The sequence below is a fragment of the Stegodyphus dumicola genome, chromosome 10 (genome assembly GCF_044657685.1).
Source record: "Stegodyphus dumicola isolate Sdum_Otavi_A_Nest chromosome 10, ASM4465768v1".
Taxonomy (NCBI): Eukaryota; Metazoa; Arthropoda; class Arachnida; order Araneae; family Eresidae; genus Stegodyphus; species Stegodyphus dumicola.
The window spans coordinates 181,056,692-181,200,870 of record NC_140777.1 but is presented as its reverse complement, the minus strand read 5'-3'; the positions used below and the strand labels follow the sequence as shown (position 1 = coordinate 181,200,870).

At 33.8% G+C, this 144,179-nt stretch overlaps 1 protein-coding gene and 1 non-coding gene across 2 annotated transcripts; one reads left to right on the top strand and one right to left on the bottom strand.

The window, feature by feature from the left end:
- Positions 1-48,384: 48,384 nt before the first annotated feature.
- On the top strand, positions 48,385-132,318 carry LOC118205412 (vitellogenin-like). Its single transcript, XM_085825955.1, has 28 exons — positions 48,385-48,484; positions 56,506-56,544; positions 60,230-60,375; positions 60,857-60,985; positions 65,316-65,462; positions 66,148-66,378; positions 68,877-69,016; positions 72,155-72,261; positions 75,252-75,504; positions 78,218-78,404; positions 80,403-80,786; positions 84,538-84,750; positions 84,828-85,045; positions 88,956-89,047; positions 93,359-93,483; positions 96,710-96,829; positions 100,186-100,306; positions 103,442-103,676; positions 105,700-105,985; positions 109,573-109,782; positions 109,904-110,239; positions 113,083-113,232; positions 118,318-118,521; positions 121,931-122,234; positions 122,415-122,578; positions 126,252-126,494; positions 128,262-128,478; positions 131,910-132,318. The coding sequence occupies exons 1-28, from the start codon at positions 48,439-48,441 to the stop codon at positions 132,161-132,163; spliced, it is 5,301 nt and encodes a 1,766-aa protein (XP_085682081.1). The 5' UTR covers positions 48,385-48,438; the 3' UTR covers positions 132,164-132,318.
- TRNAS-GGA (transfer RNA serine (anticodon GGA)) lies at positions 52,929-53,001 on the bottom strand. The gene has a single exon. It is a non-coding gene; the product is annotated as a tRNA-Ser (tRNA).
- Positions 132,319-144,179: the final 11,861 nt, after the last annotated feature.

The following is a 144,179-nucleotide window of genomic DNA, read 5'->3' as shown; positions in this document are numbered from 1 at the left end:
AGAATTAATCTTGAACCATGTAAATACTGTAATATAAAAGATGTGTGTAAATAATTAGTCATTAAGACTAACTTTGAAGTCGTGATTCGAATTTAAATTGAACATCGATGAATCGAAAGCTCTCCCAAAAGAAACTTCGACATTATAGAAATCGTGCATTAGAAACAAATATAAGACAGGGCGATAACATTGGGTGGCAACAATTTGAAAAGTGAACCGACATTTAAAGTTTTCAATGCCAAAATGCTAAAACGAATATAACAGCCCTTCTGGGCTAACATCCTTTGAGCTAATAAGAATATTATTAAATAATTCTTTCTCGAAGTGTACATTTAAATTGCCGCGTAAATTCTTTTCTGGCATATCTTAGTTACTTACATTTTTCTGGTATATCTTAAGTACTATGTTAAGTACTTACATCTAAGATCTTAGCTTAGAAGCCAAACAAAAAATCTGATATGTACACCACATGACTTCCTTGTACAGAATATTAAATTATACGCATTTTTCCTTGAATTTCATTTAAATCGATTGGATTGAATTAAATCTACTTCGTCAACAGCGCATAAACCACAATAGAATTAATTCACTCTTTAAAATTCACTATATTTGTTTACCACAACGACACTCTGAATTCACAAAATTTATATCATTTGAAGAATTATCGCTGCCACATGTTCTACTCAAATACTATAATAAAGCTAAAACGACGCATGAAAGAAATTAAGCAAACCAAACAGAAAAGAAACAGTTTTTCACAGATGATTTAGTATTTCTCATTCACTTAATTCAGCTCTCACTTCGCGACAAGGCAAAAATACGTAAAAACTCAAAATATCTGCATTAAAAATTACGAAGTAAATCATAAACACTTATTTCCTCGAAAAAATTCCAGAAAGGATTAAGCATGATTTAATTCGCAATAATAAATGAACGCGTTAGCTTTGTGTTGCGAAGCTTAGTCTTTCTAGATTGGCAACAAATCTACAATTCTGCTGTTTCAAATGTAAACAAATATGTCCGCCATGTTATTTAAAACTTAACCGCACTTAAACAGCTTTTAAATTATTGATAATTGTACTAATATTGCTTCCAGAATTACGAAAGATATAAAATCCTTAACCGGAAGATAAAAACAACATAATTCAATCATTTTTAAAGCAAAAAATGTACACTGATCAAAATAAAAAAAGGGACAGTGCTATGTCTCCCATTCTACTGGGCGATTCACAAAATTCAAATTGCGTTCTTCATGTCTCGAAAGCGTGACTTAGGATATATATTAGATTTATATATAGCACTATTCTAACATAGGTATTTTGACACAAAATCGGACTTTTTCTGAAATAACATACCAATATTTTTTACATATTTCGATTCTACGACTCAAATTATGCCAGAATACCAAGTTTTGTAAAAATCGTACAAGTAGTTTTTGAAATATTAGCTCTCAAAATTTTAGCTCCTCAATGTTAATTGAATTTGGCAAATATTTATTTATATCTCTTTTTTTATTAAACTTTTTTGATTTTTTCTCTCACATTTCGAAATTTAGGTTCATTCCAAATAAAATTTACCCATTTTTTGTGTTTTATTTTTTAAATTTCTATTTTTAAATAATTTTTATAAATTTTTCGAAAAACATTTTGAATTATAACCTATAAAATTTTTACTATCATCTTAAAGTAGGTATATTTTTAAGCATATCTGCAAAAAATTAGACTTTTTTATTCAAAATTTTCTAAGATATACACGAATTTACATATTTTCGCGTTTTGAAATTTGGCATTTTTTTTTTTTTTTTTTTTTTTTTTTTTGAGCGATAATAACGCCAAATGTGGTCTATGGATTTTGTTACACTGTATTGCCACAGCTATTTTTAACCTTAAATTTCAAGTAAAATTTTACGGAGAATTAATTATATGACATTTTTTCCCTCAATGATGCGTAATAAATCTTTATTAATACTATATGAAAAGCTATTTTTTTAAATAAATTTTTTAATATTTTTTTTAAATTTCTCTCTATCTTTTTTTTTTTAGTCCATAGGGATTTCAGTCCCGAAGGACTATTGCTTTCGTTTTGGCATTTTGCGTCGGACTCATAAACGTCGGTTCACTTTTCAAACTGTTGCCACAAAATGTTAGAGTCCTGCATTATATTTGAAGAAATTAAGTAATGAAAAATCTGCATAAATGATTGTCTATTTCTCGCATTGTGATAAAACAATGGTACATAGAGCCATCGAATTTTGAATGACGAAATCCTACTGCGAATATGGGCATCTGAAATCCCAAATTTGGAATTTGTTTTATTATAGATTTTATATTTTGTAAAACTTTAACGAATTTTTGATTTACAAACTCAATGCTTTAAAAGCGAGAAATGGCAACGTTATATAGAAAAAAAATACTTTTATCTCCAGCTCGCGATACTGTGTATATCGGAAATTCTAAAGATATGCTTAATTTAACATTATTTTGCGATATTGCTCTTGAACTGAATTTTATGGTTTAAGTGCAAAGAACATGATATTTAATAAATAAAGGTAACACTCAAAACGTTAAAAAAACGCCCCTTTGGACGTAATTTAAAATCTGAAAAACTTCAGATTTTTTTTTTTTTTTTTTTTTTAATAAGAGTAAATTTTTGTAAGAGTAAATTTTTACCTTCGGCGTTTTATCGTCTGCTACTTTACTTCGTTTAAATCGAATTGTCTAAAACTGAGAATTTTCGTTTGATGTTTATTTGAATTTTATGACATTAACTGCACAATTTATTTCTAAACAAACTGATGCTTTTGAAATGGCTGAAAGAGCGGCTGGTACTATCATCCATATTTTTAAAGCACAGTATATTTTTATAGAAACATAAGATTTAGAGTAACCATTTTTATAAAAGTCAAATTATAATATAAATATACAACCCTCTAGAGACTGAATTAATGGAAGTTCAATGGTTATGTAGAAATGATCTGCAGCTACTTAATCGCTGGATAAGTCAGCAGATTCCGTGGACAAGTAAGAATAATTATATAAACGACACCCAACATTCTGAATTCAATTAACAACGAGGATACGATGTTTATTAAATGAATTCAAGAAGTTTTAAAACATAAAAAATCAACTCATATTTTATCCTAAAATGTATTTTTGTGCGTAGCGTATTTTTATTATTCTAATTTAAAATTCTAATAATTCTTAAAATTCTAATTTAGAATGTAATTGCCAAGAACTGATTCCTAATCATCAGTAATATAATAAGTAATTATTACGGTTATTAATAAATCCTTCTTATAAAGCAATTGCAAATATTTCAAAAAACTTTCTGTCTGAATGCAAATATTTTTAATTTTATATTAATCAAGATTGCACACGATATTATTTATTTGCACTTCAATTCTTAACGTCAGTTCTAGTAGAAGTTACAAATCAATTATATTTAATTAAGGATTGGATTGGATTATTTAATTATGGCAAAGCACACGAGGGCTATCTGCCTAAAGGGAGGGATGCCTTCGTGGAGGACTTTCTAAGGGAAACTGGCCTCGTATACACGTCACACATCTGGAAAACCACGAAAGCACCCATGCAACCAGCCCGTCCGCGGGATTCGAACCTCGGACCGAACTACCAGTGATCAGCGTCTTTACCGCTCGGCCGTTTGTGGGCCTTTATGAAATGGAAGGCGATAACTTTATTTAAAATGATTGTCAGAAATACCAAAATGTTTCGAAGAGTTGGATACTCTTTAATATACTTTCAGAATGCTTAAAGAAAGAGAGAAGAAAAATAAATTTTTTCGTAAAATTTAGTATTTGTATTTTTTTAATTTAAAATTTTTCAATGTTATGATATTTGATTCTTGCGATTTCAAAAATAAAATATTTGACTAAAATATGAATAACATTTTAAGAAACCAAATGTAGGATAAAATTGTGTAAAGCAATGGGCTCAATGATAAAACTGTTTAAAGCAGTGTATGCAAGTCATCCTAAGTTAAAATGTCGGTTATACATCTCTCTTATTTATATATATCTTTTCTGAACGGAACATTGAAAGGCGTGTAAAACTGTGCTTTACTGTATTTTCTCTTTTAATACAGTATGCAGTTTTCACACTCATCGTAGTCTGGGTTACAAAGTATTCTTCCGAAAGAAACGTAGTTCAAATAAATAAAATCAAATTCTGGAAAATTGATATTAATAAATATATTTAAAATGCTCAGTTCGAAGGAATAAATAGAAAATTTTAAAACAATTATCTGAAGAGACAATGCAACACAAACAATTAAAATAAAAGTATAAAAATTTAAAAATTACTTAAAATAATAACTATGACGAAAAATATATACAAAGAAAACTATTTGAAAAAAAAATAAACGCTGCACCTTTATTTACGCAGTTCGAATAGGTAAATAGAAATTTTTAAAACAGTTATTCGAAAAAAAAAAAAAAAAAAAAACCGTGCAACTTAAACAATTAAAATGAAATTCGAAAAAGAAAAATTACTTAAAATAATAAGTTATAATTAAAAATATAATATAAAGAACATTATTTGGAAAAAAGGAACGATGGTGACTTTTTTCCTCTCACGGGAAAGGAAACTAGGTTGCCATATATTAAGAAGTTCGCCAAGTGAAGTATTTTTGGCGCAAACTGACAAAAAAGTGCCAACATAAATTTGTGAATTTCTCCGTAAATTTCGCTCCAAATTTTACAAAATTTCATATTTAGGCGTAATTTGAGTCGTAGAATCGAAATATGTAAAAAAATTGGTATGTTATTTCAGAAAAAGTCCGATTTTGTGTCAAAATACCTATGTTAGAATAGTGCTATATATAAATCTAATATATATCCTAAGTCGCGCTTTCGAGACATGAAGACGCAATTTGAATTTTGTCAATCGGCCCAGTAGATCGGGAGATATAGGACTGTCCTTTTTTTTTTTTTTTTGAGCAGTGTACAATTTACAAACATATAAGAGTAAAGATACTGAGATTACTGAGCCGGGTAACAGAGTATATATATATATGAATATATTTATATACGTTTGGCGCGGCCGATTGCAACCAAAATACGAGGTGCACATCTACATGTTATAGCAGTCCTATATACAAAATTTCAACGTTCTGAGGCTACTCGTTTTTAAGTTATGCGAGATACGCACGTACGTACATACGTTCGTACAGATGCCACGAAAAATTCTCTTCAGAATTTATTTTAAAGCAGTTTTATAATTTTTTTGGAGGAAAGGTATCTTTTATTCTGTCCTTACGCACAGATATCACGCAAAAACATCGTTAAATTGCATTCGATAGCGGTCAAAATGGATATTTTCGTTGAAATATGCTGCCTGAAACTTTTCGCGATTACAATACTTCCTTTTTACTTCGTACAAGGAAGTAAAAATCAGCGTTATATTTTCAAATTTAAAGCTGATTTTTTGTTGTTTGGCTGCTAAGTTAATATTTGTTCGGTGTGTTATTGTATCTTAATCTAAGATCTTTTCTGGCTGCCTCCATGACTTTAGAAATTAGTTTTAATAGTCGAAGGTAAATTTCCTTGAAGTGAGTGAAGTGTTTTATACAATACTTGCTTTTAATAGTGGCCCCAAAACTTTCTGATACCTCTAGCTGAAGGTCAGTTGGAGCTATTATTTGATTTTAACCCAAAGTCAATTTATTGGCTATTCAAAACCTTTCCGATAACTGCTGGTAGCTCTGTCAATAACAAAGTACCTTCTTTTTGTTTTGGATTGTCTGCTATTTTAAAATAGGCACTTCAAGCCCATTGCTAATCCTCGTTCCCCATTTAGATCTAACTCTTCTCGTCATCACCACGCATATATTTTCTTCAAAATGGAGAAGCAATCGTTTTAAATTGCGCTTCAAGCTAGCCTTCATTCGCATGCTTTTCATGATAAGAGAATACACTAAATGGCAACGTGTGTTTGGGGAGGGGGGCGGGAGAATTTAGCCAGTCACCTTTTTATTCGCAGTTGCTGTTTCCATGGTTAAAGTCAAATTGAGCGACAGAAAATAATTTTGAAGTTCCTATTTTCAAAATAACAGACTAAGTCTTTAATGAAAGGAATAAATTTTTTTTATGTATTGATTTAAATTAATGGAGTTATAGAATTCTACACTTTTTATTCTGTCAAGGGTCGAGGAACCTAGGGAAATGCTCAGCGAATAATCGCTTGGTTCAAGGAACAAAGAGCATCAACTCAAGAAGGGTTAATTGCCCTTTATTCACTCAAAATAAGATTAACAATCGGCTCCTTTCTTCGGGCTTACAACAAAGCCTCCACTTGGGTTCAACCTCAAAAATAAGAAATAAGGATAATATCTAAGATTTAGCCGAAGTTAACCCAGTTCTAACGTATTCGCCCTCTAATCTAAACTAGCCGGCGAACTATCAAAAGGCACGGAATAATACGGCCGAGCATAACAGCAGTTAGAGAGACTTAACCCAAAGGCAAACGCGCTTTACTCAGGATTCCTAGCTCGAAATTGAATGAAAATCGATTTCTCGATCTACAGCTCAAGCAAAAAAGCAAAAGGCATCGCGAGCTTCAGAAACAAAGGAGCAACGGGATGCTTACCCGTTCCTCATTTGTTACGCATTCGAGCGTTTGAGGGCTGTTGGAACCCCAAAATCTTCAAAAAATTGTGATTTCGGATTTTTACATTTTCAAATTCTCTACACTTTTATCTTTCTAAAAATACCATTCTTTAATCTCTATGAAAATTAGAACTGTAAAAAAATCTAGATTTAGTTTGTCATCTACTGCTTTGATCAATGAGGATTTTTACATAAAAATGCGTTTTTCTCCAAACGTGATTTTTTTATACTCGATGTACCTTTTCTCAGGAACTACTGCTCCCAGGTATCTAAACTTTTTATGGCTTATTTATTAGGTTCCCTAATATTTACTGAAATGAGCTTTTTGTAATAAACTTAGAAAAAAAAATTTTTTAATTTTTTTTGTATGAGAAAAGTGCTAAATTTTACTATGCCTAACAAAACATTCTGTAATTTACTCTAAATTTCAAAATGTTTCAAAAGTTCATTTCAGTATAATCAGATAGGTATACTTTAATTACAGAAAAAATTTCAAGCTTGTATCTAAAGCAGATTTTGAGAAAAGGTACATCGAAAATGGCCAATTTAACATTGTCGGTATAGGGGTTACTGATACCCCTTGAAAACTCGAAAAGAAATCTGACCGTACTCGAACGTTTAAAACTTTTTATTACGTACTGTAGCGACAGTTCAAATCGCTTGGTTGAGATTCCGAATCCTATAATTGAAATTATCGCTAATTAAAGCTTGCCGTGCGGTCACACCAATTTTTATTTATTTATTTATTTTTATTTTTATTTATATGTTTTTTACAAAATAGAGTGGAAGAAGTTCGAGTGCGTACTGCTCAAGCCTTTTCGTATGAAACAAACGAGTAACGGAAAGCAAAACTTGGAAACGTTCGAGTACACACTGCTCAAGTCCGTTCGTCTGAAACAGACGAGCAACGGGAAGTAAAGCGAAAAACGTTTCGAGTATGCATTGCTCGATCCAGAAGAAAACTGCACTTTGATTTAAGGTGCATAATTTGATTCGTTCGTTGATTTAAGGTTACGAATAATAGTTCAGCAGTCTAATTTAGTCTTTATCCGAGAGTGGCCGTTGTAAAGATGGATAAATAACGCATGTATTACAGAGGCCTCAAATTTAAGCAAAGCAGCAGCAGGAATGTGCTTCGAGGGTGGAAAGTGAAATTGACAGCATTATATTCACCACCCGAACCATTATCAGCCTTCGTATCAGGTGACGCAAGCCAATCAAAACATGAAAAATATGCATCCAGAAGGAAATCTCCTGACAGAATTAAAACACAGACACTTTCTTTCCTTTAACTAGTACTGCAGCACATGCCGATTAACAGCTAGTATTTGAATAAAATTTATTGAGCTTAATCGTAAACTAGTTTAGTTAAAATTTAAGATAAAATTAAATTTAAAAAAAAATCTGAAAGCTTTCAGATTTCATATTACGCCCAAAAGGAGCATTTTTTTAACGTTTTGTGCGTTAACTTTATTTATTAAATATCATGTTCTTCGCACTTAAATTATAAAATTCAGTCCAATAGCAATATCACAAAATATTTAAAAGAGCATATTTTTAGAATTTTCGATACATATTCTCGCGCGCTGGAGATTTTTTTCCCCCCGTACTGTGTTGCCATCGTCCGCTTTGAAATCCTTGAGTTTGTTAATAAAAAATTCGTTAAAGATTTACAAAATATGAAATCGATTATAAAACAAATTCCAAATTCAAATTAGGGTTTCCACATGCCCAAATTCGGGTGGAGACGTACACGTTATTCAGAATTTGATGCCTCTAGGTACCGCTGTTTTTTCACAGTGCGAGAAACATACATACATTCATGCAGATTCTTGATTATTTAATTTTTTTAAATCTAATGCAAGGCTCTAATATTCGGTGACAACCATTTGAAAAGTGAACCGAGGCAAAATGCCAAAACGAAATGAATAGCCATTCTTGGCAAACTGCCCCTTTGAACTAATAATAATTTAATATATTATAAGGTACTTCTCCCACCTTCTTAGCATGCCTTCGTAGTGTAGTAGTCAGCACGCTCGACGCGAATTCGTCAGGTTCGTGGTTTGAGTCGAAAGCATTGCTCATTTTCCAAGTCTTCTGCTTCCAAAATACCTAATGTCCCTACAGTGGCGCCCGAACTAAAAATGGTGGTGGATGATGATTCTCCGCCACCAGGATTTGACGATTGGGCCCCTAATCCTCAGTCACCCTTTAAAAGGGGCAGTATGTAAGGTATTTCTCAGGTCTTCTTAGTATGTCTTCGTGGTGTAGTGGTCAGCATGCTCGACGCGTATTCGAGAGGTCCGTGGTTTGAGTCCCGGGGAGGGCACTGGTGATTTTTCTCGTCTTCTGCTTTCAGAATACCTAATGCTTCTACAATAAGACTAATTTAAATTCAGTTAAAAAACTAAATGTGTTTAATTTTGAAGCGATTAGTTATAAATTTAATATTCTGATATTTTGTGAATAATAATAATTTTGAACACAGATATTCCTTGTTTAAGAAATATTTTTCATTTGGGCTCGTTTGGGAATTTTCTGAAGGGAGTTCTGCTGCAGTTTTTTAAGGCATATTATTCTTCATTAGAAGCATTTCGTTACTTATGTTGAAGGTATATTTCCTAAAATGTGACAAAAGTTTTTACCAGCAATTTTTAGCTCTCCCCTTCGTAATTTTTTTGATGGGGTATAGGGTCGTTAGTAATTTCAGATTTTCGACACGCGAGCCTCGGTTTTCTATTCCATTTTTTGTCCTTTTTACATTTATTTTCTCTCCTTTTCCCTCAATGAGATTTTCTGGTTTCCTTTAAATAAGATATCTGTAGCGACAGTTCAAATCGCTTGGTTGAGATTCCAACGCCTGCAATTGAGGTTATCGCTAATTAAAGCTTGCTGTGAGGTCGAATGATTTTTTTTCTTTTTTCATGTATATGTTTTTTACAAAATATTAAATAAAAAATCGTCATTCACGAAGTGATGCCACGGCGCGTGTTTGAAAAGCGAAGATTCAAAGTCGACCCTTCGTTTTTACCCTATATTCATTTCACCAGCAAGCGAAATTAATTTTTTAAAAAATAATATCTCCTTCCAACATTACTTATATTTATACTTATGGTTTCAGTTACTTTCGTGTAATCTTACAACATTTTTTTTATTCTATACTTACTATAAGAATTTTTTGTTATGCTATAAGATTTATGAGACTATTTTTTCCTTCATTCTGTTCATCTGTTACTAGAGGAAAAAGGTTTCACGGGACAGGACAAGCAGTTTTCTTTCACATTTATTTAAGGTACCTTCATATCATTTTATAGATCGAAGTTATTTTATGCTTTGATATTAAAATTCGATTTCTTATAAGTATTTTGAAAGAAATTTCGTATAAAAATCTTGTCTAAAACCAATAGTTATGGAAAAAGAAATAACTAAACTTTTCCAATTTAGAGAGCCAGATGGTTTGTTTACATTTGCATTTCAGCAAATTTCGCGCGTTAAATCCCTTACATTAACCATAAAACGATATTACATATAATTTTTGCAAATATATAGTTATATATGGTACACATTTAAACTCACAGCGTATCTATCGTTTTAGCCATTAAGTTGAAGAAAATAATATGCATACAAGATTTCAAAGTGAACTTTTTTTTTTCTATTAAGATTTCATAAAAATATGATTTTCCAACTTGCGTGCAGGATTTCTCTGATTGTCCCTTTGAACTAGAGATTACATTTAATTTTATGTTAATTAAAAAATCGATTTTACATTATTGAAATAAAAAATGTTATTTTTCGAGAAAGTATTCGGTTATTTTTTTAAAAAATAATTATTATTTATACTTTTTTCTAATTTGAAAAGTAAATTAGCTTTTGTTTTCAGAGGCGGGCACAAATCATCATCATACACGTTGATCCCAACTATGGCCAGACGCGGTGATCACTTTATGATGGAGGCTCCTAATAGGTAGCAAAAAACAAACAACTTAGCCAAAAAAAAAAAAAAAAAAATCCTGCTTAGGTCAAGAAAGAAAAAATTTTTAAATTAAAAAAAAAAAACTGAAAGATTTCAGATTTTATATTACGTCTAACGGGGCGTTTTTTTTAACATTTTGTGTGTTACATTTATTTATTAAAGATCACGTTCTTCGCACTTAAAACATAACATTCAGTTCAACAGCAATATTGCAAAATAGTTTTAAAATGAGCATATCTTCAGAATTTCCGATACACAGTCCCGCGCACTGGAAATAAAAATGTTTTTTCTGTACAACATTGCCATGGCTCGCTTTGAAATCTTGGAGTTTGTTAATAAAAAAATTCGTTAAAATTTTACAAAATATGAAATTGATCATAAAATAATTTCCAAATTTCAAATTTGATCTTCCACATCCCCATATTCGTAGGAGGATTACGTCATTCAAAATTTGATGGCTCTATGAACCGTTGTTTTATCACAATGCGAGAGATATACATATATTTTTGCAGATTTTTCATTATTTAATTTCTTCAAATATAATGCAGGACTCTAACATTAGGTAGCAACAGTTTGAAAAGTGATTCACTGTTTATAGTGATTCAATGCAAAATCGCAAAACGAAAACAATAGTTCTTCAGCGACAAAGCCCTTTTGGATTAAAAAATACAAAATAAAAAAATTTAAAATTAAATTAAAAATTTTAATATGTGAAAAAACTGTATTAACATCCAGTGTCATCCACTACAAGTTAAAAAATGTATTTGAAATTGAGTGGATGAATAAAAAGTATTTTATTAACGATTGAAAATTTGAACAAGGTATAGGGAGAGTGTGAGCTAATAGCAGGAATTTAATAAGAAAAATAATGTTTTGTTTGTTTACAAAGGTGCGTGGAGCGTGTATTTCAGTCTCATGCCGATGACAAGGAAGGTATTTTATTTCGATTTTATTTAAAATATTTTAATATCTGATTTAATATTCTAATATCTAGCTATTAATTCAAATTAAAAGTACCAAATTCAATATAAAGGATATTCAAAAACAACATTTGCTAATCATAACTCAATTATGAAAACAGGAGCTTTAAAGTATGTTAAAACTCTATTTTGACATTTTGAATTTATGTGAGCCCTTAACTAATAATTAAGATACAATAACACACCGAACAAATTTCAATTTAGAAATCAAACAACAAAAATCAGCGTTATATTTTCAAATTTTCACAGGACTAGTTTCGATGGTTTTACCGAACCATTATCCTCAGCTGTACAAGCGCAAACGAACGAGATAAGATATAGTGATTAGATAAGATAAGAAAGCCTTGACAGGAGATAAGCCACTGGCGCTATCTGTTGATGAAACTAGAACTAAAACATAATTTCTTTAAAGGCTGAAGGCAAAGATGGATTGGAATTAGGGTCGTTAACTAGAACAGAAAGATTTTTTTGAATGTGAAATGCCTCTATAAAATCCAGTTCACCAATGTATAACGTTGCGCGCCTCCAACTTGCACGCAACCAAGAGGTGACTGTGAAATCTTGTATAAAAGATAGAGCCTAGTGAAGGGTTTAAGTCCCTTTTTATTCAACGTAATAAATTACAATTGCGTCCTCTTGACGCTTACAGACTGTGCCAACTTGGCAGTCAAATAAAAATAATAACCTGAAAAGAAAGTAAAGACAAGATTCTAACTACGAGGCTCTCTAAAATAACTAACTCACTGCGTTTTACAATACCGCTGCTAATTCAGCAGACTTGAAGCTCACTGGAACGATTACCACTACTTCCCGCCAAGCACATGGGCCGCAACGCGGGGTTCTTCAATTCTCGCTAACTACCTCCGCGCTTGCTAAGTAAGAAGAATATCACACCGAACTCGTTTCCTTCTATTTAAATCAGAATACTTCCGCTGATAATTTGAATCCTTGCGCGTTCTACTCAAATTTACATATTCTGGCATTGGCAGTTCCAGGGGAAAGTAAGGCTTGACAGGAAAGATAGTTTAAACTTAAAATAAATGTTAGTTAAAATAAATATAAACCCTACATTTGCCGCTGCCAAAATTTGGAAAACTTGGAAGCAGGTCCTACAAACGACCTGTTGTAAGTTTATCTAATTCTGAACTAACTGGCGAGAACCTCGTTTACACACAAAAAAAAAAAAAAAAAAAAAAATATATATATCTTATGTAACAATTATACTAAAATTCTGTTGCTCGTTACAAAGCTTTCTTCTTACAGCAACTTTTCCTGGACTTCATCAATCAATCTTGGTCTTTCCTTCCAGCATCTGGAAGGAATAAGTATCAGTATCTTTCTACATACATTATAATTTACACTTTCTTGACACAATAAATTTTTGTTTTTAAACGATTCGTTTTTCTTAGTTATTGCTTACTTCACATTCATTCAATTTTTCAAGCATTAATTTAACTTTACCCTGGCTCTCCACCGTGTGTGGTGTCAAACGGGAATATTCGTGTTTTAGTCTTACAACACTTCCCCTAACCACCATGATTTGTTAGAATTCAACGACCAAACAGACACACCTTACTCGACATTCTACAACTCAATGAGCTACTTTAATAGTCTTAAAAATTCAAATGTAGGTGGAGAACCCTACAAAACACATTCATTCTAACTTCCCCCTCATTCATCTTTAAACATGCAGGCTTTCACTCTAAAGCATGACTTTACAGTTTAATACTTAAATTTTGACTTCATTGCTTTTAAGCATTCACTTTTAGCATCTACAATTTTATGCTTCTAGACTAAATTCTACTTTTACATAACCTTCAAGTATTTACATACATTTACAAAATTTTAATACATATGCTTTTTACGATTTACCATAAAATGAATAAGAGAAAATAAATTTTTACTTTACTCATTCTTCGCCAAGCTGGCGGCACTGAAAGTAAAATTCTTATTAATACAAGAATACGAAGTTATTTTTATCTTCGGCCAAATTTTGGCTTTAACATAACAGAATTAGTCTTTCGACCAACAGAAAATGCTTGTTTTTAGCTTTTACACTTAAAGAAAATAATACTTTTGCCTTAGCTAAATAAAGTAAAACAAAACTAAGTCTCAACCGAGACATATTGACTTTCGTCAAAACATAGAACTTCGTACTTATGCATAACATTTCGCAACAAAAGAGAAAAATATTTATAGAAGGTTTTAACTTATCTTTGAGTTTTCGATGCTTGAAACTCCGTCATCCGTTTTTGGCAAAATTGATCCCAAGTTAGAGGTTTCATGGATGTCAATCTTCTCCTTATTGATCTCCGAGTGTCGTCCACGTTGCTCTTTCTTTTGCGTCCTCTACATGCTGGCCTCTTGACGGAGTAATCGTCTGGTTGTTGGCTTTTGCGTTTCTGCCTGGGACGGCTGGTCTTGACGTCCTCCGGTCTGGAGTCCTTCTTGAATTTCTTCTGTTCCTCGTATTTTTGTGCCTCCTGCTGGCGTTTCAGTTTCCGGAACGGCGGCCTTGCTGGCACCTGACTCTGTGGCCGTGTGCGCGTTCTCCTTGATGTGTAATTTCTCCTGCTATCCTTTGTAGGTGGTGTTTTTCTCTTTACCACGGTTTCTTTACCCGGTTCATCTGTATTTTTGTTTTTCTTAAACGCCGGAGTTTGAAAATCATTTTTTCTTTTTGATACCGACGTCCGGGTTGTAGAAGTGCTAGGTCTCTCTTCAGTTCTCTGTTTCTTGGGTGGTGGAATAGTTGTTGTAGTCTCTGATTCTTCTACTTCGTTTAGACTTGAGTCCTGCAAGAAACTTTTAACGATTTCAAAATCATTTGGATTATAGTATTTTTTCACCTGGTCGGGACTTGCTTTACAGATTTCCCCTCTGTCGTTCTTAAGATATAATACTACTCCTTTGATTTCCTGAATTACATAGGGGCCTTCAAACTTTGGAGCTAGCTTTGCCATAAAATTGTCTGGGGCACTTGATAAAGAAAATTTCCGCTTCAATACTTTATCCCCAACTTTAAAATCTGCTTCACGGCGTTTTCTATCATAATAAAGTTTCTGCCTATTTCTTGCCGTATCCGAGGTTTTAAGCGCCTGATCAATCAACTTTTGCACATCTTGTTGTTTAAACTCCTGCTCTCTTTGTTGCACAAAGAATAATTTATCTAAAGGCGTAATTAACTTTCTGCCTAAAAATAATTCTACTGGAGTTTTTCCCGTAGTATCATGATGTGCCATTCTTAAAGCATAAGCTAATTCATTTATGTAGCCATCCCAGCGCTTGTGATGTGTGCTCACGTAACTGCGAATTATTTTTACTATGTTTTTATTAACTCTTTCTGCTATGTTAGCCTGTGGTCTATACGGAACCATTTTGATATGGCGTATGCCAAGTCCATTGCATATGTTTTCAAATATTTGACTAATGAATTGTTTTCCGTTATCGCTAATAACTTTTATCGGTGCACCGTATTTTAAAATGTATCTGTGTAAGAATGCATCTGCGACTGTTTTGGCTGACGCGCGTTTAAGAGGAACAATTTCTATCCATTTTGAAAAATGATCTACTATTACTAAAAGAAAACGATTTTTATTTAACTCGCTCTGGGGGAAGGGACCAAGGAGATCTATGCCTAAAATTTCATTCGGAAATGTAGCGCGAATGCTATTTAAATACCCGGCCGGGCTGTAATTAATATCATTTATTAACTGACATTGATTGCAGGACCTGACATACGCCGTTACTATTTTGTATAATTGCGGGAAATATACCGCCTCGCGTACTTTTTAAAGTCTTTCTGACCCCTAGGTGGCCCGCTGTTTTTTTTTCGTGCAACTCCTTCAAAATGCTTAATCGAAGCGAGGCTGGGATGACTGGCTTATACTCAAGATTTTCGTTTGTTGTTTTCGTATAGAATAATAAATTATCTATTATTTCATAGTTTTTTGCTCTATTTCTTATCGCATCGATATCTGTATGCTCAAAGCTTTCGGGGTTTTTCAAATAAGCATAGATATTTCCAAATTCAGGATCAGCTTTCAGTTCAGTAATAACCGTATCTCTAGAATCTAAAATTTTTGAAGTCAACACAGCGCATTTAAGTTCATTTCCTTCGTCGTCCAGTTTTATACGAGAAAGTGCGTCAGCTACATTGTTTTCCTTACCCGGTTTATATTTTATTGTGATATTATATTCTTGGAGTTTTAAAGCCCATCTTATTAACCTGGGCGTTAGGTTTTTTTCCCGAGTAAAGTCTACCAACAGCCGCATGATCCGAAAAGACTGTTACTGGCGATTTGCCGAGATAAACTCGAAATTTGTGTACAGCCATTAATACGGCTAATGTTTCTCTTTCTGTAGCTGTATAATTCCTTTGTGTCTGATTCAATGTTTTACTAAAAAATGCCAGCGGATGGTTATTTTGCATAAGAACCGCCCCACCCCATAGTCTGACGCATCTGCTGCAATTTCCAGGTTTTCGCCCCCTCAGGGAATTTTAATACAGGGGCATTAATAAGCGCTTCTTTTAATCTTTCAAAAGCTGTGTTAGCTTCCGCTGTCCACGTAAATTTACTCTTTTTTCTTTTGATTACTAAGAGTGGTTTAACAATATTAGTGAAATCTTTTATGAAAGATCGATAGTAAGAACATAATCCAAGGAAAGACGAAAGTTTCTTGGCGGTGTTGGGCGGTAGGAAATTCTTAATAGCTTTTATTTTTGAATCTTGCGTTTCTAAACCCTTTTGCGAAATTTTATAACCGAGATATTTAAGTTCTTTAGTTGCGAACTTGCATTTTGAGGCGTTAATTGTAAGACCGGCCTCTTTTAATAATTTAAAAACTTGTTCGAGGTCATTAATGTGTTGTTCCAACGTACTACTCGTTATAATTATATCATCTAGATAAATTAAAGTTGATTTTCCTAGTACAGGCTTTAGAACAATGTCCATAGCTCTCTGGAATGTTGATGGGGCCCCACACAACCCAAAGGGCATGCGTAAAAATGCATAAGTGCCCGATTTTGTTATAAACGCGGTTTTGTGTATATCTTCGGGTCTCATAGCTATTTGATAGTAGCCAGACGTTAAGTCCAAAGTAGACATATATCTTGTCGATTTGATCTGTCTAATGATCTCGTCTATAACCGGCAAAGGGTAAACTGGAAATTTAGTAATGCTATTTAGTTTTCTGTAATCAATAGCAAACCTCCAAGCCCTTTTATCCGAAGGAGGAAACTCGTTCTTTTTCCTACATAGTACGACTGGACTCGCGTACTCACTATTTATGGGCGTTATTATTTTATTCTTTAACATCTCCTGAATATGTTCTTCGATGATTAGGTCTTTTTGTTTATCATAACGATACGGTTTAGTCCTACAAGGTTTTTCGGCATTTCATTGAATCTTATGAGTCACGATTTGGCAGTTTCCTGGTTTTTCTGAAAACAAATGAGAAAAATTACTCACCACTTGCTGTATTGCTTTACTTTCCTGGTCATTCAGATGGCTAAGGTCCACTTCAGGTGTCTCCACAGGTTCCACCACCCTCTGGTCCATCTCCAACACCACGGAACTATCTTGAAAATTTAATTTGGCCCTCGCGGCCCTTAAAAAGTCCATACCTAAAATAAGAGAGTGTTGTAGGTCTTTCACCACAAAAATTAATACTTTGAGATTTTCCTCTTTTACCTGTAAGTTTAATGATAATTTCCCGATGCAGTGACATGTTTTTCCTTGCGCCGCTATAATTTCCGTATTTCTGGTTTTAAATAGTCGTATCCTATAAAAATTCTTTTGAAGAACTTTTCACTCATAAAATTTCCTTCTGCTCCTGTATCGATGAGGGCTTCTACTGGTACATCGCCAACCAGGACTTGTATAATTGGTAGCTGTGAGTTTTTTACGATGACCGTGTTTAAATGTCTATTTGAGGGTTTTTTTTAAACTTCCGGGGTCTGGACCCTCCCTTTCACAGGCCCCTCTACTCGTTTAAAGCTTTCTTTTCAATCTGTGTCTTCTGGGTACGCGGATGTTTATTTTCAAATTTTCTTTTTGGGCCTTGACCTTCGAGTTTCGATGCGTTAGCTTGATAGTTCTTTCCCCCATACGAGCGATTTCCATTTCTGGTTTCCTCCTTCCTTCGGGTACTTTGAGAATATGTTTCCCCTCTCGCTTTTTCCGCGATTCTGCGATTTTGAAACTTCACCGCCAATTCGAAGAGTTCCTGCAATGTTCTTGGGTTTCTAATTTCAAAGTAGTCTTGGACAGCGGGTAACAATCTTGGTAATATTATTTCAATTATCTCCGCATCGGGTTTTTTCCATACAGCATATCCGTTAGCTTGATTTTTCGTAAAATAAAGTCCGTCAATTCTGCTGTATCCCGTTGGTAGAAACTATATAGTTTGGCTTCCAGCCGTGCGCGATCTTTCACTATGGGGAAGGCCTTTACTAACGATTTTTTGAAATTTTCAAATGTATACGTCGGGCTTCCAAATTCACCTAGTAGAAATTTTCCTATGTTTTTCCACCATAGCGCGGCCTGTCCTCTTAGTGCTGATGTGGCGATGGCAACTTTTTGTCTTTCAGGCACAGGGTAGAGCTGAAAGTGGTTTTCTATACCTTCGAGAAATACCGCCACCGAATTTTTTCCGTCGAAATAGACGTTTGGCTTGATTGATGCTCTCAAAGTCTGGACCAGGTATCCAAATCCTTCTAACTGACTTGTCATTTCTTGGTGTTGTCCAGCGGCTTCCATCCAGTTTTCGGCCATTTCAGTTCGATAAGTGTTCGGGCGCCAATATAACGTTGCGCGCCTCCAACTTGCACGCAACCAAGAGGTGACTGTGAAAACTTGTATAAAAGATAGAGCCTAGTGAAGGGTTTAAGTCCCTTTTTATTCAACGTAATAAATTACAATTGCGTCCTCTTGACGCTTACAGACTGTGCCAACTTGGCAGTCAAATAAAAATAATAACCTGAAAAGAAAGTAAAGACAAGATTCTAACTACGAGGCTCTCTAAAATAACTAACTCACTGCGTTTTACAATACCGCTGCTAATTCAGCAGACTTGAAGCTCACTGGAACGATTACCACTACTTCCCGCCAAGCACATAGGCCGCAACGCGGGGTTCTTCAATTCTCGCTAACTACCTCCGCGCTTGCTAAGTAAGAAGAATATCACACCGAACTCGTTTCCTTCTATTTAAATCAGAATACTTCCGCTGATAATTTGAATCCTTGCGCGTTCTACTCAAATTTACATATTCTGGCATTGGCAGTTCCAGGGGAAAGTAAGGCTTGACAGGAAAGATAGTTTAAACTTAAAATAAATGTTAGTTAAAATAAATATAAACCCTACAAATGGAAGATGTTTTTTGAATAATTTTGGCAGCAGAAAAATTGAAAGTGTGATTTTCGGACCAACAATGTTGGGCAACAGAAGACTTCTGTGTTTCCTTTTTTCTAACATATGCCTCATGTTCCTTAACGCGAAATTTTAAGACTCTCTTAGTTTGGCTAATGTAAATTAAACCACACTAGCAAGGAGTCCTCTAAATACCCCAGTAATTCATATCCGGAATGTGGTCCTTGAATATGGAACTCAGAATTTTATTGATGGGAGAATACATTAACTAATAGTTATGAATGCGAATTTTAGTCTTAGTAAAAACAAAATTACCTTTTGTATTCGCAGTAACAAATATATATTGTGTATTCCAGTTCGATTTCTGTTAAAGTTTCAGCCTGTTAAACTTCTTACGTTTCAGGCGAACGGGCTGGCTGCGTAGGCATTTTCGAGGTTTTTCTTATGTGTAAAGTAGATATGAGACAATTTCGCTTCGAAAATCCACTACGAAGGCATCCCTCCTATTGGTCAGACATCCCAAGTGTGCTATGCCGTAATCATATTAAAAAAAGAACTATCTCTCTTCTGTTCTCTGAAGCGACAACTTTTAATACGTCGTAAATGAAATATCAGTTTAGAGCAATGGTAGTCAATTAAAACTGATATTATGATTTGGTATGATGTATTACAAACTTATAAAGTTTTAAAATAGTGCTTTCTATGCTTTAACACTGAGAACTTACACTTTATATAAAACTATTCAGGTATAGATTGCTTTTTTATAACTAATAATGGTACAATTTTTTTTAGGAAGGGGAGGAGGTATGGCATGATTCGAAGTTCACTTCCATTTCTAAGGATGTAACCTTAGTTTGGTTTATTCAGTTATGGCAAAGCACTCGAGGGCTATGTGCCTAAAGGGTACGATGTCTTCGTAGAGGACTTTCTAAAGGATGTGACTTTACAGCATTTAAAAATACTGGGTCAGCTAGTGTGTCAGCATTCTGTAAACTCAGAATCACAATGCATAAAACATTTCTAAAATCCTCACTGAGCGTAGTCAAAGTCTTGGCAGGGTCTTTTTAATAACCACAGGTCACAAACACTCATCTTCCGAAGTAACGCTGTAGAGTTCTTTACTTTGTAATGCTGATTTATTGTTGAACGTGAAGAATCTTAAGAATTGATAAGCGAATAATCGTTTGAGTTCGTATGACAGGAAACAACAAGATGGAAGGGTAAATAACCCTTTATTATTCAAATCAGATTTAACAGAACTCCGTCTTGGAGAGTACAATAAAAGCCGATATTTGGGCTTGAACTTAAGAGGCTAAGAAGTAAACTAAAACTAATTTAAACTAAAAGAGATATAGCCGAAGCTATCCAGATTCTAACTGAGTTGACCCCTTAACGTTAATAGACTGCGAAGCTATCAAGGGCCTAAAGTACGGCCGAGCGTGATAATAGCTTGCGAGAGAGTAGTCTAAAAAGGCAGACGCGTGCAGACAGAATACCTGGTATCACTCTCTCCCTGACAGTAGAACTTCGCGGTTAAATATCGCTCTTCTTCATTATGTATTCAGACGGGTTTCTAAAACTACGTTCTGGCCGGAAGTAGTAAGTTAAAGTTAAGAATCGACAGGAAAGGAACTTAAAATTTAACTGTTAATAAAATTAACATAATTCTTACAATATTATAAATTCCGTTACAAATTTTAATATTCTATAGAGATTTTTGACTAGGCCTAGCGACAATAAAATACCAATTGAGTACAAATGCTATGCTGATAGTCATATAACAAGCGGTACAGCAACTCAGCAGGTGGTAAGTAAGTAAGGCTGTCGGCATATTAACATGATAGATTAGCGAATCTTCAATCTTCTCAGTATTCCCTTACTGTGCTTAACATGGAGACATACGTAGTCTGACCAAATGAATCAAACACTTGTGAACGTGTTCAACTCCGACCACAAAAACTGCCGTAACTATAGGTTGTTATTGGACAATAGGCACTTCAGAGTTCCTTCTCTAAACCGTGACTTAAAACTACGGCAAGGACTGCTTCGGAAAAAAAGCTCAAATCCTCTAATTTTCTAAATAATCCCCTATTTTTCTTTGTGCGATGACGACGACGCGCATTGTGATCATGATTGGGGGTAAGGCCGCTAAGACCTTGAAGCTCCTATTTTAAACCAGATTATTTAGTACCAGATTATAACCATAAAAATTAATAAAAAAAAATAAAAGTAATACAGTAACACGAGGGGGCCATAATAAACAGACGGGCTGGCTTTTTTTTTTTCCTACCACTGCTTCAGAGCCTGTTTCAGCTGTTATTGAAGGAAGAGCCGCTACAACCTTGAAGCTCCTTCTCTAAAGTACCAGACTATAACATTAAAAATCAATTAAACAAGATAAAAGTAATACAGAAATGGGGAGCATAATAAACAGAGTGGCCGGCTGCTTTTTGCCTACTACTGTTTCAGTTGTTATTGAAGGGAAAGCCGGTACGACCTTGAAGCTCCTATTTTAAAGTACCAAATTATAACCATAAAAATCAATAAAACAGACTAAAAGCAATACAGTAATACGAGGGTGCCATAATAAAGGGACTGGCTGACTGCTCTTTGCCTACAAGAGTTTCATCTGTTATTGTGTGGAGTTCCAGCATTTTATCTAACAGCTAAGTGTGTAGGAACCTCTTGAACAGGTAAGCAAATAATCGGTTTAGTTCAGAAACAGAAAAGTGTTAATTACCTTTTATTTCTCAAAATACGAATTTATAAAAAAGCCCCTTTCTCAGGACGTTCAGCAAAACCTCTACTTGGGCTTAGACTCAAAGTAATACGAAGTAAAACTTAACTAAGGCTTAACTAAAGAGACATAGCCGAAGATATCAAGATTTCTAAGTAGTTGGCCCCTAAATATCAACTAAGCCAGCTAAGCTATCAAGGGCCTGAGATACGGACAAGCTTAGTAATAGCTTAGAGAGAGAGAGAGAGTAGCTAAAAGGCAAACGCGCACTAGTCAGAATCTCTAGCTCTCTAACGAAGTCTGTGGAACTTCGACTAAAATACCGCTCTTACTCATTTGCATTAAACGCGATTCTAAAAACACATTCTGGTAGGAAGTTATAAGCTGAAATTAGAAGGGACAGCAAAGTAGATAACTAAAAGATAACTAAGACACAATAACACGCCGAATAAATACTAATTCAGAAGTCAAACAACAAAACTCAGCGTTATATTTACCAAATTTTCACAGGACTAGTTTCGATGGTTTTACCGAACCACCATCTTCAGCTGCAAAACGGCAAATAATTTGCCGTTTTGCAGCAATCATTTGCCGTTTTGCAGCTGAAGATGGTGGTTCGGTAAAACCATCGAAACTAGTCCTGTGAAAATTTGGTAAATATAACGCTGATTTTTGTTGTTTGACTTCTGAATTAGTAAAAGATAACTGTTAAAAACTTAGGACAAACCTTACAATTGAGGGGAGAGCCGCTACGACCTTGAAGCTCCTATTTTAGAGTACCAGAGTACCAGACTATAATAATCAATTAAACAGAATAAAAGTAATACTGTAATACGAGGGGGTATAATAAACAGACGGGCTCGATCCTTTTTGCCTAGCACTGTTTCAGAGCATGATTAAGGCTTAGAAACTGTTAGATATTTTTTGAAGCATAAAACACCGAAAATATACTCTGCTTTCACTGAAATTCGAACACAGATTTTCCAGTTCTTAGCTGTATATTCTAACCCCGTTGACTGGAAGGGCACGCATGCGGGAATGCGCCAATTCCTTTTTAAGGAAATTCAATATTTTATTTAAAAAAAAAAAAAATAAATATTTTGAATGATATTCATATGCAGCGTATTTTACACTTTTTAATTAGTAAATTTTGCTTTTCGTATACATATATTAAAAAAGAAAGTTAAAAATAAAAAGCAAAGAAATCTGCATATAGGCACCCTTTTAATTAATAATTAAAATTTGAAACCATATTTGCGTTCTAATGAGGAAGAAATAAAGCATTGAAACCGTCACTATTAAAGGAGACATTTTTATTTATTGCTGCATCTTGTACGCGAAATTTAATCCTTATTTTAACCCCTTCAAGTCGTATAAAAATGGTGCCGCCTCGTACGTATCGCCTGCCTGTCGGGAGTGTTTGCAGCCTGTCCCGGACACACGATCAGGCAGCAATTACCTCGGACGTGGGTCAGGGCCCTGACACGTGACTGACGTGTTGGTAGACACTTAAATTACACCCTCACGTCCTATTTTTTTTTTTTTTTTCTGATGAAGTTTTTTTCCCCTTCTCCCTTTTTTCCCCCTTTAAGAAGTTATCAATTATTTGACAGTTTGAGGACTGCCAAACAGCCCTGCTGATTTCTGTTCGTAAGAGTCGCCGCTCTGGTGTTAATTGTTGTCGCTTTTTATCTAAAGCTGTTGGAATGATTTTTTTTTACTTCAGCAGTTTTGTCACAGACAAACGAACGTGTTTCTGGAGCGAAAGTGTTCAAATAATGATCACTGCTTTACGTCTATGTTTGCGAATACGGAAAAAAAAAAAAAAAAAAAAAAAAAAAAAAAAAAATTCTGAAAGGTTTCAGATTTTAAATTACGTCAAGAGGGGCGTTCTTTTTAACGCTTTGCGTGTTACCTTTATTTATTAAATATCATGTTCTTCGCACTTAAATTATAAAATTGAGTTCAATACCAATATCACAAAATATTTAAAAAGAGCATATTTTTAGAATTTTTGATACATATTCTCGCGCGCTGGAGATTTTTTTTCGTACAGTGTTGCCATCGCTCGCTTTGAAATCCTTGAGTTTGTTAATAAAAAATTCGTTAAAGATTTAGACATAGAAAACAATATATAAAAAAACTCGAAAAGGTTTCAGATTTAAATTACGTCCAAAGGGGTGTTTTTTTTTAGTCCAAAGGTATTTGAATCCCGAAGGACTATTAGTTTCGTTTTGGCATTTTGCGTCGGACTCATAAATGTCGGTTCACTTTTCAAACTGTTGCCACAAAATGTTAGAGTCCTGCATTATATTTGAAGAAATTAAATAATGAAAAATCTGCTTAAATGTATGTATATTTCTCGTATTGTGATAAAACAACGGTACATAGAGTCATCGAATTTTGAATAACGTAATCCTCCAACGAATATGAGCATGTGGAAGACCAAATTTGAAATTTGAAATTTGTTTTATGATCGATTTCCTATTTTTTAAAACTTTGACGAATTTTTGATTAACAAACTCAAGGATTTCAAAGCGAGCAATGGCAACGTTGTGCAGAAAAAACATTTTTATCTCCAGCGCGTGAGTCTCTGTATCGGAAATTCTAAAGATATGCTCGTTTTAAAACTATTTTGCGATATTGCTGTTGCACTGGATCTTATGGTTTAAGTGCGAGGAACATGATATTTAATAAAGAAAGGTAACACACAAAATGTTAAAAAACGCCCCTTTGGACGTAATTTAAAATCTGAAACATTTCAGATTTTTTTGTATTTTAATATTTTTTTTTTTTTTTTTTAAATTTTGTGTGTTAGTTTTATCTATTAAATATCATGTTCTTCGAAATTAAACCATAAAATTCAGTTCAACAGCAATGTCGCAAAATAATTTTAAAATGAGCATATCTTATCTTTAGAATTTCCGATACACAGTCTCACGCGCTGGAGATAAAAGTGTTTCTTCCGTACAACATTGCCATGGCTCGCTTTGAAATCGTGGGGTTTGTTAATCAAAAATTCTCTAACGTTTTACAAAATATGAAATCCATAATAAAACAATTTCCAAATTCCAAAATAGGGCTTCAAGATGCCCATATTCATTTTACGTCATTCAGAAGTGGATGGCTCTATGTACCGTTGTTTTATCACACTGCGAGAAACACACATACATTTATGCAAGTTCTGCATTATTTAATTTTTTCAAATATAACACAGGGCGATAGTATTCGGTGGCAACAGTTTGAAAAGTAAAACGGACATTCAGAGTGTTTCGACGCAAAATCGCAAAACGAAAACGATAGTCCCTCAGGGACAAAGCCCCTTTGGACTAAAATAAATTAAATGTGTCTTTTTTTGGGGGGGAGGAGAACTAATAATTTACTTTTTAAAACCTTTATACAGATATTTATTCAATGAACCCGCCAAATATTTTAATTTAATGAAGTTTCTAACAACAAAATGCACAAAATAATACTTTAACGAGCTTTATATGTATTCTAATATAAGAAGAACGAAAACTGAAGAAGGATGATAATTTCTGGATTATATTCAAGTTACTAGAATTTTCAGTTTGAGTCGGAAATAATAAGTTGGTAATTATTTTTGGCTCACACAGCTCAGCGTTTCCCAAACTGTGTTCTGCAAACAGTCAATGAGTGTTTCGCAAAAAATTACTTAAGAGAGCTTCGAGAACAGCGGAATAGTGTCTGCTTTTATATATCTGCGTGGCTGCTTTTATGCAGTTTTAAACAACCTTTAAAAGAAATTAAAGCGAAACTATCAGCACTCTCTTTTAACAGCAAACACGGAAGGAAATCTTCAAATTTTTACTTACTAAGGAAGTATTATAATCGCGAAAAATTCCAGATACCATATTTCAACGAACCATTTTGACAGCTATCGTTTTTAAGTAACATATGTAAGTAAGGACAGAATAAAGAACTCCAAGCGACTTATAAAGCTGATTTAAATTGGATTCAGAAAAGATTTTTTTTTCTTGGCGTCTGTACGTACTCACGTATCTCGCATAAACTTAAAAACGAGTAGCCTTGTAAGGATCTTAAGTTTTACTAACGTTTATTTTATTTTAAATCTTTACTATCACTTCTTATTTTCTACTTCCGGCCAGAATTAAAAGCGTTAACTTATTTATGCAAAATTTGTCTGGCGAACGCCAAGTAAAGTTGTGGCTTTTTGCCTAGCGAGAGAGAGGAAGGAGTTAGTCGAAGCAGGCCGCTTACCTTAGAAGTTTTACTCGGTTGCTCGTTGCCTTCCAGGCCAGAGGTTTAATCCTCGTGATAATTTTAAACGTATTGTAGTGTTAACAGTTCTCTGTACTACATACGGCTTCCTGTTAATATACGGCCAATCTTCCACGTTTATTATTCCAAATTTAAGTTAGAGTTTAGTTATATTTTTATATTCTTACGTTCAGACCACAAGTAGTTGGTCTCTGTATTCCGAAGTACGGAAATTATTGTAAAGAGTGAAAAATAAAGGGTTTTGTATACCCTTCCTGTGTATCTTGTCTACTTCCCACAGTTATTGAACATAGCTTTAGTAAGCTCCCTGTTCTGAGTCAGGTCCTTGCATGTTCCCAAAGAAAGTAAGGCGGAACATTGAACCTGATAGCCTAAGAACTTTGAAATTTTGTATATAGGACTGCTATAACATGTAGATGTGCACCTCGCATTTTGGTTGCCATAGGCCGCACCAAAAAGTATATAAATATATGTACATATATATATATATATCCACTCCGTTACTCGGCTCAGTGAACTCAGTTTTTTTATTCTTATATGTTGGTAAATTGTGCATTTTTTGTTTTAAAAATGATTAAATTGTGTTGTTCTTATCGTCCGGTTAAGATTTTTACTCCTTTAGTTAATCTGCTTGCAATAGTTGTAGAATTATCAAGAATTTAAAAGTTGTTTAAGTGCGGCTAAACCTAATTTTTACAAATACAGAACTAGCGACTAACAAGCCCAATTTGTTTTATAGCAGCTATATTTGTTTACATTTGAAACTTAGAAGCGTAGTGAATTAAGTCTTTCTGTATCTTCAGTGTCTTTTTGCCGAGTGGCACCGAAAAACCTGCCTTCTTGCCTGCTGGCCGAATGGCTTGCTTTTGACTTCTCACATTACGAGGGAATATAAAAACCTATTTGATGCTGCATTTGATTTAAAAATTTAGATTTTTAACTTTATGCCTAAAATTAAAAGAACTGTAATTCGAAGAGTCACATGCATCGAAGTCTTTGAAAACTAAAAATGTTTTACTTTTTTAATACTATGTGTTTTATTTAATTAGTTTTATCGTATTTTATGTAACATATCTTTTATAGGCTTCTGTTACGAATTTGGCATTTAAATAATTAACGTTAGTTGAATTGTAAATTAAATGGTTTTATTTCCCGCGCAGTGCAGCGCGTGACGAATATTAAAAGAAAGCTAAGCCTGAAAATTGAAAAAATTGAAAATACAAGAGCGCGTGCATTTAACATTTAATAAATATCTCTTTTCGACTTCGAGAAAGTTCCAGATAGTTCTCGCGCGCGATTTGAAAATTTTATAAAAAGGAGGAAAACCTCTCAATTTAGTCAGTCAGTGATTTTAGTTAGTTTGTTGTTGTTTTAAGAGTTTGTTTATAAAACTGCTCTTGTTGACTGTAGCGAATTCGCGGATTAGCTTTCTTTAGCTGTTTTGAATTAAGTTCTCTTGAACGTTTGAGTAGTTAGAAGATAACTACTGTGATATATTGTGATACTGCACGATTATTTGAGGACATTTAATCATATTTGTTGTGATAATAATAAATGTTTGTTCATTTTCCATAGGATTTGTGCATTCATTTCGTAACGAGCCCATACGCACGCAACTATTTTTGGTGTTAGAAGTGGGATTTGAATGCCAATAACAAGAGCGATGGAAGAACAGTTCAGGCAGTTGATATCAGTCTTTGCCTCATTTAAGGAAGAAATGAGAGCGGGACAGGAAAATGAAAGCGGTACAAGAAGAAATGAAAGAGAAGATGGAAGCTGGTCAGGAAAAGATGAAAGATTCTGTTAAAGAGAGAGATGAAACCGTTAAGGAAGAAATTAAAGCCGTTCAAGCTGGTCAAGGAAAGATTGAAGCATGTCAGGAAGAAATGAAAAGAGAAATTACCTGCATAATATAAAACAAATTTGAGGCTATGGAAAATAGAATGAACATGGTTGAAAATAGAGTTGGAGAAATAGAATGAACATGGTTGAAAATAGAGTTGGAGAAATTGAAGAAAAGGTTTCTGCTGTTCAACAACAAATCGAACAACAAATTGATGACAGAGTTTGTGCAGTTTCCAAAGAAGTGGACACTTTAAAGAAATTCGTAGCGACGGCAGGGAGCAATTCGGATGGTTTTAAATTTTTACCAATGCCTACTCGTCCCTCTCTGAAATTATCTACATATGATGGCAAGACCTCCTGGCAAGTGTATAAGACACAATTTTCTATCGTTGCGGATACGAATGGATGGGATTCCCAAACTAAGGCCTGTCATCTCGCCGCTTCTCTAAGAGCAGACGCAGCGGATATCCTGCAGACGCTTCCCGAAAACCAGAGACTAGACTTCGAAGCTCTATCCGGCGCATTGGAGCTGCGCTTTGGGGAAAAGTGTTTGAAAGACTATAGCAGGCTTCAACTAAAATCCCGTCAACAGAAGCCCACCGAAACACTTCAGGAGCTCGCCACAGATGTTGAAAGGCTGTCTCATCTCGCCTTTTCGGAGTGCTCGACAGAAACAAAGGAAATCCTGTCTCTGCAATACTTCATCGACGGCATCCGGGATCCTGAAATACAGAAAGCTATACGAATGGCGGATGTGAAGGATAGAAAAAGTGCTTTGTCGTACGCCATGAAATTCGAGGCAGCCCAGCCAACACCTCCTTATAGAAGGAAGCCGGGACACTGGATTGTGACGTCACGCGTAGTCGTCTATGTCGAAACCCCGAGAGAGCAACGAAACAAAACAGGCTGCGCGCTAGTGCCGTACTTAACGTTGATTTCACTATTTGATATAGATACTTGGGTGGGATTTTATTCAGAGATTCAATTATATATAATGAATAATTTAATTACTTCAAAATTTAACACAATAAAATTTGACATAAATTTAAGAATTTTTTGTTTCTTATTTCTTGACTTTAATGAATTATACTTCCTTGTAGGTTTCACAGCAGCATTTAAAAAGTTAAAAATCAGCCATACTAACTCAAAAAAGGAATTTCTGACTTTTCCCTCATAATTTAATATTGCTTTATATTTTTCTAATATTTATGAAAAAAACCCAAATTATCTGCATACAAACTATTACTTATCATTTCATTTTTCTTCCAATCAGTAATTTGTCTTTAAAAGAAAATGGTATAAAAATGCACTAAATTTTGTCTATAATATGCTATGTGTCTTGCAAGTTTCAAATAAATTAGTATATCAGAGGTTTGCTTAGCAAATAATTCAATGTGCAATTTAAAATTATTGCTTAAATCTGTAGAACCAATAATATTAGTTGTATATGTACTTAACTGTATTGTGTTAGTTATATAGCTGAACTTGAAAATAAAGATTCACAAGTGAAGAATAAAAAAATTTTATTTACAATTTTATGCAAGCAGTCAGCATAACAACACAACACCTAAGTTATAACATACAAATAAGTTAAAACCAGCTGATCTCTTTTTATCAATAAATTATTCAAACTTTCTTGTAAAAATTGAAGCAGAAATCTCATTAAGCATATTGCCATACTAAGAAATCTCATCAATTCTTATTTATTAACAGGTGTGAAAATTTCAAAACTGCTTCTATATTAATTGGGTCTCATCAGAAACAATAAGATGAGACTATGTGACCTTAATATTTAAATTTTGATACTGCAAGTTCAAGTTTCTATTCGTTAAATTTCAACCCATTTTGTCTGGAAATTACAAACACCGTTATTAACTTTTTACAACAGCCAATTAATAGTTTCAAAATGTATTACGATACTGCCATAATATGGATAAATATCGGGCAAACACTTGAGAAGACCGTCCATTACCATTTAAAACACTTCAGGTGCACAAATGATATTAAATTTTATACGATGGCTATTATTATTTATGAAGCATATAAAGATACATTCAACAGCAAATGGATGTCAGCATCACCAGTATATGTAAAAACATTTATTGATGTTGTGTAAAGGAAGTGATTATCAGTTAATGTTTCAAATATAGAAACTAATAAAAATGTTTTACCTATGCACCAGTATCCAATTTGAAAGTATCTGGTCACTACATGCAACACAATTTTGTTGTAATTTTTCCAAGCTAAAATCGTGATCTTCTAAGTTACTCGCTATCAGGCTTGTTTAATTTAAGCAAAGAATATATCAAAATGATTTGTCCAGAAAGCCACCAGTCTTAATTATGGGACACCGGTAATTTCAAAATGCACATGAAAATCACAGGTTTGTGAAATGAGTGCTCCTAATCAGAGACACCCTTTATTCAGCCAATTCCCAGAATAATAGTAGGAGTTATTACAAACCTGTTATTTTGTCGCCATGCTGAAACACATAACTGTTATCTTGATAAAGTAATTTATCATATGGTAACATGAAAATTATACTCAAATGATATAAGTAATGGCCACTTAAAGACACAACATAGACCCTTTTTTACACAACAACAAATTAAAGACAAGGAAATGAATTTTTCAATATTTTTAAGTGTAAAACAGTCAGTACATGCCCATATAAAAAATATAAATTATAATGACCCATTCTCAGTATAAAAGCAGCAGTTACCATAAACTTGTCATCTTGTAAGCATGCTGAAACACAACTTTTATCATGAGAAAGCATTTTACAGTATGTTAACACCAAATGATAACCACTTACTAAACATTAAGTGGTAGCCATTTAAATACAACCCAGATACCATTTTATGCAGCAAACACTCAACAGCACGAAAATGAATTTTTCAATATTATCATCTTTCAAGTGCTCTGAATATAAAAAACAGTCAGTGCATGTCCATATGAACAAAATTATAATGACCCATTCCCAGTATAATAGCAGCAGCTATTATAAACATACAATTTTCTAATCATGCTGGAAACATATAACTGTTACCTCGATAAAACATTTTACCATATGTTAACACAAAAATTATATCAAAATGATAAGAGTAGTGGCCACTTAAAACATAACCCACACACATTTTTATGCGATGACAAATTAAAGGCAAGGAAATTCCTTCTTCAATATTTCAAGTCATAGAATGGATATATATATAAATATATTTATATACGTTTGGTGTGGCCGATTGCAACCAAAATACGAGGTGCACATATACATGTTATAGCAGTCCTATATACAAAATTTCAACGTTCTGAGGCTACTCGTTTTTGAGTTATGTGAGATATGTACGTACGCACGAACGTACGTACATACGTTCGTACAGAAGCCACGAAAAATTCTCTTCAGAATTAATTTTAGTTTCAGTTTTTTTAAGCAGTTTTATAATTTTTTTGAAGGAAAAGAGTATTTTATTCTGTCCTTACGTACAGATATGGTGCAAAAACATCGTTAAATTGCATTCGATAGCGGTCAAAATGGATATTTTCGGTGAAATATGCTGCCTGAAACTTTTCGCGATTACAATATTTCCTTTTTACTTCGTACAAGGAAGTAAAAAGGACATGCCTTTTTCAATATTTCAAGTCATCTAAATATAAAACAGTCAGTATATGTTCATATCAACAAAATTATAATGACCCATTACCAGTATAACAGTGGCAGTTATTATATACATATCATTCGGTAAGCATGCTGAAACATAACTTTTATCAGGAGAAAGCATTTTACCATATGTCAACACCAAACTTATACCCAAATGATAAAAGTAGTGGCTGCGCTAAAACACAAACCGAGACACCTTTTTACGCAATGACAATTTAAAGGCAAGGACATGCCTTCTTCAATATTTCAAGTCATCTGAATGTTAAACAGTCAGTATCTGTCCATATCAACAAAAGTATAATGACCCATTACCAGTATAACAGTGGCAGTTATTATATACATATCATTCGGTAAGCATGCTGAAACATAACTTTTATCAGGAGAAAGCATTTTACCATATGTCAACACCAAACTTATACCCAAATGATAAAAGTAGTGGCTGCGCTAAAACACAAACCGAGACACCTTTTTACGCAATGACAATTTAAAGGCAAGGAAATGCCTTCTTCAATATTTCAAGTCATCTGAATGTTAAACAGTCAGTATCTGTCCATATCAACAAAAGTATAATGACCCATTACCAGTATAACAGTGGCAGTTATTATATACATATCATTTTGTACCCATGCTGAAACATATCACTTTTATCAGGAGAAAGCATTTTACCATATGTTAACACCAAAATTATATCCAAATGATAAAAGTAGTGGCCGCACTAAAACACAAACCGAGACACTTTTTTACGCAATGACAATTTAAAGGCAAGGACATGCCTTCTTCAATATTTCAAGTCATCTGAATGTAAAACAGTCAATATCTGTCCATATCAACAAAAGTATAATGACCCATTACCAGTATAACAGTGGCAGTTATTATATACATAACATTTTGTAAGCATTTTGAAACATATAACTGTTACTTTGATAAAGTATTTTATCATGTTAACACCAAAATTATACCCAAATGATAAAAGTAGTGGCCACATAAAAACATAACGCAGACACTTTTTACACAACAAATTAAGGGCAAGGAAATGAATTTTTCAATATTTCAAGTCAATTATAATGATAAAGAATCTTACCATATGTTAACACTAATTTGATATCCACATTAATAATAAGGACCACTTAAAATACAACCCAGACACTTATTTACATAGATGCATAGAAATGAATTTTTCGTTACTATTACTTTTCAAGTGATCTCAAGGTTAAACAGACAGCATACATGAGTAGAAAAAAAATAATAAGGAATTCACAATAATGTGTAACAGTAACTGTTAGATGCGAAAATATTTTTTCAACAGAAATAAATCTGAACTAACATCACTAGGCTTTGCTCAATTAATTTTTTGTGTCTTGTTACATGCATTAAAGTTACTAAACTTACTAGTCTATGAAATACAGCATCATTTGAATTAAAACCTACATTTTTTAAATGTTTAATTGCTAAACACCCATTATATTTTTATTTATGCTTTAAAGTTTTCAATTTGCGCTCTTTTGCAATGCTTTTCTGGTTTAGTGTATCATTCTTTAATTTGCAATAATTATTTAAAAATGTGTTCGTTGATGACCAAAGAATCTGCTTTAACACTTTCTGTGACTCATGAGCTTTAGGGCAATCATCTAGATTTAAAAAAATGTCATTTTCTATCAGTATGTCTAGAGTTAAGTTACATGCTATATCCCTCTGATTTGCAGAAAATAAAAATTCATTCTCAAATTCTTCAGATACAAGTTTTTGAATAACAACATAATTATATATTACTGAATTTAGTACATCAGGATGAGGATATAGAAGTCCTCTATCAAATCTTTTTATCCAAGACTGTCCTTCATTTTCTACAATTAATTCTTTATCAATAGTTAGATTGCCTTTACAAATATCACAGCTTAATAGTTTCACAACTTTATAACTACAGTAACCAGCTATATACATTAAAATTGGTATGTCATTTTGAACATTTTGTATATCTTCATTTGTAATAGTTATTCTTCCTGAGAAAGTGCATCCAATATTTTCTTGCTCCAGAGATTCAATACACAGGTTTTTACAATTTAGATAAATAGGAATTCCTCCATACTTTGATGATTTAATAACAGTTGGCAGAAGACTTTGTAATCTTAATTTTGCTTCAGTTTCATATACTTGCCTTATAGAAATATTATGTTGTGAACCAGCCAGCTGTCTATATTTTCCGAATCTATTCTCTAGGAGATCTGTCTGAACTTTTCCTGGTAAAAAGTAAGTAAATTTTAGCTCCTCAATGCAATACCTTGCCATTTCGAGCAACGAATAGCTAGTATGTGTTAATGCAAAATGTGTTTCCTTAGTTAGTCCACCACTAGAACAGCCTAAAAGTTTCCACTGATCTAACCACTCAAGTAACTTATTTAAATAAATATATCTAACATCATCATTTTGCACAGTTAACGGCTTTTGATACTCATTCATCTTATGGTGTCCATTAAAGATACTTTTGACATTGACTATTGACAACCATGTAGATATAATTTTAATAAATTCAGCTGTTGTTTCGTAATTTAAAATACTATTTTCTTTACCAATAACCATTATTGCCTCTGCAAGACGACTGTCAAATATTTGTAATGCTAGCTTGACATTTTGTCTTTCCAAATTGGTTGGATACAGAGCTTTCAGAGTCAAACCATAACTATATTTTACAATTCTGCCTGCCTCTAATGAATGGAGACTTTTTATGCATGCAAATGCCGCTGTTTCGACCTTGGAAAAATTTTCAAAATTTGGATAAAATAAACATTGCCCAGAAGTTTTTTGATTTATCCAGTTGTTCCTGACACACTTCAAGATGTGCACTGAGTCAATAACAAAAAATAGTGGCCGAGATAAGTCTGCAGGGTTTTTATACACAATACTAATTTTTGGAGGCATACAAAATAATGACATGGCTTTTTTATTTATTGAATTATTGTCAGAGACAACTGCCACAATTCTGTAACCTATATTTTCTAAACCAATTATAATTTTCTTAAGATATTGATACAGATCCTCAGCATTTAATGATTTAACTGGTAATATATGTGCCACATCCTTGAAAGGTGATAATAAGCTACGTATCATAAAAACATAAGCACTTGTAGCAGCTTTTTCACAGTTGTAGGCCATGCCACACAAATTTCCTCCTTTAAAATCGAAACATGAATTTAAATGCACTTCATCCATCATAATAATTACAGTTTTATCATTTTCTTCTAAATCCTTGCATCTTTGTTTAACATATCCTAAAAAGTCATCATTAAATTGCTCAGTAATAGGATTAAGAGAAAACATTGAACAAATTCTACGAATAGTACGTGGATGGGGAATAGAAATGTAACCTGAATGTCGTAAAAACTTGTATGCATGCGGTGAGATCGAGTTTAACAAACTGCAAAAAATAAGTAAATCTGGAGTATATCGATACTTCTCTTTCTTTACATTTAGTTTATTTACTTGCTCTGAAAGGAAGTTCAGTTCAGTTTCTTTTTCAGGTAACACTCTTTTCAATTCTGAAAGCATATCATCCACAATTTGTATAGAATTCTTAATATATTCTTCATTTTGTAAGTTATGAGACAGACTTTAAACTTCCTTTAGTACTTCTAGAAACATATTTACATTACTAATTTTTAGAGGGAAAACAAATTTACCAATAGATTTTATAGCGATGTTTTTAATATAAACACATACTGTTAAATCCTCATTTATTACTACCGATTTCTGAATTTCTGGAGCTGGGTCACTTAAAATATCAAGTAACATAGTTAAATTTTCAGTATGTACAGTTGTCCAAAATGTTTCTAAAATCTGATGTTCTAGGCAATTATTGAATTCAATTAAACTTTCAAATGATCGTTCATTATCATACCGTTCTTTCATTTTCAAACTTTCTTCTATCGCTTTCTCCAGGTATTTCTCTTCTAAACGAGCTTTCTTCTTTTCTGGTGACATTCTCGATACAGAATTTGATGACATGTAGGATGGGCCATCAGGGAACTGAGAAGGTATGCATCCTTTTTTCAAACGTGGCCTAGAAATTGGGGCTTTAATTAACTTCGCTGATTTCTCATCATACATTTCGATTTCTCGTATTATTTCATCTGATCGAAAATGTAATTCACATACCTATAAAAGAAAATATTCAAAAATCAACTTGTTGTGAGTACAAAAGTTAGATGCATGTTAATATTTAGTAACAGAAGTCAATAAGCCCTATTATTTAAATAAATAATTTGATACATAAATACGAATTAAAAAACCAGTAATATCATTTCAATTACGTGTATAATTTAAGTAATTTGTAAAATCTGGAATGCTCATCATAATGATTACAGCTTTATTTACATTTAAAGAAAATTATATATTTGAGATAATTGTTTACAACAAACACTGGTTACCAAATACAAATAATTACCTTGAATACATCATACCAAACTTTCATATATCATTACAAAAATTTTAAAATGAAACCTATTATGATTACTTAGTAGTTCCTTGTCATATAAATTATGATAAATTTGGAATAACTACAGAATCTGCCTGCACAGTATACTAGAAAGCATTTACAAATTATTGGCATTTATGTAACTACTAAATTTAGAATTATTCCTGTTATATGGAACTTTATTTCATTCATAAAACTTTGAAGGAAAATATTTTTTTGAAATGATTAAAACAGGCAGGATTAAAATCTTTCAAACATAAAACTTCTTACCCACAGATCAAAATCTAATATCGTAAGCATAAACATCACATACCTATAATAAAAGTAATAAAAAAATGTAAAGATACAAAACATAAAAAATGCAGTAAAATTGAACTTACTCTGGTATGTTTAGTAGGTTGAAAGCCATCTTTTCTTCGTAGACTCCTTATCCATTTCATCCGGAGTTCAGTCTCATTTGGAAACTTGAATACAGCCACTTTTGGTCCGTTTTTATAATTACCACGACATGTGGCTACAGCACATTTATGAGGCATCGTATGAAATTATAAAAGCACGAGACAATATATAAAAAAAGCACGAGACAATATAAAAACTCTGTCGCTAACGCAAATAACCGCTCCCCGTTCGTCGCTCTTGGCTCAACTACGGGGCTTTGATTTTGTTTGAAGGAGCGAGGTGAGTCAGAGACGACTACCTGTGACGTCAGAGCTTCCCCTCGCTTCAGTGTCCCGGCTTCCTTCTATAAGGAGGTGTTGGCCCAGCAAGCAACTCATAGAGACCGCTACCCAGTCAGAGCTATGCGAGTCCACGAGCCAGTGGATCAACTGATGTCTTGTTTAGACGATTTAGCTAGAGAAGTCAATGCTTTGATACGGAGTAGGAGTGAGAACAAAGTGGCTCTAAGGTGTTGGAAATGTGGTACTGAAGGGCATATACGAAGGCAATGCAGAACACCCCAGGGCACGGAAAATAAGAGAGGCGGGTTAAATAGACAATAAATGCCATGGGACAGAAAAGGATTGACAAGAAACCAAAGTGCTGGAACTGTGGAACTGAAGGCCACATACGAAAGAATTGCAGAACACCCCAGAGTACGGAAATTGAGACCATTTCTCAGCAACTACGCAGGAAACAAATTAATGACAATATCAAGGAACGGAGGTTGCCAGATAATGAAAAATCTTGTTTTAAAGCACTCAAGATTTCTAGAGTGAGTGCAACAGTAACGGACTGTCCATCAATGGGCATATCTATATAATTCCTTGCAGTATGATCATTGACGCAGGAAAGATAAACTTATTTGGACGCAATCTTGTGTTACTCTTCAGACTGCGTCTGGTGATAAGATCGACATAACTGGGAAGTTAAACGTAAGCATCACGTTTGGAAGTGGCGCCTACCATCCTATGGATTATGTGGCGGATATTACAGATCCATGCATACTCGGATTGGACTTTTTAAGGAAATACGGTTTTTCTTAGACTTCAAAAACAACAAATTGCTTTCAGCATCTGATGACATGACTATCCATCCTCAAAAGGGATCCTCGCCTGGGAACGCCGACATCTCATGTGAAAGACCCTACTCAGAAAGCTGCCGAAATCATACTAGGGTCGGAGAGAAACACCTAACTACTGGCTATTCTTCATATCAGATGCTCTTCGGTCGAGAGCTTCGTCTGCCTTGTGTTCGCCTGTTTGATCGCCATACGGATGCGCCTTAATCACCTGAGGAATACATCCAAGATGTCCAGGCCCGGTTTGAAGTGATGCACAGTTCCGCACGAAAGCGAGTCAACTTGGCGACGGAGGAAGTGAAGACCAGATACAACACGAGAGCTACTGGACATAGATTCAACAGAGGAGACAAGGTGTAGTTGTGGAACCCGATTCGACGAAAAGGAGTCAAATCTAAATTACAGTCGCCTTGGGATGGTCCGCACACAGTCCTAAACAGGCTGAATGACGTCGTGGTTCGGATCCGTGAGTCTTCGAACTCTAAACCTAAAGTCGTTCATTACGACAGGTTAGCGCATTACTATGGCCATAGTACGTAATGTAAATAATTGTAAATAGTGTAAGACCATGGTCCTTTTTGTTTCTAAATGTGTAGATTTGTATATTGTATTTGATTGTATTTTTGTATTTAATTTGTATTTTGTTTTTGATTTGTTTAAGTTAGTTATTGCATTTATGTTCATGTTGTTTATTATTGTAATGTAATGCTTAGTATTGCACTTATGCCTTAGTTGTAAGTTTGGCTTCCTGTCCAGGGATTGTACTGCCCGGGACTAGCAGTCCTTGGGAAAGGGGCAGTGTTACGAATTTGGCATTTAATTAATTAACGTTAGTTGAATTGTAAATTAAATGGTTTTATTTCCCGCGCAGTGCAGCGCGTGACGAATATTAAAAGAAAGCTAAGCCGGAAAATTGAAAATACAAGAGCGCGTGCATTTAACATTTAATAAATATCTCTTTTTGATTTCGAAAAAGTTCCAGAAAGTTCTCGCGCGCGATTTAAAAATCTTATGAAAAGGAGGAAAACCTCTCAATTTAGTCAGTCAGTGATTTTAGTTAAATTGTTATTCTTTTAAGAGTTTCTTTAGAAAACTGCTCTTGTTGACTGTAGCGAATTCGCGGATTAGCTTTCTTTAGCTATTTTGAATTAAGTTCTCTTGAACGTTTGAGTAGTTAGAAGATAACTACTGTGATATATTGTGATACTGCACGATTATTTAATCATATTTGTTGGGATAATAATAAATTTGTGTTCATTTTTCATCGAACTTGTGCATTCATTTCGTAACGAACCCGTACGCACGCAACACGTCCAATAAAAATTTCAACAAATATTTATTTCGTTTATCTAATGTATCTTTATTGTCATTTATTAAAACTAAAAAACCAAAGTTACTGTTTTGAATAAATTTTAAAACTGAAGAAATGTTTCGTGAAGAGAAATGTTTGGGAAACACTAACAAAAATAAAATTTCTGAGATTTATCTTTAGTTGAATTAAAACTTGTAGAGACATTAGGTTATCTTTTGAGTAGGAAACTTGAAAAATGAGCAATGCCCTCGCCGGTACTCGTACCTCGGCTTCTCGAATATGCTCCGAGTGTGCTACCGTTACACCACGAAGGCATGCAGAAAGGAGGAAAAAATACTTTATATACTCCCCCTTTTAAAAGGCAACTGCGGGGATTAGGGGACGCAATCGCGAAATCCTGGTGGTAAAAAATTCGTGATCCCATTTTGCCATATTTTTCGTACATTATTATCTATTTTTCATTCTCGGTTTAAGTATTATGTTAAAGATATACTAACTAATATAAATATACAAATGGAGGGAGTTCTATATCTCCTGTTCTACTGGGCCGATTGACGAAATTCAAACTGTGGTTTCCATGTCTCGAAAGCGCAGCTTGGGATATCTATTAGATTTATATATAGCATGGTTCTAATATAGATATTTTGGCACAAAATCAAACTTTTCTGGAATGTCATGCCACTTTTTTTCCATATTTTAAATCTACGACTCAAATTATGCCTAAACATTGTATTTTGTAAAATTTGGTACGAAATTTACGGAGAAATTCAAAATTTTATCTTGGCAGATTTCTTTGAGTTTGCGCCAAGAATAATTCACTTGGCGGAATAATTAATTTATGGTAACCTACTTGCATTATTTTCTTTTTTTTCACTGATGCATGAGAGGGTTCGAATCCCGAGAACGGGCTAGCTGCATGGGTGTTTTCGTGGTTTTCCACATGTGTATACGAGCCAGGTACCTTTAGAAAGTCCTCCAGGAAGGCATCCCTTCCCTTAGGCAGATAGCCGTCGAGGCTTTGCCGTAATTAAATAACCAAGCCTAACCTAATCTGATGCACGAGAGGGAAAAAAGTCCATCGTTCATTCTTTCAAATAATTTTAACAAAGTTCGTAAACCACATTTTCGTTATTATCGCAAATATTAAATATGCCAAATTTCAAAACGCGCTAAAATGTAAATTCACAAATATCTTACAACATATTGCATAAAAAACTCTAATTTTTTGCAGGTGTGCGTAAAAATACATCTACTTTAAGATGATGCTAAACATTTTATAGGTTATAATACAAAAATGTTTTCGAAACATTTATAAAAAATATTTTAAAATAAAAATTTTAGAAATAAATCATAAAAAATATTGTATTTGGAGTAAGCGTAAATTTCGAATTATGCAAGACGGAATAAAGTAAGTTTAATAAAAAAGAGATATTAATAAATATATATCAAATTCATTTCACATGGAGGAGTTAAAATTTGGAGAGCTAATTTTTTAAAATCTACTCGTGCTATTTTTACAAAATATGGTAGTTTGGCCTAAATTGAGTCGTAGAGTCGAAATATGGAAAAAAAATTGGCATGTCATTTCATAAAACGCCTGACTATGAACCAAATTACCTATATCAGAACAAAGCTATGCATAAATCGAATAGATATCCTAAGTCGCGCTCTCGAGACATATAAAGAACTGTGAACACCTTCTTAAACAGAAGGTGTTAAAACAGAACAGACTTAACAGAAGGTGAAACAGAAGGTGAACACCTTCTGTTTAAGAAGGTGTTAAAACTGTCTCATTTTTAGTCCAGCGCCCACCAGCGGCCGAGCGGTAAAGACGCTGAATAATGGTAGTTCCGTCCGAGGTTCGAATCCCGTACGGGCTGGCTATATGGGGGTTTTCGTGGTTTTTTAACCCATGCGTAACGTGTATACGAGCCAGTTTCCCTTAGAAAGTCCTCCACGAAGACATCCCTCCCTTTAGGCAAATAGCTTTCGTGTGCTTTGCCCATAATTGAATAATCCATCCAATCCAATCCATTTTTAGTCCAAAGGAGCTTCGTCCCTGAAGGTGTGGTGTGGTGTGGTTTATTTAATTATGGCAAAGCACACTAGGGCTATCTGCCTAAGGGGAGGGATGCCTTCGTGGAGGACTTTCTAAGGGAAACTGGCTCGTATACACGTTACACATGGGGAAAACCATATTAACACCCATGCAACCAGCCCGTTCGCGGGATTCGAACCTCGGACCGAACTACCAGTGTTCAGCGACTTTACCGCTCGGCCGCTGGTGGGCACTTGTTCCTGAAGGACTATTGTTTTCGTTTTACGACTTTGCGTTGGTTCACTATAAATGTCCGTTTCACTTTTCAAACTGTTGCCACCGAATGTTAGAGTCCTGCATTATATTTGAAGAAATTAAATAAGGAAAAATCTGCATAAATGTATGTATATTTCTCGCATTGTGATAAAACAACTGTGCATAGAACCATCGAATTTTGAATGACGTAATCCTACTGCGAATATGGGCATGTGGAAACGGAAATTTGGAATTTGTTTTATTATCGATTTTATATTTTGTATATCTTTAACGAATTTTTGATTACAAACTCGAGGATTTCAAAGCGAGCCATGGCAATGTTGTAAAGAAAAAAAACGTTTTTATCTCCACGCGGCGTGACTGCGTATCGGAAATTCTAAAGGTATTTTGCGATATTGCTCTTGAACTAAATTTTATGGTTTAAGTGCGAATAACGTGATATTTAATAAATAAAGCAACAGACAAAATTTAAGAGAACGCCCCTTTGGACGTAAATCTGAAATTTTTCAGATTTTTTTTTAATTTTAATTTTTTTTTTTTTTTTTTAATTTATTTACTACCAGCTTTGCTGCCAGCCTTCGTCTGGCTTTTAAATGTACCGGTAAATTGGCTGAAGGGAACACCAAACGTTAAATTTAAAAACTGCGTAGAATTTTACTCTGCAGAACAACTTCACAAAAAAAAAAAACGTTATTACGCATAACAAAATTACAATGAAATAAGCAATATCCCTTAATACAAATATTAATTATCCTAATAAATAAATTAACCAACTTCCCTTTGCAAAATATTAAGAACTCAAATGATATAAAGGAGGTTAAGAACTTTGTTTCCTAAAAAATCACTCAAAACTTTTCAATTTCTTAAAAACAGTGAAATGAGCAATAAAGAACATAAAAGAATAGAAGAAACAAAAATTCTGAAAAGCAAAGTATAATTAATGATATTTTATCTTATATTTTCAAAAGAAAAAATTACAATGAAATGAGCTATATCCCTTAATACAAATATTAATTATCCTTTTTTTAAAAAAATTAACCAACTTTCCGTTGAAGAAAAAAAATTATGCAAAACTTTTCAATATCTTACAAACAGTGCAATAAGCAAAAAATAACATGAAAGCAACTCAAAAAACATAAAATTCAGCGCAGAATTTTACTCTGCAGAACAACTTTATCAAAAAAAATTATTAAAAATGTATTATATAAATGACAATGAAATATGCCAATCTCTTAAAAACAGTGACATAAGAAATATGATGAAAAATTGTTGCCAAACCCATATTTCTAAAAGAATGAAACTATTCAAAATGATGCTTTTCATCAAAAATTTATCAACAACAATAAGACAGGAAAAGTGTTGCCAAAATCACATTTTTAAAGATGTGAGATGGAAGAAGTGTTCTCGGAAGCTTCATTTAAAAAATTTTTTTTAAATACAAAATATTATCATTTTTCCAAAATTCTTTTTGTAAAAGCGGTCACAAAGATGAAAGTTTAACGTGTCCAAAAATCAAAGAAAAATAAACTGTACGTTTTTAAAAATAAACTTTTTAAGAAAAAATCCCGTTGAAAGGTGTTAAGCTCCCTTTGTTAAATAAATTCGTATTGAATCGATTTATTGAAACACGAAATTTATTTTAAGTTCGTAAAATAGCTAAATGCCTACGTTTCATGAAGATGTGAAACTGGAGTGCGTAGAGTAAAATCTCGCTTTCCTATAGTCCATTATGTCTGAAAATGACGCGATTTCGTCACAAAACATAAAATAAAAAAAAATTCGAATTCGAATTTCGAAAAACTCGCTTCGAGGTGCACTGGCTCTTGTCTAGATGCATCTATGTACCAAATTTCGTAGCTGTGAGTCTATTAGCTTACGTGCAGCGCGAATGAAAGACACACACACACAGACTCTTTCTTTTATTATATGTAAAGATTTATTTATTGTTATTATTTTCTGAAGTATTACTTGAATTTAAAAAAGTAGAAGCTGATACATGTTTATTTGAAAATTAGGTTTCTTGTTATTTATCAAAGAAAGAAATGCAGACGTTTGAATAGAAAATGCTATATTTTTAAAAGAAAAGATAATTATTACGTCAATTATGAAAGTGTTATATGTTGCCTCACAAAACGAAAAAAATATGATAGTCTAAAGAAGTTCAGAGGTGTCTTTTCTGCGAAATAAGAGATTCAGAGATTTCCTTTCTGTAAAAGCTGATTTGTAGGCTAGAAATTGTTTTTTTTATTGAAAGGAAACTTAACCTATCTGAAACTCTTTGTTTAGTCTGCTGAAAGATGTTCATCACATGTGTCTTTATCGCACTAGTCTGATGCGAATTTAGGAATGAAGAATGAAAATCGTGATTCATGATTATAATTCCGTTGCAGAGTTTAAAAGTGCATATGAGTTCAGATTCAAGTCAAGAAACCGTTTTTTTTTTTTTTTTTCCCAAAATAAATTTATTTATTTTTTTTATAAATATCTAGCTTTTTTCAAAACTTTAATTTTAATAATGCAAACTTATAGCTACAATATTGCTACTTTATTATAGCGACTCTATTTATTAGTCCAAAAGGGGCAATATGCCCAGAAGGACCATTAATTTCGTTTTGGCATTTTGCATCGATTCACGATAAGCGTTGTTTCACTTAACTACTAACTATTAACTTTTGGGCTAAAAATCTTTAAAATTCCGGTTACTATCGGAAGACCCAGAGTTCGAATCCAGCGAACAGTTCGATCCAGGTCACCGCTGATATTCCTGCTTCGGTAAACCTAAGACTCTACAATGTGGCTAATAAAACTGATTATAAAAGTTACCATAAATAAATGGTAAAAAAGCTTTACTTATTAAAATTTGCATCTTGTTAGTTTTATTTCTGCAAAATCATTTTTTTTAATTTGTTGGACATCCCTCACCGTTTCAATCATCTGAATTTCAATGCATAGACGTGACAAGCATGGCTAAATTAAATGTATCGCAGGTTAAAATTAAACTCTTACATATATTTCGACTAATTAAGATAGTTTGATAGTGTTTATGATTGTTCGAGGCTGCATGGTCGGTTTTTATCTTTTCCCGTGCGTAATTTAAATATGAGCCTGTTTCACTTTAGAAAAGTCCACCAATTATGCCCACCATTACCACCATTAACCACCAGTCCACGATTAGCATATTCAAATAACTTGTAATGCATTTCTTGTTCCATTTATTTTACAGAACATCATTTGACTAATTGCAAGTAAGATTAGACTCGATTACTTGTTATACCCACGAAGGATGTGTAGGAAAGGGAGATGAGGGTAGGGAAGAGAGATGAGGAATCTAAGGGAAGATGCATTTTTGTGGAGGATTTACTGAGGAAATTACATAATTTTACAAACGTATGTCATCTAAATACAGTCGTAGTACAGAGAGTTAAACTTATAAAGACAAACCGAGTGAATACCAAATTCTTACTCTAGATACTGTTCCTATTAAAAAAATTAAATGAAAAGAAAAAAAATTAGGAAGAAATTATGCTGTTGTTATTACTTATGCTCACTTGTCTGACCGTAACAGCCTAAGCCCACGAAATACCTCTTGGCAAGGAGCGCTAGTTTACGCCTGTTGTTGGCAACAACCTTGAGCACCTTACAGGCGAACGTGCAATTTAGCTCAGTTCCGCCCCCAATTTTGATGGAGAGCACTCCGGTGGACGAGGCCAAGGGTCTCCTACCACCAACATCTCAAGAGGACTTTCGGCTCTTCTCGTATTTAGAGTGCCCCCAATAACAGACTTATAATTGGCTTGGTTACAGCCGAAAACATCGCGGCAAAAACATCGCAGACGAAAATGTCGCGGAGAAAACAACGCAAGGCGAAAACGTCGTGCTACAAAACATCGTGGGAGAAAACATCGCAAAGAGAAAACATCACAGTTCTAAAACATCGTGGTACAAAATATCGTCGTCGAAAATAAAGCGGTTCAAAAACATCGCAGTTTAAAAACATCGTCGTTGAAAATATCGTGGTAAAAAATAAAGTATCTACAAATCATCGCATGACGATAACATCGCAGACATGCTTTTTTCAGGCATGCTTTAATAAGTGTATAAGTGTAAATGGATATTCCCATAATGATTTGTGAGCACAAGATGGAAAGAAGGATAATTTTTACTTTCATATTTTTTATTAATTAATACATTTTTGCTGAGAAAATAAAAAGGAAACTTAAGCATAAAAAATTAATGCAACTTATAGCACTTAATAGAATTTTAAACCGACATAGTTAACTAACAAAGGCCATTAATAAATCATTTTTATAAAGTTTTTACTGGTAATATTTCACGAAAAGTATAATCTATAAGTTACATTTAATTTTCTATGCTTAAGTTTCCTTCTTACGTTTTCAGCAAAAATTTATTAGTTAATAAAATATGTGAAAGTAAAATTTATCCTTCTTTACACCTTGCGCTCACAAATCATTATGGGAATATCCATTTACAATTATTAAAACCTGAAAAAAGCATGTCTGCGATGTTATCGTCATGCGATGATTTGTAGATACTTTATTTTTTACCACGATATTTTCGACGACGATGTTTTTAAACTGCGATGTTTTTGAACCGCTTTATTTTCGACGACGATGTTTTGTACCACGATGTTTTAGAACTGCGATGTTTTCTCTTTGCGATGTTTTCTCCCACGATGTTTTGTAGCACGACGTTTTCGCCTTGCGTTGTTTTCTCCGCGACGTTTTCGTCCACGATGTTTTTGCCGCGATGTTATCGGCGGACACCATTGGCTTCATATCTCAAATTGCTTAGGACGTTATCAAGACTAAATCTAGATGTGCATATCTTCTCCGGGATTCGAGCCCGTGCCGTTCGGCACGGCAGTGAGCAACGGTAACCACTATATCGGTTGGGCGGCATTGTTATTCGGCCAAGGTAGTGTTTTCTGGTAAGTGGGCAGATGGTAAGATAATGGTATGGGTACCTATTTCTCCACAATTCAAGGGTCGGTGTTGCTGACTCCGTGTCTATTAAAATATCCGGGAAAGGGGAATTAAAATATTCGGGAATAATAAATCTTGTTAATTGCGGAGAAAGGATGCTGCGTTTGTTATCTACTTGTATGATGTATTAGTTGCGACGGCCTTGTTACATGCATCTATTTGCCATTTCATTCTGTTGATATTCATATATATTCTGTTTGCCATTTGATCTGTGCCTTGCGTTTCAGTTGTTTCTTCAGCTATAGTTGTTACCCCAGCATGCGCTTTCACCCAGGAGAGCGTGATTTTATGGTGTTAAAGCCTCCCATAAGTCTCATAGGACTTATGGGAGGAATAACTGTAGGCGATATGTGGTGATGGCTGAATATGCACATAACGCAACATACGTAACGAAATGAAACAACATAACTGTAGGCGATATAGGGTGCTGGTTGAATATGGACATACGTAACGACATGACATAACATAATTGTAAGCTATGTGTGGTGGTGGTTGAATATGGACATAAAGTGATATACGTAATGACATGACATAATGTAAAATAGCATAACAACATGTTGTCTGTATCGATGGTGATGTCCTGCAGATTTTGCTAATTGAGGTACTGGATAGCTCTGGAAATAGAGACTGCTTCTGCCTGGCATTTATTGGAGCGGGAAAAATGAAAGTTAAGCAGCGCAACTCCAAGAGTCCCAGTGCTACCTGGAAGTGCTTCCATTTATAATTCGTAGACCTGCGGTAAGGAAGGAGGAAATTCCTTACATTCTTCCCTATTTAAAAGGTGACTAGGGGAGAGTGAATCCAGTCTCTAAATTATGGAGGTGACGAATTATCGTCCACCTCATTTTAGTTCGGACACCACTGTAGAAACGATTAGGCGTTTATCGCATTAGCAATGTCCTTCCTCGGATTTGAATGCCCGCCCTTTGATGAAATTCAACAATGCCCTCACATGGATTCGAACTCCAGACTTCCCGATGACAACTCCTCTTGAGATTTCTAACTATACGTCCTTATAATTACGTTCAAGCGGTAAGAAGAAAGAGAATATTTTACAAGTTCACTGCCGGATTTCTTTCACTGAAACACCATAATTCACTTTTATGTGATTAAAATTTAAATTGCCAGCATTTTTTTTAATTTAAAAAAATCTGTGTATCACCTAGAATTATTAGCCCAAAGGGCGTTATCCCAGAAAAGCTATTAATTTCAAAACGGCATTTTGCGTCGATTCACTTTTCAGACTGTTGCCACCAAATATTATTGCCATGTCTTATTTTTAAAGAAACTAAATAATGAAGAATCTGCTGGAATGCATAAATATTTCTCGCATTGTGACGAAACAACGGTACCCACAGCCATCCAATTTCGAATAACGTAATCCTCCAGCCAAACATGGACACATGGAAACCCGAATTTGGAATTTCGAATCTGCTTTATTGTCTATTTAAGGTTTTGCAACACTTTAACGAATTTTTGATTAGCAAACTCCACGATTTCAAAGCGAGCCATGGCAACACTGTATGGCGAAAAAAAAAAACACTTTTATCTCCAGTACGCGAGACTGTGTATCGGAAATTCTAAAGGTATGCTCTTTAAATTATTTTGTGATAGTGCTTTTGAACTGAATTTTATGGTTTAAGGGCGAAAAACATGATATTTAATAAACAAAGGTAAACTCAAAATGTTAAAAACATGTAATATGAAATCTGGAAACTTTCAGGTTATTACAAAAAGTTTGATTTTAAATCAGATTAAAATTTTCATTAAGTACACATAAATATTTCTCTTATCTTTTGACAGAAAATAATTGCTCACTATAACCCTCTAACTATGAAAGAATTTGTCTCGTACGGGGTCACTATGAAAAACTAATGGTACACAACATTTCAGACACTGCTGCATTTAATAATACAACCTATTTCACTTGGGGCCGTTGCATGATTTTTTACGCATGAAAGTTTAATAGAAATGTTATTAGACTTAAGACTAATAAATCATATTTTAAAATTCGTACACACATACTTAACTTCGCTTTTCTGCTGTCTGTGGTAAAATGATCTCGACGATACAGAATAAATATCACGTTAAGCAACTCAGTTAATTATAAATTATCAGATCGCCTCAAAGTGCAAACGATATTAAGCTCTCGTAAGCATTTCTCACTTGCAGATTTTTTAATAGTCTACGTCTATCGCCCCATTCCTTATCGCGTAAAGCGAAGCTATTTTTTCAGAACATCAGCTGAATTGACTGTCTGTTTTTGTAAGTGATTTATAAAAGCTGCATGCTTGTGCTTTTCTCAAAAGTATTTATACTCGCTGCTGTGTTGAATCTGTCGACTGCTTTGATCGGGACAGTTCCACAAGGATGAGGGTCCTCATAGCAATAACGTGGCTTTTACTAGCGGTGGCAGGTAAATTTAAAAATCATTTCTTATAGAAATTTACTTCCTTAATAATTTTAAGTATTAAAAAAAAGACCAAAAATCTGAAGAGTTTCAGATTTTAAATTAAGTCCAAAGGGTCGTTTTATTAACGTTCTGTCTGTTTCCTTTATTTATTAAATATCATTTTCTTCGCACTCAAACCATAAAATTCACTTAAACAGCAATATCGCAAATTAATTTTAAAATTAGCATATCTTCATATCTTTAAAATTTCCGATACAGAGTTTCGCGCCCTGGAGATTTTTTTTTTTTTTTTTTCGTACAATGCTGTCATTGCTCGCTTTGAAATCGTTGAGATTTTTAATCAAACATTCGTTGAAGTGTTACAAAAATCTGAAATCGATCATAAAACAAATTTCAAATTCAAATGAGGGCTTCCATATGCCTATATTTTATGGAAGATTACGTTATTCAAATTTTGATAAATCTAGGTACCGTAGTTTTATCCCAATGCGAGAAACATACATACATTTATGCGGATTCTTCATCATTTAATTTCATTAAATATAATACATAGCGATAATATATGGTGGCAGCGGTTGGAAAAGTGATTCAGTCTTTTAAAATTTTCGACGCAAAATGCCAAAACGAAATTAATAGTCCTTCAAGGCAAATTGCCCCTTTGGACTAAAAATTGTTTTGAGTTGTTCCATTTTTCATTCGAATCGGTTTCCAATCTGCAGAATGTAAGATCTTTAACATTCATTCACTCTTAGATTAATTTAGTTTATTATAGTAAAGCACGCTAGGGGTGAGAGATACAAGAGAAACTGGCTCGTATACAAGTTACACTCGGGGAAAATCACGAAACGACAATGCAGCCAACCGTTTGCCGGGATTCGGAACTTCCAGTGTTTAGAGATCTTACCGCTCCGCCTCTTTCCTCCGGAACCTGTCTTTTATGAATTAACAATGCATTTCTCAAGATTATTATTATTATTATTATTACAGCTTTTTAATTTGATTGATTTAAACAAAAAGGCATTTAATTCATTACATACCCGATTAAAAACATTAAATATTTGGTTAGAATTATGTTAGAATTTTTTCACTTTTCAAATATACAGAAGATATAGAAATATCCCATGTGATTCTGATTATGTTCACCTAGTACCCTATATACTGTTTCGCTATTTGACCTGAGCCAAATCTACTGGTAAACCATATTAAACTTTTAAAGAGCCCTTTTAGGCGATTGTTAAAAACCTAACACTTTTGAAATCTGTTATTAGTCCAAAGGGGCTTTGTCCCTGAGGTACTATTGTTTTCGCTTTGCAATTTTGCGTCGAATCACTCTGAATGTCCGTTTCACTTTTCAAACTGTTGCCACCAAATGTTAATAGTACTGCATTACATTTGAAGAAATCAAATAATGAAAAATCTGCATAAATGTATGTATATTTCTCGCATTGTGATAAAACAACGGTACATAGAGCCATCCAATTTTGAATGACGTAATCCTACTGCGAATATGGGCATCTGGAAGCCCAAATTTTGAATTTGTTTTATTATCGATTTCATATTTTGTAAAAGTTAACGAATCTTTGATTAACAAACTCAAGGATTTCAAAGCGAGCCATGGCAACGTTTTACAGAAAAAATATTTTTATCTCCGGCGCGTGAGACTGTGTATCGGAAATTCTAAAGATAAGTTCAATTTAAAATTACTTTGCGACATTGCTCTTGAACTGAATTTTATGGTTTAAGTGTGAAGAACATGATATTTAATATATAAAGGTAACACACAAAATGTTAAAAAACGCTACTTTGGACGTAATTTAAAATCGGAAATCTTGCATTTTTTAAAAATTTATTTATTATTACTGTTTTTTTTTAACTTTTATTCACTTTAAAATGAAATTCAATAATAAATAGGAATTTAAAGGAAATAAATCATATCATCGCGATTGAAATTAATATTTGTAAATAAAATAATGTTGTAGTAATTTTATTGAGAGTAAATGGATGTCAATAATTACCGCCATCAATAAATATCAAGGGACTAAAAATACTTTTTCTTTAAATGCAATATTTTTATTTAAGTTATAATGTTAAATGATGTTACTAATAAACAAGATATCAGTACCAAATATTCTAAAAATAATGAAGATTTATGAAAGAGTAAGAATAGCTATTAATAGATTCCGAAATATCTGTTTTTCTTCAACATGATCAGCTTAAATTAAAAGGAGAAAAGATTTAAAAATTCAATTCAAAATACATCTCCAATCATGAAAAAATAGGAGAAAAGCACAAATTAATGATTAAAAAATCACAAAATTTTGTTTCAAGCAAAAAATTCTTTTACGCATCCCAAAGATAACGATAGATCTTTTCAGATAGTTCTTTTCTCTTTAATTAAGTGATAAAACATCAAACATTTTATAGAAGTACCATTAGTGTTTTTCCCAAATTTAATTGGAAGGTAATTTAGAATGTGCTTATACTATTACTATTTCATTACACAAATTTATTATAAAAATTAATCTAAACTATAACTTAAAAAAAAGAGTGGGAATACGCCTTTTTTTTTAAGATTGAAAAAATAGACAATAAACATGCAGAAGTTTAAATTTAACCTCTAAAAATCTTATTTTTTATTCTTATTCTGATAAAACCGTTTATCAATGTTTCTTCTCCTTTTTTGCTCTACCATTATTGTTTAAAAAGAGTAAAAATCATGAAAGAAATGAACGCAAGTTATATAATCAGTCACTTTGATGTTAGAAACAGCATTTACGATTTAATATGATTTTCGAGATTACATTGATAATCAATTACTTGAGAGAACGAAACTTGAAAACTTATTCCTAAAATGCTTCGTGCTAAAATTATCATTCAGTATCTAATTTGAGGAAGGTATCAACTTATTTGAGAGGACTGGCGGTTCATAATCTGCTCGTAAATTATATTATAAATCTGTAACAAAATTGATAATCATATTGTAAACTGTAAACAAAAACTCATCTTATTTTTTAATTAACATGCAAATCGTATTGTAAGATTCTTACAAACGTACTTCAGTTCTTAGCCCAAAAGGCCTTTTAATCTCGAAACACGATTTTGCGTCGTTTCACTTCGAATTCGAGTCTGTTGCCATTCAATAAAACGTAAGATATTATTCTTTCATATTTAATCTCTATGTTATAATTTGACAAACTAAATTATTTAAAACTATAGATGCAATTCTTAAGAATATTATTTTCCCTTTTTTAATCGGATTGAATTAAGTAAAAATATATTTAATTCATGATATACCTAATTAAAAACATTAAATATTTTTATAAAATTGTAGTACATATTTTTTTTTTTTTTTTAGTTTTTAAATATGCAGAAGATATATAATGCTTCCATGTTACTTTAAATGTTAGTCTTCATGTAATATCTTATAAAATGTTTCTTTATTCAGCCTGAGCCATTTAAACAAAATTAAACTTTACCAGAGCTTTTTTGGGCTATCGTTAAAATCCCTTTCACAGTTTTTCATTTTTTTTTCATTCTTAATTTCATTTTTTTTTCATTTTTAATTTAACTGCATTTTAAAATTCATACACACGTGCTTAATTTTATCTATTTTAAAACAATCAGAAAGAAGAAACATTTTTAGTCTAATTTCACCTCCTCTTATATTAAAAAGGTAAAAGAGAAAAAAAAAATCTGTGTAGCGTGGACGCTATCAAAATTCCATAATTCGACAACATCCGAGGTAAATAAAATTAGCCTCATTTGGCTTTTTGTCACCCTTCTTGATCTTTTTTAATTCAAGAAGTACTGGATTCTGGAATTACGTTTGATAAAATTGAAATTGTTTCCTGTTAAGTACTAGAAATATTTTTCAGTGTTGAACACTCTTTTCTCCAGAACAGTGATCTCCAAATTAGAGTATGAAGAGTAATTATTGAAGTACAAGGAATAGATTGAGCTTATACTTCAAAATTTCTTATACGCAAATTAATTTAATTATCAAAAATGGGAAGTTCTTTATACTCTATTATAAATTTTTAATCTTTTATAAATTTTAATAAATATTTTATGAAAATAATTTTTTGTAAACATTCATTAACGGGACCAATAACTTATATTTGTTCTAAATTATATTTATTAAATTTTTAATATTTATTAAAAATTAATATAAGAATTTATGAATATAAATTAATTTTTACTTTATTAAATTTAGTAAAAATAATATTGAATAATTTATTATAAATATTCTATTATTATTATATTCTAACGATTTAATTAGTTAGAAATATGTTATAGTCTTTAAATAATGCACTCGTAGAGTTCCTTACATTTTTTTTGTCTAGAGTAAACGCCAAGGAACCTAGGGAACCGTTAACGACCTATCGCTGAGTTCATATTGTAGAGTAATTAGGTTAATTGGAAGCAGGAAAGATGAAAAATATGCAACCGCCTTCGCCGGGAATCGAACCACGGACCTCTGAAATTCCGGCTCAGTGTGCTAACCACTACACCACGAAGGCACGCTAGGGAAGTGGGAGAAATACCTTACAATATAACTAAAGATGTCGACTCAAGAAGGGTTAATACACCCTTTATTTCACTCAAAATAAGGTGAACAGTTGGCCCCTTTTCTCGGGCTTACAACAAAGCCTCTACTCGGGCTTAAACTCAGAATAAGAAATAAGAATAAAACTATTACTAACTAAAGGAGATTTAGCCGAAGCTAACACAAGTATCTAACGGAGTTGGCCCTGAATTTAAACTAGCCGGCAAATATCAAAAGGCACGTAATATACGGCAGAGCGTAACAACTTCAAGAGAGACTTAGCTCGAAGGCAAACACCCGCTACTCAGGATTGCTAATTCTCTCTCACGAAATACATTGAATCTTTCTTGAATACTTCTAACACATTTGCATTCAAAGCGATTCTAAAAACTCACTCTCTCACGAAGTACATTGAATCTTTCTTGAATACTTCTAACACATTTGCATTCAAAGCGATTCTAAAAATTCACTCTCTCACGAAGTACATTGAATCTTTCTTGAATACTTCTAACACATTTGCATTCAAAGCGATTCTAAAAACTCACTCTCTCACGAAGTACATTGAATCTTTCTTGAATACTTCTAACACATTTGCATTCAAAGCGATTCTAAAAACTCATTCTAGTAGGGAATTGTAAGTGGAAACAAGAACTGATAGGAAAGTGACTTTAAAATTAAAATAACTGTTATAAAACTAAAATATATACACCTTACATACTAATTGTATCATTGATATATTGCCTTAGTTGAATGCAATATAATTGTTATTTATTTGTTAATATTATTTTACTAGCATAATTTATCTTACATTAGAAATGAAAAAAAAAGTTGTTTGGTGTAGACGTACACAGCTGATCAATAATTATTAATGTTTAACAATGTTTTTACCCGAAACATCGTGCACAGAGAAGTTTTTGATTGCTTTTATATGCTGATTTATTTCATTAATTTTACTCCTCAAAGTTTGAGTTATATTGCAAAATAAAATAATCGATTCACTTTCGTTTAATTCTTATTTAATATTATTTATTACTAAATTTCTTTTAATTTTATTACCAAGTCTTAAAATGTATAATATCATTTTAAAGTTGTACTCACTCTCTATTTTTTTTTATTCTTCATTTCTCATTTCTATGCAATCCATATCGAGTTTGCCACGCTCGCTTATTCGATTCGTTAGGAAATCAGGGGCTTGCCAGTTCATCATAATGACGTTATTTTAAAACGCGAGAGCTAAAATTAAAGAATTCAGTTTGAAAGGTGCCGTAAAACTATTAGAAAATTCTTGTTTGCTTAATTTAGGAGGGAAAAAGCACTTTACTTCATTTGAAGTAATGAAAGCTTTTAAGTAAATAAAATTGAAGGTTCTAGTTGAACATTTCGATACTTTTGCCATTGTGGTGATTAATACGACATATTTACAGATTATATACACACTGGCCAATGAATTAGAAACTTTTGAGATTTTCATTTGAATGCGGGCTAGGAATGAAGTATGCAATTTTTTTTATAACGTAAGTTGCACGTGGTTAGGATGCTAGTATAAGTAAGGTAGTTCACGATAATTTAAGTAAAATGGGGAAAACGACAGATTTTTTACTTGAAAAAAGGCTTATTGTTGGTTCCCGTTTAGCAGGAGCCTCGATTTCGAAGACAGCAAATCTCATTGGTTTCTCCAAAGCAGCCATATCAACGGTTTTGAAAAGTTGGAATCAGAATCCACAGTCCTTCTCTAGAAAACGTAACTGCGGTTCGAGCACAGTTTTCCAAGAGAGTGATCGGCATCGTCTCCGAGGAATGGTACAGTGGAACAAGTACTCTATTGTGCTTCAACTGACACAGATAGTCAACCGAGGCTCTTTCCAATAGATTTCAGCTCGAACCATGCTCAGAGGATAGGAATGCAAAGTCGGGTGCCTGTGAGAAAATTGTTCATTTCTGGCCGACATGCAAGATTTCTTTGAAGGGGTGACTGGAAGACACTGGACATCTGAGGATTGAAAATGGGTAATGGGGTTAGATGAATCATGCTACACCTTATTTTGCACTGATGAAAGACGTCGAATTTGCAAGACCCCATGAAGACAGTAATCCATCTTGCCTTACTTGCACTGTGCAAGGATCTGATGGAAGTATTGTAGAGACATTAGGTATGTTTTTGGAAGCAAGAGAGATTGAAAATTAGTAACCGCCTTCGCCAGGAATCGAACCACGGACCTCTGGAATACCGGTCCAGCGTGCAGAACCACTACACCACGCAGACACGCTAGGAAGGCGAGAGAAATACCTTATATACTCCTCCTTTTTAAAGGGCGAATGGGGTTTTCAGGGGACCCAATCACCAAATCCTGGGTGTGGAGAAACCTCATCCAACACCCTTTTAGTTCAGGCGCCACTATAGAGGCAGTAGATATTTTTGGAAGCGTACAAGAGGAAAAATGAACAATCGCCTTCGCCGGGAATCGAACCACGGACCTCTGGAATACCGGCCCAGCGTGCAGAACCACTACACCACGAAGGCACGCTAGGAAGGCGGGAGATATACCTTATAGTATCATGAGGTAGGGCATGTTCTGCTGACATAGAAGTGGTGCTCTAGTGCCCTTCGAGGGTAAACAAACAGCCATGAGATACCGAGATATACGGGCAGATCAAGTGCACCCTGCAATGTTGCATTTTTATCATGATAGCGACGGATACTTCATCGACGATATGCAACTATACACATCGTGCCAAAAAAGACCCATCCAACAGCGCTCTCCTCTTCCATCTAATTTACAAGATCTAAAAGTCTGCATAGCCAATGCATGGTATTCTGGATGCAAAAGACTCGATGCCCAAACGAATCATAACACTTATCCGTGCAAAAGTTGGTCCAATAAAATATTGATCTTAGGTTTCTAATTCATTGGCTAGTGTGTGCACAAACAGCTGCCAAAAATAGGTTTCAGATATCGTTTATGTCTTTGAGTTATGAATGGTCAACAAAATGGTCAAATGAGAGGCAAAATTTCCAAAACGCTACTATAAGTTAATGATAATCTTCGATTTTAACTGCTAAAATTTCATCCAGGTAATAAGAATTAAAAGTCCAAACAATCAAGAAGAAATGAAAATCGCATCAATAGGTTGCTATTGTATAGGTGACGGATAGAACTCATTTTAAGATTCTGCGAACATTTAATCGAATTTTAATTTTGGCAGACCGAAACTGCTAATAAGACTAATTACGTAATGTTCTTTCACTTTCAACTCCAATCAAAACATATCCCTGAACTGATATCATTTGATTTAACTTAATAAATGCATATCTATTAAACAAAAATGAAATAACTTAAATGCAATTATCAGAAACTATTGATAACTAATTAAGGAATATAAATCTTTATAAACTAACAATTCTGGATGCTTTTCTTAATATATTTATGAGCAAATATCTGAGTATGAAAACTAATATGAATCTTTCTTTCTCTTTCAGAAGCATTCCATAATCCAGAGCATGTAATAAACTACCCAAGTAAGTACTAGGTTTAAATACTTTAATCTGAATTCGAGTAATTTTAAAAGATTGCATTTCGCTCTTGAACAAAGATAAACTTAGCTCTAATAATTTTAAATAAGGCAAAACATATTAGGGTTATCTACCTAATTCTAGTTCAGAGCTGATCGAGAATTCTCTTGTGGAACCGAGGTCCTATATGTTATCTTGCTAAGAGGTATCAATCTCTTAATTATTCTCCCAATACAATTACATCAACAGAAGATATTAAAAAATTATGACGCATTTGCTCTGATACACTGATTTGGGGTTTAAGATATTCAGGACGGAATTAAAATTTTATTTGAAATTTTTTAAGATAAAAGGAAAAATTTCGTACATAAGAAAAGAAGAAATGTAAGAAAAAGAAAACACACAGGTAACCCTAAACCCCCATAAAATAATGAAAGTTCTTCAATGATTTCTTATATAACTTATCCACTCATTTTTATATTATTTCATCATATGCATTTTTGGTTGACTCAAGTGAAAAATAGATAAAATCAAGACCAATAAATGGAAATTTGGAATAAAAAAACATATATATAAAATTAAAAATAAAATAAAAACAGCAAAATTTAGAATATTTTAAGATGACTAACATAAAAATAAAAAAATTTGTTCTATCTTTTTACTTCCTTGTACGAAGTAAAATAAGTATTGTAATTGCGAAAATTTTCGGGTATCATATTTCAATGAAAATATCCATTTTGGCCTCTCTGCAATACATTTGAACGAAGCTCCTGCGTGAAATCTGTACATACGGAAAGAATAAAGGACTCTTTTTTTCCAAAACGGATTGTAAAACTGATTTAAAATGAATTCAGAAGAGAATTTTTTCGTGACGTCTGTACGTATGTATGTATCTCGCATAACTCCAAAACGAGTACCAAAAGAACACTGAAGTTTTGTATAAGGGACTGTTATAACATGTAGTTGTGCACAACCCTTTTTCGTTGCAATCGGCAGCACCAAACATATATATATATATATATGTATTCCTACTATTTTGTAATCTACTTATGCCCTACACCATTATTTTTAATAAATACTGGATGCGGGCGTACTGTGGAATTGCACGATGTACCATAATAGGCAAACTTTAGACCTTTTGAAAAGCTTCAGTCTATGCAAATTCTTATAAAACTTGCAATTAGCCCCCCCCTTTTTTTTTCTTTTTTTTTCTCTCAAAGAGTTAGTATGGGAAGGCATTACCAGTTGACCTATGGTACATCGCTGGTGTCCCCCTTACTTTTACCTTTACCTTTACCTATATATATATACACTGCTATTCTGTTACCCGGCTGAGTGAGCTCAGTTTTTTTTTATGCTTATATGTTAGTAAATTGTGCATTTTTTGCTTTCAAAATGACTGAATTATTTTATTCGTATGTTGCGGGTAAGGCTATTATGCCTTTAAGTAATCTGCATGCAATACTTGTAGAATTATCAACAACTTAAACGTTTAAGTGGCGTTAAGCCTAAAAAAGTTTCCATTTGTTTGCATTTGAAATTCTTAGTAGAATAGCGGATTAAAGCAGTTGATGCACCAACTTCGATGTCTTTGACCAAAAATTCATTTTCAATTTTGTGCACCAAAATTTTTGTTTTTCTGCCCGCGGGTCGAATTGCTTGTTTTTGTGTAAAAACTCTAATTTTAACTGCAAAAATTGCTTTCTTAGGTATTTTAACTGCGTTTGGTGCTTTAAGTTTCTCTGTATTTTACAATTTTTAATGAAGATTGAGGTTTTATGCATTTATACCTTGCCGTGAAGTGAGAACTGAATTGATTGAATCAGAAATATACCTTTTATGAAATTTGAGGAAATAATTTTAAATAAAATGCAACAAAAATGTGTATAATTTAAGAAGCTGTGCAAGGATCTTTTACAAGTAATGGAAATGTAAATAATAATCGCTATCCGTTCCATTATTTAGCTTCCAATTTTAAAAATAAGCTCACCTCACTTTAAAAAAATGAAACTTGAAGTTGCGACCACTTTCTCATACAAAATACTCGGTGTCCGCCGATAACATCGCGGCAAAAACATCGCGGACGAAAACGTCGCGGAGAAAACAACGCAAGGCGAAAACGTCGTGCTACAAAACATCGTGGGAGAAAACATCGCAGTTCTAAAACATCGTGGTACAAAACATCGTCGTCGAAAATAAAGCGGTTCAAAAACTTCGCAGTTTAAAAATATCGCCGTCGAAAATATCGTGGTAAAAAATAAAGTATCTACAAATCATCGCATGACGATAACATCGCAGACATGCTTTTTTCAGGCTTTAATAACTGTAAATGGATATTCCCATAATGATTTGTGAGTGCAAGATGTAAAAAAGGATAATTTTTACTTTCATATTTTTTATTAAATATTAAATTTTTGCTGAGAAAATAAGAAGAAACCTTAAGCATAGAAAATTAATGCAACTTATAGCACTTAATAGAATTTTAAATCGACATAGTTAACTAACAAAGACCATTAATAAATAATTTTTTATAAAGATTTTACAGGTAATTTTTCATAAAAATTATAATCTATTAAGTTGCATTTAATTTTCTATGCTTAAGTTTCCTTCTTATTTTTTCAGCAAAAATTTATTAGTTAATAAAAAAATGTGAAAGTAAAAATTATCCTTCCTTACATCACTTGCGCTCACAAATCATTATGGGAATATCCATTTACAGTTATTAAATCCTGAAAAAAGCATGTCTGCGATGTTATCGTCATGCGATGACTTGTAGATACTTTATTTTTTACCACGATATTTTCGACGGCGATGTTTTTAAACTGCGAAGATTTTGAACCGCTTTATTTTCGACGACGATGTTTTGTACCACGATGTTTTAGAACTGCGATGTTTTCTCTTTGCGATGTTTTCTCCCACGATGTTTTGTAGCACGAAGTTTTCACCTTGCGTTGTTTTCTCCGCGACGTTTTCGTCCGCGATGTTTTCGGCTGTAACCAAAATACTCAAAGCAACTGGATATCGTGTTTTTCGATACAGGTAAAGAAATACTATACCAAGTTACACGAAAACCATAAAAAATTTTAGAAACGAGATAAAGTCGAACATTGAAAGAGTCTACACATCTCCAGGATAAAACATGTAATTTATTATAATACTGCGAACATTTATTTTTACACCAGATGATGTGTCTCTCAAAATTGCATTTATAAAACGCATTATGATTTTAATAAATGTTACACTTTCATTTCCTAATATAAAATCACGAATTGCAGTAATACGAATCATTCTGTAGCATTGTACATAATGCAACAGAAACTTATCAGATATAAATTTCTGTATACACAGAAATATACATATATCAGATATATATTTCTGTATCTATCAGATACATATTTCTGTATTCAATTCATCAGATATAAATTTGTGTATATTTATAAACAATTCTGTATAATTTATCAGGTATAAATTTCTATATGATTCTGTTCTGTGATATAAATTTCTATAATAAAACGATTAACATCTGTACAGTGCTACAGATAGAAATCAACCGTTTCAGTAGCTGAAAAGAATAATGCATAAAAGTTTAAAATGTTATGAAAAAACTTAGCTTATAAAATATGTTTCTATACCTATAAAAATTAAACAAAAATAGGTAACAAAAAGTAATTTGAAATGATGACTTTTACAGGTTTCCAGGTAGGTTTTACGCACGTATACGAGCTATGGCTCAATGCAACGGCTGGAGTATTAGGGTTGAGCCCTCAAGTGTCCAAAGTAGCCCACAAAATGGATGTCAAAATCTTTGCCGAAAGTGAAAAGGTTCTCGTTCTTTCGGTGAGTTTTTTCGGCGCTCTCTCATAGCCTTTTAATTTGTACCTATTAGTGATGAATACATTACATTAAGCTTCAGGTTTTAATTTGAGTAAAAAAACACTATGCTAATTAAATTTTGCAGAATTTAAAATTTTAAAAAATCGGAAGGTTTTTCAGATTTTATATTACACTAAAAGTAGTTTTTTTTTTTTTTTTTTTTTTTTTTTTTTTTTTTTTTTTAACGTTTTGTGTGTTACTTTTATTTATTAAATGTCATGTTCTTCGCACTTAAACCATATAATTCAATTCAACAGTAATATCACAAAGTCATTTAAAAAAGGATATATTTAGAATTTACGATACTCAGTCTCGCGCGCTGGAGATAAAAATGTTTATTTTTTTCATACAGTGTTGCCATTGCTCGCTTTGAAATCGTTGAATATGTTATGACTATATTTTGGCTTTACGAATAGTATACAGAGTATTCTTTTGTTTTCCATAGATTGAAAAATATTCGTTTGCTGACGCTGTTGCCATCGCAAGTGACTCTGAACCCATTGTACTGAAGTCAGACAGACGTCTCGAGCATTTGTTGAGTATACCTATCAAGGTCATTTTGGGAAAGGGAAAAGTAAGATACGATTTTTCTTTCTTTTCATTAACTTTATTATATATATTGGTTTCAGTATGAAATGCAAAGAACAGAAATCAATCTATAATTAATTTGCAAATTGTTATTCTTAGTAAAAAAATATTGATTTAGAGAGTACAAATTTTACTTGTGAAGCAAAAGTATCTAAGACAAAAGTTAGTTAAAAATAAAGTTATTTAACTGCTTAATATTTAGATGCTTCTGACAACTTCTGATCTTCATATTTAACTAGACGTCTGGAATTCCAAGAAAACCGACAGCAGGTAAAATTTAATTGAGGATTTATCTAAACTTGCATCTTGTAGTACAGCTAAAATTTGATAAAGTTTAGCTACCACTACTTGCAGAACCTTAAAACACATTTGTTTAAATACGTAAGCGCGACTGTTAACTTATTTACTGAATTTGTCAGGACTTGTGTTTCTCTTGATTTGCTTTGGAAACATGGAATGCCCTGAATAAGAACAGGGAGCTTACTCAAGCTCTGTTCAAGATTTGTGTATAACAGACGACACAAGCAGGAAGGGTATACGAAACCCTCTATTTTCAATACTTTACAGGCACTTCCGAACTTCGGAATACAGAGGCCAACTACTTGTGGTCTGAACGTAAGAATATAAAACTACTAACTAAAACTTTAACTAAAAGCTAACTTTGAATTAGTATACAAATGCCTAGCACTAAGACTGGCCTTTAATTAAAAAAGGGTACGTATGTAGTACGCCGAGCTGCCGAAACTACAACACGTTTGCAAATATCAAGAGGGCTAAACCACTGGCCTTAAAGGCAACCAGCAACGGAGTGAAAACTCGTAAAACTGCAGTGGCAAGCGTCTTGCTTCCTAAAACTCCTTCTCTCTTCCTCTTGGCAAAAAGCCACAACTTAAGTACTTGGGCGTTAGCAAGGCAATTTGCATAAACGAGTTAAAGCATTTAATTCTAACCGGAAGTAGAAAATAAGAAGTGATAGTACAGTTTTAAAATAAAATAAACGTTAGTAAAACTTAGGATCCTTACAAGTTTACTCATGCTTATGATCTTCGCCTTCGGGCGTGGTGTATTTTTGAAACATACACCTCTAGTTTTACATAATATTTTAATGGTCTCTGGTATATGGTTTAATGGTCTCTGGTATAATTTTAATGGTCTCTGGTATTTGGTATCTCTGGTCTCTGGTAAAATCTAGGTCTCTGGTATATGGTTTAATGGTCTCTGGTATAATTTTAATGGTCTCTGGTATCTGGTATCTCTGGTCTCTGGTATAATCTAGGTCTCTGGTATAATATTTTAATGGTCTCTGGTATTTAATGGTCTCTGGTACATAATATTTTAATGGTCTCTGGTATAATTAATTACTGGTTAGAACTATACTGTTAGTAGTTGAAGACAGAAGTAAAGATAAGATCCGAGTGTTAATTTCAGTGTTTAATACTCCTGGTTCCAGCTATCTCTGCTATTCTTATGTGGTCATCTATTTCTCAGTTTTGCAGTTTTTGTATATATGTGTCTGTTACCGACATTCAGATGCCCTATCCTTCGCTTTTGAACGATTTCGAAAACAGGGCTATAGTTCTAGGGGATGGGGAAACAAGAAGTTTCCTATCCTATCACAACTTTTAAATCTGTGACAAGTTTAAACACACGAAACTGAAGCATTTATTGTTGCGTAACTATAGACGAATGCCATCGCATTCTGTGGCTGTTTGTGAACCACAAGCCCATTTGCGTTACTCGGATTCTTGAGGAATTTCCCCAGCCTCATAAAACATCAGAACAGACATCCTTAAAAGTGACAGTCCTTAAAAGACATCCTTATTAATGACAAAACAGCCAATCGTTTTCCAAAGTTTCCTAAATTCACAGGAAACTGCGGAGCTTAGCTCCGAGAGAAACAGAATTTTTCTAACTGATGTATAAGATAACTTATTGGCAAGCACTGCTCCACGTGACCCTAAATGGTTCGTACTACAGGTCCCCCCACTCCTCAGAACCAGGCACGGAGGTTCAACCTCCGCACAGAGAGGGAGACGCATCACCCGGGACTAGTTTCCCAGGTGGCACTGGTCGTTAATTTGTTACCTACCAGTCGCTCGGGCTGCCCGTCGCAGCGAGACATTACCCAGCGTACCCGGGGACGCTACCCCCGGGCTACTAGAACCACGCCGCGCTAGGAAGTGCCAGACCATTGGGTCTGACAATGAGTGACCTTTCCGGGGCCTTCAGAACCACCAATTTCTTACATTTTATACCCCCGTGGCCGAGACTTCCTAGTTACAGATCGTAGCCAGTAGCTTCGCAGAGTTTTCTACGTCGACCACCGGGGCGGGGGGTAACTGATGTATAAGGAAAACAATTGTAGTGGGTGAAGCCGCTACTCGAGTGTACGAATAAACATTTTGTAGTTTTAATTTTCTACCACGGAGACGGCTAGCTGCCTACGAGCACAAGTAGGGAACGGCCTAAGAGGCACAGACAGAGAATCTTGTTCCGAGAACCCTAAAGTCCTATCTAAATAAAAGCAAGGTCAGCAGACAAACAAGATTATGCTCTTCCTAACGTTAACGTCATTTACTTACAGAAACGGGAGAAAAGAAGATTTAGAGTAGTTGCTTTTAAGCAGACTAGGCGTCAGTGACGTCACACAAGAACAAGCCTTTAACACAATGCTACAAGAATAACCTTGTAACATAGAAACCTTGGCTAGAAGAGGAGATACGTATGCTATGCCTTCGGTGAACCTCTGTTCTATCGTTTGCAAAAGGAATGAGAAACATAGAAACTTACTAATTTCCAACTAACTAGTAGGTTTAGTTTACTGACTTACTGCTATCTAATTTACTAACTTGCTGTTGGCTTATTAGCATATATGATTACGTTATTAAATATAAAGTTCCTACTAATCAAAATAACAGCAAGAAATTCTCGCGTGAATTTGCGTTCCAGCCGACTTCCTAGCTAGAGGTATCACAGCAAAATAAAGTCTAAAGTAAAATATTTATTAACACATCAACTTAACGGGTACAAGAACTGAAATTAACAAAAACAAAGCTTTCGCTAACTTTTGAGGAGAATAACAACATAATTTTTAATATAACAATGTAATATAATATAATAATATAAAAATAACTTGCAAATAAAGAGTTGAACGTTTTTCTACTCTAGGATTTTAATCACATTATAGCTAATCCATCTAAAAATTAACTTCGACCTACAAGAGCGTTTTGCCTTTCTTAGCCCCATCAAAAGTTCACACCATAGCTCACATAGACGGATAGATATGGAGGATTATAATAGACGGAAAAAATAAACAAAATATTATTGTACCATACTATAGACTTCCTCACTCTCTTTGTCTAATGTAAATGCCGAGAAACCTAATGAACTTGTTAACGACTTATCGCTGAGTTCAAATAACAGAAGTCGTAGACTCAAGACGGGTTAATTACCCTTTATTTCAGTCAAGATAAGGTGAACAGTTGGCCCCTTACTCGAGCTTACACAAAGCCTCTATTCGGGATTGAACTCAAAATAAGAAATAAGAACTAATTAAAAGAGATTTAGTCAAAGCTACCACAAGTATCTGATGTTGTTGGCCCTAAATCTAAACTAGCCGGCGAATATCAAAAAGCAGGTAATATACGGCGGGGGCGTAACAGCTTCTAGGAAGATTTAGCCCGAAGGCAAACGTGTGCTACATAGGATTACTATCTCTCTCTCTCACACACACGAGGTAATTTGAATCTTCCTTAAATATTACTTCTAACTCATTCGCATTCAATGCGATTCTGAAAACTCATTCTGGTAGAGTTGTAAGTTGAAACAAGAATCGATACTAAAGTATACTGAAATAAAAATAATCAAAATATACTTTACACCATAATAAACTTAAAAGTTCAGCAAAACTGAACTACAACTTAAATCTCCTCTGCGATCTGAAGACACAAGACCAGAAAAATTACAATTTCAGTAACAGATGCTTTATTTTAAAGTTAGAAAGTTGACCTTTTTGTAGAAATTAAATTTCTGAGTTTACGAATAAATATTTTTTTATTTAATTTGTTCTGACCCGTGATTGTTATTCTTCTAACGATTAGTTATCTTCGAAGAATGCTTACCTGTTCAGATGCTGCACTTCAACTGAGAAATGGAATTGGAATTATTTTTTTCATTCTCTGTAAGAAAAGAAAACAGCGGTTTAAATTAAGCAGAATATTCTGAAAGTATAGTTTAAACGTTAAATACTTAAAATTTTTTAATTGATATGAAATATTTATAGCAATTTATACATTTGGATTATTTGAAACACTCAGGTTGAAAGCTATACACTGGATCCTAACGAAAGCTTGCTGTCTCAGAAAATCAAAAGGTCGGTCCTCCGTCAGCTTGAACTAGATCTTGACGAACTTCCCGAATCAAGAGAAGAGCAACAGGGACCAATTAGATATAATGTGACTAGGGTAAGTTCCTCATTATACAACACTTAGTTTTATACTACCCGCTTGCGCGACCAAGAGTTTAAAAGTTATCATAAGAATGAAAATATATATATATAATGCATTTGATGAATCAAGTTAATGTAAGTTCATAGTTGCAGTAGTAATTAATAGGATTAAAATGAATCTGCTTTTATTACTTTTATTGCTTAGTTTGTTAATTAATAACAGAATAAATCTGAATGAGGAATTGAATTTCACAACCATTCAACAATCTTGCGCTTTGTTGAAAGACAACACACTGCTGAGTGAAAGAGAAGAGTATTTTAAATCAGTTAGTGGCAACACTTCTCTTTCAGATCGCTGAGTTAGTTGATTAATAAAAAAGTGCGAAATTATTGCTTTTGAAATACCGGCAGCTGCAGCTACACAACCAAGCCACACATTTTTTCTTTTCGAACTACTTCTTTCATCGCCATTTTTTTCTCTTCTCCTTTCTGAATCATCTTAACCAAAATGCGGAGGACAATGCCAGCGTTATATAAAAAAGTATGACAGCACCAACATTGTGTAAACAGGAACACTGATTGTCTGACTGCTTCCACGGCACACACATTTGCGTTTTCCAGTATAAGGGATTTAGAAAAGAAATGCGTATATACCTAGAGAAAGGCCTTTATCCTAATATAAAAATATAATTTTTTTCCAGAAATCTCCTGTCGGTAACTATGTTTCCCAGTACATAATCACTGAAAGCCCATTCCCTGAGTTCCCCAAGGAACGCAACGTTTACAATGTCACCAGGTATGACGAATACGAAAATATTTCATACATAGCCTATCTTCAGCATGATAACTTTAACAAAAACGAACGTCCTGAAGACATTCCACAAAAGGATAGTGAAGAAGATGATAATGTTCGTCCCATCAATTCTCAGCTGGTAATATTTTGTTTCTGTTTCATTACAAAAATTATTCTTTAAGTTTTATTTGAATTATTTTTTATTAAAATATTGCACACGATACTCTGTGAATTTTTTCTTCAATAAAATCTTTCAGCTTTATCATAATAGATTTTTAATTGAGACTTTTTTCAAAGTGGCTTAAACAACTCAAAATGAAGTTAATAAATAACTCTGTAAATTTTGCTATCAGTAAAATAGAAATTAATTAATAGGAAAAGAAAAATGTATTTAGTCTCTGTTAATGATGTTAATATCACATCCATGTTTTAAGAGAAAACATTTCTTATAATATTTCTTATAATATTGATAAAAAATTCTATTATAACTCAGTTTCATTTCTTAAACAATTAGGATATGGAATAGTATTAAGAAATGCTAATTTCTCGAATCGTAGTTTGTAGAATTTTGGCAATTTCAAACTCTTTATGTATGTCTTTTAAATCTAGAAACATACTTCATAAATTATAAATCTAACTGCAGAAATATCTTGCATAGTCCGCCTTTGAGCAGTTCAAATTCGCTGTAATCCCATTTGAAAAGTTCATAATATACATAATTTTGATTAGAAAGAAAATAAATATAAATTACAAAAAACTTAATATTAAAATTTTTATACATATGATGATCACCTTTTTTTCTATATATAAATTAGTCTCTTTTTATGAGTTATAATATTATGCGATTTACGATATAGTACATATTTGAATTTTTTTCTGAGGTTCCCTATTGTATGCATATGTCACTATGCTCGGATGGTTCGTTCTTCATCCTGTAGGAGAATTATCAATTGAACAAACATAAAATTTATTCGAATGATTCAAATCCTTGTTAGTTCATATTACGGTATGTGATCCTGTTATTGAACACAACCTTAGAATTCTCTGAGTGATTGTAGAGTCATTAGGATTTTTGAAGTAGGAAGCACGAAAAATGAGAAATGCCCTCGCCGTTACCCGAACCTGGATTTTTCGAACACGCCCCGAGTATGCTACCGTAACACCAGGAAAGGTTGCAGAAAGGAAGGAGAAAATAACTTATACGATAACGAACGAACAACGCAATTCCTCGCTACAAAGAGAAATAGTTAACATTGATATTTCATGGATGGAATCAATAACATCAGTGAAACATCGATCGAAAAATGCGCTAAAATAGATATTTCTTTTTTTTTTAGAGAAGTTCTAATGAAGGAGGCTATTGATTGATTTTTGATTTTCGAGAAATAGGGGGAAAATATGAGGGGGAAGGGGGCCAATTTCATTTTCTGCATGCTTTTAGTTCTTCGATTTAATTTTTTCGGTTGGTCAATTTTCAAACATTTCGAGATATTGGCAGAGCTAAATACTCGGAACTACATACCCAAACACTGAATACCCTTGCAAGGTATTTCTGCATTTTATAAACACACATAGCTGTAATTTAAAATCAGCAACCGATTATTTAATGATAATAATAACATTCTTAAGCGTGTTATACGTAACTGTAAACGCATTAAATATATAAATAAAGAAGAAAGTATCTGGTTGTAACGAAAGTTTTCCGACAATAAACGTTCTTAATAAAGTTAGGAAAAAAAAGTGAAAGTAGAAATTTTAGTGCGGGTAGTAACTACCCCCCAAATCTACGGTTTTCTGCCAATGTTTTAGTAGTTTTACAAAGCCTTCGTCCCAGAAACTTAGTGGCCGCGAGTCCAAAAACAGATCATCCTCAATTCGGACGTCCTGTGCAGAATGGAAGACAGTACCGGCAGGAAGTAGCTCCAGGTGTAAAAAGAAAGTAGAAGTTCGAAGGAGCGATGTCGGGGCTATATGGTGGGTGTGGCAAAAAATTCCATTCGAGTCCGAACAGGCCCGGTCCGTGAATGCACACACATGTGGTCTTGCATTATCTTGATTGAACATTACCTTTTTGAACCGGGACTCAGTTCGACGTTTTTCCTTGACAGCAGCATCAACACGGACTAGCATCTCGCTGTACACCTTACTGTCGAGAGTTTTACCTTTTTCCAGATATTAGAATTATTACTAAATTTACTACGCGGGCGAAATGAAACTACTTTGTTTAATACTTTCACTTTAAATTTCTTCGAAGATTAGTTTTAAATTGTGTTATATACTTAAAAGTAAACATGCATCCTTGTTCTCTAACTTTAGTTCATAATATTTCGTGGAACACCAGTGTTCTACGGAATACAATTTAGAAAACGTCGAACGTGTAGTCTCTGGATAATTCAGAAAACCGTCGAATGATAAACGTTGCAACTTTTTTCCGTACCAAGCGGGACAGAAAGTTCAAATTGTTCTTTCTAGGATAAACGTTTTAAAAATATCCTTAAATTGTGATTCCAATTCATTCTGGATTGTATTTATTTTAATCACAGGTAATTATTCATCTGCGTTTTCCTTAATGTATTGCATTTTGTTAATTTCTTTCTAATTTTTTCATGCAAATTTCATTGCATTATTTTGCACCAGCACTCACCCATCAGACTGAGCTTCACGCAACAGCACAATCTGGTAACAAAACCGGACGGAATCGTGGAAATCGACAGTGTCAAGACATACGAATCTCATCTGGCACACTTGTACGACCAGAAAATGCTAGTTCTTGTAAGGTAAGCTGACATTCGGTTCATTTTTCTCTGTAAGTAAAGTTAATGGAAGTATATTCATTATGTTAAATATGTGTTTGACAATTCGGAGCAAGTAACTATGAGTTACGACTGCATACAACATTGCGCCGAATGATAAGCGATGCACGGATAAGATCATCTGTAAATGTAATATCTCTCTTTCTTCACCTCCAAAGTTATCTTAACGCGTGGTAAATAAAACCCTTTTAAGAGGAAATAGCGAAGTAGAACTGTTTTGAAAGTTTTGAGGGCAAATACAAAGAAAGCAAAATTGAAATTCATTAGAATTCTTCCATGATTTTCAATACTTTTTCACAAGAAAATTTATCTCTTTGCAGGTATTATTAGTCTAGCATAGTAATCAAGCCCTTACGATTCTTAAATTCTGCTAATTTTAATTCTGTCTTAAACATTTCCACATGGCCCACCAGAAGCCGAGCGACAAAAGCAGCTGAGTACTAGTAGTTCTGTCCGGGGTTCGAGTCCCGGCATACGGACTGCCTGCATTGACCTCCAAGGGGCATCCCTCCTTTCCGTGTAGCGCATAGAGGCGGAGAACGTAATTAAAAAAAAAAAAAAAAAAAAAAACACTTTCACATATGAAACTAAACTATTCTAATTTGAACAGGGAACTTAATCTTTTGGTTGTCCTCAATTGTCTTCAACGATTGATCCTTTCACGTGTAAGAAGTATGTTAATTTTATTAACAGTTAAATTTTGAGTTAAAGTTCCTTTCCTGTCGGTTCTTAACTTCAACTCACTACTTCCGGCCAGAACGTAGTTTTAGAATCATTCTGAATACATAATGAGGAACAGCGGTATGTAACCGCGAAGTTCTACTTGCTGAGTTAGAGAGCATCAGAGTTTCTGATTAGCGCGCGTCTGCCTTTTTGGCTCTCTCTCGCAAAGCTGTTATTACGCTCGGCCGTACTCAGGCCCTTGATAGCTTCGCAGTCAATTAACTTTAAGGGGCCAACTCGGTTAGAATCTGGATAGCTTCGGCTATATCTCTTTATTTTAGATTAGTTTTAGTTTATTTCTTAGCCTCTTAAGTTCAAGCCCAAGTGTCGGCTTTTATTGTACACTCCAAGACGGAGTTCTGTTAAATCTTATTTGAATAATAAAGGGTTAGTTACCCTTCCATCTTGTTGTTTCTTGACACACGAACTTAAGCGATTATTCGCTTAGCAGTTCTTAAGATTCTTCACGTTCGACTGTAAATTAGCATTTACAAAGTGAGGAACTCTACACACGAAGCGTGTTGTAGGGTTTATCTGTAATAGGAAGCTAGAGTTAACGTCCTGCAGACCCTACTAGATAAAGAGTGAGTTATCGCTACGTCTGAAAGAGCTCAGAAAATACTAAAGAAGGCTAAAATAACCTTTTCACCTAAACATTAATATTACAGGATAGGCACAGCTTGTATTACCGGCAAAACTTTTACTACTTTTGGGTATTTAACAAACATTAACAAACAATTAAATACAAACGTTGATAGCGTAGCCTAACACTGCATATAAACACTAAGACTAAAAATGAAAGCTGGCTCAGATATCTTACCGACGCTTATTTTAAAAACATCAGCTAGTGAGATGTAAAGCCAGAATGTAACTTTTAAGCAGAGCTGGCCCGAATGGCAAGATGCGGGGTTATCAGAAGCTCTAATCTTATGATTCAAAACCCTCAGCTTAAATACACAAATCTAATTTACATTATGGTGAGGAATATGGTAATGAGAAGTTATAGTTAAATCATAATAACTGGTTAATTAACATAAGATACCTTACAATATTTCATGTTCACTTTCATAAGATAATTATCCAAGTTCTGAGAAGTACAGTTTCAGTTTTATTTAACCATACCAAAAGGGCGTAGCTTCGAGTCCAAGAAAGGATTTTACTATTAAAATTTGGTCATTTTTAGAAGTAATAGGGACCATCATACTGCTATGGTGATAGGACAGCTGGCTTGGGCCCGGTTTAGAGTTTCGGAAAAGGCATAGATATTTATGAGCGTACGGGGCTTTATGGCATGGGGCACCTAAAATACTGTTGAACTGAAAAACCTCTCGAGGTTGTGATAGAAGAAGAAGAATGGGAGACTCTAGATTTCATTCTGCTCCAGAGTGTTTAGTAATGTGAATCATAAGTAATGTCCAAAACAAATAAAAAATATAATTGCTGTGTTAAATTGCGTCATAAAAACAACTATAATATAACTCCAGGGTCGAAAATATGCAATATTATATGCAAAATTATTTATGTAAAACTGTAAAAATGTATGTATGGCTTTGCAATTTTTTGTAGAATATTTAAATGCTATCTGATCTTCTGGTCCTACCCACGGATAGGTCTAGCCTATAGCAGATGGCATTTGACAAGATGACAAATACATCGACAGACTCCTCAAGTCCTAGGGTCGATAATCAACTAGGTCGATGTTCATCATCAAAATTAGCGTTGGATTTACCCCATTCTACGACTGAAGTGTTCGGTCTATTCCCCAATGAACGCTGAATTAGCAACGTTTTAGGTCACTGAAGAAAAATTTTTATTTTTAGAATGAAAATATGAGAAAAAAACGAAATTTTACAGTTGTTTTTATGGGAGAAAAAAGAATATCAGACCTTAATTATTTTTAATGATTTCCTCAAAGTATTTAAATAAAACTTTTGAGAAAAAACATTAAAAATAATAAAAAAAAGGCTGTAAAAGCTTCAAGGGCAAGATGACAAAGCCAATTCTTTTAAAATTAGATTTAAATCATGTCATTAACTTTCAGAGACATTAATTTATTTATTTTAAAGCAGGAGTGATGAAAAATATGCAACGCCTTCGCCGGGAATCGAACCACGGACCTCTGGAATATGCGCCCAGCGTGCAGACCACCACACCACGAAGGCACGCGAAGAAGGCGGGAGAAATATCTTATAAACTCTTTCATGAACTGATGTTACCTGTTAATTTCATATAACTATATCTTCAAGTTTGACGAATGTTTATTAAGAGAAAGCATCAATTTTTTTGAAACTTTTCATAAATGTTTAATACAGCATCATTTTAGTGTAAAATAATTGAATAATTTATTAGAATTTTTAAGACCGTGTATTTATATTTCAGTTCTCTGTTGACACTGAAGCAGATAATTTCTGAAAATATTCCAGAACCAGTTGGACAGCTAGAATTCCAAGGGTTGCCCGATTTAGAGGAGGAAATCGATGAAGATGGTGCTTACTTTTAAATTTAATCTTTTCAGTAGAATTCATTTTATAATATGCCTTAACATTCATCTCTGTATGAGCCTTCCGAGATGCATTTCTAAAGAATTTAATTCTTTCATATGTATATTACACAGCTTTTTTTTCGAATTTTAGGTAGTTTTAATTACTAAATTTTTGAAGTGTGGTAAAAATTAATTAAGCAGAATTCGTAGCACGAAATACGTTTTAATGCAAAATTATTTGTAAAAATTCCTAAAAATTTATTTTTATTTTAACTACAGAAAAAAAAAAAAAAAAAAAAAAAAAAAAAAATCTTAAATTTGTATAGCTTGCCTTAATAATCGCATTACTTCTTACGTTAAATCTTTCCCCGCACTTCTGTTATTTCCTATACTGCATTAGGACATATATATTAAATAAATTAAAATAGACTGAAATCTAGCTTTAAGAGAAAAAGCACTCTCAGTTTGCAGTATTCTCTGAACTACACGCAGGTAGTACCGAGGGGTTACACCTCGGTACTGGTGAAACTCAACTGTACTGCTTATCTTTAACATTGTTGTTATGACTTGGTGGGTGTCTTTGTTTAAATTAAGTTTAAAGGCGTAGAATAATAGTGCTTTAAAATTAAATCTTTATTTTTTAAAATTTAAATCATTGGTGCTTCTCCAACCCGCACGAAAATACAGATAACACGCCTAAGAATTAAAAAAAAAAAAAAAAAAAGTGTTAAACAAGATAATACGAAGATTAAAAATTTTCTATTAAACAAGATAAATACGCCTAAGAATAAAGCGACAAGAATCAGCATAAGTTTCGTAAATTTGTAGAACTAATTTCGAAGTTTAAAATTAACCTTTTGACGGAACTGAGCTAAATCGCACTGTCATCTGTAAGATGCTCAAGGCTGTTGCCAACGACAGGCGTAAACTTGCGCACTTATTGCCACGAGGAATTTCGTGGTCTTGGGCTGACTATAGGTCAGACAAGTGAGCATTAATAACAACAACAACCACCTTCGAAATTAGCCCTGCAAATTTATGAAACCTACTCTGAATTCTATTAAAATAATATGTTTGTCATATGCTTCAAAATAACATCTACATTCAGCCAAGTTTAATTTTTATATTCCACAATGAATATAAAAGCTCATTTAAACAATTACAAATCTTAATAAACTTTATTCATTTCTAACTTTAGAAATAAAAGATAAAATAATTTTATTGATTACATACTGGAACAATATATCCCTGTTACACGGTGTGCATACTAACTCAAGTTTTATAATGTATGGATTTAGGGCAAATTTTTTAAAGCTCTTTATAACTATGGTGTAGAAAAGAAACATAGATTTATGCTCTTAAAACAAGTGCCCTGAACATACTACCTGTGTCGACAGTTACATAAATGCATTTTAGCAGTATTAATATCTTGAAAAGCGGCCTCGAGTGTGAAAATGCTAATGAATTTGTCGTATAATAAATATCCTTTTATATTTCCACATTTTGATTAACGAATTTTCAAGCGTTTAATGCAGTGATAATATATTATTGACAAAATTCAGTGTAAAAGTATTTAAAATACATCTGGATGTAATACGAATTAATCTCCTCCGCCCCCCCCCAAAAAAAATATCGAAAATTTTAGAAACAAATAAAGCAGTAGCGTTAAATCTATTACTAATTCATTGAAATATAATTGTTAATACGGACACATGTAATAAACAACATTACACGAAATGAAGTGGAATATGGATAAAACAGTTTTGTACATGTTGCAAAACATCGTATCAGCTGTGAAGAAATTTAAGAAAACGCCCAGTGTTTTTTAGTAAGGTAAACTTGGCGTATTAATGGGCACCAAAACACTTAATTGAAAATATACTACACTAAAACACTTTCCATTTCTCTGAAATTAATATATTTCAAACTTTAGAGTATGGTCTAGTGGTATGTGAAAAACCTCTAACTCCTATTGATATTGCTGTATGTACGTATAAAGAAGCTCCGCAACAAATTCTGCAATTGCCCATATTTCACTAATACTTCAGGTACTATCGGTATAACTGCCGGAAATATGGGTAGGTTGCATTATTAAAAAGATAAGAAAAACTGCCATTTCTACATTTACCTTTTCCAAATATAAATGCATTTTTAGACATATGTTTGGCAAATGATAAGAAGTAAAATTAAGCTTTTGTTGTTGAACAAATTCTGTCACAAAAATATGTCCAAGTTTTTATCTTAAATTAAAAATAATTAAATAGTGAAAATCAGATTAACTATTAAATTAACTCAAATTATTACAAAGTTAAAAAAAAGAACAACTCTTAATGAGGACTTTTACTTGTATCAGACGCTACACTCATTACAATACAAGGAGTCACCCTCTAACTCGACACATTCTTCATGGAACAACCCATAACAACCCAATGGGTATTGTTAGAGCATCAAATGAATCAATTTCACTTTAATTGTCTCGTGAAAAGAAAATATCATAACATTTTCATACTGCCCATATTACCCTTAATCTTACTTCCTATATTTGCTTTAGTGACATTATGCAATAGTTGGCATTACTGCTGTCAGAGGGAGAAAGATCGACACCACTCGCTACAGCCAACGGATAATACTGCCAACTCACATAAGATTACGGCCATTTATAGGTTTAATGTAAAATTAATTAATTTTGCGTGTTAAAGCTTAAGCAAAGTAACTAAAATATAACAGCAGCCCTAATTTGAAATATCAGGTAGTGGTAGTTACATCAGAAATGTCCATTTGCACTTCTGTTTGAACCGCGCAACAACGCAAACTAATCACATAGTCGCCATGACACATGGGCATTGCCAAAGCCACAATTCGAATGCACCAACTCAAAACCATTACGTGTAATATGAGCATTTGCTTAAATTGCCCATATCACCTTAGTGCCCATATTTTTCAAGTTTGCTCCATCCATTACGAAAAAGTAAAATTTCATTCTGTTTCCTTCAGAAATTCGAGCGGTTTGCCACCATCCAAATCCAAGTGAGAGTATTCGGATCGTTAAGAAGCTGCTGGAGGAAATATCCGATTTTGTCATCAGAGATGAGATTAAAGAACCCAAGCAGCAGAATGTGGGAGAGAAACTTGTTCTCTTACAAAAGGCAGCGGGTTTGCTTACAAAAGACCATTTGAACGTTATCCAGGACAGCCTCAAACATTACGATGATTTAATCGCTGCATCCGAGCGGGAAAAAATTAAGAGGTAATGTAAAATATTCTTCTAATACTTTATTTCGCAGCCTCTGGCAATTTTCACAAATTCTTTGGTTGTCTATATAAATCAATAGAACCTCAGACTATAAAATGTACCGTGCTGGTCTGTATAAGACATCCTCATATATAAGACGTCAAAGAAATAAGCTGATGTATAAATACTGGGGGTTGGTTCTTACCTAAATACCATACTTTAAGATAAAACTAAATACAATGCTTTTTAAACATTAAAGTAAACAAAGTTATAAATGATCTACGTTTAAACACTTCTATGTACAACTGAACAGTACAGAAACAGTTTCTCAAGGAATTTTAAATATAAAAACATTGCATTTTATTCAGGCCGATAAAGTTTATGATTGCCATTTTAAGATGTCTAAGATTCATAACAAACATATGTTAACTATAAGCATAAATGTAGCTGTATACAGCATCTTAGAATAAGGAAGTCTAGAAACATAAATATTATTAAAAAGTTTTAAAAAATTTATGCTATGAGCAATAATGTTATAATTCATACATATAGTTTTCAACAACAGTGCTGTTATTTTATTTATTGAATGGGTCATTCGAATCCTAGGAATCTTAAGAAATATTCTTGGGCCTATTTCGTCATTCCAAGCTTTCTAATCGTAACTTAAAAAGCCGTTAAACATTTCAACTGAGAACTTTGGGAAAGTTACTTTTATTGAATTCTAGTACTTTAAAAACTTGAAAAATACCTTTAAACCTTTTAACTCAAGACTTTGCAGAGGTTAGATTTATTGACTTCCAATAGAAGCATTTATTAAAAAGAATGAAAATGTTACAAATTTCAGAGGACCTAAATTGCCAACATCTCCTTCTGATGATCCCGAGTGCCATAAACTTAATTTAATTTTCTGAGGGGAATTTAGGATTCCATGCTTAGTGTTACCTGTGTAAATCTTTAAGTAGTTATCCTACCCTTCTTCTACACTTACTTCCCCACATATTAGTTTGAAAAACATTCTGAAAATGCGAAATTGTAAAGAGGTTGGTTAATTTGTTGTCGAAATATTTTTGTTAATTTATACTGAGAAAATGTACCTGAAGGTTCTAGACTTTCAGCTATGTGTTTCATTTAAAATAAATTATTTTGTTTCTTTTTAATAAGCATAAATACATTTTCTAAAAACTGTATTATTAAGTTTAATTTTCATTAAACGCAACTTTCATGTTTTGATTTGGTTAGGAACTTTCGATATTAAATAAACGTTTTTTACTACAAAACGCCTATTAGACTCGAAAGTAGATTTTGCAGCGTCCGCTGCAAATACACTGTTCTACTTTTCTGTTGCCCTTCTGCAAAATGTAAGATATTTATCTTTCATATTTAATTTCTCTGTTACTCACTAACAAACTAGGCTATTTAAAAGCAATAGATGCATATTTTAATATTACTTTTTTTTACTTTTCAATTTAATTGATTGAAATAAAAATGAATTTAATTCCTGATACATCTTATTAAAGGCTTCCGATATCTTTACAGAATGATGTTATATATTTTTTCACTTTTCAAATATACAAAAAGTATAGGAAGTTCCCATATTAGTCTAAATGTATATTCATCTAGTACCCTATGAAATGTTTCATTCCATTCCACTTGGGCCTATTGATAATCGCTAGTAATAAATCACACTAAACTATAAAAAAGCTCTTTTGGGCGATCTTTAAAATCTGAATTCCTTGAAATTTTTTTTCTTTTCTTTTTTCCCTCTTATCATTCTTAAATGAAAGATTCGGAAGTTTCAAGAAATTTTCAGGATTCAGATTTCAGGATTTTCAGGAATTTATGTTTGAGAAATTTTGGACTCATTTCATCAACAAATAATTTACGTACTTCTGTAAAAAATAAATACACTTATCAGTGAATTGAGTTAGGTTTTCTGGTATAGAAATTAGATTTTTTAGTATAAAATAAAGTACTTATTTCTGTGAAGCACTTATAAATGTTTTTGGCAAATAACGAGACCTTTTACTTCCTTTTGTTCTAAAAGTAGCTTTCACTTGCCCTTGAATTTTCTTACATACGTATGTAAGATATAATATATAACTCAAAATTATTAACATTAATTCGGCAATAGTCCTTTTTAGTCCCAATTTTAATTTGACGACCTCTCCTTTCTGTTCCAAATTGTTTATAATAATTTTTCTGAACATCCTTCTTCCAAATTAATTCGTTCATTCCTGCCTATGCAATTATTCTAGAGCTTGCTTATGCAGTCCTCCTTGCGGATGGCTCTCATCCAATCACAAAATTTAAACAAATGAATTAAGTCTTAAATATCGCTGCCACCAGTGTGCAGCCTTTTTTTTTTTCCTGCTTCGCCTTGCTACTAGCCACGAAGAGTTTGCTTTCTGCTTCCTCCTTTGTCTGAGAAGATGTAAACTGTATAAAATTGTGGGGGGCATCTCGCACAAATAAATGAGGCTTTGTGAATCTTTTTATGCGTATTAAGTCTTGCTCTATTAAAAAGATAAAGTTATGTATTCAAATCAGCCGCTAGCATCGGAAACTTTTCTTCTCCCTTCTCTCGTCTTAAGAATTCACGCACGTATCCTTTATCTCCAAACGTGTACAGATTTGAATGTAATAATTCTACACATAAATGAGAAACAGAAGAAATTAAATCGATTGCATTTATCATAATTCAATCATTTCTTTCCTATTAATTTCATAGGCAAATCTGGCTAAACATTTTACCTCTGATTGGAAGCAAGGAATCTGTAGCGTTCATTGTCCAATTAATCAAGGACAATGCGAATCCACCAAACAAAATTATCTGCTTATGGGAAGCGAAAGAAATTCTGGAAGCTCTTCCAGAAAATATTCATGAACCTGATGAAGAGATCTTTATTCAATTAAAAGTAAGTTGCCTTATATAAGTGCACAATTTAAATTTTAAAAATATTCAGCAGCTTCAAATTACTAAAATATAAATCTGCATTGCCTAATAAATATCTATTGCCTATTGCTGCCAAATGTTATAAGCATGTACGAAAACCACTATTTTCTAGTATCTACACCAGTGGTTCTAAGCCATTTGACTGACACGTACCATCTAAACAAAAACTGAACAACAACAGTACTACTACTACATTTTTCAATGATTATTTTTCATTTTCTCAATAGAAATATTTAAAAAATATTTTGCCATTTGCATAACGTATTGACTATTCATATTAAATTTGCACACATAAAAAATATTACGAGTATATTAAAAATGATTACCATTTTTACTATCAAAATTTAAGTTAAAATAATTTAATTCTAAAATTTAGTGCAAAATTTGGGCGTTCTGTCTGTCTGGACTTATTTCATTTAGTTTTAACCGTAAATTAAGGTCCACATTTAATTTTGTTCTGAATTTATTTTTCGAATAAAACATGAAAGAAAATCCTTTTTCATGCAAATAGCTTGTGTAAAAAGGCAATAAACATTTAATGGCTTTATTTGAAATGCCTTTAAAACCTTTTTTTCAGTTAAACCAAATGTTAACAAATGTATTATTTTTGAAATCTTCAGTTAGAGTTCGATCATAGGAAATGTCTATTAATTGTTCTGTTTCTTCACGAGATTTTTTTAATTTAGTAGTTAAAAATATTTTGCGTACCACCTATTTTTCTCTTGTGTACTGCCAGTTGAGAACTGCTGATCTACACAACATACGTTATTTAATGTACACATATTGAAGGAACTTGATACAAATTTGTATTTGTTGTAATATTTTGTTCAATTCTATCAATAGTTTATTTAAAATAGCAACAAAATTCAGCTGTATTTAATACAATTATATCAGCAGTTGTCGCCCATACGGTGTAGTGGTTAGGGAAGCCTACCGCGGTACAGAAGGACACGGGTTTGTAAGTGTGGTGCCGGATGGTGGCACTCTAAATATACGGCGAGCCGAAAGTCCTCTCGTGTGAATTGGTGGAAGGGAAGAGAGGTGAGAGACCCCGGATACCCCCGGGGTCCATCAAAACTGCGGGTGGCAAATAGAAGTCCAGCCTTTCTTTAGAGTAGGCTCTGACAACCATTGTTCATGTAATATGGACAAGACAACAATAACAACAACAGCAGTTTACTTAAAATAACAACATATACAAAACATGACGAAAAATTCCAAAAATTATTAACATCGAAATTATTTTTTTTTTAGTCCAAAGGGGCTTTGTTCCTGAAGGACTCATATTTTCGTTTTGCGATTTTGCGTTGGTTTACTATAAATGTCCATTTTACTTTTCAAACTGTTGCCACCCAATGTTAGAGTCCTGCATATATTTGAAGAAATTAAATAATGAAAATTCTGCATAAATGTATGTCAGACAAAATGTTAAAAAAACGCCCCTCTGGGCGTGATTTAAAACCCTTCAGATTTTTATTTATTTTTATTTTTTTATTTATTTTATTTTTATTTATTTATTTATTATATTTTTTGGCTTAGTGTAATTTTGTTAGCAATTTATTAAAAAAACATAGCGGAAAATTCATTTTCACTCTTCTTAGTGGATACAGTTTAGCAATTCCTGCTAATGATTTTGCCTCAAACATCAATTATATCTTCTTTCCCCGTTCAAGGGAGATAGAAAATACTAAGCATAATGAGTATTTTACAACGAAAAACCGCTACATTGACACAACGCAATTACGAAAAATCAGTTTATATCGCCGACCGTTTGTTTTCGGGATACATGCACAGATCAATAGTCGTTTCTTTCTCATCAATGTAGAACCTCGCCAAATCAACATGCTTATTACAGGCCGCTGTCCAAAGCCGTTACAGAAGACAGGTAACGTTTTCTTGTAGTATTTCGAAAGCTATATTTCTCTAAATAACTGGTTTTAAATCTTTTCAAAATTTTCAGGAGCTGTTGGAAATCGAACACAGTGAAAGAGATCCAGCATTCCACTTCTTCCACTCCGCTGTTCATTTGGCAGTATCTCGCGTCATTAACAGACTCAACATCAACCTTGCTGAACCTGAAGACGAAGATTCTTTGAGAGGTGATGTGCTCAGACGCGATGGGCTCAGAGGTGATGGGCTCAGAGGTGATGGGCTCAGAGGTGATGGGCTCAGAGGTGATGGGCTCAGAGGTGATAGGCTCAGAGGTGACGGGCTCAGAGGTGATGGGCTCAGAGGTGATGGGCTCAGAGGTGATGGTTTAAGATTCTTCCTTAGAGCAGCCCAACCCAGAAAGCAAAAGCAATCTTCCAATAGCCTGGAAGAAGAAATTCAAGAATTTATCAAGGTATATTTTCTGATAATTAAGGTTTTACTTTTGTCCTTATTTTTTAATGTCATTGAGATTAAAACTGCAAAATCTCAATCATCAGTACAGCAAATATTATGTACAGTTTAAATATTTTACTGTATAGCTTAAGTTTAGAAAGAAGCCAGAAAACATTCCCAATTATTTTTATACGGATCACTAGAAAGAATAGTTAATAAAAAATCCTCCCCCAAAAAATGCATCTTTAACTCACTGTTCTACAAAGATTAAAATGGAAATTTGTAGCAGATGTAGACCAAGACCAGAAATCTCTAAATTATACCTAGTTTGCTGTTCTTTTAATTAACGGGTTATTTTTATGTTAATTCTTTCCTTTTACACCTGTTTTTTCGTCCGCTGCCCAAGAATGTAGATTAGGTGGGATTTGAATAGAGAAAGGAGATGGATATTTAGAGAGAAAATTTGGCAACGCATCAGGAAAGCTGTTTATTTCGTGAGTCTTTTGACTCAACGCGAGGACGACTAGTGGTCCGCAACAAAAGATTAAATAAGTGTATATTTTAAGTATCCTTTAAGTACTTAAGGTATTTAAGTTTAGCTTTGAAATGGAACAGTTAACAATTATTTAACTTTAGGATGATGTCGTTTAAAAGATATTGCATGTAAAAATATTACTAAGTTCAAGATACTTCATTTTGATTTGCACATATTGCGCGAAGAAGGAAGTGTTACAGAAAACTTTATTTATTATTTCATTGAAATTAGTCCACAGCATGTAAACATACCTTCATCTGTACTTAGCGAGGCAAAAAAAGGATTGATCACACATTGAAAGAACTGTAAACAGAATCCGAATTCAACATTAATGAATCCTCAGACAAAAACATTCTGCTCTATCACCAATTCAAAAAAGCAATTCTTTTTCCTGTGAATAAAAATAAATTCTCCGATGATGAAATCAATTAAATTCTGAGTCATAATGTATCGGGTCAGTCCATAAGTTCGTGCGCATTAAGAGTATGCGTGGAATTCACTATGACGCATTTACTAAAACAATACAATTTTGAACCTGTTGAAATTTGTCATCGTCTGACTAACATATTATTCAGTTCATTTCCAACTTTCGTAAATATCGAACGCATTTTAGTACCCTCTGGGTACTAAAATGAATATAGATAATCAGTAAGATGAACATAGATAATCAGTACAGACGTGCTGTGCTACATTTTTTATTTTCCTGTGGTGAATCTGCCAGGTTTGCAGCGATAAAAATTAATAGTGTACATGGTGAACACACTATTAGTGTAAGGACTGCCCAGAAATGGTTTAAAAAATTTAAAGTTGGAAAAAGCAGCATTTATGATGAACCCCGTTTCAGGACGTTTTGAACTGTTAGAACCAAATCAAGCGATTAATTCAGAAGTATTTATAGTGAGCAACTTTTCGGTCTAAACTCCGAATGGATCAAAAACGCCCACGATTGATGAATATCAAGAAAGTGTTGTTTCATCGTGATAACGCTAGATCCCATACGGCTACAACAACGCTGCAAAAAATGAGTGAATTTAATTGGGAGCTTTTGCCACATACTGCTTATTCTCCAGGTATTGCCCCAAGTGATTTTCACTTATTTCATGCCTTACAAAATTTTTTTACTGGGAAAAACAATTCTAAACAGGATGTACACAATGAACTTTCAAGTTTTTTTGCATCAAAACTAGAGTTTTTCTACAGCAATGGCATAAAAAAGCTACCTGTAAGATGGCGAGATAATGGATAATCGAGATAATGTAGATAATGGAGGAAAATATATAATTGATTAAAATGTTAAATTGTGTTTTTTTTTTTATATTATTTAAAACTTTACCAAAAAATGCGCACAAATTTATGGACTGACCCAATACTTCTTACCTTCGAAACTCCATAATTTTTAATTCCTGAAGTAAAACGTATGATCACTACATGCAGCAAATCTGTTTTGATATCAGATATACAAAAGAAGGAAAGTTCGAATTTTTGATGAAATGTTTACTTTCACAAATGCAAACAATAAGAAATAGTAACAGTTAAAAATATCAAAATCACGGTCATAAGAATTAATTTTCAAAATCAGAAATGATAAATTACTTCGAAAAAATTTCTGTAGTCGTTTAAGTTATTAGCTCAGTAATATGCCGCTGATAACCCTAAATTACACACAAACCAAGTGGCAAAATCTGGTTGGCAACACTGTTTCCCAATATTACATAACTGCACCCTATAAGAGCGTAAACAATGTTGAAAGGGATTATTTTTACAATAAAACGGAAAATATATCTTTCCAATAAAACATGAAAACCGTCTTCAAGTAAAAACATTTTCTGTTGAACTCTTCCTAATTTAATCTACGTTCTTATATAAATACACTCACCAGTGGCCAAATGGTTAAGAAAGCGGAATATTTGCATTCGGACTTGGATTCACAGCTAAGCGAACGGGTTGATTATATTAATATTTTCTTGGTTTTCACTGGTGTAATGTGACTATGAACAAATTTCTCTTGCAAAGTCTATAAGGTATTTCTCCCGCCAAGAAGGCATGCCTTCGTAGTGTAGTGGTCAGCACGCTGGGCGCGTATTCCAGATGTCCATGGTTCGATTCCCAGTGAAGGCGTTGCTCATTTTTCACATCTCCTGCTTCCAAAAAATACCTAACGTCCCTACAAGCCCTCCATAGAGGCTTTCCTTCCGTTAGGCAGATAATCTTCGTATGCTGTGCTATATCCAAATAATTTAACCTAATGTAAATAATCAGTGCCTTTACTTATGCGGATTGGAATCTCTAATGCTAATTTCAGTCATAGCGGTGTGAACCAAACCAAGCAATTTCGCTAGCCTTGTAAGGATCCTAAGTTTTACTAACGTTTATTTTATTTTAAACCTGTACTATCACTTCTTATTTTCTACTTCCGTCCAGAATTAAACGCTTTAACTTATTTATGCAAATTGTCTTGCTAACGCCAAGTACTTAAGTTGTGGCTTTTTGCCAAGCGAGAGAGAGGAAGGAGTTATTGGAAGCAAGCCGCTTACCACTGTAGTTTTACGAGTTTTCACTCTGTTGTTGGTTGCCTTCAAGGCCAGAGGTTTAGCCCTCTTGATAATTGCAGACGTATCGTAGTTTTAGCAGCTCGGCGTACTACATACGTACCTTTCTTTAAATAAAGGCCAATCTTAGTGTTAAGCACTTGTATACTAATTCAAAGTTAGTTTTAGTTAGAGTTTTAGTTAGTAGTTTTTATATTCTTACGTTCAGACCACAAGTGGTTGGTCTCTGTATTCCGAAATTTCGGAAATTCCTGTAAAGGGTTTCATATACCCTTCCTGCTTGTATTGTCTACTTCACACATTCTTGAACATAGCTTGAGTAAGCTCCCTGTTCCTATTCAGGACCATTCATGTTTCCAAAGCAAGTCAAAAGAAACACTAGTCCTGAAAGCCTTAGTTAATCCGTAGTTCTTTCGCACTTCTGAAATGCAGAATATTTTGCATAATGTTCAGCCGAAATTGAAATGTGGGGGGAAAAATAATTGGGTAGAACAAACTTAACATTGAGACCTATCTGTCTGTAAAATAAAAATAATAGAATTTTTAGAACTGTTACATAATACAAGATACCTATCATTCTTCTTATCAAGTTTAATTTACTATTAAGTGCTCTGTCTTTCTGTGGAAACTTCCACACATTAATCCAGTATTCTTTTTCTTTTATTGCTTAAAACTCTTTGTTTTAGAACACTGGTGCAAAATTGCTAAATACTGATAACAAAGCCAAGAGAGTGATCTACATAGAAGCTCTGGTACGTAGTGGTCTAGTTGAGGCTCTACCCTACATTGCTCCTTTTGTCCGTGGCCGAGTTCCTATAGGCAGCCCCAAGTACATCAATTTCATTAAGTCTGTCGCTCTCTACGCTCTTCACAATATTGTCGATCAACATCCCAAAGAAGTAAGTGAAGCAGAAATTGAAATTCACAATACCTTTGTTCGTTATAAAAGCTTCACTGGTTGCTTATGTCTTTTCAGGTTCTTGATCTGGTAGTACCAGTTTTCTTTAACGAAACGGAAAACCATAAGATACGAACAGCTGCATTTGGAGTTCTTCTAAGGACCAAGCCAAGTTTGAGTCTTCTAACACTCATCGCCGATCAGTCATGGAAGGAGGAAAGCGAAGAAGTGGGAAGTTTCGTAACATCAGTTTTGGAAAGTCACGGCAACTCATCGCTCCCTCGGGATCAAGAGATGTTAGTAACTTATTTATACTCACATATAGACTTTGCTGTTTTTTAAATATTGCACGGAAAGCAAAGAGGAATTACTATTTTTCAAAGTCTACATTCTAGAAATACTTATATTATGTGGAAGTTTCAAAACTGGATCAGAGTAACGAAAATTTTCCACAACGATTCCCTTCCGGAATTTTTAAATGGCGTATTGTGAACAATTACAAATGGAACCCAGTCCATTAATCTATACAAAGACAGATGAGCTGGTCTCTTTATTATGGAGGCACCTAATAGGTGGGCCACCATCACCTTTCCTATGAAGGGACGGATGGTTACATGACCATGCCTTCTCCGGGATTTGAACCCAGGCCCTTCGGCATCGCAGTCAGCTTCCCTGACCACTATACCGACTGGGCGGCGCTTTTAAGCATCTTATTACTTCTAAAGTTGTCTCATTACTTAATTAAGCTACTTGTATCTAATTGCTTTCGTTCAGAAGTTGCGACAGCTGCTTGGTGAGTTAACACCCTTTCTTCCGTCTAAATGGCGCTAAAACCCTAAATTTCCCCCCAAAAAGTAATAAGTAAATGGTATTTCCATAGTTATAATTCCAAAATAACTTTGTACCCACTTTGTTCTCTTCTTCCAGTTCATATACTACCCTAATTGCTTGAATGCATTTCGAGATGCATGTCTGTAAAGGTATTGTGCCCTTTACCTTAAAGATATTACGGCTTTTTGACCTTATGTATGTTACCGGCAAAGTTTGAAATCCGGCATTCTATAGAATGCCTAGGCATTGTATAGAATGCCTAAAATTAACCGGCAATGTATAATACGATTCATATTTCACACATTTCCTAGGCATTCTGTAGAATGTCAAATGACAAACCGGCAAAGTATGAAGTACATTTCCGTTTTGTCGAACTACAACCTCCTTATATTTTGGAAAGCTATTCGAGAGGAATGGGATAAAATACTTCTTCCGATACTACAAAAGGCTTTATTGTCTTGGAAATTACGGTATATAAAGATAGTGAAGAATAAGTGTTATCAAACAGAATATTTAAAACATCAAAATTTTAGGTAAAGTATTTCAGCAGTTGCATTGAAAATCGTCTAAAACATTTGTGAACATCCTCTACAAATTTCAACCTTTACCAAATGTAGCAAAGTCAGACATTCACTTCTACTCGGATGAGGGTGTCTCTGGGCAAGTAGCAGCACCTGTAACCAGAATTCTACTCAGAGTAGATTTTCTCCTAATCTTGACCGTAAACCATTTGCATAAACATGGGCGAGCGTGTACGTCTACTCAGAGTAGTTTCCTTCCTCTCGGTAGAACGCTGTTTAAGACACCCGGTTGTTGCCCTACCCCGTGTAGAACAATATTTTCGAATAATGTCAACAAAAAAAATAACTAAACAAAATTCACGAACTTAGATTAAAATTAAAGATAATTAAGTTAAACAATTAAACAAGAACAATTTTTAAGAAATTAAAAAGGCATTAACGTTATAGAGAAAAAAATTAGAATAGTAAGGTAGCTAAAAGAAAGGAAAAGCTGTTAGCCTGAAAGCCGTGAAACTGGCGAGTGGCAAAAAATAACTTGGTTACCTCATAGTTTCTATTAAGTTCACATTCTATTAAGTTCTGGATGGCTTGTAGACTGGATTTCGCTTTATCTATGAAGTTTGCACTCTGCAAAAACCTGAATATTTCAAAAATTGTTTTTAAGAGTTCTCTGAACTTTGGGACCAAATATCCACGAGAGTATCTCCTCTATAGTATTGGGGGTAGATCCGGGCTTCCCTTTGACTGTATCGCTATATCTCAGTCCGCTTGGTCTTTGCACAGGCCGATGTTTTGCTTCAGAGAGCTCCGGAAAAATTTTCAAGTGACGCTTCTGGGGCTGGTAATCGCTGTGGCTTCTGTTGCTTCCTCTACTCATAACTTGCTTTGTAGACCTCACAGCCACGGAAACTACTAACATGTTCTCCACCGCAAAAAATACAGCAGGGCTTGTCCTCTGGTTTCTTGGAGAACGATTTCTGCGATGCGAGCCTCCGCACTTAACACACCTTTCTGGATTATTACACAGGTGCTGTGAATGACCGTACGACTGGCAGCGAAAGCACTGCGTTGGCCGCTTCCTAGGATTATATTTTTCGACCCAAACTTCGAAGCTAAACATGTTGTTGAGGTGAAATATCTGGTTGCCCTCGTCATTCCGCTTCAATTCGAGAAAAAATATAAGCCATTCTTTCCTTTACTCCTTTTCTGAATCTAACGAATTGCTTGACCTTAACCACAGGGAACGTTCTACGCACAAGATCGCTGTGGATCCCCTCTTCTTTCACGGATGAAGGTAAGTTCTTCAGGATACTTGTAAAAGGGTATCAGCTTGCCTCTTAATGCTTTCGCGGCATTTCTGTAGTCAGTTTCGTTCTTAACGTAAACATTTATACTCCTATTTTTCACACTAGAGTCATATACCTCCGTACAAGGCTTCTGCAAAAGTTCATACACTTCCATCCAGTCAGTAATGTCACTTGGGAAAACTAGGGGAGGGGGCGTTTCCACTGCAGTAGCCCTGCCCTCGCCGTTCTCAAGATCTCCTTCTACCAGCGTTTGGAATTTGTTCGCTTGAGTAATATCCATAGGTTCAGGAATAACTGGCTGTTTGGCTGGATTCCTGGGCTGCTTCCATTCAGTGTGAGTCATCAGCTTTCATTGTAGATTCTCCATCAGACTTCAGCTTTTTCTTCTCTTGATCGCCACCGCTTTGGGGAAGCTCCACAGCTCGCAGGTCAGTCTGATTCTGCTTCCAGTTTTCACCAAAAATTTCATTGAACTTAGTTGACTCTATTTTAGATAACAGGATTCGCAGATGTTCATCTGAAATCGTTGGCCAATTAGAAGTAGCGGGTCTTTTTTTTTTTTTTTTTTTTTTTTTTTTGGCGGTACAGGATCCAGAACACGCTTAGCCGTTTTCTTCTCTGATTTATTCGTAGCCTCCGTAAGTAGGAAATCTTCTTTTCGAAATGGGAGCGGTTGAGATTTCATTGAGATAGAAGAATTAAGTGAGTCCTTCTCACTCATGTCATTTTCACTAATAATATCCGATGTCCTATAAAAGGACATTTTGAATGCACCCGAGGGCACAGCAGCAATGAAAAAATATTTCAGTACTGTACAGGAGAACTGCACTAGCAAAAAAAATAACTGAACAGTGCTGACCGCCTACTTGACTAAGTCAGCAAAATATCAAATATCAAAGCGTATTCAAGAGCGTACTACACGTTCAGCGTCGCTGAACCAGATCTAGATTTCCTCCTAATCTTAACCGTAAACATTTACGTAGAGTATATGAGCGAGCGGGTACGTCTCGAAACAATGTATAAAGGAGATAAATCAATATAAAGCTAAATATTAACAACTTTAATCAAATATCACAACCTTAAATATTAGTTACAAAACCATTCAGCAAATTCAGGTGTCTTAATGAATAATTAAACCTGTGTATGAAGACCTGGTAGTGAAATATGAGGCAGGGAAAGAGAAATCCAAGATATAAATGCTGCTAATATTACATTTGAAATTATTCAAAACAGCCATAGATAAAAAAATAAAAGCAGTAGCATATTTAAAAACGTATAAATACAGAATACAAACAGAATAACATAAATGGAAAAAAATAATTAAGCGTTATAATGCAGTACGATTTGTTGAATCCGAGAAATAAATATATACTAATAAAGAAAAACCTGTTTTTATTAACGAAGCAAACTTGCATGTACAGTACCAAATGAAATAGGGAAAGGCACCCAACATAATTTATTTGAACTGTTCGATGTGACTTAGTTTCAAATGAGATTTTACAGCTAATTTTATTCCAGTTTCATTCACTGAGCCCGTCTTTTTTCAGAGCTGAACGAATTAAGAAGATTCTTCCTCTGGTTAAAAAATTCGACAGAGGGCAACAACACGCTAAGAAAGTGCTTCGCAGTTATTATGATAGTAAGTTCCTATTTCTTTTTATTTTTCAACGTATGAATTCATAACCATATACTTATTCTATGGTATAACTTTTCAGTTTTGCAATGAATGTATTAGTTTTAATAAAAATTTAGGAAGAGCAGATTTTTACATTTAATCATAGCTTCGAAAAGAGGCTCTTCGAGAATTTTAACATGTTTAATTCATTTATAGTATTAAAAGTACAGTTGGCGCAAGGGAGTTATTTTCACGATTATAAGCGTTGTCTTATTTGTTCAACTGTTTCCTATAAACATTTGAATTGTAGAACATTACGAGGCCTACCAGCGAAAAAGCGGTAAAGTCGCTGAACACTGGTAGTTCGTTCCGAGGTTCGAATCCCGCGAACGGGCTGGCTGCACGGGCATTTTCGTGGTTTTCCCCATGTGTCACGTGTATACGAGTCAGTTTCCCTTAGATAGTCCTCCACGAAGGCATCCCTTCTCTTAGGCAGATAGCTTTCGAGGCTTTGTCATAATCACATAAACCAATCTACAGAACATTACGAATCAGGGTAGGAAATATCCACAAGAAATATTTTCGCATATAAAATATTTACTTTTTTTATATGTCTTTTATGTTCAGGGAACAAAATTCAAAGTAAGCTTAATTTGTTTCTTTAATATAATATGTTCAAATAGGATTGAAAACAATTTGTCAAATTTAACATAAGCCCCATCGTGATCGGTTTACGAATAACGCAATAAGCACGGACGTAACAAAATAAGAGTTATAGCAAAGAACATATAGTTAGTGATATATATCTCATTTGACTCACTGCTGCATCGTCTTTTTTATATCAGCGTTCATAAGCATTATAAATGGATGCATACACAAATGTCCTGAAATTGCTTTTTTTTATCCACGAATGAATTTTTGACGGCTTCTCACCTTCAGCAGCTCCAATTCTGTACTCAGGCTTTCAAATTATGAGATCTCAAGTTGGAGGCCGTAACATATTTATACTGAAATCATCTACTGTGTAGAGTTCCTCACTTTTATTCTTCTAAATTAAATGTCCATGAACCCTTGTAAACTGTTAAGCGAATTATCGCTTAGTTCACAGAACAGAAAACGTAAACTCAAGAAGGGTTCATTACCCTTTATTCACTCGAAATAAGATGAACACTCGACCCCTTTCTTCGGGCTTACAACAAAGCCTCCACTCTGGCTTAAATATCGGAGACCCAGTGGAACGGTGCTTTGGCACACCAGGGTACCTGGGCCGAAGGCCCTATCCCTTGTAGATCATTTGAAAATTGCGAACGGTGTCAAAAAGTAGCCTAGTTCTTCATAGAATTCAGTTAGAAAATAAAAATTTTGGGAAAAATGGGAAAATTAAATAATGATTAAATTGTAGTATTTAAGGATAGATTAAACACTAATAATAGAAGGTCGGAGAAAGCTGGTGATCAAGAGATGGTTTCTGAGAAATAAAGTTACTCACAATTAGTGAATTCCATTAGTGTCTGCACTGTTTGGAGAACTGCTCGGAGTTTCTCCGCAATGTTCACCTTCTGCAGGAAGCTAAGTATTTCGAGTAAGATCTTGCCAAATTCCTTGATGTTCGGGTTGGAAAAACACGATAATAGACCTTCAAAAATACTGGGCACCGAAGTTCTGCTATTTTTAACTTTCTCACTGTAGGAGGTCTTGTTAGTCATCTGAACGGGGCGATTGTCACTTCTGGGTAGTTGCGAAAATTTCACTGATGTCACTTCCGGTGCAGGTTGTCGCTGAGTTTGGCCTTCCTCTCAAATTTCCTCTTGTAAGCTTCGCACCCACGAAAACTGCTCACATGGTCCTTTCCACAGTACATACAACACAGCTTCTCGTCAGGTTTCTGTGGAGCATGTATTGCTCCGATGAGCTCCACCACATTTCATTGCATGGCCTTGAAAATAAGAAATAAGAACTAACTATCATTAATTAAGAGACTTAAACGAAGCTGACACAAATCTCATGTAGTTGGCATTTAAATTTAAACGAGCTGGCGACTATCCCAAATCGCGTAATATACGGCCGAGCGTAACAGCATCCAGATACTTAGTTCGAAGGCAAACACGCGCTACTCAAGATTCCTAGCTCTCTCTCACGAAATAAGTTCAACCTTCCTTAAGCGCTACTTCTTACTCACTTGCATTCAACGCGATTGTAAAAACTTATTTTGGTAGGGAGTTGTAAGTTGAAACGAGGAAAGATAGAAAAGCGCAATTAAATTAAAGTAACTGTTATAAAATTAACATATACCTTACAACATAAACATTATGTTATACCTGATCAATCCGTTACAGATCCTTGGACGTACACCAAACGAACTTTTCCAGTAAAAAAATAAAGGGAAAATAACCGGTCTTCTAATAAATATCTTTCTGCTGTTCGGATCAAAAGCAATTTTCCTACATTATCTAAAATCTGTTACCTTTATTTGGTAATCGATTCCCCCCCCTTTCGAAATATTAGTCCATGTAACAGTGTCATCATTTCTAAAAGGAGACACATCACCGTACTAAGCATATGGTATACAATAGCTAAGTCCCGCATACGTATGCCGTCTTCACACTTTTCAACAACATCTTTTTCCACCTCCGTGATGATCCTAAAAATTTCCTTTGTTGCTTTACTCTTCTTATTAACTTTCCTAAAATTCATTGTTAATGAATTTACAAAAATGTTACGCGAGAAAAAACATCAAATCACTTGAAAATTCAGAGCTACAGCGCGGTTGTTTGATGAAGAGTATTAACAGGCGTACTGATTCTCATAGACAGTCGCAGTAGTATTGTCTCGAAATGCGTGTAATCTTCACTCATCCAACTCTAGTTGTATTCAAACAAATACCGTATACCAAATAAAAGTTTCGCGTCCAAACTGGACGTATACCTAGATGGACAGATCTCAAAGGGAACCTATATTGCGGTACACTGCTCAAAAAAAGAAGAAAAAAAAAATAGGACAGTTCTATATCTCACGTTCTGCTGGGCCGATTGACGAAATTCAACTTGCATTATTCATGTCTCGAAAGCGCGACTCAGAATATGTATTAGATTTATATAGCATTGTTTTAACATCGGTATTTTGACACAAACTCGGACTTTTTCTGAAATGGCATACCAGTGTTTTTCCATATTTCGAATCTACGACTCAAATCATGCCAAACTGCCAAGTTTTGTAAAAATCACACGAGTACTTTTTTAAAAATTGGCTCTCAAAATTTTAGCTCTACAATGTTAATTAAATATGGTATGTATTTATTTGCATATATCAAATTTTATTAAACTTACTTGATTCTTTCATCCAGAATTCGAAATTTTGGCTTAATCTAAATACTAGTGGCTAAATTTTTATTACTTATTTTAAAAATTTATATTTTTTATAAATTTTTCTATCATTCATACTATTCATATTTTTTATAAATTTTTTTAAGAACTTTTTGTATTATAACCTATAAAATTTTTTAAATCTTTTTAAAGTAGAAGCATATCTGCAAAAAATTAGAGTTTTTTATTCAAAATCTCCTATGATATACATGAATTTACATTTTGGCGCGTTTGAAATTTCGCGTATTTAATATAAGCGATAATAACAAAAATGTGGTTTACGCATTTTGTTAAAATTATTTGAAGGAACGAACGATGGACCTTTTTTCCTCTCGTGCAACATGTGTAACATGTATACGAGCCAGTTCCCCTTAGAAAGTCCTCCACGAAGGCATCCCTCCCTTTAGGCAGATAGCCCTCGTGTGCTTTGCCATAATTAAATAATCCAATCCTCTCGTGCATCAATGAAAATTACGGAAAGTAAGTAGGTTACTACAAATTGAGAATTCCGCCAAGTGAATTATTCTTGGCGCAAACTGAAAAAAGTGTGGCAAGATAAATTTTTAAATTTCGTCATAAATTTCTCCCTAAAAATTATAAAATTTAATATCTAGGCATTATTTGAGTCGTAGAGTCAAAATATTGGGAAAAATGATACGTTATTACAGAAAAAGTCCGATTTTGTGTCAAAACACCTATAGTAGAACAATGCTGTATATAAAGCTATTAGGATATATATCCTAAGTCGCACTTTCAAGACATGAAAACGCAATTTGAATTTTGTCAATTGGCCCAAAAGAATGGGAGATACAGAACTTTTCTTTTTCTTCAGTGTATTACTGTAATTTCCGAAATTGAATTTTTTTCGGTAAAAGATTTTATTAATTCTAAAATTTAAATAAAATTCTGGTTTCATCTGGTCAATCTAAAAGGTTTAATACAACTGACCTATGTTTTTTTTTTTTTTCTTCAGAACTCAGTGAATTAGGAGTCGTGAATGAATTGGAGATTACTCCTAGCAACGAATCCTTCATACCTGCCTCCCTTTATTCCGTTTTGGGTTATAATCTGAATTCCCTATCCGAAGTTATTTCCGAGGTGAGTACTTTTTCCATAAAAATTAAGTAATGGCGCAAACGCTCGCTTCCGAAAACGTTATACATGTTCTTCGCGTTGTGGAGAACCGGCGGCATTTACAGCCACCAAATTTTGAACGCTTATAGTCCTTTATTCACCCGAACAAGTGTACCTCGAAGTTAATTAATGTTGGTTAATTTATTTTATATTTTATGCGAATTTTAATGAAATTACGTTAAAAACTTAATTATTTAAAAGCAAAGTATTGTCACTGGGCAAAGTTGAAATCTTTAACTTAAAATTAAATTTTACAAGCTCAGCGATTTAAAAGAAATGTGTTGTCACTGCCCGAAATAAAATATTTTATCTTCTTTCTCACCCTAATGTTACAGTACAACTGCAGTTATCCGAACTCCGACCATCCGAATCGCTTTCAGAGTTTAGAGAAAAAATTAAGATAGAAACTAAACTAATGTTGGACGATCAACAATTTCAAACATTAAAAGTAGCAAACCTACACTTTTAAACTTCAAGAAAATCAATGCGGCAGCAAACAAAAATTTAGAAGATGTCGTTTGCAAGTGGTTTTTGCAGCAACGTTCTATGGGAAACCTAATTTCGGATCCGATTCTTTATGAAAAAGCTAAGATCTTAGCTCAGAAACTTGGTTGTTCATCTTTTAAAGCAAGTAACGGCTGAAGAAATTTTAAGTGTAGGCGCGGTGTCGATCAAAAGCTTACTTTGACCGAGATGTTCAGCAAGTAATGACTTTCAGCACTTGTAAGTACAGTACAGTAAGCAAAAGCATACACGCAAAAGTGTGGCCGTTTCATTTTAATTAATTAAAACCCCTTTTTCTTTAAAAAAATCTTTTTTTTTTCTCCCATTTTCAACATATAGTAGTTAATTAAAGTCTACGTTTCTTCGGAAAACATCCAATTATCCGAATTTTTGATTATCCGAATACGGTCCGGTCCTAGTTGATTCCGATAATTTGAGTTCTGCTGTATTTAATTTATTTGGTAAATTTAATTTGCCTGCTATTCATTAGCACACTGAGCAATTTAAAAACATTTAATACAGTTCTTATTATTAATTATTAATTGGACCTGTGAAATGACACTATCTGGACCACCATTATGTGCTTTTCTTTTCTATATAAACTATTTCAAGCGGCTGGCTGCCTCAGCACCCAATATAATAAAGGCATTAAGAAATGACATCAAACATTACAAATGTTGATGCGAAGTTGTAACATATGGCTTTATTTGTTTATTAGCAGCTAAGCGACCAGCCTTCGTATGGCTTTTAAATGTACTGCAAAAATACCTGAAGGGAACACCAAACGTAAAATTTAAAAACTGTGCAGAACTTTACTCTGCAGAACAAATTCATAAAAAAATGTATTACATATAACAAAATTACAATGAAACAATGAAATAAGCAATATCCCTTAATACAAAATTAATTATCCTAATAAATAAATTAACCAACTTCCCCTCTCAACAAACGTCCAGTATCCAAGAGAAACATTCAATTTAAAAACAACTGCACATCGCCCTCATTTTTCCAAGTGGCAACAGTGCTGATTTTCAACAGTCGGCAGTTCAGTATACAATTGAATAAAAAACTGTTGCCAAAACCACATTTCTAAAAGAATGAAACCTATTCGATGCGATAAAATCGAAAAGATAAAACAAAAAAAAAATCCGATTCGAATTTTGAAAAAAATCGCTTCAAGATGCAGTGGCTCTTGTCTAGATGCACCTATGTACCAAATTTCGTAGCCCTGGGTCTATTAGCTTACGCACAGCACCAATGAAAGACACACAGACTCTTTTTATTTATATGTAGAGATTTTTAAAATTAAATTTTAGTTAAGAAAATCGTATAAAAATTGTGATGTTTAATGCTTTTGCTTTTATTATATGTTTTCACGGAATACTGAGCAAAGATTTTAAATGGCTTTTCACACAAAATTATTGGACCATCCTGGTTTAAATAAACGCCATTTATATTAGTATTTGTTTAAAATTTTCTTGTCATACTGCAACCTATTAGCTAGTTAAAATAAAAGTGCCGGCTTTAAAAATTGTTGCTGTTACTCTGAGATACAAAATATTAAAACCTATTAAAAAACCCAAAATAAATTTTTCGTTCAATTATTTTGCCTCAATTCGTACTTGTTATTAGTGAAGCACGTGATGTCTGCCTGCATATGCTTCAATAACACAACTGAGTTTTAAAAAGCCTCTATAATTACTTTTTCTTTTAAATAAAATCAAAGTGTTTTTCCTGACATCCTAAAGTATATATGTGTTGAATTTAAAAAATTCCGAAAACATTGAAGATTTTGTGGATGTCGAAAACATTTCAAGGATGCCGGTTGTTCGTATAATTTTCACACAAAATTCTAGCTATGATTTGCTATCGAAGAATTTTTAGTCCAAAGAGGCTTTATTCCTGAGGGACTATTGTTTTCGTTTTCTGATTTTGCGTCGAAACACTATAAATGGCTTTATCACTTTTCAAACTGTTTCCACCCAATATTATCGCCCTGTATTATACTGGAAAAAATTAAATAATGAAGAATCTGCATAAATGTATTTCTCGCACTGTGATAGCGGTACCTAGAGCCATTCAATTTTGAGTGACGTAATCCTCCACCGAATATGGGCATCTGAAAGCCGAAATTTGAAATTTATTTTATTATCGATTTCATATTTTGTAGAACTTTAACGAATTTTTGATTGACAAACTCAAGGATTTCAAAGCGAGCCATGACAATGTTGTAAAGAGAAAAACATTTTTATCTCCAGCGTGTGAAACTGTGTAACAGAAATTCTAAAGATATGCTTAATTTAAAATTAGTTTGCGATATTTTTCTTGAAATGAATTTTATGGTTGAAGTGCGAAGAATATGATGTTTAATAAATAAAGGTAACACACAAAATATTGAAAAAATGCCCCTTTGGACGTAATTTAAAATCTGAAACCTTTCAGATTTTCTTTTTTTTTTTTAATTTTTTTTTCCTTTTCGAACCTAGGATTCCTTTTCCTTGATGCGAAATTTTACCATTTTTTTAGTTTAGCCGATATATGTCAAACCAAACTGGCAAGATGTGGTATAAATTCCCCAGGACTTAAAATACATATTTATCGTAATATATCCTTTTATATAAAAAGATGGCTTGAAAAATGCCAGTTGATTTACCAAATTTAATAATTGTTTTTTCTCTCTTCCTAGGTCGCTTTGAATATTGAAGGACTGAATTCACGGAACGCATTTGATTCGATACTAAGACTGCTTAAACTCAAGCCAGCTGAAGAAATTCCAAAATCTGTAGAAGAGGATATATTTTCTGATGTAAATATAAGAACTTCTCCTTTCTTTTGCTTTCAATGCATTTAAAAAGCAACTAATACACATTTACATGGAACTCATTTTATGAATTCTTAATCTGAAACACAGTTAACTTTTTAAATATTGGATAATATATTCATTTTAAAATCTTTTGATGCTCGGTATCCTTTTCGAGTTTTATCAACGCCCCTCTGTTCCTGCATCCTTGAAACAAAATGAATGTTCTTTGAGCGCGATGAATAGACACTGCCGTTCGCGAATGTGATGAACAGGCACTGTCATGATTCATAAACATTTATATGTATAATACGACGGTCATTCTTAGATTTTTGAGATACACATAGGTTTTTAAAATTATACGTACGAAATTTTAGGAGTGTTCAAAGTAGTCTCCTTTAGCATCAATGCACTTCTATAGGCGAATTTTCCAAAGATTAAATTCCAAAGCCATTCATTTCTTGGAATCGATAAAATATTGCATTTACAGACTCATCAATTATCAAATCATATTCATCTTCGGAAAGAAAACGACGTAAACGTTAAGTTCTTTTTTAGATTAAAAAATAGCAAAATGTCGCACGTAGGTAGACAGGTTAATAGGGTGGATGTTTTATCATTTTGATATGTTTTTGTTCAAGAAATTCAACTTTAAATCTCGTTGAATAAGAAGATGCATTGACATGGTAGAGCATGAGTCCTCTAACATTCACTTCTTGAATTTCTGGAAGACTCTTAGTGGTATACCAGTTAGCTGTGACTATCTTCTGTCACTTCTATCCTTCGAGCTTGATGGCTTTGACCAATCCTGTACTTCTGAAGAAAACGGCAAACATTACATTTTTCATGGCACGTTGTCTTTTCACCATTGAGGGCGTGGCATCATCTTCAAAGCACATACTTTACTTTTCTGACGTTTGAAACGTCAAATAGTGGTATGTACGTTTCATCACCACTTACGTTTTAGAAATAACAAGGTGCCCAACATCTTTAAGTAATTTAAGTGTCTCGTTACTGCTTCTAACACACTCCTCTTTTTGGTGCTCAGTTAAATCATGAAAAACCCAACAGAAAACTAGTTTTTTCACATGCAATTTTTCATGAATAATTTTATGTACGGCGGCGGATCCAATGTTGAGTTCCTTATGTATCATTTGGTAGGTGAAGCGATTATTATCTACAAATATTTTCCTTATAGAAGACACATTATCCAAAATTATTACTGACAACGGCCTTTCTGCGTGTTCTTCATCTGAAGTTAGTTGTGACATTTGTGAAATTCTGTAAGCCATCTGAATGCTATAGCACGAGATGAACCTTCATTTCCAAATAATAATTTTAAACATATTGCCCAATGTTTCCTTTATTGCCCCACGGATCAGAAACGTCCCCATAGGTCTCATTGGCGTTCGTGTTCGGAAGCATAGTTCTAAACTGTTCTTTATATACTTTAAACTATGGTATACTGTTTTCAAAAATAAAAAAAATTAGACAGAATTTAGCATTAAATTATAAACTGAACGTTTCTCACAATAAAAAAAAGTAGTAGTTGATTTTTTTCGACAATCGAATTTATTTTGTTACCTCAAATATACGATGTCCTTTTTCTCCCCTAAATGGCTCTGAAATTATTTCTTTTACATTTCTTTTTTGATAAGCCAAAGTTGAATTTTATCCCAAAATCAAAGAGATCATATTCCAGACTTTCTCCCCCAAATCCTTTATGTATCACATAATTTGCATTCTTGTGACTTCCTGAGCATTAGATTCTTCAAAAATCAGCATTAAATGCTTAGATATTACCTTTTATTTCTAAGCAACTAATACTTAGAAATTAACATAACTTCCCCAAGAAACTGATCTCTTGTATTTATAAGTGATTTAATACATCAAAATAATCTAATTTTTATTTGGAACTAATATCTGTAACACAGAATATCCTCAAGATGTCTTTGAGATATTTAAATCGCAACGTACAAAACTGAGGTTGCCCTGAGGATTTTGATTTTTAGATGCCCTGAAGTCTTCATAATTTATTATCCTTCGCTATTTATACAATACTATATTTGAATCGCGAAATTCCATATATTTTGATGGCATTCTGAGTATCTAGATTCCAAACTCTCCAGATAGCCTAAGGACTTCGTAATTTAACATTCTCACTATGTTTTGTTTAAGGTGCTATGTCCTGCGTTATACGATGATGTAGACCCTCAAATAGTCGACATCATCGTATAACTTCATCAAGTAACACTTATAAGGATATTTGTACTGCATTCTCAGAAGGATTTTTGTTGTCAGTCATTCTATGGATGTTCTTCTGAAAATTAGAGATGTGTTGAAAGCTGTTCATGAGCAGTGATGAAGAGCTGTGTTGAAAATCTCTTGAAAGTTCTGTTAACTCTTTGAGGGGCAGGAACAGGCAATTAACTTTTTCAGCAAAACTTTTGTTTTATTTACTATATGTTATTATTTACTATATGCTACTATATAAGTGTTACAATGAAATTATTTGCGACAATTACGCATATTTTGCACAAGACGCGTGGGAAAAAAATGACCATTTCTGGTGGTTAGTCTCAGTTACCACCGCCCACAGAACACATCCCTACAAATCAGTCTCTATAGTACTCATGTAAACAGTTTTTCTTTTTCAAGCAGAGTGCAACTTTGCCTGTGCTGCATTCCCACACTGTTCTTACAGGCTTTTTCTTGGCGCTGCAGACTGCACATCATCGTGATGTTGTCTTCGATGGCTGATGCTTATTTTCTTGAAGATGAGTTGCTGCATCAACTACTGGCTTATGTTTCTTGATTGCCATCTAGTGAACTAGAAGGGAACTCGAGAAACGGTCAGCATCGAAAACCACTCACACGAGTAAAAGCTGTGATTTGAGCTGTTAAGGGCCCTTCCCTCTGAGGTTTATCTGAGCTAACGGAGACAACTAACGTAGCCGACCCATCTCCAAAACCAGTTTTTTCCCCATTGGGCAGCAAGTTGAAAAATTTGAACTGCAGGCATAGCGGAGCTAGCTGACTCAGGGAACTGATTCCGTTAGCTCAAATAAGCCCCAGTGGGAACGGCCCTTTATAGATCTGCGTTAAAAGTTGTGTTGAAGAGCTGTGTTAAAAGCTCTGTTTCAAGTTGTGATTAGATCTGTGATTGAGCTGTCTTTTAAGCTGGATAAGCTGTTTGAGATATGACACTTTTTTTTAAACATTTAAAATACTTTTTTCTAAAATTATACATCATAAATGCCTACATCACTAATATATTTTCTTAAACATTAAACCAGGTTTAAACAGTTATATTAATAGCTTTTCATCAGTATAAATTCAAAGAATGTATAAAATTTACTTAGGTCAATATTGCGGGAAAAGATCCTGAATCCTGGCGACTCACCATTTTCAAGAAATTGTTTTACATAAATTGGTACTATTATCTGGATGAAGATAGTATTAAAGGAAATTTAGTAAATATCCGTAAGTATGAAATTTGAATTTCGCTTTTATTACAAGTTATAATAAAGCTAATAATAATAACATGGGTAGTATTTAGAATCACAGTTAAACTTATATAAAAGTGGCATGATAACTACTATCCAGAAATTATAACCACTATATTTGTTGAATAAATAATTATGTTACAATTTACGCATGTGAAACAAAGGACATTCACACATAACCGGTGTCAAAAAGAATGTTAAAAGATAATACCTTTAAATGTAGTAACATGAAAGTGACGCTTGATTCTCTTCTGATGAAATATCTTACTTCGTACAGGTATATATTAGTTTAAAGTGTTAAACTACTAAATGCTTTTTAATTTGTCAATTCAATTTACACTAGATTTCGGTTAGAATATTTCAAAAAACCTCTGAATTTTGTTTTGAGGTTAGAAGATATTGAAAATAAACTGAGCTGCCAATAAGTTTGCAAGCTAATATGCCAAAGAAATTGCCATTAAAATTTCAAAAGTTTTAAAAAATTGTAAAAAACATAGAACATCTAATGAAAAATTCCTATTTGTACACAAAATTTCACCTCAACACTTAAAACAATGCTTAAGTGTTACGGCGTTACTATAGGCTTACTATTTTGAGAATAACCCCCGAAATTAAGGTAAGAAATATTAAAATCTTACATTTAAAATGAGCTGTTCGAAATGAAAAGTCAAATATTAGGAAAAAAAAGTCTCATGTGGACATTGCATGACTTCCTTGTACGAATTATTAAATTATATACATTTTTGCTACCTTCATTTAAACTTGCTAAACGAAATATTCTAACTTAAATATCCGATCGCACGCGTTAAGTTGAAAAAGAAATCAAAAATAGCAAATTTTAAAGTTAAATATCCCGGTTCATTTTTGTTGTACGGGATTCAACTTCTTGTATTTTTATTATTTCATACCGAGTATAAAACTTTCTCAAGTATAATTTAGGACCCAGGAGACCGCATTAAAAATTAGATTTCTTTCTTTCACCAACATTTTTTTAAAATCTGACATTGCCAAAACATGAATATTTTCGCCATTTAAAACACTTCTGTAACTAGAAGTATATGACTACGACCAACGATTGCGAAACTAAAAGCCAGGTCAGGACTTTTAAGCCCGGTAACAGGGTCGGGTATATATATGTATATAATTAGCACTAACAATTTTAAATATAAAGAGAGGTGCACAACTAGACGTAACAGCAGCCCAATATAAAAAATTTTAACGTTCTTACAGCTAATCGTTTTTGTGTTATGCGAGATACATTCGTACCCACGTACAGACGTCACAATAAAATTCATTTTGAATCCGTTTTGGGAAAAATAGTCATTTGGTCTGTCCGTACCTGCAGCCATCACAGAAAAAAAAAAATGCTCAAAATGGGTTCGGGAAAGGTCAAAGTGGATCTCCTTTGAAAACTGATAATCGAAATTTTTGGCGATTATAATACTTCCTTTACATTCACAAGGAAGTAAAAATGCCTATTATTATTTCCTCGCAAGTCAACGCCAAGTAGAAACTTATGCACTTATTAAATAAAGAAAAGTCTTAATTCTCCAAGACGTACTACATTTACTTCACGGAGTCACTTCGGAAGAGGCTGCTTTATTCTAACAAGGCACAAAATTCACTTCCTAGGAATAACAAGTACTTCTTTTAATTAAAAAAATTACTTCAATTCTTTGTGGGGTTCCAATCTTTTCTCTTACAGCTAAGTGTGTAGGAACCTTGTGAAATGGTAAGGGAATCAATAGTTCAAGAACATAGACGTAAACTCAAGATGAGTTAATTACCCTTTATTTCTCAAAATAAGAATTTAACAGTCGGCTCCTTTCTTAGAGCGTACAGAAAAGCCTCTACTTGGGCTTGAACTCAAAAATGCTTTAAAAAAAAACTTAACTAATGCTTATCTAAAACGATATAGCCGAAACTATCAAAATTCTAAGCATTTGTCCCCTAAATATCAACTAAGCTGGCGAAGCTGTCAAAGAGCCTGAAATACGGCCGAGAGTACTAATAGCTTAGAAAGAGTCTAGCCACAAGGCAAACGCGTGCTAGTCAGAATCTCTGGCTCTCTAACGAAGTCGGTAGAACTTCGACTTAAATACCGCTCTTCCTCACTTGCATTAACCGCGATTCTAGAAAAACATTCTGGTGGGAAATTATAAGCTGAAATTAGGAGGGATATGAAAGTAGCTTTAACTAAACTATTAAAAACTTAGGACAAACCTTACATCTTTATAACTGGAGCATTATACTATTGACACCATGCCAAAACCACGAATCTGTAAAATCATTGTTTTCTTGAAAGCATGCTTAATGGTTTGACATGCACTTGATTTTTGAGAAAAGCATGGTTATGCCGTTTAAGCTTTTATAATCATCTCAGTAAAAAGGTTTTTTTAATAATGTAAAACATCTAAATAAATTGTAAGGTTTATCTTATTTTATCTAACTGCTAATTTTGAGTTTTACTTTCCTGTCTCTCCTTAATTTAAGCTTACAACTTCCGGCCAGAACTTATTTTCAGAATCGCGGTTGAATGCAAATGAGGAGATGAGAAGTATTTAACTGTGAAGTTTTACTGACTTCGTTAGAGAGCCAGAGATTCTGATCAGCGCGCGTTAGCCTTTTGGCGATGCTCTCTCTAAAGCTATTTTTTACAATCGGCCGTACTTTAGGCCCTTGATAGCTTCGCCGTTAGTTAGCGTTAAGGGGTCAACTCTGTTAGAATCTTGATAGCTTCGGCTATAGCTTTTTAATTTAGTAAGTTTTTAGTTTAGTTTATTTCTTAGTTTCCTGAGTTCAAGCCTGAGTGGAGGCTTTATTCTAAACTCCAAGAAAGGAGTCAGCTGTTAAACTTTGTTTGGACTAATAAAGGGTAATTAACTCTTCGTACGTTTACGTTTCTATCTCTCTGAACTAAGCGATTATTCGCTTATCAGTTCTCAACGCTCCAGACACATTGCAGTACATTCAGAGTTTGGAATTTACGAAGTCTGAGAAACACGAAGCTAATAACAGCAAAAAAATGCAATTTGTGATTTTTGACGACGATGTAAAATATAGTATATTTTCTTTATTTATATTTGTATTTCTAAATTTTCATCATTTCCAGTGAGAGACTATCTGAGCCATCACCTAAATCTGGACTATATTGGAAATCTCGAAGGTCATATCGTGAAAGTCTTCATTCCGTCGTCGTACCACACGAAGGCTGTCTCCAAAATAGTACCTGTTCCAGTAGGATTTGAAATAACCAATCCTTTGCTTCTGTCACTGAAAATTAAAGCAAAGAAAGCCGAAATAGAATCACCACAGGGACTAAGCTACAGCCTTTCTGTTAGGCCTAGGTAAGTGGTGGCTGGCTTATTAACTGAGAAACTCAATTAAAATAATTTGCTAATTCGTTTATTTTATTAATTTTGTGTTTACCTGGGTCGTCAGGAAAATCAAACATTTATCTAGTGCAACAAAAATTGAAATTAAATCAGCTTTGAAAATTTCTCCAACTTGGTTCAACACAAAGAGCAAGATAAGGGTAATGCCATACACGCAACGAAATTATGATTAATTTTTCTTTTCATTTAAGTGTATTTTTAAATATACTAAAACATTCCATCATACATTACAGTACGTAATATTGCAACTGTGAGTGAAGGGAAAACGCAACCAAGAAAAGAATATGTAAGGAATAAAATAATGTATGGCCACAGTAACTTTCAAAATTTTATGAAAATTAACGTCGTTGAAAATTTTTGGAAAATAATTTAGTAATTTAATATTCCAAATTCCATTTTAATATTTAAAAGTTATTTAAAAAACTGGCATTCTTGTAGTTTTTAACATATGGATCTACAAAGGAAAAAAAAATCTAATTATTGCACAACAGGTTAGATTTATTTATATATTGATATGGTATGCAAATGAAACAAGAATGATAAGAATTTTGAGAAATGAAGTGGAAATCATCCGAAAGTTTCATTTTCCTTTTAATCAAAAGTAACCAGAAAACTGCCACCAATGAAATTAAATGTTTCGGTTTCGCTTTGAATTTAAAAAAAAATCTGATGGTTACACCACATGACATCCTTGCACGGAATATTAAATTATACGCATTTTTCCTGCATTTCCATTAAACGTATTGAATAGAATTAAATCGACTTCGTCGATAGTGCATAAACCACAATAGAATTAATGCACTCTAAAATTCACTGTATTTATTTACCATAGCGACACTCATTTAACAGCGATACATCTCATTCATCTTATAACTCAGAATGCGCAAAAATTATATCATCTTAAGAATTATCGAATCGTTGCCACCTGTTCTATTCACATATTATAATAAATCTGAAACGATGTATAAATTAGGCAAATAAAAAAGAAACAGTTGTTGTTGGGAAGCTTAGTTTCTTTAGATTGGCAACAAATCGACTATTCTCCTAAGTTTCGAATGTAAGAAAATACGGCTGCTATGTTAAAAAAATCAGGCTTAGCCGCCCTTACACAACATTTAAATTGTTGATAATTCTACAAATATTGCATGCAGGTTAACTGCATGCAATAGTTGTAGTATGTATATGCATGTAAAATTATTGTTCTTATCTTCCGGCTAAGGCATAAAAACCTTAACCGGAAGATAAGAACAATAATTTTGCTTAAAAAATGAATAATTGCTTTAACTTGCTTTAAAAATGATTAATTCAATCATTTTTAAAGCAAAAAATGCACAATTTACCAACATATAAGAATAAAAAACTGAGCTCACGGAGCCGAGTAACAAAGTAGGTATATGTATACATATATATATTTATTTACTTTTGGCGCGGTCGATTGCAACCAAAAAGGGAGGTGTACAACTACATCCTATAGCTGTTAAAATTTTAATGTTCTGAGGCTACTCTTTTCTGAGTTATGGGAGATACATGCATACATACTACATGCATACCTAAATAACGTACATGCATACCTAAATAACGTACGTACAGAAGCCACAAAAAAAAATCTCTTTTGAATCCATTTTAAAACAGTTTTATAATTTTTTTGGGGGAAAAGTGTCCTTTATTCTGTCCATACGTACAGATGTCACGCAAAAAACATCGTTAAATTGCATTCGATAGCGGTCAAAATGGATATTTTCGTTGAAATACGGTACCTGAAATTTTTCGTCATTATAATACTTCCTTTACTTCGTACAAGGAAGTAAAAAGAACGAACACAACATATAAAGCCATTAAATATACCTGAGATAGAGTAAGTGATAGCAATTAAAATATCACATAATACATTATACAGTGAATTTTATATAAAAGAAAAAATTTTCCAAAAAAATAAGCTAATATCATTAAACCGTAAAGCTCGTTTCCTTTTCAGTGTGCACCATTCAATTTTGCATTCCAACCAAATCTTGGATCTGCACGATTGTAAGCACATCGGAGTCTACCACGAGAAGAAAATTTCAGCCTCTTATCCAATCGAGCTAAAACTGGCAATCTCAAAGCATGGCAATTTGAGCCTGGCATATAGCTTTCCCGAACTTCCAAAGAAGATTCTGTCATACCATTCCGAATCTGGAACTTATGCAGCAAAATGGGACGGTGAAACTCCTCTCAGTTTGAAACCAAGAAAGAGTATTCAGACTATCCCCATTCAGTTCAAAGTAAGATACTTCCTCGTTACCTTTTTGTGATTGAAATACTTCTGTAGAACTTTAGTCTTAGAAAATAAGTTTCATAGCAAACTTGATTACAAGACTTTAAGAAATTTACTTGCAAATTTTGAGCTTTGAGTTTAGGGATACCTGTTTCTGGAAACTGATAGCTTCGTAAAGTTCGGGGTGTAATAACGGATGTTAAAATTCGATTTCGAAGTGGTTTTTTTTTTATTTTTATTTTTATTTTTATTTTTTTTGGGGGGGGGGGTTGTAAGTTAAGGTACTATTATAACTAATGTAACCGAGCCTAACATAAATTATGCGAATTTTTAGAAACTGAATATGTATAGAACCTAACTACTCAAATTTTAAATTCTGGCGCGTTAAGACAGTCAAAAACTTATTCACTGTGCCCTGATCCTTGTGTAAAGTAATATCAAACCTGGAAAAGATTTAGATTTACACACTTCTTGTAATAGAAGACCTTCGCTACTTGCGAGGTTAACAGAACATAAGAGTAAAGTCAACCGTAAGTTTTGGATGATCCGCACGATTTACCCTAGCAAAAACCGTTAGCAAATACTAAAGTCGAATTCACGTAAATTTAGAAATTTGGCAAAGATGGTAATTGAACGATCAGCGGCCGCTATAATTTTGGCGGCAGAAAAATTGAAAGTGCGATTTTCGGACCAACAATGTTGAGCAACAGAAGACTTCTGTGTTTCCTTTTTTCTAACATATGCCTCATGTTCCTTGACGCGAAATTTTAAGGTTCTCTTAGTTTGGCCAATGTAAATTAAACCACACTGGCAAGGAATCCTATAAATACCCCAGGAATTCATATCCGGAATGGGGTCCTTGAGGTAATACACGTAATACATCCAACTTCAGTACTACGGTTTACCGTAAACCTTTATCGGTTTGCCTTCCACCACACTTTAAATCATGTCATCCGACTAAACAAAAGTTAGCTTCATTTTATTCCTATGTTTTCCGTGCTCTTCAAGTTTGCTCCTCCAAACTAGCCCTTGATGAAGAACTAAATTATTTAAAAGCAATAGCTATTGACAGAGGCTTTTTACCCAATATTATTAATCAAGCAGTTAAAAAATTCTCATCTCAACACACTAAAAGGCACATTCTTGTTTTAGGAGATTATAAAAATTCTGTTGTCATTCCTTTCTTTCCATCCATTAGCTATAAAGTTGCACATATTTTGCAGAAATTTAATTTTCGGGTTGTTTATTCTCCCATCAATAAAATTCCGAGTTCCATACTCAAGGACCCCATTCCGGATATGAATTCCTGGGGTATTTATAGGATTCCTTGCCAGTGTGGTTTAATTTACATTGGCCAAACTAAGAGAGCCTTAAAATTTCGCGTCAAGGAAAATGAGGCATGTGTTAAAAAAAAAGGAAACACAGAAGTCTTCTGTTGCTCAACATTGTTGGTCCGAAAATCACACTTTCAATTTTTCTGCTACCAAAATTATTCAAAAAACATCTTCCATTGGAGAACTGGATTTTCTGGAGTCATTTCACATTCATAAAAATCTTTCTGTTCTGGTTAACGATCCTAATTCCAATCCAACTTTGCCTTCGGCCTTTAAAGGAATTATGTTTTAGTTCTGAATTCACCAACAGATGGCGCCACTTGCTTATTCTTGTCCAGGCTTTCTTATCTTATCTAATCATTATTTCCTATCTTGTTCATTTGCGGTTAAACAGCTGAGGATGGTGGTTCGGTAAAACCATCGAAACTAGTCCTGTGAAAATTTTGTAAATATAACGCTGATATTTGTTGTTTGACTTCTGAATTAGCATTCATTTGTTAGCCGAGAATTTGAAACGTTCAAGCTTTCTTCGTGGGCGAAGTTGCATTTGAAATATGAGCCAGTTTACTCAAAAAAGTTTAGATAGCTGTTGAGCGCTTTCCCAAGCTCAGTTAAAAAACAAAAAAGGAAATAAAAGAAAGCTCTGAAAAGTTTCAGATTTTAACGGTCGCCCAAAAAGGGTTTGTTAAGGTTTTTTCTCGCCTACCGCTCTATTTACTCCTGCAAACCTATTTGTTTTTCTCTTTTTAGCTTTATTATGAAGCATCATTTTCTTTGCCCTTATGCCAAATACAATTCAACAGCAAAAGTGAAAAAATTTGAAAAGCAACCCATATTTAGAATTCCCAGTGTAGTGCTGGCATAGATTTTTATATATTTTACAGTCTTTTCTCAGTTCATCGTATCAATGTTCAGTTTTCTTAGTAAGGTGACTTGTAAAGCTCTTTTTATTTGTCTTTTTTGTATTAACGTTTTGTGTGTTACATTTATTTATTTTATATTATGTTCTTCGCACTTACCCCACGTACGATTCAATTCAACCGAAAAATAACAAACTATTTAAAAACATCATATCTTTATGATTTCCGATATACAGGCTCACGTGGAGAAATTATTTCATTTCGTATAACGCTGTCACCGATCGCTTACAAATTGTTGAGTCTGTTAAACAAAAATTCACTGAAGTCTTACAAAATATAAAATATAAAATTTCGAATTCGGGCTTCCAGATGCACATGTTCAGGTGGAAAACTATATTATTCAAAATTTCATGGCTCTAGGTACCACAATTTTTTTCACTATTCGAGGACATACATACAGATACATAAATCTGTGTAAATACATACATACAGATTCTTCATTATTTAGTTTCTTTAAACTAATACAGGGCAATGATATTTGGTGGCAGCAATTTGAAAAGTGATTCTCTATTTATAATGGACGAAGCAAAATCCGGTTTCGAGACCCGTTTTGAAACAGACTAATATTAAGTCTGGAATATTAGCCTATTTGGGCTAACGCCGTTTTGGACTAATAATATGTTAAAAGGCTCGAAACTTGTTGAAGCTACTCGAAACTAGCTAAGTTGAACTATCTTAAATAGCAAAGCCTTAAAATGGCTGCCAAGAGATGTGGTGAAATAACATGACTTACCACGAATTTGCTCATAGACAAGCGCAAAGCTGCAATTTACTATAGGAATTTAAATAACAGACAAAATATGAAATTAGTTTTTATGTATAACTATCTATCTCAACGCGCTGTGTATCTCCTTAAATGCACTACAAACTTGCAAACTTCTAGATTACGTTAGATTGAAACCAAAAGTAACAAAAAATAGTTCAAATTAAGCAAATATTTGCTTAGTTACACTTCCATCTTCTAAATACAACCTAATAATATTGAAAATTAATAATTTTCGCTTACCTTTCCATTGCTTCCTTAATTCATTAACTCTCAAATTCGGTATCAATAAATAATCATATTTCAGATATGCTTTTTCGAAATATACACGCTTACATTTGGAAATTTTCAAAATTTAAAACTTCCTTCAGTTTTGGAATTTAAAAAAAAAAGTTTTCTTGAAATTATAAATACTGTTAGTTTGAGAATACTATTTTAGATGACAAGCTAATATTATCATAAAATGTGTACCCCCTTATCGATTTCAGAGCACAGTTTTTCTGCTTCCATTACATTTAATGCATATAACTAACTTTTGTACTATTTAAATTGAGCTAAAGCATTTTTAATCTTACAGAGAGAAAAAGAAATTGGTGTCCTTGGACTTCCAAAATTTCATGTAAAAGTTTTAACAGAAGATATCAAAGAAGGCAGGGAAGAAATACCTCGAAATCAGCAGGACCTCGCACGCTTGCTGATAAGGAAGTTGCTCAACGCTGGATGGAGGAAGAAAACAGTAGAGATTGAGAGAGTTGCTGATTCCAAATTGTGGCCTTCCAGAGCAGAGGTAAAAATAACACACATATAAAATGAAATAATTCAGATAAAAGTTTTTCGACCGAACATTCAATCTAGGACTTCGCAATCTCTTATTTTAAATCTTAAATTGCTATATTTTATATTTACAGGTGCAGCTCAATGTCAGTATCGAGCAAAACTTCGTTGAACAGTCAATATTAGTTAGGGATGAAGACTGGGCCAAGAAGGTGAACCTCCGAGATAAGTTGGAAGCCAAAAATCCCAAGGATTATCCTGAGGAAGCCAAAGTTTTAGTGAAACTGTTAGATGAAGAGATTTCCCATATGAATGAAACACTTATCATCGACTTGGTACAGATTAGCAATGGAAGAATTGTCTTTGCCCTTCATCTGAATGCATCTTACCGGTATACCTTTGGAGGATGTCTACAACACCTCCATGTGAATACCGATCTCAAACAACACAGGCATTCAAAACGTAATGAAGTAAGCTAAAATCTGATCTTTTAAATCATAATCAAAAACGTTTAACTGGTTGCAATACAGTCTTATTATCTTTACAAGATCAACTGTCAATAGGACAGAAAAACTTCTTACTTTTTGCATGCGTCTTAAACAAAATATATGTAAGTCTCTAATAATCAGACTGGATCGAATGTAAAGTAATAAACAGAAAGCATTATTCCACACAACGTTTATTGACGAACACCAAAGACGAACTGATACATATACATAATTATGACACCACAGTTTCTTTTTACAAACACTACCGCCATCTATTGGCAATCTAAGGATACATAGTCATAAACTTAACACATCTATCGTGAAACTATTCTATTCTGAAATACACTGATGGCCATTAAAATTGCAACACCATGACGGAGAGGAAATACAAAGAAGATATTTATTGTAACTAAACAGTATGGCATGAAGACAAAATGATTAAATTTTTAAGCGTTTTGGGGGGATTACAGAGGTGCGAAATTAGTAGAAACAACTGCTAACCCTGGTAGCTAAAATGGCCCTTACACGGTTAGGCATGGAGTCGAATTGGGCTTGGATGACAGAAACGGGAAACTCATTCCATGCTGCTTCAAGTCTATGCCACACTTCATCATCGATATTAGCTGGAGAGGGCAGCTAATAGTCTCTCAGCAACCCCTGACTAGATGTTTTCAATGGGGATATATCTAAAGACTGAGCAGGCCAGGGCAGCAATCGAATACCCTGTGTATCTACGAAGACGACGTGCAACACGACGTGCAACATGTGGTCTTGCATTATCTTGTTGGATGATGGCGTTTGGCAGGTCTCGAAGATAGGGCACAACCACTGGACGTAAGATGTCAGAAATGTACCAATCTGGGTTCAGATTACAGTGGATATGAATTAGAGATGTGAGTGTCGTGTACCCAATGGCTGCTCAAACCGTCACGCCAGGTGCAGGGCCTCGATGCCGATACTGAATGCAAGCAGGCGACAGGTGGTCTCCTCGGAGTCCCCAGACACGTATAGGGCCATCAGAATACTGTACACAGAACCGGGACTCGTCTGAAAACACAACATTATGTAACTCCTGTATCCAGCTTTGTCATTCGGGGCACCAGGGTTGCCGTCTCTCTCTATGCTGCATTGTCAAGGGAAGCTGAAGTAATGGTCGCAGTGCTGATGGTCCACGCTGCTACAGACATCGATGCACCATACGAGCGGATAACTAAGCATGTTCATTTCCTGACTAAAGATTCGTGATATGGTTGTACGGTTTTGCAAGGCTGACCTTACAGTATGGGTGTCCTCTCGGGCGTTAATCATGGGAAAGCGTTGAGATCTTGCATACCATTCAGTACGACCCATTGATTCTATATTCGCATGACAATGGTTGGATGTTGACAAGAGCGACGGCTTACATCACGGAACGATAATGCGCACTTTCGATAGGCGACCATCCTGCCTTTATTGAATTCCGACAGTTCTGGTATCACTGAATGCTAGGATTTCGAGCCGGGTTCGATTCCAGACGCTCTTCGGACCTTTCCCCGAGCTGTTCTCCCTCACAGGTGGACCGAAGCTGCATAATTAGTGCAATTTATGCAATTTCACTCCTGTATTACCTGTACCAGTTTCTCTCCTGTACCGGACTTTACCTGTACGACCAATGGTGAAATTATGGTTTCTCGCCCACTTCTCCTGAACATGTTCGATCCCAGACAACAGATTGTCTGCATGGTTGGTTTCCGTGGTTATCCCCTCATGTAACGTGAATACGAATTAGTTATCCTTAAAAAGTACTCTACCTTCCCCAAGGCAGATAACCATCGTATACTTTGCCATATTAAAATAACCTAATCTAATTTAAACAAGCTATTCAACCGGTATAGTGGTTAGTGTCTCTGACTGCCGTGCCGAGGGCCCCGATTTTGAGTCCCGGAGAAGGCATGTATGTTTGTAAATGTATCTATGTGGCGTAGCGGCACTCTAAATATGCGGCAAGCCGAAATTCTACTCGTGTGGCTTGGTGGAAGGGCATACGGGGGAGACCTTCGGATACATCACAACCGGGGCATCAAAACTGGGGGCGGAACTGAGCTAAATCGCACTGTCACGTATATGGTGCTCGAGGTTGTTCCCAACGACAGGCGTATCTTGGGCTCCTTGCCACGAGGAATTTCGTGAACTTGGGCTGATACTACTGTCAGACAAGTGCGCTTAAGTAACAATAACAACAACAATCTAAACAAACTCGAGTAAGTTGATCAGAACAATCGGAACCTTCGTACACAGTTAATTTTCTCTGTTAATTAAACTTCTTGGGTGAGCTTTACATTTGCATGAGAGCTTGAACGAAAGTTTTTGAGATGAATCAAGGCAACGAAGAACAGCGCTTCACTCAGCTGAACTGTTAGTAAAACTGAAATAAAATTTCTTTCTAAGAAATTTTGTGGTTTTTAAATTAAAGCATAATTTTAATAAATAAAGTTTCATCATTTTCTCTTATATATATAATTATAATATTAAAAGGTTTCCAAACTTCATGCTTATTGAAACTATCAGCACCAGCTTTAAATTATAGCACACTTTATGAACTAAGAATATAAAATGGTTAGCCAATTGTTCACCAGTTCTGGCTACTAAGTGTGGTAGGGCGAGGAGGTACTCTTTGAGAATTATTCAATTTCATTACATTCTATTTAGCACTGAATATGATATTAAATATTTGATATGATTTATATTAGCACTGAAGACACAGACTTATGTTCAAGCACATTCCATAACACAGAAAAAAATATTTCTCTCTGGAGTCTAAATATTGCTTCGCATTTCTCCCATAGGCTAGTTTAGACTTCTTTGTGGCTTTCTTGAAAAGACCTCATGAGTTCAGCTACGACAGGGAACATTTCGGAAAGCAGAAGGCAGTGGCTTATGCTTCTCTGTCACTACCCAAGTCAGATGCTTTCGAAAATGCAACATTCTCTGCTAAGGTAAGTGATTACTTTAAATTATATTCATAAGTTTGCAAATGTGCATAATTATGAATTTAAACAGTATGGTATACATGATCACCATTATTTTAATTAAAACAAATAAAAAGTATGGAATCGAAATTTTCATAAGATTTCAGATTTAATTATAGGTCTTAAAGCCCTTTATCAAAAGTGCAATAATTGGCCATTTCGTATAAATACGATGTTTATAAATTTATCAAAATGTCTTGAAATCCTAATTAGCCAATTCGGATAAAACACGTACGCAAGCAGGAAATATATATTTTTAATGAAATCTTAGTTTAATTTACCTTTGAATCTTGTTAATACAGTACTTTCTTAAAATTAATAAACATATTAAGAGATATAATAATAAATCAACTTTTTTATTATGAATAATTGTATAGCGATATAAAATTGCTTACAGAAGCAATTTAATACAATTCAGGGTGAGAGGAATTTGCTGAAATGTAAATGTCAACAGATCATCTGCCCCTTTAAATAACGAGAACTTAGAACTATTTTTTTACCATAACTTTGGTTTTATAGCTAATGTTTATACGGCGTTTGTTTTAAAGTATCTGCAAAAAATCAACTTTTAACATAAAAACACTGCAAAATTTGACTTTTTGAATTATTGAAAAGTACACTGCAAAATAATAATAATAATAACAACAATAACAAGGGACAGTTCTACATCTCTCGTTCTACTGAGCCGATTGACGAAATTTAAATTGCGTTTTTCATGTTTCGAAAGCGCGACTTAGGATATATATTAGATTTATATACAGCATTGTTCTAATATAGGTATTTTGACGCAAAATCGGCCCTATTCTGCAATGACATGCCAATGTTTTTCAATATCTCGATTCTACTACTCAAATTATACCAAACTGACAAGTTTTGTGAAAATCGCATGAGTAGTTTTAAAAAAATTCATTTTCAAAAATTTTATTTCCTCCATATTAATTGAATTTGGTATATAATTATTAATAGCTCTTTTTTTTAATTAAACGTATTCGATTCTTTCTTTTACATTTCGAAATTAAGGTTCATTCCAAATAAAATTTACCCATTTTTTATGATTTATTTTTAAAATTTTCATTTTAAAATAATTTTTATAAATTTTTCGAAAACAATTTTGAATTATAACCTATAAAATGTTTACCATCATCTTAAGTAGATGTATTTCTAAACATACCTGCAAAAAATTAGAGTTTTTATTCGAAATCTCCTAAAATATATGTGAATTTACGTATTAGCACGATATGAAATTTGGCATATTTGTTATAAGCTATAATAACGCCAAATGTGTTTTTCGCACTTTGTTAAAATTATTTGAACGTATGAACGATGACCTTTTTTACGCTCTTGTACAATAAAAGAAAGAAAGGTAAATAGGTTGCTATGAAGTAAGAACTCCGCTAATTGAATTATTCTTGGCGCAAACTGAAAAAAATGGACCGAGATAAATTTTTAAATTTCTCCGTAAATTTCTCACCAAAAAATTACAAAATTTAATATATAAGCATAATTTGAGTCGTAGAATCGAAATATGAAAAAAACATTGTCATGTCATTTCAGAAAAGGGCCGATTTTGTGTCAAAATACCTATATTAGAACAATGCTATATATAAATATAATATATATACTAAGTCGCGCTTTCGAGACATGGAAAACGCAATTTGAACTTCGTCAATCGGCCCAGTAGAACGAGAGATATAGATAGAACTGTCCCCCCCTTTTTTTCGCAGTGTACTTCACGAATTAATCGTAGATAGTTATAAAGTAATAATAATATTATTCCTAATTATTAATCATTTATCTAGCATAACAAAAAAGGTTAATTCAGTGTATTTCTGCAATATTTCTGAAATATATTTCATTGTTTAACCAACCTTTAAAAGTATGTTCATTCACAGTACTTTGTTGTGTCCTAAAGGAATTACCTCCAAAATGTCAGCGAGCTACCACCCCAATTACAATCTGCATAGATTAAAATTTAACAAGTTTACTTATCCAAGCTTGATGGCTTACAACTGAAGCAAGAATTTTAATACAAAAAGAGAAGTATTTTTTGATAACTTACAATGTAATGTCTTACACAGCCTGCTTTGGAATTTACAACTTTTTTAATTATTACAATTTTTAAAATAAATGCTCTAAAATAGCATACCTGGTTTTAATCTCATCTAATTATAAAACAAGGAAGTAAAATTAAGACACAATAACACGCCGAACAAATACCAATTCAGAAGTCAAACATTAAAAATCAGCGTTATACCTACAAAATTTTCACAGGACTAGTTTCGATGGTTTTACCGAACCATCATCTTCAGCTGGAAAACCGCAAATGAACAAGATAGGAAATAATGATTAGATAAGATAAGAAAGCCTGGACAAGAATAAGCAAGTGGCGCCATCTGTTGGCGAAACCAGAACTAAAACATAATTTCTCTAAAAGCCGAAGGCAAATTTGGATTGGAATTAGGATCGTTAACTAGAACAGAAAGATTTTTATGAATGTGAAATGCCTCTAGAAAATCCAGTTCTCCAATGGAAGATGTTTTTTGAATAATTTTGGCAGCAGAAAAATTGAAAGTGTGATTTTCGGACCAACAATGTTGAACAACAGAAGACTTCTGTGTTTCCTTTTTTCTAACATATGCCTCATGTTCTTTGACGCGAAATTTTAAGGCTCTCTTAGTTTGGCCAATGTAAATTAAACCATACTGGCAAGGAATCCTATAAATACCCCAGGAATTCATATCCTGGGGTATTTATAGGATTCCTTGCCAGTTATAGGATTCCTTGCCATTTCTAACCCGGATATTATCATTTCAAAGGCCGACAAAGGTGGCCAGATAGTCGTCATGGATAAGAACACTTACATCAATGGTGTCACTAAACTCTTAAACGAAGGACCATATAATCCGATCCCTAAAGATCCTTCACCTTCGGACTTATCCAAAATAAAAACTGCGATCAAATCTTCGCAAATCATTTCAAGCAACTTAAAACATTCGCTTATCCCATCTGTTGCGAATTGTGCCAGATTATATGCTCTTCCCAAAATTCATAAAAGTGGTATTCCTTTCCGCTCTATTGTATCAAATTTAGGTACTGCCTCGTATCCTTTAGCTAAATATTTAGTTTCTAGATTTTCCACTCTATTAGACAATAACATTTACACCATAAAAAATTCAATAGAGTTTGTAAAAAAGGTTAAAAACATTTCTCCTAGTAATTTACTCATGGTTTCTTTTGATGTAAAATCATTATTCACCAATGTCCCAGTGGAGGGTGCATTAAGATGTCTAGAAACCAGACTTCGCGAATTTCATTTCTCTTGCATCGAAATTGATGAGCTAATTTCTCTCACTCAACTCTGTTTGAAACAAACACATTTTGTTTTCCAAAATAAATATTACAAGCAAACTGAGGGATTAGCCATGGGAAGCCCCCTCAGTCCCATCCTGGCTGATATCTACATGCATTATTATGAATCAAAATTGTTTGAAACTTTAAACTTCCCGGCATGGTTCCGCTACGTAGACGATACTTTTACCCTGTTTGAAGGTAATAAAGATGATTTAAATAAAGTTCTTTCAACAATGAATTCCATTGATCCTGCTATTCAGTTCACTTTTGAACTTGAGACTTGCAATTCTCTTCCGTTTCTCGACATTCTGGTCACACGTAACACATCCAACTTCAGTACTACAGTTTACCGTAAACCTTCATCTGTTTGCCTTCCACCACACTTTAAATCATGTCATCCGACTAAACAAAAGTTAGCTTCATTCTATTCCTATGTTTTCCGTGCTCTTCAAGTTTGCTCCTCCAAACTAGCCCTTGATGAAGAACTAAATTATTTAAAAGCAATAGCTATTGACAGGGGCTTTTCACCCAACATTATTAATCAAGCAATTAAAAAATTCTCATCTCAACACACTAAAAGCCACACTCTTATTTTAGGAGATTATAAAAATTCTGTTGTCATTCCCTTCTTTCCATCAATTAGCTATAAAATTGCACATATTTTGCAGAAATTTAACTTTCGGGTTGTTTATTCTCCCATCAATAAAATTCCAACTTCTATACTCAAGGACCCCATTCCGGATATGAATTCCTGGGGTATTTATAGGATTCCTTGCCAGTGTGGTTTAATTTACATTGGCCAAACTAAGAGAGCCTTAAAATTTCGCGTCAAAGAACATGAGGCATATGTTAGAAAAAAGGAAACACAGAAGTCTTCTGTTGTTCAACATTGTTGGTCCGAAAATCACACTTTCAATTTTTCTGCTGCCAAAATTATTCAAAAAACATCTTCCATTGGAGAACTGGATTTTCTAGAGGCATTTCACATTCATAAAAATCTTTCTGTTCTAGTTAACGATCCTAATTCCAATCCAAATTTGCCTTCGGCTTTTAGAGAAATTATGTTTTAGTTCTGGTTTCGCCAACAGATGGCGCCACTTACTTATTCTTGTCCAGGCTTTCTTATCTTATCTAATCATTATTTCCTATCTTGTTCATTTGCGGTTTTCCAGCTGAAGATGATGGTTCGGTAAAACCATCGAAACTAGTCCTGTGAAAATTTTGTAGGTATAACGCTGATTTTTGTTGTTTGACTTCTGAATTGGTAAGGAAGTAAAAAGCAAGTATAACAGTAAGTGGCAACAGGAATCATTGTGCCTCCAAGTCATTGCGAAATCTTTCTAAATATCGTTACCATTTAAACGTTCTTAAGCGTATTTTAATACCCATAACCTTCTGGTCTGAGCTAATATATGAGGTCTGAAAGAAATGATAGGTCAGCGTTTTAACTTACTGTTACTCAAACGTAAAATAATCGTAGCGTATTTATTTTAATTTGAATGAAAAAGAGTTTTAAGTTCTTTTCCTTTTCCTTCTACACCTTAGACACCTTTTTCTCCTTCCCACGAAAGTTTTCATATGAAAAATAAAAACATTTTTTTATTCTTTAAATAAAAGTCTAGTTTCACCTACTGCAAAGTTTTTCAATTTACATTTGAAGTTCTGAATATGTGTTTTTATTAGCCTCGCTTTTACTTTTAGGCTCTGTTGGCCCACAGATCTCTTGAGGATCTACTCCATAACGAACTGCTTTCTCCAAAGCTTTCTGAACTATATTTGCCAAAAACTCATAAACAATGTATTCATGATGTCAGACATGGAAACTCTTTATCCGTGGCATGCGTTAAAGCTATTAAAGAAGCTTCCATCTATAATAGTTTGGATCTTGATATTATCTGGCGCAATGTAAGTAGAATCTTCTTATATGTTCATCTATTTTAATTCAAATACCATAATGTTCTTTTAAGTATAATTTGACTTCGATAGTCTTACAACTATGGCTAGAAAAATAATTAAGTATTTGTTGAAATCGAATGCATTTAAAAAAATTATGTTAAATAAGCGGTAGAGTTGGTAATAGTAAGTAGTATAAAGATTAAAGTAGCATTGAAAGGTCTAAAGTTGAGCTGAATAATTTAAGCAAACACTTTCCGCATCGTGTAAAGTTGTAGATTACTGATGATTTTTACAAAAACTGTGATTAATTTTTAGATTTTTGCGGTCATTTCATAAAATTCGCATAAATTAAATCAGTAACGAATTTGGGTCAGGCAGCATAAACTGCCATAAATTTTCTTTTCAAGCATCCATTCGAAATTATTAATTAAAACTTCAAGATCGTGCTTTTTTACTGGTCTTGCTTTACAGTGGGAAAATCAGGGCATGTTTACATCAGATTTAAATTGCACTACATAATTTCCTGCCCAATCGGTTAAATTTATCATTTATTTAAAAAATATGTAATTTCCCCCCAAATTTAAGTATAATATTCGTCCATATAAACTGACCAAGGATCGAAATTTCGGGGTTGCTAAATCTACGATTGTAAGCATCGTTCCGTTTCGATGTTTCTCTGGGGACTAATCGTTGATCTATCCATTTATTAGATAATTACTTTATATTTTCCCCTCACTACTGCAGATTGCATTGTCGCTCATAAAAAAAATAATTCTCATACTGGGAAAGAATGAGTAGCCTTATTTTAAGATTTAATCTCCTTCGTGTAGTTAATTGTATTCACTCAGTGCTCAACTCTCAGCATTTTATTATGGCTTATATCTTATAGATTTCTTCGCTTTTATTCTATTAAAGTAAGTGTCGAGTAACCTAATAAACTGCTAAGCAAATAATCGCTTAAGTCCAAGAACAGAAACGTAAACTCAAGAAAGATTAATTACCCTTTATTTGCTCATAATAAGTTTAACAGTCGGCCCCTTTCTCAGGATGTGCAGCAAAGCCTCCACTTCAGCTAAACTAGTTGGCCCCTAATATTAAATTAGCCAGCGAACTATCAAAAGGCACGTAATACGGCCGAGCGTAGTAACAGCTTAGAGCGACGTAAGCCAAAGGCAAACGCGAGCTATTCAGGAATCCGAACTCTCTAGGGCAACTTGACTTAAATACTATCCTCCTTCTCATTTGCATTTAACGCGATTTTAAAAACTCATTCTGGTAGGGAGTTGTAATCTGAAGCTAGGAGAGACAGAAAAGAAGCATAAACTTAAAATAATTGTTATAAATTTAAAATATGCCTTACAACCTTATCCATCAAATATAAGTGTTGAACAATGATGGAGCGATCATATTCCCTCTTATTCTGAGTAGTATCCTCGTGAAGATAAGGATTTAATCTATCTTTATCGAATTCCAACTGACTTCCTAAATGTAAATCATCAGATACGTCAAATCCCTTTCCCAAGAATTGAGAGAACCATTTTGTAGCCTTATTCAACAATGGCATGAGTCCTGTGCGCAACTAAAATTGTTGTCGTCGCTCCTGCTTTCCCTAATCCTCGGTTAAACTCGATAAGGAAAACATACTGGAAATGTACATCTTTATCCCCTTGGCATTCCCTCTTGTTTTGTCTACTAGACAGGCAAAATGTGCTCAAAATGAACATGTATTACGTTTCCAAAAACACAAAATTACAAACTAAGCAATAAAAACAAAGTAACGAGCAATTGTTCTGAGCAATGCAGAGTTGCTAACTCATAACACAGTGGAAAATATTGGCTCTGCATTTCTGCATAGAGCCAATATTTCTTTATTAGTCTGACTCTACCGGTGGCTGAATTGCGAAAGATATTGATATTTCATCTCGACTTCAGTTCCTATGTACTTATGGAGATTTTTCGATATGAACATAAATCAAAGACATTTTCACAGTCGCTGCCTAACCTTCATGAAGTCACAAAGGAGTGGGCTTTATTTCTTGAAAGTCTTCAAACTTATCCAATTCTTCATCCGCTTTCGAATAAAGTGCCACATTTTGTCCATTAATACCGCGCGAAAGAATGTTTAATACGAAGCATGGATGGAAAGAGATTTTCTGTTTGCTATTATTAAGTTATCAGGACTTGTATGTATTTTGATTTGTTTCGGGAATATGACGTGTCCTGAATAGGAACAGGTAGCTTACTCAAGCTATGTTCAAATATGTGTGGAATGGACGACACAAGCAGGAATGGTTAACTTTACCCTTTATTGTTCACGATATTACAAGTGCTCCCGGCACTTCGAGATACAGAGACCAACCACTTGTGGTCTGAATTTAAAAATATAAAGAACTACTAACTAAAAATAAGACTTAACTGCGAGTGCTTTACGCAATTGACTAACGCCAAGACTGTCCTTTTGAATTATTACGTATGTAATATACGCAAACTGCTGAAACTACAATACGTTATACCAAGAGGACTAAACCTCTGGCCTTAAAGGCGGACAGCAGCTGATTGGAAACTCGCGTGTAATACAGTGGCAAGGCGGCTCACTTTCTCTCTATCTAACTCTGCTCTTGGTAAAAAGCCACAACTTAAATACTTGGGCGTTAGCAAGTACAAGCCCAACTTACTTGGGCGTTAGCAAGTACAAGTAAGCCACAACTTAATACTTGGGAGTTAGCAAGTACAAAAATTTAATTAATTTTTAAAAAGCTAATGTTAGTTCAATTACAAATTAAATGGTTTTATTTCCCGCGCAGTGCAGCGCGTGACGAATATTAAAAGAAAGCTAAGCCGGAAAACTGAAAATACAAGAGCGCGGGCATTTAACATTTAATAAGTATCTCTTTTTGATTTCGAGAAAGTACTAGAAAATTCTCGCGCGCGATTTTAAAATCTTATAAAAGGAGGAAAACCTCTCAGTTCGTTGTAGTTACTTAGTTTGTTGTTGTTTAGAAAACTGCTCTTGTTGACTGTAGCGAATTCGCGGATTAGCTTTCTTTAGCTGTTTTGAATTAAGTTCTATTGAACGTTTGAGTAGTTAGAAGATACTACTGTGATATATTATGATACTGCACGATTATTTAAAGACATTTAATCATATTTGTTGTGATAATAATAAATGTTTCTTCATTTTTCATCGGACTTGGGCATTCATTTCGTAACGAACCCGTACGCACGCAACAATTTTCACGCGTTTATTCTGGCCGGAAGTGGAAAATAAGAGATTATAGTAAAGTTTTAAAATAAAACAAACTTTAGTAAAACTTAAGATCCTAAAAAGTTATCAGATAAATGTAAATTCATTGGATATTCATAAAATTCAACACTTAGATTTATTTCTCATGTAATTAATATTCCTTAATTATTTTAGGAATTACCCCCTGAACTTTTTGATTTGTTAATCAAAGTGGAGTTAGCCGCGAAATTCGCCTTCTTTCCTCACCTGGAAGTGGAAATAAAGAAAGGAGTATCGAAGGTGAGATGGCCGTATCTTCGATTCCACTCCATCATAATCGATAAGCTGGTTGATAAACCTGTTGCTGATATTGTCATCGAGAAGCCAGATGAAATCCTGAAGTTCCATAAAGTGGAGTTAGGACCTATTCAGCCTATCTCCTGCATAGAGCCTCTTGTAGATACTTACTTTCAGGCTTACAGCAACAACACTTATCCAGGTAAGAACAATTTTGCAATATCCATCTGCCAAGTATAATTACTAAAACAGTAGAACACTATAATTTAAATTCCATCTTCGCTTGTCAAGAAATATGTTTATGATTGATATGTAATTTTAAAATTTAACTTAATATTTTTACTGCATATGTCATAACAAAAATTTAATTTTTATTATCTAGTTTCATGCATCATCACCGAGAAACAAGTGAAAACATACGATGCAAAGGTTTACCAACTACCAGAAAATGCTCCGGAACACACTTATATTGTATCAGCTCACAGCATAGAGCACAAAAAATTCGCTGTCCTAGCCAAGATAAGACCAGGCTCAAATGCTGTCGAGGTAGTACAATGAAATCTTTGATCAAATTTGGTATTTAAGTGCAACATTGTTCTCATATTCGTAAAATATAACTTAACATTTATACGAACATACGCATACTGTTTTGTAAAGTGTTAAAATACATTTGATCTCAAGTTCGAAGATGGTTTTGAACACCGTACAATGCATTATCTAAAACTATATTTGACTTGCGTTATTAAAAGAATAGCATGAGTAAAAAATTGTACTTCAAATGCGTAACACGGGAAACATTTTTTTAAAAATAAAAACTGCGACAGAGAAATTTTAATATAAAATACAGAGTCGTAAGCGGCGTTAAAATAGTGGATATGAAACCTGTTGGAGTTATTAAAGCAGATTAGAGCTTTTGCAACATCAATAGATAAATGGATAGATTTAAATCAATAGATTTAAATATCATGCTCTTCGCACTTAAACCTTAAAATTCAGTTCAACAGCAATACCACAAAATATTTTTAAAAGAGCATATCTTTAGAATTTCCGATACACAGTCTCGGCGAGTTCGCGATAAAAGTGATTTTTCCCGTACAGTGTTGCCATTGCTCGCTTTGAAATCGTTGAGTTTGTTAATCAAAATTTTTTAATTTTGACAAAATATGAAATAGATAATAAAGCAAGTTCGAAATTCAAACTTCGGGCTTCCAGGTGCCCTTATTCGGTTGGAAGACTATGTTATTCAAAATTTGATGCGTCTAGGTACCGTTGTTTTTTCACAATGCTATAAATATTCGTGCAGGTTCTTCATTATTTAGTTTCTTTAAATATAATACATGGAAAAATATTTAGTGGCAACAGTTTGAGAAGTGAATCGACGCAAAATGCTGTTTCGAAATTAAGGGGTGTTGGAACCCAAAAATCTTAAAAAAATAGTGGTTTCAGATTTTTGCATTTTCAAATTCTCTACTCTTTTAGCTTTCTAAAACTACAATTCTCTAATCTCTATGCAAATTAGAACTGTTAAAAATCAAGTTTTAATTTGTCATTGAATGCTTTGATAAATGAGGATTTTTAAAATAAAAACGCGTTTTTCTCCAAACGTGATTTTTTTATACTCGATGTACCTTTTCTCAGGAACTACTGCTCACAGGTATCTAAAATTTTTTATGGCTTATTTATTAGGTTTCCTAATATTTACCGAAATGAGCTTTTTGTGATAAACTAAGAAAAAAAAATTAATTTTTTTGTGTGAAAAAAGTGCTAATTTTTACTATGCCTAAAAAAGTATTCTGTAAATTTCTCTAAAATACAAAATTTTTCAAAAGCTCATTTCAGTATAATCAGATAGATATACTTTAATTACACAAAAAATTTAAGATAAAGCGTGCATCTACAGCAGATTTTGTGAAAAGGTACATCGAAAATGGCCAGTTTAACATTTTTGATATAGGAAATGCTGATATCCCTTAATAGCCCTTCTGGATTAACGCCATTTTGGCTAAAAATTAAAATTAGCTCAATTTCCTAAAAGGAAAAACCAGAGTACTGTAGATTTTGAATAAACCTCCAAAAGTTTGGAAGGCAAACAGGTATAAATCCGCTCACCAGTTATAAAGTATATCTCTCGCCTTCTTAGCATGCCTTCGTGATGTAATGGCCAGCACACTCGGCACGGATTCCACAGGTCCGAGGTTCGAGTCCCGGCGAGGGCATTGATCATTTTTCATGGCTCCTGCTTCTAAATAACCTAATGTCTCTACACGGTGACCGAGCCGTAAAATCGCTGAGCACTGGTATTCGACCTGGGTTCGAATCCAACCAAGCGAGCTGGTTGCATGGGTCTTTTAAAGGTTTTCTCCAGGTGCAACGGATTCAAGTCAGCTTTTCTGAGAAAATTCTCCACGAAAGTATCCCTTTACTAGGCAGGAAGTTCTCGAGTGCCAGACAAATAAACCAAAACCAGACATAAATCTCTTTCTTCAGGAGGAAGAGAAATAAATGTCTGATGACCCTCGAAATGTCTGATTTTTATTCAAAATTCATCCCCTTTTTTTGATAAATTCAGTCTTCAAAATAGTCATGGGCAAAGCTTTTATCTTCAACTTCAGTGTTCTTAAAATAATATTTTCATGTGGAAGATAAGGCACTCGTAAGCGGGAAAAAATTCTTTAATTACCTCAAAATATTACAACAATAAATAAATCCGTAAAATATACGCATAATTAAACGATTAGGTAGCGAATATGTCTGAAGCAAAGAAAACGAGAGTATTCAAAATATAACTGACTGCGGTTTCTGCGTTAATTAACGAGTCTTCATTAGGATTATAGGATTATGTAATTGGTTTTAAATTTCAAAGAAAATTTGTTGTGCAAAAGTTCGATATTTAATAGTTTCCCTTTATGTAAGCGTATGCGTTTTGTAACAACCATTAATTTGAGACTGACGCACTTAAGAAAGGTTAATTATAAGCATTATTGTAGAAGATAAAGCAATAAAAATCAGAGTAATATGTATAAATTTGCGAGACTAATTTCGAAGGTTTAAATATCAGAAAGCTCTCTGCAACTGAAGAAGAAGGTTCTATAATTAAGCCTTCGAAACTAGTCCTGCAAATTTATGAATATTACGCTAATTTTTGTTGCTTTAACCCTCTAACAATCGTTACTGGGCGTGTTATTATAACTCAAATATAAGCATTTACTACTGTTAGTTAGAAAGGAAATTACCGACTTAAAAGACAGGGATTATTGTAATTCATAATTTAAACACATGATCTCTTGTATTAAATTAACTATACTTATTTAATCAACTTCAAAATATTAACTTACTCATCCACTTAAGCACCCGTAAATTTATACATGCATTGCATGAAGTCTTGAAATCAAATATCGCATAACATTACATATTTATAATTGCTTAACACTTCCATTTTTACCATTTAAAATATTTAAATAACGTCAAATATATGCGTTAATTTATGACAGTGTGTATAAAGACGAAATATGTATATATTTCAATCATATTAATAGAGACGACAATATTTGAACTCATGCATTTTTGGTAAATAATTTAGAAAAGAGAAGAGTTTTGATTTCCTTTTGCCATTTTCCTTCTCTTTTTTTACAAAATCATGAATCTAAATCAACGGAGTAACAAGATTGTTGAACACAGCTAGTTCGACCTGACTCAGAACTCAACGATGCCCGCTCTTAGACATACCTCATCTTAGCGGGTATCTCTCGTTCGATTAGAAGTTTTCCGTTAAACAAAGGAATGGTGTATTGTACGTAATGTGCTACCATAATTTAAAGATGAATTAAAAACGTTTTATTGAATGAAATGGGAATAGCTTTCAGAATTGGCAGCTTGCCTGTCCAATTTGCCATTGGTTGTCTAATTGCATAGTAATGAATGGGGATCTAATTGCATAGTAATGGAACTTGAAAACTTGAACTGAATGGGGATCTAATTGCATAGTAATGGAACTTGAAAACTTGAAATATGTTATAGACTCTTATCTAACTTACTACGTAATACTACATAAGCAAAAACATTGATCTTAATAATATGTATTATCAATGTCAAGGTTATGTTTCTAATGAAATTCTAAGTGAACGAAATATAGCGCAGTAAGTCAAGAAAAAAAAACAATTACCATTAAGTAATTAGTGATATTGCCATGCAAATAAGTAATTTAAATACTTTTTTCCAGGAAATCCAACTGTTTATAGGAGCGGATGTAATTGTCCTCATTCCTCCTTCAAGGCACGTATACAACCTCAAGCACAACGAAGTAAATGTGCCTATTCGCTTGTTGAAATCTAAAGTACTGAACTGGGAAGAACAGATTCATGCCTTCGTCTATCCACTTGTTGATGGAAATGTAGTTCTTGAAGTGCATGCCCATGTGGCAGGTGTCAGAGTCACCTATGACGGAAAGAATCTGAAGTTAAAGGTACTTCATAAACCTCTAAATACAATAACCGAAGATAAATCAAATGATTTATTCTATAACATAACATGTAAAAATTAATTTAAACCATCATAATATTCAATGATATGCATTGCCTCGTAATCATGATTGGCAATTGAAATTGAAAGATTGCCAATCATGCCTACTGGGTTCATTAAGGAAATAAGAGTTTTATGTCCAATCAATCCATAAAATACAATCAGTTTTCGATTAACAAGGGGCAAAATACCCTGGCTCTATCTTAAAAAACATTAAACTTATTTATTGCAGAATGAATGGAAAAATTGCTATGAAATAAAAATAATGAATTATTATAAAATTGCTATGGATATTATTATGGATAGCTGCGAATTTCTGTTATCAGTTACTAGGCAAAAGTTATTATGAATTGTTGTTACGTATTATTACTATGAAATTTTTATGAATTACTATGAAATTATTAATAATAACGTGATGCAGAATTTAGTATGAACAGTTTGTTCCTTTGGTTTTGAATACTGATTTCACTTACATAACCAAATGAGAATATTATCCAGATTAAACTGCTCTAAAGTACAGGTAAATTATTAATATTATTTTAATCTTAATTATGTTTTCCTTTTTCTTGTATTTTTTACCTAACCTCTGATAATTATGATTTTGAGTGAACTGTGGGTATCGTTCCTGGTACTGTAGAGGTAAATTAGGAGTTCACTTTATGTAATTTGTAATCTTTGTAAGGTACGTGATTATAACACATTTAAGTTAACTGAAAAAGATGTATTATAAGGTTAATAATGATTTCATGAAATATTTTAAAAATTTATAGCAAATAAACTACATACTCAGTCAAAATTTTGCCTTCACCTTTGTTGGCATCATCTGACGACAGTGTTATCGCGATGAAAAGTGAGACGATGCCACTAAAAATCAGTCCTTCAAACTCAGTTGTAGTATATAATATCAATTAGGCACGTTACAAGTCTTTTTCCATGAAGTGAATTATGTTAAAAAAAGAGAGAGAGAGATTACTTCTTATTTAACGTAATAAAGTTTGGTATCGGTTGCGCAATTTATACGTCGGGCAATTTTTAAATATTTCGTGGATTTACGAACAATCCTATATTATGCATTCAGTAAAATATAATGGAAGGTGACGGCCCTTACTCTCATAACAGAATTATATATATTAATAAAAGTTATAGCGGCTCGTATTCTTAGCAAATATAAACTAACGAGATGCTAGCAGACTGTTTAGGAATTATCCTCTAGCCGAGAGAAGGTTGTAAAGAACCCTTTATTAACTCAATATCTTTCACAAATGGTACCGACTCGGGCTTACAAAAGCCAGCACGTCTGGCTTAACTCAAAAGGTAACAAGTAACTTCAAATAGAATAGAATTAAATTAACCTAACGGCCTTTCACAGATTACTTAACAAGCAGGAAGGCTCTGACTCGTAAAAGCCGGCGTAAACAAGCTTAATGGCTAAAAGCGCTCTGCCACAGAAATCCAAACGCTAGTAAATCAAAGATAGCAACGTGGCCCTCAGGCAGGCAGAACACGCTCCAGAACTACCTTCAAAACTTTTCCTTAAATACTAACTTCTTTCTATCTCATTTGAATACATACGCACTAACTTATTATTAGCATTTTGGATAGAAAGCGTGGGTTCAAAAATGAGAGTGATAGGAAAAGTTGCTTCAAAAATAAAATTAACTGCTAAATAAATAAAATGAATCCCCACAAATCAATAACTCTTGTTGTTTAGATTCATCCAAGATACAAGGGCGAACTGTCCGGGTTGTGCAGTGAATTCGATGGTGACGTTCTTCGAGAATTCGTAGGAGTCGATGGATGTTTATATTCTAACAGTGATGATTTCGTCAAATCTGCCATTGTTGACAGTGATGCAGACAGGACACCAGAACATCCAGTTATATGTGATCAGGATGAAATTCTACACCGCACCAGGGAGAAACAGTACTGTAAGTTCATTAACTATAACATGAATGCTTCTGTTTATTATATATGTAACAAATTTATAGTTTTTAATCTTGCGCAGAGTTTTCTTCTAATTTATAGCTGCCATCAACATCAGATGAGTTTGCGAAAGTATTCTGTATTCATAATAACAATAAGATATGACTAAGGTACTCTATTCATAAAATAATATATAGAATGCTTCTATACATGCTACTATTACAATATTCAAAAATGCATTGCGTTTTAATTTGTGTGTCAAAGCACTTGTGCCCTTTTACTTAAGGAGTTTTACTTAAGCAGGCAGACATCTCAGGTTTTATTAAAATTCTCAGAAAATCGATTTCAAAAATTCACGACAAAACTAATGTTTATTAAATTATAAGGTATTTCTCCCGCCTGCTTACCATGCCTTCGTGGTGTAATGGTCAGCACACTTGGCGCGTATTCGAGAGGTCTGAGGTTCGAATCCCGGCGAGAGCATTGCTCATTTTTCACATCTCCTGCATCAAAATGTTTCTACAGTGGCGCCCAAACTAATGTTTCTACATTCTTAACTAACTAATGTTTTTACAGTGGCGCCCAAACTAAAAGGTGATGAATGATGATTTTCTCTACCAGGATTTATCCATTGGATCACCTAAGCCCGTTGCCCTCTAAAAGAAGGAGTATATACGGTATTTCTCACGCCTTCTTAGCATGCCCTTCGTGGCGCACTCGGCGCGTATTTGAGAGGTCCGAGGTTCAAGTCCCGGCGAGGGCATTGCTCAATTTTTCATGTACTCTTGCTTCAAAAATACCTACTGACTCTACAAAATGATAAAGTTAAGTTGAAAATTTCATATGATGTACTGTAAAATCAGAGCGCATGTTAGAAATGCTCTTCTAAAAGTTCCTCTGTAAAAGTTCCTCTTAAAAAATATTTCTAAAGCGTAATCTAATTGCATAGTAAAAACGAGCTGTTAATTATAAGCTTTAAATGTAGCTTTTTCAATTTTATATTTTACGTCGCTCTTTCGCAATTTTCGAAATCAGTAGGCAATTAATGAAATATTATGTGTTCGACCTAATGCGGTATGTCGAATATGATATTTTGGATTCATGAATTAAAAGGTTTTTGCAAAAATATTAAAACTTTAGACGTTACTAAAATAAAAAATAAACACATAAAAAAGCACGATTAATCAGATTAAAAATATCTGAATTTGAATTAAATTCATATCACTTTTTTAATAATATTGTATTGAGCAACTGCTATATATAAAATTAATTACATATTACTTTTAAAAATTTATTTAATTTAAGTACATGCTTATAAAATGGAAAATAAAAACTAACGGTTTAGAAAATTTTTTAAAAAAATTCCTTTAATATAATTTCTTGTGCGTCATTAAAAAAATTTTATAATAAAATGAACATTTTTAAGAAAATGAAAAATTTTGAGTCTGCCCAAAACTTAGCCTATTTCTTTCTAGTTGTTGACTTAACTGTAAAGGTTCCTATAACATAATTTTAAATTTAATATTTCCATTTAACAGACTTTTACTTATGAATCAGTTTCGTGAATCAATTCAACATATTTATAAACAGTTTAAGAATTAGTTCAACATGTTAATGAAACAGTTTCTGTTCAACTGCAGAAACAAACATATACAGAATTTTTTATAAATTATTGCAATAGATTAAATACTTTAGTACTCAGACGTGATAAAGTATAATAAAACGGCCATTCCATAGCTTTAGGAAAAAAACACATACACTTTTTTTACTTCACAGTTGATGGTGAAACATCTTATTCAAGGCTAATGAACGTTTACCAGGATCTCTTGTTTTAATTCCACATGATTTTTCTCGCTTATGGCCATCAAGGATTTACTGGAAGATCTGCGGACAATATCAAAGATCATATTTATCCTTTTACCTTTTCTGTATGGTGTCGAGGCATCCAGGTTTAGTCTTCATGCAACCATATGATTCACTACTGTATGCCTATTAAGTGGAAACACTAGGCCAGTATAAGATTTTCGAGTTTCGATTGAGAATACCAATGATATATACCTATCTAGTATACTATCTAAAGTGGAAGAGGTTAAAGCTCTCCTAATTTGATTAATGTAGAAAAAATTGCCAAATAGAATATGGCAGGATTATCGCGTGGCATTTGTCGGTGTGGACATTTGGCACACGTATTTCCGCATATGTGAGCTGAGGTGTTTCATGAAAAACTTGCATATCAAATGGTATGGTTACGGCTCTGATATCCATCACGTATTTTATTTACTAATTATTGAAATCGTTCCCGTGATAACAACTTTAAGAAATTTAGAATGGCTATTGTGATTAAATGATTTATGCAAAATTACAGTAAGTAGAAATTAAATCCAAAAAGAAAATATGAAGGGTTTCAGATTTTAAATTACGTCCAAATGGGCGTTTTTTTAACATTTTGTGCGTTACCTTTATTTATTGAATATCATGCTGTTCGCACTTAAACCGTAAAATTCAGTTCAAGAGCAATATCGCAAACTAATGTTAAATTGAGCATATCTTTAGAATTTCCCATACACAGTCTCACGCGCTGGAGATAAAAATGTTTTTTCTATGCAACGTTGCCATTGCTCGCTTTGAAATCCTTAAGTTCATTAATCAAAAATTCATTAAAGTTTTACAAAATAGAAAATTGATAATAAAGCAAATTCCAAATTTGGGCTTCCAGATGCCCATATTCGTAGGAGGATTACGTCATTCAAAATTGGATGGCTCTATGTACTGTTGTTTTATCACAATGCGAGAAACATACATACATTTATGCAGATTCTTCTTGATTATTTTCTTCAAATACAATACAGGGTGATAATATTGGGTGGCAACAGTTTGAAAAGTGAAACTGATATTCAGAGTGACTCAACGGAAAATCGTAAAACGAAAACAATAGTCCCTCAGGGACAAAGCCCCTTTGGACTAATAAGATGTTCCAGCAATCATATTAGGGAAAATTCCCATATTTATTCTTTTATGAAAACAAACTGAAATAGTGGGAGATTATTCCTCCATTGGCTTCAAGCAGAATCATTTAATGATTGATGTTCCAAGAATACCCTTTTCCCATTTTATTTCTTTCTATAGCTTAAAATTTTCAGAAATAAATCTGCAAAAAATGTTTTATAACAATTTGAATGGAATGACAACGTGTCGCAATCAAGCAACATTCAACGTTCTAAAACGAATTTTCTAATTAACAAATTACTGAACTGAATTATTTCAGAAATGAAAGCAGAATTTTGCAATCCGATAAAAAGCATCATGTTGTATAGTATTAGTACAGAAGACTCTTATAAATAATTTCTCTTTACATTAGACTTAAAGTGTGTATTTATTATTTTGAAGAACAAATGCTATTTAAATAAAATCTTACAATATGGTTTTATTCCATTAGCTCCTAGAATGAGACGAAACTTAGTCTTGGCCAAGGGCGAGGAGCTGTGCTTCTCTGTGAAACCCGTCCCAATGTGTGATAATCAGGCATCACCACAGCAAACAAAACAAGAAAACGTCAAATTTCATTGCTTACCCAAACGTGATGTTGCCGCCAGGAGAATGGTAACTGAAGCAAAAAGAAGGATTTTGGGAGAATTAGAAGCCAAGTCTGCTGATTTAACACAAACCGTAAATGTAGCCAAGATGTGTTAAAAACTCCAACTGACTTCTAGGAATTCCAGCTGGCTTCTAGAATGAATGTGGACTGTGAATTTATTTAAACTTTAGCTAAAATATTTTGTAATGAATTTAATAAGACAACCACGTGTAAAAATCTGTGAGTAATAAATGTGAATGTACATGCTTTACTAAGATTTTTTTCATTTATTAATCAGTTTTGCAACTTTTACCAATCAGATATCTTTTATTTGATGAAGAAAAACCGCATTTAGTCACAAGTTCCTCACCCCCTTCTTTTTTCGAATTTCATTGTACGGAAATCAAGAGCAGAAAACTTTGCGAATAATTTAATTTCGAATGACGAAGATACAATAATAATAATGTAACAAATGAAAAATATTCGTGGATGAACCACCGGTAGTTATTGCAGTATTATTTATTTAAAGGAAACTTGCATTCCATTAAGAATACATTCTAATATTAATATTACAATATCTACGAAGATATCTTCATCTCTACTTCTTTATACAGTGGAACCTCGAGATACGAGTTCAATTCGTTCCAGCATTGAAACTAGCTTCCCCGCTGAAAATAATGGAAATCCAGTTAATCCGTTGCGTACCTCCAAAAATATCAACATAAAAATCCATTTTTCCATAAGTAGCACTGGTAAATAATATAACCCTAGTTTACCGTTATCATAGCTTCCGACACCGAATCGCCTTTTAAATGCTTCTCATTAATCTACACCAACAACAGCTTCGCAGCATCTTCTAAGAGTTTTAGGCGGCGCTTGGCAGCAACGGTAACTCCTTTGGCGACATCAAGTTTCTTATTTCTTCCTTCTTCTTCAGAATAGTGCAGATCGTCGATGTCGCACAGCCGTAAATCTTCGCCAATTCTGTCACTCTTACACCATACTTATGTTTATCTATTATTTCTTTCTAAATTTCAATGGCCATTGCTGCCTTCTCTTCCTTTGCAGCACTATTTGAGGTAAAAATCTTCTTGGGAGGCATCGTAAAATAATTATTTTCACCTTAAATGTAAGAAACAGTTAACTCACAAGAGCACAAACACGAAGATCAAAGAACACTGAGTGATCTGACGAGGGGATTCCTCAAGTCGAGCCGGATCGGGAAATGGCGCCACTCATACCAATAGCCTGGCTCCTTGCTCGTTACTCGAGTCAATGCTCGTATTTAGAGACGAATTTTTCTCTCATACTTTCCTCGTATCTCGAATTTCTCGTTGATAGAGGTTCTCGTATCTCGAGGTTCCACTGTATATTGAATCTCGCCAGCTTTTATTGCCAACTTCTATTGCCCAAGCCTGAAATCATTTAACTGCTGTTTGCGTCGTCTGCTACAGCTTGGAAGTCGTAGCCATCGTTTTCGTTGCCGGTCAGTCTGTCTTCTCATGTGTAATGATCTTCAGAACCATGAAAAGCATTAGATATCCTGTTTTTCTCGAAACTGCTCACTATTACTGCTTTATCACCAAACACCCAAAAGCCAAATCACCCAAATTTTCAGAACTCTGTGTAAGGAACAGAAAATATTTCAATCATTTGGCGCTAACAGAATATGTTTTTAACGCAGGAGTAATTTGCGGACGAGCCATTAAATGGAAAAGAAATTCATAATACCATTACTTGAAAGCATTACAAATGAAACTATATGGTATTTTCTCCCTCTTTCCTGCATGCCTTCGTGGTGTAACGGTAACACACTCGGCGCGTATTCGAGAGGGCCAGGTTCGACTCCCCGCGAAGAAATTGCACAATTTTCTCGTCTCCTCTATCATAATAACATAATGACCCTACTACAGTGGCGCCCGAACTAAAAGATAGTGGATGATGATCCTTCAGCACCAGAATTTGGAGATTGGATCCCCTTTTTCCTAGTCGCTGTTAAAAAGGGGAGTATATAAGGTATTTTCTTCCTCTTTTCTGCATGCTTCCGCGGTGTAACGGTAGTACACTCGGCGCGTATTTGAGAGATCCAGGTTCGAGTCCCGGCGACGGCATTGCACAGTTTTCTTGTCTCCTGCTTCATAATAATCTAATGACAATAGAAAACGAATGAAATAATTTGGATGTTGAATACATATAGAGGCATAAAAAAGTAGTTGAATTCATGGTCGATTTAACACATTTATTTCTTGGCAAAACAATGGCTTTATTGTAAATGAACATTTCCGATGTATTATTGATAAACTGGCGTAAGCGCGTTCATACTTGAATCAATTTTACTTTTTTTAAATGTTGTAGTAAGGAAAGCAGTGACAGCAAGCTAGCTAGACACAGAAACAGAGAACAATAAGAAGTGTTTAAGATGAAAACTTGGTTCAGAATGATTTAGTTTTAGTTTACCTCTAACCCTATTGGTAAATTTAAGTTTTGATCCAGATGTAAGTATGTGCGTCATTAGCGTTATGCAAAACTCATATAATATGGATCAATTTCGAGACGACACAGGTTATGAGAGATTTATTGTAAGCAAGCACTATTTTTAGGAGAGAAAGGTGGAAATAATCAAATATAAAAAGACAATTAAGGGAAGTTTCAAATTAAAGTTAGAATAATTACTATTTATTTTTATTTCCAATGGGAGGCACTAGCCTTTATAGGCGTTAGCCACTACTAAGGCCAAAAGCGGTGGTCACTTTATTACAGAGACACCTAACATGTGAGCCACCGTTACCTCCTGTGAAGGGACAGATAATTTACATCCGTGCCTTGTCCGGTATTCGAACCTTCGGTACGGCAATCAGACTCACTACCCACTTTCCCGTCTGGGCGGTTTAAGACTAGAATTGTGATTTATATATTTTTATATCTTATACAAACAAGCCATAATCAAGTATTAATATAAAAAGGTTTTAAGTATAAATAAATTCATAAATGAAAATAATTTAATAATAAAATTAGTGTAAAACCCGAACTCATCTTATTTGAAGTCCAGTTATTATTATTATTAACGTGTTCCGTCCTAAAGCACGACACAGAACGGAGAGATGCATTTGTGGAGGACTTTCTAAGGAAACTGGCTCGTATTAACACGTTACACATGGGGAAAACCAAAAAAAAAAAAAAAAAAAAAAAAAAAACCATCCATGCAACCAAACTTGTTCGTGGAATTCGAACCTTGGACCAAACTTAACAGTAGAATAGAAGAGAAACACGCCAATGTGACAATCAAAATCGCAATAACAACCTTGTATAAATACAAGGTTGTTATTGCGTACATATATTAAAACACTCAATCGATTTAGCTGCCCTCAAAAATCGATTGAGTGTTTTAACACATGTACGCTAAATACAAGGTTGTTATTGCGATTTTCAAACTTAAGAGTGTTCAAAGACTTTACCGCTCGGCCGCTTGTGCGCCGACGCCCCCTTTAGAATTCCCTTCTTGCTTTCTTCCTCCTCCCATTATATCCATGTGCCCTAAAGGGCAGAAGCTTCAGGGTTAACTTTTACTGCAATCGTTCTTCTAAATATGCTAAACTTTTTCAGTGCCAATTTGTGAGTGTTATTTGATTTTTTAAATCTGCGGTTCATTGGTGTTAACTGGGAATGTGTTCCAGACTCCAAAGCGTTTTCGGGGAAAGTGCAAAATCATCTACTGCTTGGCGCGTTTTTAAGAATTGCACATACTCATCCATAGACACATCGACCTATTTTCATTTAAAAAAACATCCCAGAATTGCACAAAAATGGCATTGCGCACTCCCTTGATTTAATCCCTGGACACATCGACTTATTTTCACTTAAAAAGTAGAAAGTAAAAGTAAAAGAAAATTGACAAAAATCCAATTCTTTTTACTCTTGTAAAATGCGCCAAACAAATACAATGTCTCACAAAAGTGATGGGACACTTGTGCTTTACAAAAGGAAATTGTAATGAAATAAATTAAAAAAACATGTAAAACGTTTTTGTGGGTGTGTTTCATACTTAAATTTAGTAACAATTATTACATAACATACATTTTCTCAAAATATTAAAATAATAATTTAATAAAAATACAATTGTTTAGAACGGAGCAAAAAATGGCTCACATAAGTGATGAGACACCATTAGATACTGCTACATACTACAATAAAAATATTTTTTGGATTTTTATTTTTACTCAAAAGCAATTAGTAATAATTTATAAGATCGTCTGGCGTCTTTCTCTCCAGTTTGTTTTGGAATTTTTGTGTTTTTTAGCTCTGTGCAGCCATGAATGCTAAACGAAAAAAAATTTGCCTGAAATTCGAAAATTAGTTATTAATTTGCATATTGAACGTGAAAACTCTATTAGAGAAACTGCTGAAACAGTTAACGTGAGTCATTCAACAGTTTTCAAATTCATTAAACAATATAAAAAGAATCATATGATTCAGGATAAAAGAAGACCTGGCCGACCATCAAAGCTATCCAATGGAATAAAGCGAATTATTGTTCAAAATATTTAAAAAAATCGAAGAATGAGTGCTCCTAAAGTTGCTGCTGATTTACAAGCATTATATGGAATAATTGTTAATCCTGAGACTATTAGAAGAGTAATTCGATCTACTGGATATCACGGTTGAGCAGCCGGGAAAAAATTCTTCGTAAGTGAAAAGAATAGAAAACTCAGACTGGCTTTCGCAAAATCCAATATAAATAAGAACTCTGATTACTGGAATGAAGTTATATTTGCTGATGAGAGTAAATTTAATATATTTGGTTCTGACGGTAGAATCTTGGTGTAGAGAAAACCCAGGAAAGAATTTCGCAAACAGAACTTGATGCCAACAGTAAAACATGGTGGAGGAGGAGTTACGGTATGGGAGTGTATGTCGTCCGCTGGAGTTGGTAATCTTGTTTTTATTGACAGTATAATGGATCAGTACAAGTATATTGACATTTTAAATCAAAATTTGAAATCTTCAGCACGAAAATTGACCCTTCATAACGATTTTAAATTATACCAGGACAATGACTCCAAGCACACTGCTTTGAACGTTAGACTCTGGCTGCTGTATAACTGTCCTGAAATAATAAAAGCACCACCACAATCTCCAGACTTATCCCATACAGAATATTTGGCAATCATTGGAATCAAGAATTCGCAAGCACACCATTTCTTCAAAACAACAATTAAAATCAGTGCTTCAAGAAGAATGGGGTAAAATCACTCCAGAAATCACAAAAAAATTAGTCGAATCCATCTCAAGAAGATTAAATCATGTTTTAAAAGTAAAAGGAAATCCAACAAAATATTAAAACCTTTTAGAAAGTAAAATTTTTGGATAAATATTTGATGGAAAAGTAAGTGTCCCATCACTTATGTGAGCCATTTTTTGCTCCGTTCTAAACAACTGTAATTTTATTAAATTAATATTTTAATATTTTAAGAAAATGTATGTTATATAATAATTGTTACTAAATTTAAGTATGAAGCACACCCACAAAAACTTTTTACATATTTTTTTAATTTATTTTACTACAGTTTCCTTTCGTAAAGCAGAAGTGTCCCATCACTTTTGTGAGACACTGTATGTGGGCGATTCTGCACTTTAGTGGCGTTTTCAAACGTTCCACGCAATTTCCATTGGTTTATTATATAAAAGATAGTTAAACACCTTACATCAAACAGTTCTGGGATATCTTAAATACAGTTAACGTCTTTAAAAAGATAAATTATTAAATTTATAACAGAATTGTTCTTAAATTTGTAGCGTCTTGCCATGTTTACTTCAGTCATGGAACTTTTAATATATTTTGCTAAACAAGTAAAAATTTCCAGATGCAGAAAATAATTCTTATGATGTATTTTCATTTAAAACAAAAAATTACAACAAGAAACATTGTATAACAAAACATTTCAACAAAAATTAGGACTTTCCGAATTATTATGTGAGGTACGGGTTAACAGTTTTTGAACAAATTATTTTATTAACAAGGAATATTTTGATGACATTTATTTTACAACAATCAAGGTTTAAAATAGTGAAAAATTAATTCTGTCTTTCAATATTTAGTACAAAAACTATGCAAACAAATTTCAAAAATACAAATATCCGAAAACAAATTTAAGCCGCTGTATATTATTTTATATTGACCACTTTAAAATTAGCAGATGCAAAATGACCTTTAATATAATAAAAAATTCTTTTGTTATATTAGAATTGGAAAAGACATTTTTCCGCCATCAATTAAATTTTTTTCTTTCATATTAAATGTTTAATTTTATTGCTTCATGTAAATAACAGAACAATTTAGAAAAAGAAAAGTAATGTCTTACTTTGACTCTTTACATGGTATTGATTCCTTTATCTAAAATGTTTTCAAACGCAAAAGCATTAATTGTTTACAAAGTTCTCTCTCCGATAGGATATCTTCTGTTGCCATTTCGATAAACCAGAGTTAATTTTTTTCTTTGTAGAGTTGCGCGCCTCCAACCTGCACGCAACCAAGAGGTGACTGTTGAAACTGGAATTTAGACAGAGTCTTGCTAAGGGTTTAAGTCTCTTTTTATTCAACTTAAGAAATTACAATTGCGTGCTCTTGACGCTCACAAACTACGCCGACCCGGCGGTAAAATAAAAATAAGAACCTGAAAAAAAATAATAACAAGACTCTAACTATGAGGCTCTCTAAACGTAACTAACCTCATCGCGTTTTACAATACCCCTGCTAATTCAGCAAACTTTGAATATCACGTTGAACGATTAACAATTCTCCGAGGCAAGCACACAGGCCGAAACGCGGGATTCTTCAATTTCTGGCTAACTACCTCCGCGCTCGTGAAGTAAGAACAGCACATCTCGAACTCGTTTCCATTCTATTTAACTCAGAATACTTCCGCTGATAATTTGAATCCTTGCGCGTTCTACTAAAATTTACATACTCTGGCATTGGCAGTTCCAAGGGAAAGTAAGGCTTGACAGGAAAGATAGTTTAAACTTAAAATAAATGTTAGTTAAAATAAATATAAACCCTACATTTGCCGCTGCCAGAATTTGGAAAACTTGGAAGCAGGTCCTACAAACGACCTGTTGTAAAGTTTCTAGAATTCTGAACTAACTCTTAAGAGCCTCGTTTAAAAAAAAAAAATCTTATGTAACAAAAGTATACTAAATTTCTGTCGATACTTATATAAATCTCTCTTCTTACAGCAACTTTTCCTGAACTTCAGCAATCAATCTTGTTCTTTTCCTTCCAGCATCTGGAAGGAATAAGTATCAGTATCATTCTAAATACATTATAATTTACACTTTCTTGACACTGAATAAATTTTTGTTTTTAAGCGATTCTTTTTCCTTAGTTACTGCTTACTTCACATTCATTCAATTATTCAAACATTAATTTAACTTTACCCTGGCTCTCCACCATGTGTGGTGTCAAACGGGAATATTCGTGTTTTAGTCTTACAACACTTCCCCTAACCATCATGATTTGTTAGAATTCAACGACCAAATAGACACACCTTACTCGACATTCTACAACTCGATGAGCTACTTTAACATTCTTAAAAATTCAAGTGTAGGTGGAGAACCCTACAAAACACATTCATTCTAACTTCCCCCTCATTCATCTTTAGACATGCAGGCTTTCGCTCTAAAGCATGATTTTATCTACAGTTTAATACTTAAATTCGAATTCATTGCTTTTAAGCATTTACTTTTAGCATCTAAAATTTTATGCTTCTAGACTAAATTCTACTTTTACATAACTTTCAAGTATTTACGTATATTTACAAAATTTTAATACATATGATTTTTACAATTTACCATAAAATGAATAAGAGAAAATAAATTTTTACTTTACTCATTCTTCGCCAAGCTGGCGGCACTGAAACTAAAATTCTTATTAATACAAGAATACGAAGTTATTTTTATCTTCGGCCAAATTTTGGCTTTAACATAACAGAATCAGTCTTTGGACCAACAGAAAATGCTTGTTCTTAGATTTGTACTTAAAGAAAATAATACTTTTGCCTTAGCTAAATAAAGTAACCAAAACTAAGTCTCAACCGAGACATATTGACTTTCGTCAAAACATAGAACTTCGTACTTACGCATAACATTTCGGAACAAAAGAAAAAAAAATTTATAGAATATTTTAACTTATCTTTGAGTTTTCGATGATTGAAACTCCGTCATTCTTTTCTGGCAAAACTGTTCCCACGTTATAGGTTTCATGGACGTCAATCTTCTCCTTACTGACCTCCGAGTGTCGTCCACATTAGTTTTTCTTTTGCGTTTTCTGCATGCTGGCCTCTTGGCGTAGGAATCGTCGGGTTGCTGTCTTTTTCGTTTTTCCATTGGACGGCTGGTCTTGACGTCCTCCGGTCTGGAGTCCTTGAATTTCTTCTGTTGTTCCTAGTATTTTCGTTCCTCCTGCTGTCTTTTCAGTTTCCGGAACGGCGGCCTTGTTTGCACCTGACTCTCTGGCCCTGGGAGCGTTCTCCTTGCGCTCCTATCTTCTACTGCGATACGTTGTAGGAGGTGTTTTCCTCTTTACCAAGGTTTCTTTACGCGGTGGCTTTGCATTCTTGTTTTTCTTAAATGCTGGAGTCTGAAAGTTTTCATTTTTTCTTTTTGGTACCGTCGTCTGGGTTGTAGAAGAGCTAGGTCTCTCTTCAGTTCTCTGCTTCTTGGGTGGTGGAACGGTTGTCGTTATTTCTGGACCTTCTACATCTTTTAGGCTTGAGTCCTGCAAGAAACTTTTAAGGATTTCAAAATCATTTGGATTATAGTATTTTTTCACCTGGTCGGGACTTGCATTACAGATTTCCCCTCTCTCGTTCTTAAGGTACAATACGACTCCTTTGATTTCCTGAATTACATAGGGGCATTCAAATTAAAATCTGCTTCACGGCGTTTTCTATCGTAATACACTTTTTGCTTATTTCTTGCCGTATCCGAGCTTTTAAGCACCTGATCAATAAATTTTTGCACATCTTTCTGTTTAAACTCTTGCTCTCTTTGTTGCACAAAGAATAATTTATCTAAAGGCGTAATTAACTTTCGGCCTAAAAATAATTCTGCTGGGGTTTTTCCCGTAGTATCGTGATTTGCCGTTCATAAAGCATAAGCTAATTGATTTATGTAGCCATCCCAGCGCTTGTGATGTGTGCTAACGTAACTGCGAATTATTTTTACAATGTTTTTATTCACTCTTTCTGCTATGTTTGCCTGTGGTCTATACGGAACCATTTTGATATGGCGTATGCCAAGTCCAGTGCATATGTTTTCAAATATTTGACTAATGAATTGTTTTCCGTTATCGCTAATGACTTTAATCGGTGCACCGTATTTTAAAATGTATCTGTGTAAGAATGCATCTGCGACTGTTTTGGCTGACGCGCGTTTAAGTGGAACAATTTCTGTCCATTTTGAAAAGTGATCTACAATTACTAAAAGAAAACGATTTTTATTTAACTCGCTCTGGGGGAAGGGACCAAGAAGATCTATGCCTAAAATTTCATTCGGAAATGTAGCGCGAATGCTATTTAAGTACCCGGCCGGGCTGTAATTAATATCATTTATTAACTGACATTGATTGCAGGACCTGACATACGCAGTTACTATTTTGTATAATTGCCGGAAATATACCGCCTCGCGTACCCTTTTTAAAGTCTTTCTGAGCCCTAAATGACCCGCTGTTTTCGCGTCGTGTAATTCCTTCAAAATGCTTAATCGAAGCGAGGCTGGGATGACTGGTTTGTACTCGAGATTTTCGTTTGTTGTTTTCGTATAAAATAATAAATTATCTATTATTTCATAGTTTTCTGCTCTATTTCTTATCGCATCGATATCTGTGTGCTCAAAGTTTTCGGGATCTTTCAAATATGCATAGATATTTCCAAATTCAGGATCAGCTTTCAGTTCAGTGATAATCGTATCTCTAGAATCTAAAATTTTTGAAGTCAACACAGCGCATTTAAGCTCATTTCCTTCATCGTCCAGTTTTATACGAGAAAGTGCGTCAGCTACATTGTTTTCCTTACCCGGTTTATATTTTATTATTAGATTATATTCTTGGAGTTTTAAAGCCCATCTTATTAACCTGGGCGTTAGGTTTTTTCCCGAGTAAAGTCTACCAACAGCCGCATGATCCGAAAAGACTGTTACTGGCGCTTTGCCGAAATAAACTCGAAATTTGTGTACAGCCATTAATACGGCTAATGTTTCTCTCTCTGTAGCTGTATAATTCCTTTGTGTTTGATTCAACGTTTTACTAAAAAATGCCAGAGAATGGCTATTTTGCATAAGAACCGCACCCACCGCATAGTCCGACGCATCTGCTGCAATTTCCAGGTTTTCGTCCCCCTCCGGGAATTTCAAAACAGGGGCATTGATGATTCAAAACAGGGGCATCGCTTCTTTTAATCTTTCAAATGCTGTATTTGCTTCCGCTGTCCACGTAAATTTACTTTTCTTTCTTTTGATTACTAAGAGTGGTTCAACAATATTAGCGAAATCTTTTATGAAAGACCGATAGTAAGAACATAACCCAAGGAAGGAAGAAAGTTTCTTGGCGGTGTTGGGCGGTGGAAAATTCTTGATTGCTTTTATTTTTGAATCTTGCGTTTCTATACCCTTTTGCGAAATTTTATAACCGAGATATTTATGTTCTTTAGTTGCGAGCTTGCATTTTGAGGCGTTAATTGTAAGACCGGCCTCTTTTAATAATTTAAAAACTTCTTCTAGATCTTTAATGTGTTGTTCCAACGTACTACTCGTTATAATTATATCATCTAGATAGATTAAAGTCGATTTTCCTAGGACAGGCTTTAGAACAATGTCCATACCTCTCTGGAATGTTGATGGGGCCCCACACAACCCAAAGGGCATGCGTAAAAATGCATAAGTGCCCGATTTTGTTATAAACGCGGTTTTATGTATGTCTTCGGGTCTCATAGCTATCTGATAGTAGCCAGACGTTAAGTCCAAAGTAGTCATGTATCTTGTAGATTTGATCTTTCTAATAATTTCCTCTATAACCGGCAAAGGGTAAACTGGGAATTTAGTAATACTATTTAGTTTTCTGTAATCGATAGCAAACCTCCAAGCCCTTTTATCCGAAGGAGGAAACTCGTTCTTTTTCCTACATAGTACGACTGGACTCGCGTACTCACTATTTATGGGCGTTATAATTTTGTTCTTTAACATTTCCTGAATATGTTCTTCGATGATTACGTCTTTTTGTTTATCATAACGATATGGTTTAGTCCTACAAGGTTTTCCGGCAGTTAACTGTATCTGATGCGTAACCATTTGACAGCTACCAGGCTTTTCTGAAAACAAGTTAGAAAAATTACTCACCACTTGCTGGATGGCTTGACTTTCATGGTCATTCAAATGGCTAAGGTCAACTTGCGGTTGTTCCACAGGTTCCACCACCCTCTGGTCCATCTCCAGCATAACAGAACTATCTTGAAAATTCAATTTGGCCCTCGCGGCCCTTAAAAACTCCATACCTAAAATAAGAGGATTTTGCAGATTCTTCACTACAAAAATTAATATTTTGAGGCTTTCCTCTTTTACCTGTATGTTTAATGATAATTTCCCGATGCAGTGACAGGTTTTTCCTTGCGCCGCTATAATTTCGGTATTTTTGGTTTTAAATAAACATAACCTATAAAAATTCTTTTTGAAGAATGTTTCGCTCATAAAATTACCTTCTGCTCCTATATCGATGAGGGCTTCTACTGGTACATCGCCAACCAGGACTTGTATAATTGGTAGATGTGAGTTCTTTACGATGACCGCATTTAAGTGTCTTTTTGAGGGTTTTTTTTTAAACTTCCGGGGTCTGGACCCTCGCTTTCACAGGCCCCTCTACTCGTTTAAAGCTTTCCTTTCAACTTCTGCCTTCTGGGTACGCGTATGTTTGTTTTCGGATTTCCTTTTTGGGCCTTGACCTTCGAGGTTCAATGAGTTAGCTTGATAGCTCTTTCCCCCATAAGAGTGGTTTGCATTTCTGGTTTGCTCGTTTGAAGATTGCCTTCGGGTACTTTGAGAATACGATGCCCCTCTAGCTTTTTCTGCTATTCTGCGATTTTGAAA

Bases quoted from the DNA above. Each gene is read 5' to 3' on its own strand.
- LOC118205412 (XM_085825955.1), top strand. From the start codon at position 48,439: ATGAGGGTCCTCATAGCAATAACGTGGCTTTTACTAGCGGTGGCAG. The intron at 78,405-80,402 runs GTAAGTTGCCTT...CAAAATTTTCAG, and splicing joins AGATCTTTATTCAATTAAAA to GAGCTGTTGGAAATCGAACA. The intron at 105,986-109,572 runs GTAAGATACTTC...TTAATCTTACAG, and splicing joins CTATCCCCATTCAGTTCAAA to AGAGAAAAAGAAATTGGTGT.